The 144,179-nt window shown below is 42.7% G+C and overlaps 4 protein-coding genes and 1 long non-coding RNA gene across 7 annotated transcripts; 3 read left to right on the forward strand and 2 right to left on the reverse strand.

The window, feature by feature from the left end:
• The first annotated feature begins 233 nt into the window (after positions 1 to 233).
• GPR35 (G protein-coupled receptor 35) lies at positions 234 to 65,002 on the forward strand. 2 transcript variants are annotated; one of them, XM_072143325.1, is made up of 5 exons: positions 234 to 386; positions 31,901 to 32,032; positions 52,986 to 53,100; positions 53,194 to 53,247; positions 63,719 to 65,002. In XM_072143325.1, the coding sequence occupies exons 4-5, from the start codon at positions 53,202 to 53,204 to the stop codon at positions 64,663 to 64,665; spliced, it is 993 nt and encodes a 330-aa protein (XP_071999426.1). In that variant the 5' UTR covers positions 234 to 386; positions 31,901 to 32,032; positions 52,986 to 53,100; positions 53,194 to 53,201; the 3' UTR covers positions 64,666 to 65,002. The 2 variants fall into 2 exon arrangements, with proteins under 2 accessions (XP_071999426.1, XP_071999425.1); XM_072143324.1 differs by lacking the exons at positions 234 to 386; positions 31,901 to 32,032 and having other exon boundaries at positions 52,723 to 53,100.
• On the reverse strand, positions 64,256 to 66,205 carry LOC140122450 (uncharacterized). The gene is made up of 3 exons (XR_011854325.1): positions 66,128 to 66,205; positions 65,951 to 66,027; positions 64,256 to 64,326 (listed from the first exon to the last, which is right to left on the reverse strand). It is a non-coding gene; the product is annotated as an uncharacterized lncRNA (long non-coding RNA).
• An 18,797-nt stretch (positions 66,206 to 85,002) lies between these two features.
• On the reverse strand, positions 85,003 to 120,271 carry LOC140120651 (G-protein coupled receptor 35-like). Of its 2 annotated transcripts, none has more exons than XM_072139611.1 (3): positions 120,086 to 120,271; positions 87,829 to 87,930; positions 85,003 to 86,417 (listed from the first exon to the last, which is right to left on the reverse strand). In XM_072139611.1, the coding sequence occupies exon 3, from the start codon at positions 86,283 to 86,285 to the stop codon at positions 85,368 to 85,370; it is 918 nt and encodes a 305-aa protein (XP_071995712.1). In that variant the 5' UTR covers positions 86,286 to 86,417; positions 87,829 to 87,930; positions 120,086 to 120,271; the 3' UTR covers positions 85,003 to 85,367. The 2 variants fall into 2 exon arrangements, with proteins under 2 accessions (XP_071995712.1, XP_071995711.1); XM_072139610.1 differs by lacking the exon at positions 120,086 to 120,271 and adding an exon at positions 90,910 to 90,998.
• Positions 119,138 to 120,862, forward strand: LOC140120650 (G-protein coupled receptor 55-like). The gene has a single exon (XM_072139609.1). The coding sequence runs from the start codon at positions 119,175 to 119,177 to the stop codon at positions 120,156 to 120,158; it is 984 nt and encodes a 327-aa protein (XP_071995710.1). The 5' UTR covers positions 119,138 to 119,174; the 3' UTR covers positions 120,159 to 120,862.
• Positions 120,863 to 130,455: 9,593 nt separating this feature from the next.
• Positions 130,456 to 137,970, forward strand: LOC140120652 (G-protein coupled receptor 55-like). Its single transcript, XM_072139612.1, has 2 exons — positions 130,456 to 130,502; positions 136,930 to 137,970. Exon 2 carries the CDS (start codon positions 136,942 to 136,944, stop codon positions 137,818 to 137,820), a length of 879 nt encoding a protein of 292 aa, XP_071995713.1. The 5' UTR covers positions 130,456 to 130,502; positions 136,930 to 136,941; the 3' UTR covers positions 137,821 to 137,970.
• Positions 137,971 to 144,179: the final 6,209 nt, after the last annotated feature.

The following is a 144,179-nucleotide window of genomic DNA, read 5'->3' on the forward strand; positions in this document are numbered from 1 at the left end:
CGAATGGATCTTCATACAAGGGGCACTCCTTGTTCAGTCCCTGGTGTCACAGTCATTTTCACAGCTTTTTGTCGGAAGACAGAAAATAGGTCACAGCAAATTATTTCTAGATAGCATATTCATCTATCAGGCACAACTAAGAGTCAGGTCATTATTGTCATAGGCTGACACATTTCAAGCCTGTCCTTTTATTTTATTCTGATCTACTCCACAGGCGGATGTCAAACCCAACAAAGATATTTGATTCTGATCTCTTTACCTATGCAGTAATGTACTCTGATAATTAGAAACATGGCTGGAAATGGGATTTTCCTGGAAAGATAAGAAATAGACGATGAACGATAACTTCAATGTAAAGCAGCATGAACGGGCTTCAATATGTTTATGTAAGTTTCGAGTCTTTGAAGGTTTTCAAGGTGAAAAACCCAAGAAATAAATAAATATCTACCTAATTTGCAGGCTATAAAACACACAGTTTAGCAAAGATCCAGCACTGCCAGACCCTCCTGACTGCTTTCCTGGAGATTGGGTGAAACACTGACAAAGACCTTCAAGGAACTTGAGGACCTTAGATTAGTGCAAGAAGTATGTGACTGTAATGCATCTTGCATCACTGTAAGGTCCTTAAACCTTTACATTCTGTTCTTACCAGGTCAGGAAAAAGCCAATGAATGAGGAAAGAAATTTTCTTCATACTGTTGGGACTAGCTATGTAGGAGTGCTGTGTACGTGAGTAAATGGATGTAGTAGAGCTGTGTGTGTGAGTGCATGGACGTTGCCAAGCAGGTTGTGTGTGAAGAGCTGTGCATGTCTAAATGAATGGATGTAGCCAAGCTCTGTGTGAATGGATGTCACAGTGTAGAGTGTGAGAATGTAGCTAGACCAGTGTGTGCAAATGGATGTAGCAGAGCTGCGTGCAGATGAATGAAAGTAACACAACTGAGTGAGTAAATGTAGAAAGAGATATCTGTGTAAGTGAATGTAGCAGAGCTGTGTGTGAGTAAATGTATGTAACAGACCTGTGCTTGTGTGTGTTCACCAGGGAATTTTTATTTGGTGTCAAATATCTTTTCCCTTTTTTTCCCCTTTTGGGTGCGTCTTATATTAATCTGTATCTCGTAGTCCAAAAAAATGGTAATATCCACTAATATTAAGTAATATAGGAAACAAGATCAAAAGTCTTAAAACCTTTGTATCAGCCAATCTAATTTATGTTACATGGACACAAGTGGATCATAGCATGGAATGACGACCACCAATCAGATGTGCTGCTTCCAGCTCCACCTACTATATAATTCCGGAACCCAGAGGGTGTTAGAAACCGCTATTGGTGGGGAAGTCTAGTGTCAGATATCACAGGTAGTGCAAAGTACAAATGCCTTCTGCTGGTTTCTTAGAGTCTACAGGCTGCTACATATTTGTGTGATGGCAGTTGATTTTCTGCACAAATTTGTGCTCAGAGTGAATTGTAATATCTGCAGCAAGGGCAGATAGCTTGCAGATCTCTCCTCTCATAGACATAATGTTAAAAAGATTAAGTAAATAAGGGCAAAATACCGTACTGTTACATATAATACACTTAATTTGTGTAAAATGTAACTAATAAACACCTTAATGCCACAGCCTTTGCTTGAGTTTACATTTCAGAAATACAAATACAGTTGAATTCACATATAAAACGACATCTACCACCAGGATGAAGGATTATAAACCAAGCACACTGACATACTGGTGTGTGTCCCCTCGCATCCCTGCTTCTTTGAGCTTCCTATGTCCTTGTTTTTAGGATAAAAAAGGCTTTTAAAATGATGCACCAGTGCCTGAGTGGTTCCAATAACATCTATGGAGCCCGGAACCCCTCAGGCTCATTTGCATAATTTTAAAAGCCTTAAAAAACAGGGAATAAGAAGTGAAAACGAGGATCCTGGCAGATGGGACACACACCAGCATGTCAGTGTGCTTGATGTACATGGTGCACAATGCTTCATCTTGATGATAGATGTCCTTTAAAGGGTTTAAAACCAGGGAGACCAAGCCCTTACGAGAATCCCAAATTCATTAAGGCACCCAAACAATATTTCTGCATGTTTTTCCATGTACAGTACCTGGTTAAAGCCTGTTTCTTGTCTTTCGGTTTGTTTCTTGTCCGACTGATCTTGCTTGTTGACTTCAACTTACTCTGCCCGACCTATGGCTTCTTTACTGACTCTACATATACTGGCAGTCCCCAAATTACATACAAGATAGGTTCTGTAGGTTTGTTCTTAAGTTGAATTTGTATGTAAGTCAGAACTGTTTATTTTATAATAATAACCCGAGCCAAAACTTTTTTGGTCCCTGTGACAATTGGATTTTAAAATTTTTGGATTGTCATAAGAACCAGGATTAACAATAAAGCTTAATTATGGACATCTTTGATAACTGTTACAGCTGTTTATTGTAGCCCAGGGGTAAAGTACAGTAAATTACCAACATCCAGAGGTCCGTTTGTAACTAGGGGTCGTCTGTAAGTCGGGTGTTCTTAAGTAGGGGACCGCATGTACTATGCCAACCTTGACCTCAGCCTGTGCCTGAAGACTGTCTTGCTGCCCCATAGTGCCTCACATAAGTGTCTATCAGCCCCAGAATAGCTGTAACCTACACCAGGACCACTTCAAGAACTATTGGACCTGGAGGTCTCCCTGAAGATGTCCAGAAACCTATAGAGAGGTTTAAGAGTGAAAACCAGGGAGGCCCATTATAAGAGGTCCAAAGCCACACAACTCTCCAGACACATTGGGGCAGATTTATCAAGCAATCTGAAAGTCAGAATATTTCCAGTTGCCCATGGCAACCAATCACAGCTCAGCTTTCATTTCACCAGTGCTCATGAATATTTTAAAGGGCAGCTGTGATTGGTTGCCATGGGCAATTGGAAATATTCTGACTTTCAGATTGCTTGATAAATCTGCCCCATTGGGTAAATTAAATCCATTTGAACATTAATTCCACTGAATTTGCAACGTTTCTGAGAACTGCATTATAAACAGTTATTTTTGCAAGACAATGAAAACAAAGGAAACAGAAATGCTTAGCGGATTTATATGTCAGCCTCCATAGAAGGAGAAAATACAGCTTGTTTATAGAAAATTTGCCGTTAGGAAAACCCCACCAAATCATATTTTTACAGATCCGCTTATCTTTCTTTATTTGCAATTGCTATACATTAGCTTCCAAGGTTTTATAAAATGATTTGTTATAGAATATATATTTTTCCATTTGTGCTATCAAATTTATTTGTTAGGCCTTATGCGGACGGCAGAGCTTTGAGCTTTGAGGGGTTTTGCCACAAAATAATTTAGACCCTATAGCATAGGGTCTAACTTGCTGATCGGTGGGGGGTCTCAGTGATGAGACCTTCACAGACCACTAGAACAGAGGTCTCCTTGTTGAATCCCTCAACCAGCTGCTCCACTTATGTCGGGGAGCGACAAGGGGTTTGATGGGGGTACATTCATCACTGAGACCCCAACCGATAAGCAAGTTAGGCCCTATCCTCTGAACTTGTTTTGTTGGAAAACCCTTTAATGTAAGTAACTCTTTTTACCTCTTTATCCACCCCATCCCCCACTTCTGGACTAGGACAGTGGAGGGGATTTGTTACTTACGGGTAACAGGGGAGCCAAATGAACCCAAGGGGTACCAGGAGCAAAACAAATGGTACCATTTTATGTACAAGAAGTAATACTCCAGCTCATATCAGCACAATTCTTCAGTTCCATCATGGTGCATCAGTACATTAATATGTACCAAAACATTTTTCTTTCACTCACATTTGGTGGAATACTGCAACTTCCTTTCATTAACTAAAAATTTCTATTACCTTGGATTGGGCTGCAGTGGTTGGCATTGCTACTAGTAGGGTGCTGTCTGTTACTATTTGTCTTCCTCATATATTCAGTAATTATATTAGGTAATTATATTAGGTCCGATTACAGAGTTATTTTAATTTAGCATTCAATAGATCAAGTCTTGGACTTACAGTATTTACATTATGAGAATGTGATGTAATAAGAACATCCATGCAGGTCCAGAATGTGCGCAGGAGGTCGCTTGTATGAAAATATCCTGCGGCCAATCCACTGTTAGGGCCATTGTCTAGGTTAAAAGGCTGCACATGGTACATGTCACCCATGTTTGATAACATAGCTCCTTTAAAAAGCATAGTCTGTGATATTCTGAAATATTTCAGAATGTACAATACAAAGTAAAATCGTGCAGCACCTATAGATTATTGCTGTTGTTGCATAGTAACATGTAATTTTATAGAATATATGAGAAAAAACTGCAAAGAAAGTTACATTAACTCTACTCAAACATCCAAAACTTAATGATATATTAGAAAATATTGAGGTCTCCTGCCATCTAGTGGAAATTCTCTGCAGTGCACACTCCAATCTAAGTGTTGTTTCCACATGGAACTGCAGGTAAACTTACTGCATAGACCTCAATTATCCCATAATACAAAATCACATAAGTATACATAAGTACATTACTCCTAAACTTATAGTTTAGCCATTAACAAGTATATTCACAAATGCACATAAAATTGGCTTTGTTGGAATCCAAGACTTTTCCACTGTGGTCTCTCCACATCGTTTTATCCCTCTTATTGTGTCAACCACAAATAAAACCTGAAATGTTATTCCTGTCTTTCACATAAATTACACATCCAGCAGATATTTGACAGAAGTGACTTACCAGACTGCATGGAGGTTAGGGGAACAACTTCTTCAAATAGTTGCGGATCCACATCTATAAGACATGACATAATAAGATCTGCTTGAGTTATATACAAGGACTACAAAATTTTACGGATGAAAATTAACAACACAGATATCCACATGCCCTACAGCAGTGATGGCAAACCTTTTAGAAACCGAGTGCCCAAACTACAACAAAGACCCGCTTATTTATTGCAAAGTGCCAGCACAAAAATTTAATTTGTGATTTATACTCCCTGCTCTGTCACAGTTTTCATTGATACCGGCACCTGAGGACACCAATAAAGCAGAAAATAGTCCCAGGTAGCACTGTCACTTTAAAATACCTGTGTGCACAGCAAGTCCTGGGCTGTCTGGGACTGCAGGAAGTTACCTGGAGTCATCTCTGGTGATAGCCTAGGTGCCCACAGAAAGGGCTCTGACTGCCACCTCTGGCACCAGTGCCATAGGTTAGCCATCGCTGCCCTACAGCATTACCCCACACTGTACTTAGCTATCTGCTCCCAGCCCTAAACAATGTGAAGAAACTTTAGCAATAGATATCAGCTAAATGGTAAGAGGTGTTGGACCTCCCCACCCCATGCCGAATATTATATTGATGACAAAACAGGGGCATACATTAAGTGTTTAGAGACAAATCTAGACCCCTTAGTGGCCCGTAAAGTAAGTTCTCAAAATGTCACACTAGTGTGCCTTTGGATTTTATCCATCGGATAAAATCTTTTTTTGGTCCGACCCCTTATGCTACTATTAAAAGATTCAAGGGGGGCGTGGCCTGACTGCGGACGGAGATGGTCGCACACTAGAACCTCTCCTGCCCGAACCCTACTGTGACACCGCAAAACAGCCCCAATTCCAGCATCCAAGCCACCAGTAAATGGGAGCAAAGAGGAGAGGGGGTACCCGGACCCCAGCAGCACCCCTGAGTCGGTCCACGGCCCGCGGAATCGGCCGGTTCCTTATGGCGGCGGCGACCGCCTCACAGCCCGCAGCTGCGGCAACCATCCCAGCAGCTCCGGGACCGGAACAGCGGGAAGCTCCGGAGGCAGAAGAATCGGCGGTCTCCCTACCTGCCGCGAATTCTCAGCCGCTGATCCACGACGAGGCGGCAGAGCCTGAGGTCTCCGGGAAGGCTGCGCTCCCTCAGCGGCACGTGGCCAAGATGGCGGTGGACGACACAGAGGTGAGCGCCGCAGCCCAGGACAGCATCCGGCCACCAGCCGCAGAAGGAGAGCAGGTACAGGGGGCCATCCTCGGACCAGTCACCTCCGGACGCCAACCAGACGGAAGGTTAGAGGGCCACATGCAGGGGAACGGCACGAACATGTCCCTGCAACCCCATGCGGTCAAGATGGCGGCCGAACCAGGTACTGTCGGGCCCAGAGCGGGGGGCGAGTTATCCAGGTCCATCCAGGTGGTAGCTCAGGTACACGAGGCCCCACAAAGCCCACCTGGGAGGGGGGCGATGGGGCTGCCCCAACCTCAGTCACCCAGGCTCTGTGAGCTCCCAAGCATGGCCTCCATATCACTTGCTAAGGGGAAGGAAAACGCCCTACTGGAGACCCCCCGTCCTGTTGGGAGGCCCAGGATAGATACACTGACCCCCGCCCGCGGAGACAAGCCTTCCTGGGCTGAGCAGGTGGACCTGCAACAAGTGAGAGAGGGGATGGGAGGGAGAGAAGGGAAGGCAATTCCATCTGCGCCCCACTCTCCGGTCCTGTGGCCGGAGTCAGGAGAAGAATGGCCAACCACTCCCGCGACCCATACTCCATGCCCCTCACCAATGTGGACTATGTCTCAGTCGCCACAAGTTAGGCCTCACCAGGCCACTGTCCTATCTGGCCATATTGCATCTAATGCGGAGCTTTCCCAGGAGGGAGTCTTTGAGTCTCAGAGTGTCCTGTTGTCACAAGAATTTGGCGCATTGGCAGAATTACGTGCTCTAAGCTCCCACCTTCGCACCATACCCACCAGGGATGATATGGAAAGCTATGTGGCTAAGCTAGAGCAATCTTATACCGCTGAACTTCACACAGTGAGAGAGGAAGTACAACAGCTGGAGAACCGCGTAACATCTACGGAGGTTAATCAGAATGATCTCAGTGCCCGCCTGGAGTCACAAGCTGCTACTATCGCCTCTCACTCCTTTCAACTTCAATTCTTGGCTGATCAAATGGATGATGCAGAGAACAGGGGAAGGCGCAACAATATCAGAGTTCGTGGCTTACCCGAGACAGTGGAGAACTCTGGTCTCCAGGATACCCTACGCCAGCTATTTAATTCCATTTTGGAGGTGCCAGGAGATACACCAGTGGAACTGGACAGGGCACATCGAGCGTTACAACCCAAACCAGCTGCGCTTGAACTGCGCACTTGAGATGTTATCTGCCGGGTTCACCGGTATCAGCTAAAAGAGGCAATTATGTCCAAGGCAAGAGCATCGGGAGACATTATTTTCCAAAGGTCCCATATACAGCTATTACCGGATCTATCAAAGCTGACACTACTAAAGCGTAGAGCGCTGAAGCCCTTTCTGGAGGAATTGAGACAACGAAACATACCCTACACATGGGGCTTCCCGTTTCGCCTCCAGATTCGACAGGCGGAGCGTAGATTTGTTATCCGGCACCTGGGGGAGGTACCCGCCGTAGCAGCGGCGTTACATATTCCAGCTCCTGATTTACTGGAGTGGCCGGGTCTGCCATTACCTCCTTTGCATGGGGCTGCTCCCCCGCCAGGAAGACCCCCTAGACACCGGGCCCAGCGGGGTCGGGGTAGAGGAGGAGCACAGATGGGCCATGATCCGGGGCAGCTGCCCCCAGAATGACTAAGTATCATTAAGCTCAACTGTTTGCCTTAAGATATTCTTGCTACCTCAGGGTTATGAGAGTGGGTGGAGGGACGGCTCCTCTGGACGGGTTATAGATGGTCGACTGGGCTTCTAAGGTTAGAGATCATTATTACAGCCAGAGGCTTAAATTGATAGTAAGACCCAGTGGGTCCGTTGGGGGCCCGTGCCTTTGGAGTCGTCCTCCCTACCCCTCAAATGTTCAATGTTCATTGATGTGTTGCCACTTAAATGCTGTTTTCTCTTTGCGTTCAGGTTATTCTTTTGAAGCTGGAATTGGTTCGATATTTTGTTGCAGATTCAATGTGTAAGGTGCGGTTGTCGGGTGGGGGGAGGGGGAGCCTTCCGTAGTCAGCACTCTACCCACCGGGGATTCCGTAGTCAGCGGGCCTGTCTGCGGTATTATAAGTGTTGTCTCCCCACTGTTTTGTGTGTGTCTGTCAGTTGTTAGTCTAATTTGTGTTTGTAGTGTCCTTTAACGTTGTGTTTTAGTTTATTTCCCTTTCCCTTTTCTTCCCCCCTCCCCATTCCTCCTGCTATAACTCCAGAGGGCCTGACATAGTCCTTTATCCCTTCAGTGAGGTTAGGAGGGTCCTAGACTCGTGATGGATACTCTACGAATCGCGTCCCTTAATGTTAGGGGACTGAATGTCCCACAGAAAAGGACACAGGTCCTATATGATATGCATAAACAGAGAGTTAATGTCCTTTTCTTACAGGAGACTCATTTCAGAACCACCAGTATGCCCGACATTCGGGATCGTTATTTTACACAATGGATCCACAGCGCCAATCCGGAAGCCAGATCGAGAGGAGTGTCGATAGCCTTCCACAAATCACTGCCAGTGGAGGTCCTGCAAACAAAGGTAGATGACGAAGGCAGATACGTGTTTGCGAAGGTAAGAGCCTTCGGGCTGGTGCTTACTCTCGCCACCTGGTACCTCCCCAAAACAGGCCCTGTTCCCGCTTGTAGGACAATGCTGAGTACATTGTCGGACTTTGCGGAAGGACACCTAATAGTGGGGGGCGACTTTAACTTTCCTATGGACCCTTCAGTTGACACATCAAGGGGGCGGGGGTCTGTCCCGCTTAGTCACCTCCGCGGCCTACGGAGAGACATACACGCCTTGCAGCTGGTCGACATCTGGCGGGTTCTACATCCCCGGGATAGGGACTATTCCTACTTTTCCCCGGCGCATAGCTCATACAGCAGAATTGACTTTTTTCTCTTGAGTCACGATGCACTTAAATGGGATCCCACGGCTTCAATTGGGAACATTCTCTTTTCTGACCATGCCCCCATTTTTTTGACGCTGTCCTTACAGAGACATAATCGCAGTCCATGGAGGTGGAGATTGAATGACAACCTCCTCAGGGACCCCGTGTGTGCAGAGGAGATTAGAGGGCATTTAGCATCAGTTGTAAACGACCCGGAGTGGAATGAACCAACGCACCCTCCACAGCGGTGGGAGCGGCTAAAGGGGGACTTGCAGGATATCTTTGTTCGTAATGGGGCCCGCCTCAAATCGGATAACAATGCACGGATCGTGGCCCTTACCGCCCAGATTCAGACGCTGGAGTTGCGCCACAAGTCCTCCTTGACCGCTTCCGATCTGGCGGAGCTGATGGGAGCCAGGGAGTCCTTAAGGTCTCTATTAGACCAAAAGCACTTGCAACATCGGGCTAGGTTTCAGAGCTACTTATATGATCATGCTGACAAATGCGGTAGACCACTTTCCCGACTACTACACCCCCGCTCTCAGGCCTCTTACATCCCTAAGATCAAAGGGTCCAGGGGAACAGAGGTTTTCCTCCCGGATGAGATCTGTGACAGTTTCGCATCCTTTTATACTTCGTTGTATGATATTAGGGGTAAGGAGGGGTCTGCATTATTGTCCTCCCAGGCCGCCCGCATAGACTCATACATAGCGGAGACAAGTCTGCCAGTCTTACCCACGGAGGTTACAGACAATCTGGAGCAAGATATTGAGGCGGCAGAGGTGTCTGCTGTAATTAAAGACACTCCTGCAGGGAAGAGTCCCGGGCCTGACGGGTTCACCCCGGCCTTTTTTAAACAATTTAGAGAATTATTGTCCCCTTTGCTGGCCAAAGTTTACGGGGCTGTAACATCAGTTTCAGGCTTTTCTCCCGGCGGTATGGAGGCTCACATTAGTGTGCTGCCCAAACAGGGTAAGGACCCTTCGCTGCCGGCTAGCTATCGACCCATATCCCTCATAAACATGGATGTGAAGTTGTTTTCGAAGGTTTTGGCGGAAAGGTTGGCTCCCCACATCCCGACAGTAATACACACAGACCAGGTGGGATTTATCCCTGGGAGAGAGGCGCGAGATAACCTAAATAAAACCTTCCTTCTAATGTCCCATGCGCAGGCACGCGGCATACCCTCTTGTCTACTATCGGTAGACGCAGAGAAGGCCTTCGACAGGATCCATTGGGGTTTCATGGCGGCAGCACTTCGACAGATTGGGTTGGGGCCTAAGTTTTTGGGGAGGATCTTGGCCCTATATTCCAACCCTACCGCAAGGGTAAGGGTTAATGGGAATCTCTCCAAGCCCTTCCCCATCAAAAATGGGACTAGGCAGGGGTGCCCTCTCTCCCCCCTTTTATATGTCATAGTGATGGAGCACCTGGCTACTGCCATTCGGAAAAATCCTAAAATCCACGGGATTACAATGGGCTCCAGACATTGCAAGGCTGCTTTGTATGCGGATGATCTGTTGTTGTATGTATCCCAACCTAGGATCTCCTTCCCATCTCTTATCCAGGAGTTCAAGAGATATAGTGCGGTTAGTGATTTTAAAATTAACTATTCGAAGACGGAGGCTCTTAACATTTCCCTCTCCACGTCAGAGGTGGGTCACATTAAGGATAACTTCCCATTCCAGTGGCGGCAGGAGTCCCTTAAGTACCTGGGAGTCATGGTCCCAACTGATCTGTCGAAGTTATATGCTCTCAATTATTCGCCCCTCCTAGATCGCACAATGAAGGACCTTCAAACATATGACCGCAAACGCCTTTCAGGATTAATGTCCTAAAAATGGACGTACTCCCACGCTTCTTATACGTCTTTCAGGGCGTGCCGATTCTCCCCCCTCTGGGCTTTTTTCGTACCCTACAGTCCGCCATGTTGCGGTTCATCTGGGGATCCAAGCGCCCGAGAATAGCTTGGAAGACATTGATCAGACCAAAGGCTGTGGGGGGGGGCGGGACTACCGGACCTTAGATTGTACCACCAGGCCTCGATAATTCTCAGACTGCTTGACTGGACATACAACACAGTGTCTAAACAATAGGTTGCACTGGAACAAAGTTGCTCCTCGGCACTTCTTAAATTGTTGCCTTGGGTTCCTGCGGGAACTTTCCCGGCTCCTTCTCCTCAGGCAAGCCTGCTTAGGGATGCGTTGCGTTTGTGGAGGTCGTTGATAGCAAGGAAGTCCCTATCCCGCGAGCTTAGTCCTCTTACTCCAATTTTTCGGAATCCGGGATTCCAACTGGGAATGGCTAGATTATCCTTCCTGGGCTGGGGAGTTTTGGATGACCCACGGATGTTCGATCTGCTGCAGGGAGCACCGCTCCCCCTTCATGGGGATTTCAACCCACGTCAGGGCCACACAGGCAGCTCATGGTTTGAATACTCACAATTACGGTCCTTTATAGTAGGGTCGGGGGACACGGCGGCCTTTGCTGAGTCCCTTACTGCCTTTGAGGGATTATTCCGACTGGACTCTGCCCCACCACACGCCATTTCCCAAATCTACACCATCCTGACGGGTGACTCTAAAGTTTCAGAACTCCCATTTGTCAAAAGTTGGGAACGGGAGTTGGGTGCCCCGCTATCACAGGAGGAGTGGGACAAATCGTTCCTCTTTACGCACAAAATGTCCTCTGCTTGTGCAGCACAGGAAAAGGGGTATAAGATAGTGTCACGGTGGTACCGGGTGCCGACAGTGTTGCACCTGGCTTTTCCTTCGGTCTCGGACGTATGTTGGCGCTGTGGATCCGATAAAGGGGATATGTTGCATGTCTGGTGGAGCTGTGAAGCCCTCAAACCTTTTTGGAATCAGGTGTTTGACATGTATCAGCGAATCTCGGGCAAATCGGTGCCCGCATGCCCAGACATAGCTCTTCTCTCAGTTCTCCCGGGTCAAATAGGAGCCCAAAAAAAGGACATCCTACGGTTTTGTCTGATCGCAGCTAGAGCGGTAATACCACGCCACTGGCGGACCACAGCGTGTCCTTCCATGGCTGAATGGGCAAAGGAAATGTCTCACCTGTTCCGCATGGAAGAGCTAGCCATATTAACACCGGAGGCCCACGAAAAGTTTCTCCTGGTATGGTCTCCTTGGATGAGCTTTAGGGACTCTCCAGACTTTAAGGCTCTCTTTGAGGATTAGGTTTCTGGTTAGAGTTCCATACATCCTCTTGAGACCCGGTAACAGCCTAGCCATGGGAAGTGAGAAAATTCAGGAGCCTTCCTACCATCCTATAGCATACACTCCATAGTACCCTCCCTTTTTTTTTCCCTATGTTTTCCATTTTTTCTGTATTTGTCTAAAACTTTGTACGTCTTGTGATTTGTGTTTGTTCCCCTCTCTTTGTTCGGTTCTCAGCGTATTCATTCCAGGAACACACCTTTCTGCGAGCTGTGGAACTAAGTTTTGTACTACTGTATAAGGTGGAGGGTAACTCACCTCTAGAGGGAGGGATAAGGGGGTTTACTATCCCGCATTCTTTTGAGTTTTTGTTGCGATGCCTGCCCTCCTTTCCATCCGGAAGGATTATTTTTCCTCTTTTAGGACCTCACCGAGGGTTGAGTGCCTGTCCTGGACATGTACTTATTGTATGTTGTGATTTATATGTCGATTAATGTAAGATTTTTCTACTGTATTGGTTGTTTTCGTTTAACTTTGTTCAATAAAATTGATTCAACATTAAAAGATTCAAGTATTATACACTTTGGAGCAGATTCATTACAAGCATCAAGCATTACACAGTAACGTCCTGTCACAGGGCTATGCTTGACATACACTCTGACAATGTTCATTCATAACTGGGGACATTTACAATGGTCATGGAGAATAGTAACACCGGGTTGAAAATATGTCATGACCTACACAGATACTTTTCTTGATGCTGATTCATATTATCAATGGAGTGACAGCAGCAGTCCACAAGATTCTGCTGTAGCTCTGTAGGTAACATGACTTACAAAAAAGAGATACATGTGAGCTCATGTTATACAAACTCTTACTATAATTTTTGATGGGAGGAATTCTCTTTCATGTTGGTCTTGTAACTGCCTGCCATGTCAGCTTCTTCCAGCCATCACTCATCTGTGCAGATTTGCAAACATATTTTAGGTTCCTAACTTTATCTCCATCACTTCCAACTTTATAATCACAAATGTAATACTGTTCTCTCGCTCACAATTAGCCAATATGGTCACAAGGGTCCCACAGTCACTAATATAAGTATGGTGATCCCAAAATAGCCCATACATACACAGGGCTCCTACAGGAGCCAATATGGCCGCAAGTCCTCCATAGTAGCTACTATAGTCACAGGACTTTACAAGTAACCAATATAGTCACAGTGCAGTCATCTGCATTCAAAGTAGTCACAGGAGTCCCACCATAGTTAGTATAGTAACAATGCCCCCCTACTGAAGCCATAAACTGACAGTCAATTCAGGTCAAAGGCCTCGTCCCCTGCCCTGAGCTGACTGTCAATGGTCACAGTGCCGGGGCCCAATGGAGGATTCTCTGGTCCTCAGAGGGTTCTCTGGTAGACCAAGATGCTGCCTTCTTCACATTAGGACTAGAGATGAGCGAACATGCTCGTCCGAGCTTGATGCTCGGTCGAGCATTAGGGTACTCGAAACTGCTCGTTGCTCGGACGAATACTTCGCCCGCTCGAGAAAATGGCAGCTCCCGCCGTTTTGCTTTTTGGCGGCCAGAAACAGAGCCAATCACAAGCCAGGAGACTCTGCACTCCACCCAGCATGACGTGGTACCCTTACACGTCGATAGCAGTGGTTGGCTGGCCAGATCAGGTGACCCTGGGATAGACTAGCCGCTGCCCGCGCTGCTCGGATCATTCTGTGTCTGGATGCCGCTAGGGAGAGAGCTGCTGCTGGTCAGGGAAAGCGTTAGGGTGTTCTATTAGCTTACTGTTAGGCAGGAGTGATTCTCAAAGAACCCAACAGCCCTTCTTAGGGCTACAATAACGTTCTACTTTTTTTATTTTAATTTGCATCTAGTACCATTTTGTGAGGAATTAGCAGGGGGACTTGCTACCGTTGTGTTTAGCTCTTAGTGGCACACATATCCATAGCAAAGACCGAAGTGGGAAAATTTAGTAGGGGTTGGATTTCAATTAGGCACTAACTCAGTGTCATCTCATCTGGCATAGTAGTGTGCTTTGATACTTGGCTAGAAAATAGCCATAGGAGAATACAAAGAGCTTACTTACGCATACAGTAGCGTTCTATATATTTGATTTCTGGTTGATCTGCTGGTGGCTGTAGTTTCTGCAGTGCATGTACTAGCCAATTCTGAGCAATTTGTAGTGAGACTTGCGACCGCTGTGTTCTGCGCTTAGTGACGCACATATCCATAGCAAAGACCGAAGTGGGAAAATTTAGTAGGGGTTGGATTTCAATTAGGCACTAACTCAGTGTCATCTCATCTGGCATAGTAGTGTGCTTTGATACTTGGCTAGAAAATAGCCATAGGAGAATACAAAGAGCTTACTTACGCATACAGTAGCGTTCTATATATTTGATTTCTGGTTGATCTGCTGGTGGCTGTACTTTCTGCAGTGCATGTACTAGCCAATTCTGAGCAATTTGTAGTGAGACTTGCGACCGCTGTGTTCTGCGCTTAGTGACGCACATATCCATAGCAAAGACCGAAGTGGGAAAATTTAGTAGGGGTTGGATTTCAATTAGGCACTAACTCAGTGTCATCTCATCTGGCATAGTAGTGTGCTTTGATACTTGGCTAGAAAATAGCCATAGGAGAATACAAAGAGCTTACTTACGCATACAGTAGCGTTCTATATATTTGATTTCTGGTTGATCTGCTGGTGGCTGTAGTTTCTGCAGTGCATGTACTAGCCAATTCTGAGCAATTTGTAGTGAGACTTGCGACCGCTGTGTTCTGCGCTTAGTGACGCACATATCCATAGCAAAGACCGAAGTGGGAAAATTTAGTAGGGGTTGGATTTCAATTAGGCACTAACTCAGTGTCATCTCATCTGGCATAGTAGTGTGCTTTGATACTTGGCTAGAAAATAGCCATAGGAGAATACAAAGAGCTTACTTACGCATACAGTAGCGTTCTATATATTTGATTTCTGGTTGATCTGCTGGTGGCTGTACTTTCTGCAGTGCATGTACTAGCCAATTCTGAGCAATTTGTAGTGAGACTTGCGACCGCTGTGTTCTGCGCTTAGTGACGCACATATCCATAGCAAAGACCGAAGTGGGAAAATTTAGTAGGGGTTGGATTTCAATTAGGCACTAACTCAGTGTCATCTCATCTGGCATAGTAGTGTGCTTTGATACTTGGCTAGAAAATAGCCATAGGAGAATACAAAGAGCTTACTTACGCATACAGTAGCGTTCTATATATTTGATTTCTGGTTGATCTGCTGGTGGCTGTACTTTCTGCAGTGCATGTACTAGCCAATTCTGAGCAATTTGTAGTGAGACTTGCGACCGCTGTGTTCTGCGCTTAGTGACGCACATATCCATAGCAAAGACCGAAGTGGGAAAATTTAGTAGGGGTTGGATTTCAATTAGGCACTAACTCAGTGTCATCTCATCTGGCATAGTAGTGTGCTTTGATACTTGGCTAGAAAATAGCCATAGCAATAGGATAGCATTGTTTGGTTTTAAAAACTCAAAAAAAAACAAAAAACACAAAAAAAAAAAAAAACACAAAAAAAAACAAAAAAAAGTAAAAAAAAAAATAAAGTTATAACTCTCATTTTAAAAATGTTTAACCCGAGGGCTAGGGGTAGAGGACGAGGGCGGGGACGTGGGCGTCCAACTACTGCAGGGGTCAGAGGCCGTGGTCCTGGGCGGGGTGAGACACCACCTGCTGATGAGGGAGCAGGGGAACGCCGCAGAGCTACACTCCCTAGGTTCATGTCTGAAGTTACTGGGACTCGTGGTAGAGCACTGTTGAGGCCAGAACAGTGCGAACAGGTGATGTCGTGGATTGCTGACAATGCTTCGAGCAATTTGTCCACCACCAGTCAGTCTTCCACGCAGTCCACCCATGTCACCAAAATCGCCACTCCTCCAGCTCCTGCACCTCAGCCTCCTCCCCCCCAGTCTGCCCCCTCCCAGGAAAATTTGGCATTTGAACCGGCATACTCTGAGGAACTGTTTTCTGGACCCTTCCCACAGTCACAAACCACTTGTCCGGTTGCTGCTGAGCAATTTTCCGATGCCCAGGTTTTCCAACAGTCACAGTCTGTGGGTGATGATGACCTTCTTGACGTAGTGGAAGTGTGTAAAGAGGTGTCCGACGATGAGGAGACACGGTTGTCAGACAGTGGGGAAGTTGTTGTCAGGGCAGGAAGTCCGAGGGGGGAGCAGACTGAGGGATCGGAGGATGATGAGGTGACAGACCCAAGCTGGGTTGAGAGGCCGGGTGAACACAGTGCTTCTGAGACGGAGGAGAGTCCTCGACCAGAACAGGTTGGAAGAGGCAGTGGTGGGGCCAGACGGAGAGGCAGGGCCAGAGCTGGTGCATCAGCGCCAAATGTGTCAACTAGTGAAGCTCCCGTGGCGAGGGCTCCTGCGGCGAGGGCTAGATCTTCAGAAGTCTGGAGGTTCTTTAAGGAAACACCGGATGACCGACGGACTGTGGTGTGCAACATTTGCCAAACCAGGCTCAGCAGGGGTTCCACCACTACTAGCTTAACTACCACCAGTATGCGCAGGCATATGAATGCTAAACACCCCACTCAGTGGCAACAAGCCCGTTCACCTCCGGCCGTGCACACCACTGCTCCTTCCCCTGTGTCAGCTGCTAGTCAGCCCCCTGCCCAGGACCCTGCCACAAAAACCCCATCGTCGCCTCCACGATCCTCCACAGCATCCACCAGCGTTCAGCTCTCCATACCCCAGACGCTGGAGCGGAAACGCAAATATAGTGCAACCCACCCGCACGCCCAAGCCCTTAATGTGCACATCTCCAGATTGCTTAGCCTGGAGATGCTGCCCTATAGGCTAGTAGAGACCGAGGCCTTTCGCAACCTCATGGCGGCGGCCGCCCCTCGGTATTCGGTCCCCAGCCGCCACTACTTTTCCCGATGTGCCGTCCCAGCCCTGCACCAGCACGTGTCAGACAACATCATCCGTGCCCTGACCAACGCCGTTTCTGACAAGGTCCACCTGACCACGGACACGTGGACGAGTGCTGCCGGGCAGGGCCACTATATATCGCTGACGGCACATTGGGTTAACTTGGTGGAGGCTGGGACCGAGTCTGACACTGGGGCTGCTCATATACTGCCGACGCCGAGGATTGCGGGGCCTACCTCGGTCCAGGTGTTTCAGGCCTACTATGCCTCCTCCTCCTCCCACCCCTCCTCCACCTCCTCCTCCGAACTACCATCCGTGGGCACGGCGCCATCAGTCGGTAGCTCTAGGCACAGCAGCAGTGCCGTCGCTAAGCGACAGCAGGCGGTGCTGAAACTGCTGAGCCTAGGCGATAAAAGGCACACCGCCCAAGAGCTATTACAGGGCATTCCACATCAAAGTTGTTAACTTTGTCGCCACCCTGCTGTGTAATCCACAAAATATACTTGCAAACTTTTACCATTTAGGGATATTATTTCAGCGCTTCTTGCGCATCTGTTTACATTCCCCTCACCCGCCATATCCTAAACTTATAAGAACGCTACTACACTTGATCTTATACAAAAGGTTCTTAGAAGTGCTGTTTGGGGAGTAGCCTAGAGACAGGGGCTTGAATTGGCGAAAGCTCGCCTGGCAGCGGAGCGCCAGCTCCATGCGCATCATGCGCTTCTTGCGCATCTGTTTACATTCCCCTCACCAGGCATATCCTAAACTTATAAGAACGCTACTACACTTGATCTTATACAAAAGGTTCTTAGAAGTGCTGTTTGGGGAGTAGCCTAGAGACAGGGGCTTGAATTGGCGAAAGCTCGCCTGGCAGCGGAGCGCCAGCTCCATGCGCATCATGCGCTTCTTGCGCATCTGTTTACATTCCCCTCACCCGCCATATCCCAAACTTATAAGAACGCTACTACACTTAACTTGGTGCAGGCTGGGACCGAGTCTGACCCTGGGGCTGGTCATATACTGCCGACGCAGAGAATTGCGGGGCCTACCTCGGTCCAGGTCTCAAAGGCCTACTATACCTCCTCCCACCCCTCCTCCACCTCCTCCTCCTCCGAATTACCATCCGTGGGCATGGCGCCATCAGTCGGTAGCTCTAGGCACAGCAGCAGTGCCGTCGCTAAGCGACAGCAGGCGGTGCTGAAACTGCTGAGCCTAGGCGATAAAAGGCACACCGCCCAAGAGCTATTACAGGGCATTCCACATCAAAGTTGTTAACTTTGTCGCCACCCTGCTGTGTAATCCACAAAATATACTTGCAAACTTTTACCATTTAGGGATATTATTTCAGCGCTTCTTGCGCATCTGTTTACATTCCCCTCACCCGCCATATCCTAAACTTATAAGAACGCTACTACACTTGATCTTATACAAAAGGTTCTTAGAAGTGCTGTTTGGGGAGTAGCCTAGAGACAGGGGCTTGGATTGGCAAAAGCTCGCCTGGCTGCAGAGCGCCAGCTCCATCCCAAGAGCCAACTAACATAGTTGCAGCACCTTTAATCTACTACTAGTTCACTGCCTCCATAATAATAATAATAATAATCTTTATTTATATAGCGTCATCATATTCTGTAGCGCTTTACAAATCATAGGAAACAAATACAAATGTAATGTAACAGAGCACAACATTTGTATGGAACAACAGGAGTGAGGTCCCTGCTCGCCAGAGCTTACGGTTTATGAAGATGATGGGGTAACACGAGGTAAAAGAATATTTAATGGTCAAGCCATTCTTCTTAGGGAATAGAAAAAAATATAATAAATGGAATTGCTGTCGCTTGAACCACTCAGCCGTCATCTTATATACCAGGTCCAGGGTGAATGGGACTGCAGAGAAGTCTGGTGCCTGTTGGTTGCTGGATAACAGATGGGAGGACGACACAGGACGGGTTAGTAGAAGAGTTAAAACTTCATGCAGTTAATGAGTGTTATAGGCTTGCCTAAAGAAATGGGTTTTAAGAGCACGTTTGAAACTTTGGAGGTTAGGTATTAGTCTGATAGTCCAGGGCAGAGCATTCCATAGAATTGGTGCAGCTCTAGAGAAGTCTTGGAGACGCGAGTGGGAGGTCCGCACTAGGGTAGAGGTTAATCTAAGATCACTGGCGGATCTAAGAGCACGGGTTGGGCGATAGACTGAGATAAGAGAGGAGAGGTAGGGGGGTGCAGCATTATACAGAGCTTTATGGATGAGGGTTATTATTATTTTAAACTGTATTCGAAAGGAGACTGGCAGCCAGTGCAGCGACTGGCATGAACTGTAAGCATACATGGTCCCCTTATCAAACGAGCTGTGTCAGGCAGAATTTTGGGTTGTTTTCATGGCTTCCATGTTAACTTTGTCGCCACCCTGCTGTGTAATCCACAAAATATACTGGCAAACTTTTATCATGTACCGATATTATTTGAGCGCTTCTTGCTCACCTCCTTTGGTTCCTCTCTGACACCCATTGGTTTGAAGCCTGAGTCCAATTAGGGTATGTCGCCATGCCACTCTCTAGCCTGCTGCCGCTGCCTCTGCCTCTGCATGCCGTCCCCTATAGTGTCAGGGTCAATTATTGGATGTTTTACATGCTATCTAGCTTCATTCTGTCACTCTGTCATGGCCATGCTGTTGCCCATAATTTCGGCATAATGGTGCGATTAAGCAGCCTCAGAGGCATCCATGCATGCTGCCCCTGCTGTTTCCTGTCCATTTCCGTGGTGTTTCCATCCTTTTCTGAGGTTCCCAGGTGTTTGGCCAAGCTTCCCTGTGCAGAGCCTTGGTCCCCTTGAAAAATGCTCGAGTCTCCCATTGACTTCAATGGGGTTCGTTATTCGAGACGAGCACTCGAGCATCGGGAAAAGTTCGTCTCGAATAACGAGTACCCGAGCATTTTAGTGTTCGCTCATCTCTAATTAGGACCATAATACTATGAAAAATGATTCATAGGGAGGGCCTGATACAAACTTGAATTAGGGTCTAGAGAGCTTGAAGTTGTAGCAGATGGACAGGTCATCATTGTCTTCATTTTGGGCACACCTCCCCCCATCAGCTGCCACAGTGCCTAACACCTTCCCCCTTAGCAGTAGCCACAGTGCCCCACAACTCCCTCCCAGCAGAAGCCACAGTGACCCACACCTTTCCTCCTAGCACCAGCCAGAGTGCTCGACAACTGCACCCCAGCAGCAGCCACACTGCCCTCCCCAGTCGCAACCACAGTGCCCCACATCTTCCTCCCCATCAGAGGCCACAGTGCCCCACATCCCCCAGCAGCAGCCACAGTGCCCCACATCCCCCCCAGCAGCAGCCACAGAGCCCCACATCTCCACCACCCAGCAGCAACCATAGAACCCCATATCTCACCCCCAGAAGCAGCCACAGTGCCCCACACCTCCCCCCCCAGCAGCAACCACAGTGCCCCACACCGGACCTCCCCAGCAGCAGCCACAGTGCTCCCCCAGTGGCAGCTACAGTGCCCCACATCTCCACTCAACCAGCAGCAGCCACAGTGCCCCTCATCTCCTCCCCCAGAAGCAGCCACAGTGCCCCACATCTCCTTTTTAGCAGCAGCCATGGTGCCCCACATCACCCCAGCAGCCCCTGTCCCGCTCTGGAAAAAAACTCACCTTCCCCCACTCCCCTGAAGTGGCATCTGTCTTCTTCGTCTTCACTCCCATGTGTGCCCCCTCTACGCGGCAAATCTGAAGCTGGCACAGGAGCCGGTGTGTACATCGGGCACATATAGGAGCTAAGACGGTGAGGATGGCTTCTGATTTCGGGGGGCGGGGAAAGGGGAGAATATGAGTTACCCTACCAGTAAGCTATGATTCCAAGATTTAGCCCACGGGCCTTGTGTTTTACACCCATTCTCTAGATATAATTGACATTTTCACAAATGTCATAAACTGGTGAGATGGAAATATCACATGGCCAAAATTTTTCTGTTCTTTACTCTCACATTGTCCTGGTGACACAGTCATTATAGTTTAATGTTAATATGCCTCCAAATAATGGGATGTGTGTACTTTTTTGCACTCAGTCGAAAATTTCCATGAGAATGAATGGAGAAAGTTGCTCAGGCCCAATATTCAGTCCGTCATTTGTTAGAAAAGTATTGGTCCAAGAGGATAGCTAAGTTAAGAGGGAACCTGTCACCTCAAACCAACTCAATAAACCCCAAGCAGAACCTTATACAAGACTGTAATTGTGTTTCTAGTGTGCTTCCTGTACGTTTCTGCTTCAGTCAAAAAAACACCTTATTTCATTTATTTCAACTTATCCCATCTCTTTTATTTCAGGGATCCGGTCAGGAAGGTGGAAAAACTCTAGGATCCAGTCAGGCTTCAAAACGCTTCATCACAGCTGCTCTGCGATGGTAAACCCGCCCCAACTCCACGTCACTACAATCCTGTTTGAAATTCCTGCGCTTGTGCGGCGTGCCTTTCAGTTTGGTGCGGGACTGCTCATCCCAGGTCAGCACCACATATGAGACAGTAATGAGCTCACGAAACTGGCACATACAAGGTTCACCCGTGTAACCGGATGGAAACGGGCAGGCTGGCATCTGACAGATGCACCACACAGGTGCAGGATTTTCTAATTACAATGTAGTGACGTGGAGCTGGGAGCAGTGACCAGTGGCATGTGGAGGGACGGGTTTACCAGGCAGAGTGGCGAGGACGCGAGGGAGCTTGACTGAATACAAGAGCTTTCCCGCCTCCTTGACTGGATCTCTGAAAGCAAACAAGGTGGAATAAGGGTTCATTTTGGACCAAAGCAGTAATGTACAGAAGTTACACTACAACCATTCAAAGAAAATCACAATCTTGCATAAGATAATGTTTGGGGTTTATTCAGTATGGAAGTCTTTCCATTATTATTCTCCAGAAATTGTGATCCCTGTGTTGGAATATACTAGAGATGAGCGAACATACTCGACCGAGCTTGATGCTCGTTCGAGCATTAGCGTACTCGAAACTGCTCGTTGCTCGGACGAATACTTCGCCCGCTCGAGAAAATGACAGCTCCCGCCGTTTTGCTTTTTGGCGGCCAGAAACAGAGCCAATCACAAGCCAGGAGACTCTGCACTCCACCCAGCATGACGTGGTACCCTTACACGTCGATAGCAGTGGTTGGCTGGCCAGATCAGGTGACCCTGGGATAGACTAGCCACTGTCCCCGCTGCTCGGATCATTCTGTGTCTGGATGCCGCTAGGGAGAGAGCTGCTGCTGGTCAGGGAAAGCGTTAGGGTGTTCTATTAGAATAGTGTTAGGCAGGAGTGATTCAACAAGAACCCAACAGCCCTTCTTAGGGCTACAATAACGTTATACTTTTTTTTTTTTTTATTTGCAGCTAGTACCATATTGTGAGGAATTTGCAGGGGGACTTGCTACCGTTGTGTTTAGCTCTTAGTGAGACACATATCCACCTCAAACACCAAAGTGGGAAAATTTATTAGGGGTTTGATTTCAATTAGGCACAGTCTGCCATTTACTTTTTATTTTACGTTTATTTTTTTAATAACTCAGTGTCATCTCATCTTGCATAGTAGTGTGCTTTCATACTTGGCTAGAAAATAGCCAAAGGAGAATCCAAACGGCTTACTTACGCCTACAATAGCGTTATATATATTTTATTTCTGGTTGATCTGCTGGTGGCTGTCCTTGCTGCAGTGCATATACTAGCCAATTGTCAGGAATTTGGAGTGAGACTTGCGACCGCTGTGTTTAGCGCATAGTGACGCACATATCCATCGCAAAGACCGAAGTGGGAAAATTTATTAGGGGTTGGATTTCAATTAGGCACAGTCTGGCAGTTTCTTTTTATTTTACGTTTATTTTTTCATAACTCAGCGTCATCTCATCAGTGTGCTTTCATACTTGGCTAGAAAATAGCCAAAGGAGAATCCAAACGGCTTACTTACGCCTACAATAGCGTTATATATATTTTATTTCTGGTTGATCTGCTGGTGGCTGTCCTTGCTGCAGTGCATATACTAGCCAATTGTCAGGAATTTGGAGTGAGACTTGCGACCGCTGTGTTTAGCGCTTAGTGACGCACAAATCCATCGCAACGACCGAAGTGGGAAAATTTATTAGGGGTTGGATTTCAATTAGGCATAGTCTGGCAGTTTCTTTTTATTTTACGTTTATTTTTTCATAACTCAGCGTCATCTCATCAGTGTGCTTTCATACTTGGCTAGAAAATAGCCAAAGGAGAATCCAAACGGCTTACTTACGCCTACAATAGCGTTTTATATATTTTATTTCTGGTTGATCTGCTGGTGGCTGTCCTTGCTGCAGTGCATCTACTAGCCAATTGTCAGGAATTTGGAGTGAGACTTGCGACCGCTGTGTTTAGCGCTTAGTGACGCACATATCCATCGCAAAGACCAAAGTGGGAAAATTTATTAAGGGTTGGATTTCAATTAGGCACAGTCTGGCAGTTTCTTTTTATTTTACGTTTATTTTTTCATAACTCAGCGTCATCTCATCAGTGTGCTTTCATACTTGGCTAGAAAATAGCCAAAGGAGAATCCAAACGGCTTACTTACGCCTACAATAGCGTTATATATATTTTATTTCTAGTTGATCTGCTGGTGGCTGTCCTTGCTGCAGTGCATATACTAGCCAATTGTCAGGAATTTGGAGTGAGACTTGCGACCGCTGTGTTTAGCGCTTAGTGACGCACATATCCATCGCAAAGACCAAAGTGGGAAAATTTATTAGGGGTTGGATTTCAATTAGGCACAGTCTGCCATTTCCTTTTTATTTTACGTTTATTTTTTCATAACTCAGCGTCATCTCATCTGGCATAGCAGTGTGCTTTCATACTTGGCTAGAAAATAGCCATAGCAATAGGATAGCATTGTTTGGTTTTAAAAACTAAAACACACAAAAAAAACCTAAAAAACACAAAAAACACAAAAAAAAGTAAAAAAAAAATTAAAGTTATAACTTTCATTTTCAAAATGTTTAATCCGAGGGCTAGGGGTAGAGGACGAGGGCGGGGACGTGGGCGTCCAACTACTGCAGGGGTCAGAGGCCGTGGTCCTGGGCGGGGTGAGACACCACCTGCTGATGAGGGAGCAGGGGAACGCCGCAGAGCTACACTCCCTAGGTTCATGTCTGAAGTTACTGGGACTCGTGGTAGAGCACTGTTGAGGCCAGAACAGTGCGAACAGGTGATGTCGTGGATTGCCGACAATGCTTCGAGCAATTTGTCCACCAGTCAGTCTTCCACGCAGTCCACCCATGTCACCGAAATCGGCACTCCTCCAGCTCCTGCACCTCAGCCTCCTCCCCCCCAGTCTGCCCCCTCCCAGGAAAATTTGGCATTTGAACTGGCATACTCTGAGGAACTGTTTTCTGGACCCTTCCCACAGTCACAAACCACTTGTCCGGTTGCTGCTGAGCAATTTTCCGATGCCCAGGTTTTCCACCAGTCGCAGTCTGTGGGTGATGATGACCTTCTTGACGTAGTGGAAGAAGTGTGTAAAGAGGTGTCCGACGATGAGGAGACACGGTTGTCAGACAGTGGTGAAGTTGTTGTCAGGGCAGGAAGTCCGAGGGGGGAGCAGACTGAGGGATCGGAGGATGATGAGGTGACAGACCCAAGCTGGGTTGAGAAGCCGGGTGAACACAGTGCTTCTGAGACGGAGGAGAGTCCTCGACCAGAACAGGTTGGAAGAGGCAGTGGTGGGGCCAGACGGAGAGGCAGGGCCAGAGCAGGTGCATCAGTGCCAAATGTGTCACGTAGTGAAGCTCCCGTGGCGAGGGCTCCCGCGGCGAGGGCTAGATTTTCAGAAGTCTGGAGGTTCTTTAAGGAAACACCGGATGACCGACGGACTGTGGTGTGCAACCTTTGCCAAACCAGGATCAGCAGGGGTTCCACCACTACTAGCTTAACTACCACCAGTATGCGCAGGCATATGAATGCTAAACACCCCACTCAGTGGCACCAAGCCCGTTCACCTCCGGCCGTGCACACCACTGCTCCTTCCCCTGTGTCAGCTGATAGTCAGCCCCCTGCCCAGGACCCTGGCACAAAAACCCCATCGTCGCCTCCACGATCCTCCACAGCATCCACCAGCGTTCAGCTCTCTATACCCCAGACGCTGGAGCGGAAACGTAAATATAGTGCAACCCACCCGCACGCCCAAGCCCTTAATGTCCACATCTCCAGATTGCTTAGCCTGGAGATGCTGCCCTATAGGCTAGTAGAGACCGAGGCCTTTCGCAACCTCATGGCTGCGGCCGCCCCTCGGTATTCGGTCCCCAGCCGCCACTACTTTTCCCGATGTGCCGTCCCAGCCCTGCACCAGCACGTGTCAGACAACATCATCCGTGCCCTGACCAACGCCGTTTCTGACAAGGTCCACCTGACCACGGACACGTGGACGAGTGCTGCCGGGCAGGGCCACTATATATCGCTGACGGCACATTGGGTTAACTTGGTGGAGGCTGGGACCGACTCTGACCCTGCGGCTGGTCATATACTGCCGACGCCAAGGATTGCGGGGCCTACCTCGGTCCAGGTCTTTCAGGCCTACTATGCCTCCTCCTCCTCCCACCCCTCCTCCACCTCCTCCTCCGAACTACCATCCGTGGGCATGCCACCATCAGTCGGTAGCTCTAGGCTCAAACTGCTGAGCCTAGGCGATAAAAGGCACACCGCCCAAGAGCTATTACAGGGCATCACGGCGCAGACTGATCTGTGGCTGGCACCGCTGAACCTGAAGCCAGGCATGGTTGTGTGTGACAACGGCCGTAACCTGGTGGCGGCTCTGCAACTCGGCAGACTGACACATGTGCCATGCCTGGCCCATGTGTTAAATCTGATAGTTCAGCGTTTCCTCAAGACATACCCCAATCTGTCTGATTTGCTCACGAAGGTGCGCCGCAGCTGTGCGCATTTCAGGAAGTCCAGCACAGATGCTGCCACTCTCAGGGCAGCGCAGCGCCGCCTCCAACTGCCCGCTCACCGACTGTTGTGTAACGTGCCCACGAGGTGGAATTCAACATTAACCATGTTATCCAGAGTTTACCAGCAGCGCAGAGCGATTGTAGACTGCCAGATGTCAACTTCCACCAGAACTGGTAGTCAGGTCAGTCAGCTTCCTCAAGTCTACAATGAGGAGTGGACGTGGATGTCTGATATCTGTCAGGTGCTGAGTAACTTTGAGGAGTCAACACAGATGGTCAGTGGCGATGCCGCCATCATCAGCCTCACCATCCCGCTGCTTGGCCTGTTGAAAAACTCTCTGATCAGCATGAAGTCGGAAGCTTTGCGCTCGTCACAAGAGACGGGGGAAGAAGATTCCCTTGTTGATAGCCAAAGCACCCTTAGGTCTGTTTCTAAGCGCATATCAGAGGAGGTGGAGGTGGAGGAGGATGAGGAGGAAGAGGAGGAGAATGTTGGTGAGACACAAGAGGGGACCATTGTTGAGTCCTTCACTGTTCAGCGTGTATGGGCAGAAGAAGAGGAGTTGGAGGAGGAGGAAATGGACAGTCAGGCCAGTGAGGGGAGTGAATTCTTACGTGTTGGTACTCTGGCGCATATGGCAGATTTCATGCTAGGCTGCCTATCCCGTGACCCTCGCGTTCAAAGAATTTATTCCAGCACCGATTACTGGGTATTCACTCTCCTGGACCCACGGTACAAGCAAAATCTTTCCACTCTCATCCCTGGAGAGGAAAGGAGTGTGAGAATGCATGAATACCAGCAGGCCCTGGTGCACAAGCTGAAACACTATTTCCCTTCTGACAGCGCTAGCGGCAGAGTGCGTAGTTCTGCGGGACAAGTAGCGAGGGAGAGTAGGCGAGCAGGCAGCTTGTCCAGCACTGGCAAGGGTACGCTTTACAAGGCTTTTGCCAGATTTATGTCACCCCAGCAAGACACTGTCACCTGTCCCCAGTCTCGGCAGAGTAGGGCTGATCATTACAGAAAAATGGTAAGGGAGTACGTAGCTGAACATACCATCGTCCTAAATGATCACACAGCTCCCTACAACTACTGGGTTTCAAAGCTGGACATGTGGCACGAACTGGCGCTGTACCCCTTGGAGGTTCTTGCCTGCCCTGCCGCTAGCGTGTTGTCCGAGCGGGTTTTCAGTGCAGCTGGTGGCATCATCACCGATAAGCGTACACGCCTGTCGACTGACAGCGCTGACAGGCTGACGCTTATTAAGATGAATAAAGCCTGGATTTCTCATAATTTCCAATCTCCACCAGGTGAAGGAAGCTCAACCTGAATAATTTATGCACCCCCTCCTCATTTTCCTCCTTCTCCTCCTCTTTGTACACTAAAGCAGAGGAAACTGGCTATTTTTTGACAGGGCCCACTGGCTCTAGCTATAGTACTTTATGCATTTAATTTTTCTGGAGGGCCACCTACCCGGTCCTCTGTTTTAAACAATTTTTGGGAGTGCCACATACAGGCACTCAATCTATTCCATTTTTCTGGAGGGCCACCTACCTGCTCCTCTGGTTTGAAAACTTTTTTGGACTGCCACATACAGGCACTCAATTTATTCCATTTTACTGGAGGGCCACCTACCTGCTCCTCTGGTTTGAAAAGTTTTTTGGACTGCCACATACAGGCACTCAATCTATTCAATTTTTCTGGAGGGCCACCTACCTGCTCCTCTGGTTTGAAAACTTTTTTGGACTGCCACATACAGGCACTCAATCTATTTCATTTTTCTGGAGGGCCACCTACCTGCTCCTCTGGTTTGAAAACTTTTTTGGACTGCCACATACAGGCACTCAATCTATTTCATTTTTCTGGAGGGCCACCTACCTGCTCCTCTGGTTTGAAAACTTTTTTGGACTGCCACATACAGGCACTATCCAAATTAAATTGTCTCCATAGCAGCCTCCACACGTTGTCTCCATTGCTACCTCCAAAAGTCGTCCATATAGCTGCCTCCATACATCGTCCCCTTATCAAACGAGGTGTGTCAGGCAGAAATTTGGGTTGTTTTCATGGATTCCACATCAAAGTTGTTAACTTTGTCGCCACCCTGCTGTGTTATCCACAAAATATACTGGCAAACTTTTATCATTTACCAATATTATTTCAGCGCTTCTTGCGCATCTGTTTACATTCCCCTCACCCGCCATATCCTAAACTTATAAGAACGCTACTACACTTGATCTTATACAAAAGGTACTTAGAAGTGCTGTTTGGGGAGTAGCCTAGAGACAGGGGCTTGGATTGGCGAAAGCTCGCCTGGCAGCGGAGCGCCAGCTCCATGCGCATCATGCGCTTCTTGCGCATCTGTTTACATTCCCCTCACCCGCCATATCCCAAACTTATAAGAACGCTACTACACTTAACTTGGTGCAGGCTGGGACCGAGTCTGACCCTGGGTCTGGTAATATACTGCCGACGCAGAGAATTGCGGGGCCTACCTCGGTCCAGGTCTCAAAGGCCTAGTATACCTCCTCCTCCTCCCACCCCTCCTCCACCTCCTCCTCCTCCGAATTACCATCCGTGGCCATGGCGCCATCAGTCGGTAGCTCTAGGCACAGCAGCAGTGCCGTCGCTAAGCGACAGCAGGCGGTGCTCAAACTGCTGAGCCTAGGCGATAAAAGGCACACCGCCCAAGAGCTATTACAGGGCATTCCACATCAAACTTGTTAACTTTGTCGCCACCCTGCTGTGTAATCCATAAAATATACTGGCAAACTTTTATCATTTACCGATATTATTTCAGCGCTTCTTGCGCATCTGTTTACATTCCCCTCACCCGCCATATCCCAAACTTATAAGAACGCTACTACACTTGATCTTATACAAAAGGTTCTTAGAAGTGCTGTTTGGGGAGTAGCCTAGAGACAGGGGCTTGGATTGGCGAAAGCTCACCTGGCAGCGGAGCGCCAGCTCCATGCGCATCATGCGCTTCTTGCGCATCTGTTTACATTCCCCTCACCCGCCATATCCCAAACTTATAAGAACGCTACTACATTTGATCTTATACAAAAGGTTCTTAGAAGTGCTGTTTGGGGAGTAGCCTAGAGACAGGGGCTTGGATTGGCGAAAGCTCGCCTGGCAGCGGAGCGCCAGCTCCATGCCAAGATACAGCTAACATAGTTTTAACTGCAGCACCTTTAATCTACTACTAGTTCACTGCCTCCATACATGGTCCCCTTATCAAACGAGCTGTGTCAGGCAGAATTTTGGGTTGTTTTCATGGCTTCCATGTTAACTTTGTCGCCACCCTGCTGTGTAATCCACAAAATATACTGGCAAACTTTTATCATGTACCGATATTATTTGAGCGCTTCTTGCTCACCTCCTTTGGTTCCTCTCTGCCACCCATTGGTTTGAAGCCTGAGTCCATTTAGGGTATGTCGCCATGCCACTCTCTAGCCTGCCGCTGCTGCCGCTGCCTCTGCATGCCGTCCCCTATAGTGTCAGGGTCAATTATTGGATGTTTTACATGCTATCTAGCTTCATTCGGTCACTCTGTCATGGCCATGCTGTTGCCCATAATTTTGTCATAATGGTGCGATTAAGCAGCCTCAGAGGCATCCATGCATGCTGCCCCTGCTGTTTCCTGTCCATTTCCGTGGTGTTTCCATCCTTTTCTGAGGTTCCCAGGTGTTTGGCCAAGCTTCCCTGTGCAGAGCCTTGGTCCCCTTGAAAAATGCTCGAGTCTCCCATTGACTTCAATGGGGCTCGTTATTCGAGACGAGCACTCGAGCATCGGGAAAAGTTTGTCTCGAATAACGAGTACCCGAGCATTTTAGTGCTCGCTCATCTCTAGAATATACCATTACATGGTTATCATTCATATGAATTTACATGGACCCCAAATGGTTCTCTTGTTTTCAACTTTTACCCCAGTTAACAGAATTGCCACAGGAGCTGTGGATAACAAGGTTCCTTGCTTTTTTTCTCCTTCATACTTACAGCTACCATTTGGAGTTTCTTGATGGCTCAGTTGAACAGGGTATCCACATATACTTTACTGCCATTGGCATTAAATCAAAGTCAACAAAGACTTTGTAGTGAGGTCTGATAACAATCGGATTATGATATATGTTGACAGCACTAGTGGTATCAGCTTCATCTAGATAGGAGATATTTTGAGCTTTAAAGCAAGGGTTTACCACTGAGATTTCCTGGTGCTTTGTAAGCATATATTATCCTTTATATATTTTTAAAAATCTTAGAATTTACTTTCCTGCTCTAAAAGATAATAACATCTTTTAATCTGAGCATACACTGTGGTCCACTGCACGTAGGATGCACTATGTGCAGTTTGCCGCACTGGACTACAGTTTAACTCAGTTTAATGGGCGTACACCCAATTATGTACGTACAATTGCGTCGGATTTGGGGACATAAATGTGGTGCGTGGTCCAAATGCGCACTGGAATGCCCCTTTAGGTGCACAGTATGGTGTCATAAATATTACATAATGGTGCAGATTGCTTAATAAATTTGGGCCTTTTACTTTATGTAGAGCTGACGATTAATTCTAACTAATGAGAAATCCAGTATTCAATATTGCAGGCAACACATTGAAGCAAATTTATCAATCAGATTGTTAAAAGACATCTGCCACCAGGATGAAAGATTGTATGCAAATGAGCCTGAGGGGCTCAAGGCACCATTAACACCTATAGAGCCTGGAGCCCCTCAGGTGTATTTCCATACAGTCCTTCATCCTGGTGGTAGATGCCCTTTAACTGTGTAACAATTGCCGGAACCAGAGGTGTAACTTGAGGTGGGGCAGAGGTTGCAGTCGCACCCGGGCCCAAGAGGTTTAGGGGGCCCTTATGGTGTCACTTTCCCATACGACATTATAGTCGTGGGCCTGGCACAGACTTTGCACTGGGGCCCATCAGCTTCAAGTTACGCCACTGGCCGAAATACTATTTACAAAAGGGTTTCCCCCAAGGGGCTCAATAAAGTTTTATCATATTGTTTAAGTTTTCTTCTGGTCGACAATTGAAAATATATTGACCTACTCAATGCTGGTGGCGTGGATATATCCATGAGAAGGAATTTGCTGTAGAAAAAGTGAGTGTAAAAAGTAACTGTGTGTAGTAAAAAGTTACTTTTTACACTCACTTCTTTCAATACTATACCCTTACCCCCTTTGGTAAAATACTTTCATTGCAAGTGGAGTACACCAGTGAGTATTTGTATAAGTATTTGTATATAAGATTAAAACTTATTCTAGAATATGTACCGTATATACTGGAGTATAAACCTGGTAAAAACTATTTTTTTTTATTCAAGTATAAGCCGAGTTTGGGGTTTCAGCACATTTTTTGTGCTGAAAAACTAGGCTTATACTCGAGTATATATGGTAATTTCTAAATTAGCATAATGATGTCTTATCTGTATGGATTTAGAGATCATGGGTCATTACTAGAGGAGGTGGCGGGCTGCTTATTAACGGCAGAGGATTATTAAATTACAGATAAGGGCAGAGGCAAGAGGAATCGACCATCAGATCTACTTCTAATGGTAGATACCTCATGGTAGGTTTCCTTTAACCTCTTCACGCTGTGGAGGCTATAAGAAGGTGGGGTTTGCTGCATATTGCAGGTCAACACCCACCGCTAAAACCCGCTATCTGTGCTAGCAACGATCACAGGTATCAACCCATCTGATGCCGCCAAAGAAGCCGCCGGCATAATTTAAAATACGGCAGCACGTGGCTGTCGCCATCTTTATTTCAATACACATTTGTTTAATTTTTGAAAATGTATTAAAACACAACAAAACTTATATAAGTTTGGTATCACCGTGATCGTACCGAACCAAAAAATAAAGCAGAGGTGTTATCTGGAGCGCACAGTGAAAGTCGTAAAAACTGAGCTCACAAGAAAGTGTGCAAATGCGTTTTTTTTTCGCCAATTTCACCACATTTCAATTTTTCTTCCAGCTTCCTAGTACACGGCATGGAATTATATGTAGCGTCACTGAGATGTAACATTTGTTATGCAGAACATAAGCCCTCAGCTCTGTACATGGAAAAATGAAAAAGTTATGGATTTTTGAAGGTGAAGAGCAAAAAGTGAGCAAAAAAACCCTGCGTCCTTAAGGCATAAAAGTTGTTGCTAAATACATTAGCGAAGATGCTCGGGTATAGTATAGCAACTGGTGGGGAAGTAAAGTTTTTTTTTCTTTCATTCAAACCCATTACTGCTGCAGAAAACCCCTTTAAAAGATCCTCCCAGTCTTGTAACTGAATCGGTTGTGAAAAAGTACAGAACAGTCTTGTGGTTTGACAATTTGGAGAAACGTAATTTCTACCTCATTATGCTTTAAATACTTTTTTGCACTCGTAAATGACATTTTCTATTAGGTATAAATGTCATGTGAAGGTAAATCTCACAACTCTTCTGTAACTTTTTAAGTTAACTTTCTGCATCATCTGCACTCGATAAGGAAAGAAACTTTAAAAGCATTGATCTACAGAGGTCATCTGGAAGGTGTGAAGTGATAAAAGCATAGACTCCTAAAGATACAATTAATATAACTATGTTCAAACACTATATGTACTATAACTACATGTAAATACTTACATCATCTTTCATTTATATAAGGCTTTTTAACTATATTTTAGAGTATGGAACACCATAATTATCTAACATCCCTAATGCAATGCTATTATAATAATTACTTCCTTCACATGTAGTATTATTTCTATATATACACATACATACACTATATTTCATAGTGCCAAAATAGAGCTATCATAGGAATTTCCATGAATATCCCCCTCCTCCTAATCATACATAAAGGGTTTGTGGAAGTTGACTATCCCTTGAACTTTTTTCTAATTTTCAATCAATATTTTAAAGCCATAACCTTAAATGTATTTAATGTCAAGAAGGGAAGGGAAGAAGTGTAAGCCTGCGATTCCCACAACCTCTGTCCCTGCCTACTTTTCAACCCTTTTCTAAACCGTAGGTGACAAATGGGCAGCAGTCCCAAGACAGAAGTTAGACAAATCAGTTTGAATACCAAGATGCCATGAGGTACAAAATTGAATGGCAGAAAAATTGTCTATATCCAGCCAAAAAAGGTCATAATTACAGGATAATCACATCAGAGTAACAAAGAATCTCAAGAGCAAGAAAGACAAAGGCATTAAGAGGCCCTGAGTGACACATAGCAGAGAATAGATGGAGTGCCTGGACAATGCCGCTGCAGTTTATAGGTTTAGCCATCTGTCACTCCAAAAGAGACGTTCAACACACATAGCTGTTAACATTGTGTTTACACAATATTAGTGCATGTGTTTGTTAATGCTATGTTAACACATGTTGTCATGTGTTCATCTTATTATTCCAATGTAGGTTTTTATAGTGTAGTTGGACATTTAAATATATCTTTTTCTTTGTGATGTAGTAGATTAATGTATGATGCAGAGCTCCAGTGCTGTGTCTTCCCTGCCTTGCTCTGCACTAGAGTAGTAAGCAGTGCAAGCAGTAACACTGATTCTGTGTCCCGATTGGCTGCACGGTTTTCGCAAGTTCACGTGAATGCCCTGAGTACTGTTGACATCACTGCCCATAGCTGATGTCACAACCAGGAACTCCCGGCCAGTTCAGGAAAACACGAGAGGATTTTACAGATAGCCTCACACATCTAATAGCCCTATATCTCAGGATAGTAAGAAGCCATCAGCATTATACAGGTGTCGTTGGAAAAGTTGTCAAAGGCTCTCTCTAGCTGTGCTAACACTATTTTTTCTCTAGCAACTTTACATTCATTGTGATCTCTGGTGAAGCTCTACTTTTGCCCCTAGACTGCAATGATCAGCTGTAAGGTGTCCCATTACAGCAAAAAAAAATTAAAAATGCAATTATCACTGAGAAAATTTGTCTAGAGATACAATTATGAAATATACAGTTCTGACTTATATACAAAATTCAACTTAAGTACAAACCCAAGTACTTATATACATAAACATACAGGGCAGATTTACTTACCTGGTCCATTCGCGATCCAGCGGCATGTTCTGTGTGGAGGATTCGGGTCTTCTTGCAATTCACTAAGGTAGTTCCCCCGGTGCCGCTGCTGTGCTGAAGTTCGTCGGAGTGCACTGAAGTTCACCAAGCCTGGCTGGGTGCAGGGAAGCGCGTGTTAAGCAACACTTTTTTTTTTTAAATGCGACGGTTTTTCCGAATCCTTCGGTTTTCGTACAGCCACGCCCCCGATTTCTGTCGCATGCACGCCGGCGCCGATGCGCCACAATCCAATCGCGTGCACCAAAACCCCGGGGCAATTCAGGGAAAATCAGTGAAAAACTGAAAAATTTGGGTAACCCGCTGTAAAAACACGATTCGGGCCCTTAGTAAATGACCCCCACAGTTTTTAACTCATACACACATCTATGCACTCGCACACATATAGAGCATGTACACATCACCCATACATAGACATACAGTGCCACATACAGATGTACAGCATATATACACACACCATATACATATACACATACTGCATATATACACACATATATAGCATATATACACCACATATATGTACAATGTGCAGCATACAAGGTCATTAACTAACAATAAGTCACTTGGGTCATTTTATTCTGTACATTTCTGGCTGTGTTTATATATGGAACTGGAAAACAATAGAACTGAAACACAATAGATACAAATCCCAATCTAAAATATATAAATTCACTTCTATGATAAGCCTAAGGTACGTAGACAGATAGATATTAAAAAAGGGAAAAATTTTGCAAGTTCTACGAAAGACATTGAATATATAATTAATGGACTTTCTCTTTGTGTATGTTATTTATTAAGCCTTATACAGTATTTTTTAACCTCACAACTTTTTGACACTTCAGTTTTAGTTTTAGCCTTGAGCTCCAGTGACCACTAGATGGCACTTCTATGAAATAATCAGTTCTGATTGTGATCCCCGACACAGATCTAAACATTGTAAGAAGACACTTACTGTGTCGAGGGATATATTATACAGTGTGCCCACAGAGCTGGTGCTTTCCACAGTTAATACTAGCAATGTAATGTGCTTGCAGTTATAATTATGTTAAGACTAAAGTGTTTAAATAAGATTATTTGACTTCACTACGTGGTATTGTTCATATAGCGGTTGTTATTATGATTCACGAATGAATGAGGAACTAAAATATAAAAGGGATTAAGGGGTTTTCCAACAGCAAAGAAAAGATAGCCAGCTAAGAAGGGGTTAAAAAAATGTTAAAGACTTGATGCTAAGTTTACTGTTCCCGACTGCTCTTATTCCTGTCTTTGTAGGCTGATAAATAGTGATTGGCCTGTTTGAACGCACAGGAAATGCCTGGTCAGCCAATCAGAGGCCAGAACGATGGCTTACCTGGCTGGTATGTGAAAGGGAGTGGTGGGGCATAACTGAGATCAATATATATTCATTCATCTTATTTATCTCCCTAATGTTGTGTATTATGCACAGATTTTCTGCACCGTTTCTAAATCCCATACACAAACTCTCAGGAATAATCCTTAGGGAAAGCGCTTTTCTGCTGCTGATTTATGATCTGCAGAATGTCTTTTATCATGGTAAGTTCCCACCAGGTAATAACGAGTTTGTAGAGAGGGGTTTCCTATATATTGTACCTTTGTAATGATGGTATTATCAATCACAGTTAGGTTTCTCTCACCCGAACATATGATACACCGAGGCCCGGAACCCGGGCGTAGCCTACGATAGGCTGAAGACGTGGAGCACCTCACCCCTCCCCTCTGCATAGGAAGCCATGTTGCTGGGCCGTACGTACAGTGAAAGATAGAGCAAATTCTATTTTTTCTCCAGCTATGGCACAGGGATCACTGTACAGTGCCATGCACATTGCACTCCTATGGCGGCCTTATGCTAGCTGACGCTCATACACCTAGCATACAGCCACCATATACAGTCGTCTGAAAGGGGCCTGACCAGGACATCTAAGAATTGTAATCAGGCATGTCCGAAGTTAGAGGTGAATTTAATGTTCACCTGATTGGAACTATTCATATATAGTACAAAGACCTTAAATTCAGTTTGCATTCCTCTCCCAACGACATTGGGAAACATTTATCATATGCTGACATTAAGTGCACTGGCATATGATGGTGCCCCAGCCCCCCGGTGTAGAAGTCTAAATCACAGCTTGTACACCTGTTTTTAGGCATACAAGTCAGGACAAGTCCCCCCATTATCTATAAAATGGAGGTAAGTTTTTATGTACATTGACCAGGGGTTTGAAGCAGTGAAAATAATCTTAGCTTGCTAAACAGCTAAATATATTAGCGACGGTCATACCCATCGCAGTACCTGCTTTCTGCACAAACCAATCATGGCCAAAGGTAAATGCACTGTGTTTTAGTGTTAAGTCAAAGGATTCACATATAAATTGTATGTACTGATTCTTTTTCCTGGCACAACGGAGATGTCTTTAGCAGCGCATACCGCTAGTTCATGTGGTATATATGTATGAAGGCTTTGTCACATCAGTCAACCTCATTCCGTGTATTTAGAAAAGAATGTGAATCCTCGAGTAAGTCTGGGACATTTGACAGTATCAGGCCTAATAGCCAATCCAAGTACTTAAAGGGGTTTTCTCACAAACTAAAGATAAACCCTATTCACGGGATAGGGCCTAACTTGCTGATCCGTTAGGCCCCTTGTCGCTCCTTAGACTAATGGAGCAGACGGCCGTGCATGACCATTCTGCTCCATTAATCTCTATGGAGCTGATGTACATCGGTGAACGCGGCGCTCTGCAATTTCCGTCAGCTCCATAGTGATTACTGGAGCAGAACGAGGGGCTGAGCATTTGCAGGTGAGGGGACTCCCATTGCTGCCATATAAGTCGTCACACAGACTCACTTTATCTCTCTTCCCTGATGAAGACACTGTGAGTGACGGAGCGCGTGGGGCATTTTAACCCCCTGGCTGCCTCTGGTGTTCTGGTTTGGTAAACTGTTATGATTCCATCTTTATATAGGTTACATTTACTGCTTTATTCTTGATTGGTACCGGTGTGTAGAGGGCGATATTCTGTTACTCAGGTAACATGAACCTTGGTTAATCTATTATTGTATGACCAAGTGTGCATAACTCATCAACACCATATTTACTGTTCTGCAGTCAGGGTGGTTTTTGGGATGTTTTGAAATGCACTGTCCCGTGATTAACTTATATCGTGCGCCCGATATCCTGCATGTGTCGCTCCCCGCTCAGGTCCGCCGGAGTTCATCTTCTTCTTCCCGGTGTATGTTAATGCTTGGGCTTGCAACACAATTTTAAAGTTAAATCTCGCTCTCAGTCCGAATCTGTCGGATCGTATGACGGCAAGCGACCGATTTCTGTCGCATGAAAGCCAGCGCTGATGCGCCAAAATCAGATCGTGTGCAACACAATCCCCTTCTATATCCCTGTCCCATCGGTGCGATCCCCGAAAACATCAGAAAACCCGTCGGAAATGTGGCCGTGGGACCCTTAGTAAATAAGCCCTAATGAGCCTTTTGCTTGTGTACCTTGTTACACTTATTTAGGTGTTTTTAAATTTTATTGGTTGGTCTTTGTCAAAAAAACTTTTGTATGTAATTGTAACAATAAAGCTTGTCTATTTTTTGCACTTTCATGGTTGTAATGACACGCTTTTTTTTGTTTATGGTTGACTAATGGAGCAGAACAGTCAATCGCGGCCATCTGCTTCATTAGTCAGATCCCCTCATTTCGCGATCTGTGGGGGTTTCAGGACTGAGACCCCCACTGATCAGCAAGTTAGGCCCTATCCTAGGTAGGGCCTAATGTAAGTTTGTGGGAAAACCCTATTAAAGAGTGGCTCAGTTGACAAACTGCTGCCATAATGTGGATTTTCTACTCTCTTGTGCACCTTGGGCAGAATATATCACCAAGGCTTGCTTGGACACACCGGAAACAACCTCTGAGACATATGCAAAGGTAGAAATCGACTGCAGGTTGCAACCATAATAAATCTTTTACACAATAAGTATCACACAATTGCCTACTGGCTTCTTGTACATAGTACTAACGGGTAAACAGAACAATGGGGCAAATTTATCAGGACCTCTGCGGCACTTCAGTGGCGCAGAGGCCCTGAAATAATCGCAAAAGCTAGCCTATTGCTAGCATTAGCGACTATTTGCCCCAATCCGCCACCCACTGGCGTGGAGGGGTGTGAGAGGGGGGGAGTGGCCGGCGGAGCAGAGGGCACGGCCGGCCGGGAGTGGGCCAGCAAGGGGCGTTGCTGTCCCCGCGCCAGTGCACTAACTGCCGCCGGTGACCGCACTCGCTGCCTGGCGTAGAATAAACGCGGCGCAACCTCTTTCCCTGAGGTCCATAGGGGGGGTTGGCCACAGAATGGGAGCATTTTCCAATGTGTGGGCCATTAAGGTATTATAGTATACTTGCAGGTGGAGCAATAGGCATGGTTTAGAAAAAAAGGGGGGGCGGGGCTTTTGTCTCTCTTTCTCCCACCCAAAAGAGGTATGAATACATTATTTATAATCAAGGTGGTGAGAAAGCTATACCTATCAAGGAGGATATTCTGATTGGTTGTATTTCTTCACACCTTCACTAACCATGTACTTAGTATATTATAAAAGTACCAAGAAGTGAAAAAAAATTCTTTAAACATATTTTTAAAAATTCTTTTGGCTTTGATCATTCTCTTTACTTTTAGTTCCTATTTTTGCATTGGGCCATCAGTAACTATGAGAATTATCTGTTAAAAAGGAAATGAAAGAAGCAAATTCTCCTTTTTCCTCAACGGTTATGTGAGAACTATCACGTCTCTGCCTTTGACTGTGAGACATAACAATGCTGGCATTCTGCAAGATGCTGCTGCTCAGAATCTGTGGGGGACATTTCATAGTATCAGAGAAAACTGGCATAGAAGCCATGAAGTAATGGCAATGCCTTGCAAACCGCCAGGCCTTGCGACTATAATCCCCTCTACGCTAGCTCCACGCCGAGTATGAGACTTTTTTTGGTGTATTGCAAAAAAAAGCTTAAATCCATCGATTCAAGCAAAAAAGTATGATGCTTTCTCTGCAATAACAGCTGATCTACATAGATGATTAAATGTTTCATATTAGATATCTAGGCAAGCCATCAGGAGAGATTAAATGTTTCGCAGCCGCGTGACAGCAACGGTAAATGTATTTTCCCAGTGTATGTTTTCCAGGGTGTCCTTATATGCATCAGACAGCCGAGGTCTCAGGACTCGCAGCACTTACATGTTAATTGAGGGGTAAGTACAGGTCAAAGAGAGGAATTCTACAAAATGACTCCAGGCTCTTATTTACTCAGTCATCACAAAGCCACCACCCATCTTTATAGCTCATTTTATTTTTCTATTGCCCTTTATGTTCCCGGATCAGAGGTCACTTTGTCTAGTTCACACATTACATGTACAACTCTACAGAATAGTCATCTGTACGTCCTCTGGACGAGGTAGCTGCCTGTTTTATGAGACATTCCTAACTAATAAAATATAGTTACAGTATAAACCATTTATAGACATGTGCACGTCTTGTTTGGGAGCACTTAGATGTATGTATTACAGGGAATTGGCTAATATATTTTTTATTAGTAGAATTTGGAGAAATTCAAAGCAAAATCCACAGGGAAAAGCGTACACAATGACAGTAAGGCTGTGTTCACATATGGTGTTTTGTGGTATTTATTTTAAGTATTTTGTTTGTCATGGAAAAAATGATGGAAAAATAATCCCATGTGTGAATAAACACGTGATTATGTACATGGCAGATTTGCACGGAATGGTAAGAGTTTTACACATATTACACATATCACACGTACAGAACAATTGAAGAAACTTTTGTAACAAATTTGTCTTGCGTCAACAAATTGTAAAGGTGGTAAAATATTGAAACCAAAGTTGTGGAGCAGCACTGTGGAGCATGAGAATGGCTACATGGAGATAGCTGAAACGTTGTATGTACCACTGGTGAAATAAAATGCTTTTCTGCATTGGATTTTGGTTGTAAAATATTAATATTATTTACATACTGAACTAAAGTTATTAATTTAGATGCATGGTAAAAGTAATATAGACAACATTAAAAAGGTGTTGCGTATATGAGAAGTTAATCATACACTACTTGGAGAATTTTCCAAGGTTGTATCATGTTGGAACTCTTTTGTACTGGTTAGGTGGGAAATCCATACAGGCTTGACCATGGAGCAAGTAGTCACACCTACCTGCTTGTTGGAGCCTCCTTATGGCCCTCACTGCATGGCAGAAGGGGATCATCTTCTGATTGACGGTGGTGGGACATACTTATAGAGGCTTGACCTTGGAGCAAGTTGTCACACCTACCTGCTTGTTGGAGCCTCCTTATGGCCCTCACTGAATGGCAAAAGGTAATCATCTTCTGATTGACAGGGGTGGGACATCTAGCAGGGCCGGCTTCTGGGAAGTACTGGTAGTGACAGTTCCATTCACAGCACTGGGAAAAGGGGGACCATTGCCATTCTCTGCATCTTTAACGCTTCTTATACGCGTAGCACCTGTTCACATGTTCAGCTGGAGAGGTGGGGGGATGAGCACAGCTCACCCCTCCCCTCTCCATATAGAGGATTGGTGCCCACGAGTATTTACAGAAAAAGCTAGAGCATGTACTATATTTTTCCACGTGTGTGCTCACCATACCGTGGCCAGGAAAACTGCACACAATAGCCAAATGGCTGCAGGATTTACCCCAGTAGTAATTCCTAAATAGTCTGGTTTTTGATTGATATAACGTGGGGTGAATATCCACACCCGCATCCACAGGAATAACTTATATGTCCTTTATTAGATGCAAATGAAAAATCTGCTGCAGCAAAGCACTTCTGCTGCAGAATTATTTCCACCATGTTATTATAGGATTGTCATAAATCTTAAACACAACAATGCTACTGTACACAAATCCGCATGAAATATGAAATGTGTGCAAATAGTGTGTGAGTGTGTGGAGGCCTAATGAACTTTATCTAGGGGGCATCTGTTAAAATAGTTATGTATGGAATATAGTGTCAGATGGAAACAGTAATGTGAGCTAAGTAGCAAGAATGTGGGCACAAAATTTGACTGTATTGAGCCCTGAAAATTCAGGACTACCAAATTGACTGCCTGTAGCAATTGCAACGTTGCATTGTGCCCACTTCCACTTCACAGGCAATGATGTCATGTTTATTCATCTCATTGCCTTTGTGCCACTTAAAGAGCCACTGTAAAAAAAAATTGACAAATCAATAGCTTTTGGGATGTAGAACAACTTTACCTATTATATATGTTACCTACATCCAGCAGTTTCTTTACTATACCCCTCATATTATCTCAGTTCTGCAATGGCTGCTTCCTCTGCCTGTGCTGACAAGCCCTGGAGTCAATCCTATTAACAAACTCTACAGCTTCATGAAGGGGCTGCTGCACCCTGCTCACAGAGGAGGAGGTCATGTGACAGAGCTCTCTATGTGTATGTAGCAAAGCTGGATTTGTTCAGGACCATGGATACAGATGTCTCCTGCACAGAATAGTGAGGTACAAGATCTCCCCTGTATCCTATCCTATGATTCTACAGAACTTTCTCTGTCTTTCTGCTCCTCATGCTGCTCTCTCCCCCACCCTGTCATCGGCAATATCAGCTCTGTGCAGATAAGCTATGAACCCTTAAGCTATTAACCCTTAGTGCTCACACAGCACAAGCTATAAATTTCATGTTACTGGTTTACTTATGATTTCTTCCACTTATTACATGTTCCCTGCTCCTCCATGTGATGGAAACTGCCATGCCAGTCACCATATACATGCTGTATGAGCACTGTACAGTGTTCAGAGGATTTACTTGTGGGAGACAAAATAATTTTATACTAAATTACTTTGAGATAGAACACAAGGCATCATGGAATCTGTGGGCAAGCTAGCTGGCATAGACTGACAGACACTAGTCTCCGTCCAAGATTTTTGTCAAACACTTTAAGAACAGAAAATGCCATAACTTTGGAAAAAAAAAGGCCGAGCAGCACAAAGTAGGTGTCATTCTGTTTTCAATGGGGGAATCACATATAATAATTAGATAAACTCATTACAACTTTACAGTGATGCTTTAACTTAATGCCCGAGTGGTGCGTTTTCTCCAATGAACTAATCCCAGACAAACCCTTTAATTACAGTAGATTTTATATGGCTGTTGGCAATGATCAATGAAAAATATTTCTAAAGTGAAAGTGAAAACAAATGAACTTCATTCTCATTAAAAACAGGTTCATCTAGTGATATCCGCTCACACCCTTGAGTCAGTATTCTTTAGAGGCACCTTCAGAGACAATTCTAGCCGTCAATCTGTCCGGATAAGTTTTACATGAAGACCATTTTTTTCTTTTTACAAATTCTCAATTTATTTCAAATCTGAACTGATTTCAAGTCTGTCGTGGAAAAAAAAAGGTAAAATGTAGGTATGACTAAACTTGTCAATAATTCTCTGTATAACATTGAACTATAAAATACATAACACCAAGCTTTTTTGGACTAGAAATTAGATTTTCTATTGGGTGATATGGGGTGATCATACTTTTAGGTGTTTCTCTACAAACATGTATTAGCTTGTGATTAGCTTCTGTAGATCAATGGGAGTCTGAATATCACCAATACTCCTCCAGATCAGACATTAATGATACTTGACTTTCAGGATGGTTCCTAGTACTTAAACCTTCAATGGCATTCAATTATTTGGTTTAAAAAAAAAAAAATTGGTCCCATGTACTTTAACATGCTGATTTGTGAAGGCCTGATCCACAGCACAAAAACATAGGAACTCAAGCTCTTGAAACAGATTTCTAATGTCTTGACTGACATTTAAAAAACGCCATTGCGGCAAGTTGGGCAGGAGTGGGGCCAAATTGGAGGGCATGGGTGTGTACAGCCTTGCCCACCGTATTTATGATACTCTTTATCGAAAAAAAAACACAGAGGTCATAGCTAAAATTAATGCTAGGTCAGACCTGATCATGTTTGACCTGGCTGAGTTCCCTTCTGGATCTATAAGGAGGCCGGAGCCTGCTGGGTATTTAAATAATGGCACTTAAAACATTTATCAGGTCCATGTATGTTGCCATTTTTGTTTATCCTTAGGATAAGTTATATCATATTCATGGATATTTGAAATCCAGAACTTCCAGAGGGGCAAGGACATAAAACAGAAATTTGTGAAGAGATAATTTTGGAAGTGCCAGTTGACAACCCCCCACCATTGGATAGCTCAACATATTTAACCTGGAAAAAAACTTAATTTTGACTAACAGGGATTGTGTGACATTTACTGGTATTAGCATGAAAAGGAATAAGTATTTTAATTTCCTTATACTAATAGTGCAGCAGACAGAGGAGCTTTCAATTCAACCACAAGACAAAGTGATTAAAAACAAAATACAGGGGCTTATTCATCAAACTGTCTATGCCAGAATTCTGGAGTAATTTTCACCACATTTATTGAGGGTTTTAGACTATTTTCCTACTTGACCGAAAAAAGGGAGTGAACGAAAAAAGGGGCATGGCCTAACCTGGGCTGCATAAGATTCAGTCTGAGCATCAGACCAACTAATAGCTGGTGCAAAGTACACTCCACAGTTGTAAGTTACTCTAATACACCATCCAGCATGATGTATCTGACACAGAATACGACTATGGAGTCTAACTCTTGTACTCTTTTGTATTCACCGACACTTTATACATCTCCCTTGCAGTATCTACACTCACCGGCCACTTGATTAGGTACACCTGTCCAACTGCTCGTTAACACCTAATTTCTAATCAGCCAATCACATGGCGGCAACTCAGTGCATTTAGGCATGTAGACATGGTCAAGACAATCTCCTGCAGTTCAAACCGAGCATCAGTATGGGGAAGAAAGGTGATTTGAGTGCTTTTGAACGTGGCATGGTTGTTTGTGCCAGAAGGGCTGGTCTGAGTATTTCAGAAACTGCTGATCTACTGGGATTTTCACGCACAACCATCTCTAGGGTTTACAGAGAATGGTCCGAAAAAGAAAAAACATCCAGTGAGCGGCAGTTCTGTGGGTGGAAATGGCTTGTTGATGCCAGAGGTCAGAGGAGAATGGGCAGACTGGTTCGAGCTGATAGAAAGGCAAGAGTGACTCAAATCACCACCCGTTACAACCAAGGTAGGCAGAAGAGCATCTATGTACGCACAGTACGTCGAACTTTGAGGCAGATGGGCTACAGCAGCAGAAGACCACACTGGGTGCCACTCCTTTCAGCTAAGAACAGGAAACTGAGGCTACAATTTGCACAAGCTCATCGAAATTGGACAGTAGAAGATTGGAAAAACGTTGCCTGGTCTGATGAGTCTCCCTTTCTGCTGCGACATTCGGATGGTAGGGTCAGAATTTGGCGTCAACAACATGAAAGCATGGATCCATCCTGCCTTGTATCAACGGTTCAGGCTGGTGGTGGTGGTGTCATGGTGTGGGGAATATTTTCTTGGCACTCTTTGGGCCCCTTGGTACCAATTGAGCATCGTTGCAACGCCACAGCCTACCTGAGTATTGTTGCTGACCATGTCCATCCCTTTATGACCACAATGTACCCAGCATCTGATGGCCACTTTCAGCAGGATAATGCGCCATGTCATAAAGCTGGAATCATCTCAGACTGGTTTCTTGAACATGACAATGAGTTCACTGTACTCAAATGGCTTCCACAGTCACCAGATCTCAATCCAATAGAGCATCTTTAGGATGTGGTGGAACGGGAGATTCGCATCATGGATGTGCAGCCGACAAATCTGCGGCAACTGTGTGATGCCATCATGTCAATATGGACCAAAATCTCTGAGGAATGCTTCCAGCACCTTGTTGAATCTATGCCGCGAAGAATTGAGGCAGTTCTGAAGGCAAAAGGGGGTCCAACCCGTTACTAGCATGGTGTACCTAATAAAGTGGTCGGTGAGTGTAGAAGGACTGTGGGAAGACAACTGATATATAGTCCCACATATATACTGTGTGCTCCTAGGGAATTGCTGAAAACCCTGTATACTACACATTGAATTAATATTCCATAAAAGTATTTACTGTGCGGAATTCATGAAAATCAAGATTTCCAAAATTCTTCCGGCTAAATGTAGCAGTGATGTAATATGTGATTCCCATAAAGCTGTGACTTATGAAGCACCGGGAAAGCAGCTGTTGAATTTACTGTCTCTCCCAACTCAAAGCTTCCCCTCCTCCAGATTTCAATGGGTCTCCCTTAATCTCTTTATAATGTCTCAGGATTAAGTTTTAAGGTAAATTTGCTGTAGACAGATTTACAATGGTTCTATATAATTATTAGGATTGCTGTACCATTCAGTGTCTCAACATATTTTTGTATCTATTCCCCTTCTATTTTTATGACAATCTTACAATTTTATCCAAAGTTTTCATTTGCCTTAATGTATATTTCAGCTCTTCCGGATACCATTGAATTTATAGTATGTGAAATAAAAATAAGCATTTGTTTCATTATATAAATTGTAAAACCAATTAGCTGTTGTATTGATTATTGACCACAGCTCAAAGTTGAAATTGTTCAGAGTTTTCAGAAAAGTCAGAGCAATGCAATACTGCTCATTATAATGTCCTAGATGCGGGGGAGGGGATCTTTTCATGGGAAGTGTAATATTTCTAAGTGAGTCCATTATGTGTAATAACTATGTAACCACGCTCTACAGTCTTACTAAATGCAAAGTATCCTCAGCTTGTAATTACTTTAATCTGAGCCTACCATAGATGGTTAAAACATTCTGTGTTACTAGAGCCTCTGACTAACAATTTGGCAACAAGCATAGAGGAATTTCGAGTCTTCCCCAAGAGAACTGTGAAGACATATTTTACAATAATAAGCAAGACATTAGGTAAGTAGAAGAATAATCTGAGAAACCTGGAAACACTGTACTACTGGGGCTGTAAAATATTCTCAGAAAGGAAGTGTGCATATGAAAGCAGAATTCATTTTTTTGGAAATAGATCTTAGAACTACAATGCGTTGCAAAAATATTCACCCCCCTCTTGTACTTTATTGATATTCTATGTGATAGAGCAACACAAAGGGGCTTACTAAGGGTCCGAACGCCGCACTTTTGTCAGGTATCCCGAATATTTCCAATTTGCGCCGAATTGCCCCGGGATTTAGGCACACGCGATCGGATAGTGGCGCATCGGCGCCGGTTTTCACATGACAGATATCGGGGGGCATGGCTGTCGGACAACCCAACGCATTCAGAAAAAACATGGAATTTAAAAAACAATTTGTGTCGCAAGATCAGCACTTACATGCACCGGGAAGAAGAAGGTGAACTTCGGCGGACCTCTGCACAGCAGCAACGCCTGCTGGATATCGGGCGCACAACCTTAGTGACCTGAATCCTCGTCGGACAGCACGCCGCAGGATCGCGACTGGACCGGGTAAGTGTCATTGAAGTGTAAAGAATATGATGAATGTATTTGCAAAAATAACTGTGCAAGTCTTTCTTATTTTTATTCAGTCCCCTGTACACTTAGAGTGTGGTCACGCGGTGCGTTTTTAAATGCATTGCAAAACAAATGTTCTTTTGCATGTTTCTTACATGTTACCAATCTTTTCTTCATTTCTCAAAGTGTAAGCAACTATGTTAACATTTTCACAGCTGCTTACACTTCCAATAATGCTAACGGATTCAAAACAAAACAAACAGACACATGGTAATATGCAAAAACGCATGCGTTTTGCAATGCATTTAAAAATGGACCAAAATCGCATGATGTGCCCACACCCTCATACCTCTTTTATAAAATGTAGGGTGTCTAATAGCCATCAAGAAGTCCCCTAATTAGTAAATAAAGTACATCTGTATGAAATGTATTCTCAGTAATGCTGCAGATGTTTTGTGAAGGCCTCGGAGTGTTGTTAGAGAATATTAGTGATCAAACAGCATCTTAAAAACAAAGAACACTGCAGACATATCAAAGATAAAGTTGTGATAAAGTATATTGGAAGTTTATGTTTTTTAGCAAGCAGCCCATGTTTTGAGCATCTCACAGAGAACATTTCAATCCGTCATCCGTAAATGGAAACAGTATTGCACAAATATGGCCGTCCACCTAAACTGACAGAGATGATAAAAAAGGTCTTCACACGGGGTCGTTCAGCAGGAGCAAGAGAAATCCACAGCTTAGGTGGGAGATCTACCCACAGGAAATCTATTAGTACTGTACTTCTTCCGGCAAAGAAGAAAGGCAAAGAAGAAAGCAATTACAGAATTGAAAATGTAAATAGTCCTATTTCTAGTTTGCAATAAACTATGTAGAGGCCAAAGATAGCATATGGTAGAAGGTGCCCCGGTCAGATGTGACCAAAAAAAATTTTTGACCTGGATGTTATGTGTGATTGAAAGCTACCACTGCACATCACCCTGAATCCACCATCCCCACTGTGAAATATGGGGGAGAGCATCATGATGTAGGGATGCTTTACTTCAGTGGGGTCTGGCAATCTGCTCAGAGTTGATAGGACAATGGAAGGAGCTAAACACAGGGCAAAGACTTGAGACCAAGATATAGGTTCACCTTACATCAGGACTTTGGGGGAAATTTATCAGGGCTTCTGTGCCACGTCAGTGCTAACTTGTTGCTAGCACTTGCGATTATTTACCCCAATCCGCCACCTGAACGGGGGGCGTGGTCGGGCAGGAGTGGGCCCAGCACAGGGCATCAATGTCTTCACCCCTGCGCACTCGCTGCAGTATACTACTTTTCACATGCTGCAGTATACTACTTTTCACATGTGACAGGTTGCTGGAAGCGTTTATTTCAACTTTTATTTCTACGTCAGGCATAAATGCTGCGCAGCACCCTGCCTGATACATCAAGAGGCTGGTAGAGACATCCCCAACTGACTTAGTTTTTTTAATTAGCATAAATGTGCAAAAGCATTTATCATTTTCTTTATGTTTCACAAATACCTTTTTGTTGCTTTATCACATAAAATATCACTTTGTGGCTGTAACATTAAATAATAATGGAAAAATCAAGGGCAACAAATACTTTTCTCAAATTATCGGTAGTAGATGTCTGTGGCATGTTTCATCTATTAATATTAGCGACTTGGTGGAATATAACCGCTTACCCTCATTGTATGTATAAGCATAACTAGAGATGAGGTGGGATGCTGAAGGTGCAACTGTATATTCCATTTTTGGTGCTCAACTATAGGCACATACTGACACATGTTTGCATATTGCAATGCTTATTTATTCCACTAGTAGCTTACCTCCTAGCCCTTTCCTCAGGCTATTGACTGGTACTTGCGTTGAACTTAGACCTTGTTTTAACCTGTGGGCTATTCCAAGGTTAACTAGCAAACAACGAAAGCTTGAACTGGATTAATTGGATTAAGTTCTTTCTACCTCATTCATTTGTGTTGCAAAAAAAGAGAGTCCATGAAAAGCAATAAGAAATTACATTGATCACTTCGGAATATTATGCAAAACTGCAGATGGCTCGTTAAATCAGTTACGCCGGGTCTTGTCACTTTCCACCACACTTCTCCAAAGTCAGACAAGACATGTGCTTAGAAATGAGTGGACCCGAACTTTAGGACCGCCTAACCCGAACAGGTTTCTTGTTGGCCAATCACAGCCATGCCTAGTTGTTAAGCTGCCTGATAGGCTGATCTGCAACCCATGAAGTAACATAACAGGGTAATGCAGAGCTGCCGAATAGAGGAGCTGGACCTATAGTTGGTTTATCTTTACATGTGATGTATTTTGAATATGGGACTGTTGGCCTCTTAGTTACATGATCAGTCTCAGGACTGGGCTGTAGTCATATAGTCGGGGAACAAGAGTCAATTTTGGAATAAATACACAGTCATTACCGACTGGCTGTTAATTATTTACTAATAGCTGTAATTTGGGGCGTGTAATGAACACACAAATACAGTATTATAGATGAAAAGATTAGTGAAGTGACATAGAGGAAATGAAAAAGTGAAGTCTTTTGTTTTCTTCCATAGAATTGTATTGCACATAATGAGTACAGTTATATATAGTTTATTGCATCATAAATGGAATACATACACACGGTACATGGGCTGCAGTATACCTAAAGGGATCTATCACATTGCATCTTCTGCTGTTGAAAAAAGTTGTCAAATTTGCTGCTTTGTGTAATGTGCTAAAATTTAGATATATAAATTGTAGAACTAGAAAAGGCAGTAACAAATCCCAAACTTTAAACATATTTAATTCCCAGGAAAATGTTCATTATTTCAATGACATGTTAACACTTCTTTAATTCTATCCTGGAGGTATAAATAGAACCGCTTGGAAAAATTTAATTCCTTCTTATAGTCAAGTCAAATCTGTCTGCAACCAGGTAAAGTGTCATAACACTCCAACACAATCACCAAACTAAAGCTCTTGGGTTGTCTGCGTCCAAATTTTTTTTGAGGATTCCAAACTAGAGCTCCTGGGTTGTTCATGGGACAATTAAGACAAAAAAAGTTATCACACCGTGTGCCCTACTGTATGTAGCTGAAGAAATAGATATTTCTAAGAGGCTCAATGACTCAAGTCAAATTCTATAAACTTTTAAATACCGACGGTCCCCTTCTTAAGGACATCCAACTTACAGACGACCCTTACTTATAGACGGACCCCTCTGCCCACTGTGACCTCTGGTGAAGCTCTCTGGTTTACTATAGTCCCAGACTGCAATGATCAGCTGTAAGGCGTCTGTAATGAAATGAAGCTTTATTGATAATCCCTTGTCAAATTACAGCAAAAAAAATTTTTTGTCTGGATCTACAAATATTAAATATACAGTTTTGACTTACATACAAATTCAACTCAAAGGACCTGTCACCCATAAATAGGGGACTAGGAGCTGCTTACTAAAGTAAGTATTTTTGTTAGTAGAGAATCATATTCTTTTCAAATAATAGTGATCTTCACAGTACAGGAAGTGATTACATATGATGAAGGTTAGTGGCCAGACTGGAAGAAGTGCCTCATGGTACATTAGCAGAACCTCTCCAGCTTCACTGGCATTGTATGCCTGCATAATGTTATTGACACCGTGATCCCACGTTGAACTCTCTACGTCCCCAAGATTTCGACAAAGAAATCGGGAGGGGGATACACCAAAGGAGAAAACCAGCGTCCCAGAGGGAATCTGGTAACACCCCATGAGGCATTTCTTCATTTACATATATATAAAACATAAAGAATGTTCATTCTAGTGCAAACGGCTTGCACATGTATGTAAGAAGTGTCTGCACCACATATGTGTCACACGTGACTCATTTCTGTTATGGCTGCACTATATCCAATGCAACAAAAATTTCTGCACAAAAAGGGGCATGTCAGTGCACAGTCGGACTGTGTGACACATTGCATGCCCCATTATAAAGATGCACCCAAAAAGTTGGTGCACTCTTTCGGAGCAGTGCAGGGGGCGCCAGATTCATGCAGAACGGGTGCCACAATTCATGAATCTGGTGCACCCTGCACACTACACAGGCAACTGCACCTAGTGAATTTTGCCCTGTGAAAGCATATATAAGCATATATAAGCATATATGCCCTGTAAACTCATATATACACATTAATACCCACATACATGTACACTCATATAAATATATTAGTACTTTTATACACATTTATACATGTAAACACTCATAAACACATATGTATGCACTCATACTCATATAAACACACAAAATCATATATACATAGATGTATGTGCAAATTTTTTCCACATTACCACAGTCATTTTTTTATACACACATGTATTTACTTATACGCTTATACACACATGCATACACTTCTATATACACACTTTGCACTCATGTACTCACATTGATGCACTCATACACACATTCATATACACACATTGATGCATTTATATACACACATTTACACACTCATACACAAAAATGTTTACACTCAAATATACATTTATACTCTCATATTCACATATTTATACACTGATGCACTGATAAGTCAGAAGGTAGAACTTCAAAGAAAGCTTCTGGGGCCAGCTGTGCTGCCATCCTCTGCCATTCCCTTATCACAGTGATGGCGAACCTTTTGGAGACAGAGTGCCCAAGCTACAACCAAAACCCACTTGTATGTCGCAAAGTGCCAACATGATGATTTAAGCAGTAACTTATTGATTCCTGCTGTATCACAGGTTTTAATCGTATTGGCCTCCTGAGTTCACCTATACAACAGAAAGATGATTGTATTGGTTTTGGATTGTAACTTCCTTCCCGGGTCCCTTGAAGTGGCAAAATCAAGGGACCCAGAACAGGAGCTCAAACGACAATCCATCTCTATCCATACCTTCTTGCTCCTCCTGTAGTGCTGGCAGCAAAGGATGTGTCGCTTTAAAATAGCACTGAGCATGGCACGTCCTGGGCTGTACTGGACCACAGGAGGAAGCCTTGAGTCAGATCTTGAAAACTCTGTGTTGGTGTGAAGGCTTGGGTGCCCACAGAAAGGGCTCTGAGTGCCACCTCTGGCACCCGTGCCATAGGTTCGCCACCACTGCCTTATCATGTCTTCTCTGAGTTTAGGCTCAAACTAAAGTTTTGTGCAATGGTAACACCCTCCAAAGACCTTCAGTCTCAACACCATAATATTAAAAGTTGATTTTAGTATGGGACGTCCATGGATAACAAATATTAGAAGATTATCAAAGTCACGGTGCCTGCATTTAAAAGTATGTGCTCCAGGTTTATTATGGTTGCTTTTCATGGTAGATTTAAGATTATAATGCAGATTACATAAATGCTTTTATGACCAATTTTAGTGGTCGCAGTAATATATAAAAGTATATCAAACTTTGCCAGGCTCCCTGTCAGGTACCTCGAGTGAGTCCCGGGATAGGGAAGCTCCAATGGTACAAGTGCCCATCTTTCTTCCACCTCACTCGTCCCCCCTTGTCACTTCACCCCCTGCATAAGCAATCTGACCGCAGCAAGTACGTCTCTTATTCAGTCAGCTCCTTCTATTTGTCCTTTTTGGGGAGTAGCAAAAACAGGTCGCCTTGTCTACACTCTCACTCTCGCTTATAAAGGCCGGATGCTACAGTCAGCTCACTTAGGCAGAGGGGGTAGGAGCAGGAGAGAACGTTATCTGGGAGTCAGATAAAGTTTGATATACTTTTATATCTTAAAAAACACTAAAATTGATTAAAAAAATCATTTATATAATCTGCATTACATTGTCTTTGGTAACATGTCCTCTACTAATAGACCTTCTTCCAGTAGGCCTTTTGCTGTCAGGTTCACTTTAAATAGGAATTTTAGAAATTCCACCTGAAATTTTTACCGTTTCTGTATATGTTCATTTAGTCTATATGCAATTCAAGCAAAAGTTCCTAACTTTTAATTGCTAAAAATCATCCAATTGTACATTCCATTTCATAGAACAGATGAGAACCAGATGAGTCAATTATATTATTTCCAATATGACAAACACCATCATACACTCATGTGCACAAGTCCTAAGATGTGTTTCGGTAACAGCATTGCAATGAAATTAGACGTATTATAACAGTCAGATACCTGAATATCACAGGTATGTAGCTCTGGTCTGTGTTTAAGGTGCTGGACCCTATCAAATATTATTGACTTGACTTACAACTCTTGTGTCAGCTGACTGTTTCAACTTCACATAACATGAACTCGTAGATATGCTGCCAGCGTGCCCTCCCACCTTTATCCTTTGTATGGTTGATTAATAGATGAGTCACGGGCCAGTTGAGCAATAAACTGCAGTGAAATGTGAAGTAAACCTATAGAGCGCCAGCACACAGCAACTCTTTTCATAAGTTCAGTTTAGAAGGAAGGGGGGAAAATCTAGCACGCTGTTTACACAGGGGGTAGGTTTAAGAAATACTACAGACAGGAAGAATGTGAGGACTCAACCTTGTGCTGTTCTGCAGATTTCCAGCCATACAGCTGTTCTGAATTTCCCTTGCACACACAGACTCAAACTTATTCTACATCTAACACTGTGGAGATCTTCCTGGTCATTGCTGGATCTATTGAAGACCTAAGGTGGGTCAACTTTACGTACAACCTTTTTCTTGCTTCTAATATACAAGTTCCTATCAGAATATTATGGATAACCTTTTGCAAATCTTTACAGAAAAAAAAACATGAATGTGACCTCCAGAATGCAGACCCTTATCTCATCCACTACTGGTAAGAACAATTCATTATACATTGTATTATATCAGCATGTGCAAGCTATAATGATCGATTTACACCAAATGCTGACATATAACCTTCATGTCTAGTGATCCTTGTCTACTTGATGTACTTTTTGGAATAACTCATCCTCCTCTTCCAATATCCTGAAAAGAGTTTTCTAATTCCCCACTACAACACTAACTGTATAAATACTAAGAGATTTACCGTGATGGGGATTTTAAAAATTGGAGTTTGTAAACTCTAATCTGTAAACTTTAAACACGTTTGCCACAACTTTTTTTTTAGAATTTTTGAAAAAGGTGATAAACTTGTACAATGTGCCAGCCACGGCCACCTTCCTGTGCACTTTTTTATCTTATCATTACTTAAATATGGTAACTACTTCTCTTTGTTATGTACTAGATAGGTGAAGCAGGTATCTTTGTATGATGGGGGCATGATTGCTGAAGAAATATCATCCACAAGCTGCCTAAAAAATCTGCAGCTTGTCATTTATTGCTACGGAGTCTGTTGTGGATTTAAAATTTTGCAAAGCAAAGATTTTAATTTGCTCATTAAGTCTGGAAAGTGTGTCTCCGGCCTGGAATATTATACTGTTAATAAGTCTACTTGTAGTCAGGGGCGTAACTACAGCGGTAGCAGCCATTGCAGGCGCTATGGGAAACTCAGTGTCAGGGGGGCCCGTCATCCAACCTGACACTAAAGAATGGAGGATGTGCGCCATTATATACATATTATACTGCACATTATACACCATAACATGCATATACCATATCTGTGATGTATATATGCTGTATATGTGTGTGCATTTGATGTGTATATCTGTGATCTGTATATGGTGTATATATGCTATACGTCTGTATATGGCAGGTATGTGTGTGTATATGTGATGTGTATATTCTCTATATGTGTGTGTATGTGTATTTAAAGTGTAGAAATGTGTGTGTATGAGTGAAGAACTGTATGTTTTTTGTATTTAGGTATAAAAATGTGTGTATATATGAGTGTAATAGGTAAAATTAATAAGTGGGAAGAGGGTCCCATTCAGAAGTCTGCTATGAGGCCCTAACTCTCATAGTTACATCATTGCATGTAATGTGTATACACTTTTACATAATGGTGTCATATCTCTTGCGACATGTTATTTGAGGGTGATACGTTTGAAAGTAGATTATCATGCAATGTAAAATGATTGTTTGATCACTTTGATCAGTTATATGTTTGTTTTGGTTCCATAAAAGGGGGGGGGGTTATGTACACTTGATAATCCGTCTACTCACCCGGTATTATTAAATTACTAATTACTATAAATTTCAGGAGTGCTCCCTTGTTACATTTTTTAGATGGATAGATAAAGAGTTAGATGGAGCAACAATTGGAATCCTTTAGAAATTACACAAGAATATAATGAGATTGTAGGATTTAACATTACTGGGGCCTAAGAAGAATGAAGGACAGATCATATACTTGGTGAGCATAGCCTGGAACCGAACCCTGGTTGAGGCCTGGACTCAAGGAAAACACCTTTCTAGGATGTTTTGGAACTGGAAAACCTAGTCCCCCTAGTAATAAGGCACAAGCCTATACTGGAAACTTTAGATATGGCCTCTATAATCTCCTGATCCTGCCACGGAGCCCTAGAATTACCCCACATCCCTCACCAGGTTGATGTTTTGGGCTCCATGGTGCGACCAGGAGGTCTTAGAAGCCCTATTCTCGGCTTTCTGCAGCATTGTCCAATATGGCCTAACACCTTTCCCCAATCAAGTAACAATTTTTTCTAAGACCAGGAGACTCTCGTAAAGAAGTCATTCTCCTGGATCCCCAATTTGACTTAGGGAAGCGCAGGGGGGGGGATGATCCCAGACATACAAAAGTAGCACCACCTGACAGAAGCTGCCTGTGAACTGCAACTCTGGTTCACCACGAGGAGGAAATGTTCCAGTCAAGCTGAGTCAGGGTTTGAGGCTGAGTCAGATTGAATTCTTGTCCAATATCATTCTATCATCTCCAATTTTCCAATTTTACAGGGCAACATTAGTTAATCTGGTGCAATGTATTTATGTTTCAGTTATGTAGACCTTAGTGGTCCCACTTTCATTTCATACACAATGATTCATGCTCTAGGTGGGGTCTTTTAATGTTTCTAACATGATTATAGTGTATTCATATTCAATATTTCTGACATACATAGATCATATTCTAATACTATGTAATAATTGCAGGTTTTCCCTTTTGAATGCTCTGACATGTCATCGATTCACCATAGTCCCTGTACACAAAAAAATAAAGAAAATATCTAAGGATGGATTTTGCTGTGCAGTTTTATGTATATTTAAAGAAAATCTACCATTTGATTTGATGAATTATGAAGCAAAAATACCTTGAGAATGCTCTAGCTTCTCTGATGCAGGATCATATCTTGGTTAATCCCTGAGTTGAGTGGTTTTGCTGAAAAAACTATTATAAAATTCAAGCTGGATCCACATTACACACATTACACACCAGCTTTCTGAACAGCTAAGACAGGACTAATCAACCTGAGCTTGATCACTCATATACAGCAGCTAGGGGATGGTGCAGCGATGTATTATTCTGTCTGGCAGGGAGAACAATGATTAGATCATCCTGTGAAGCAGTGCATAACTAATATGAAAGGAAAAGCGCTGAGCTCAGGCACAGAAGCTACAGAGCTTCATTATCATAATTTTATAATTGTTTTTTCAGCAAAACTATTCAGCACAGGGATTAAACAAGATATGTTTCTGCATCAGTGTAGTTGCAGCGTTATGAAGGTATGTTTGGTTCATAATGCATCAAATCAGATGGTAGCTTTCCTTTATATAATAAACAAAATATAATATCACTAAAAAGCTCAAATAAACTTTTCTTAGAATTGACATCAGTCTCCACTCGTAGCACATTCCTTTACAGCTGTGTTGTTTCAAACTCCAAGTGAGATATAATTTATTTTGTGAAATAGCAAACCAGATGTTACCAGTCCTCATAAGACTAATCACATAGATACTTTTCTTTAACAATAAAAAGGGAAAAAATACAAGTAGTGAGTTTAACACAAAATTTTACAAGGCTTGAGGTAGAAACAGAAATGCACAGGGGAATAATTAGCAAGTGCTATCACATGACCAATGCTTCCAAATGTTTTTGGATAATATAAATACACTCCAGAGATTTAAGTCAGGAACAAATTACGTTACACAGATAAAAAGTAGGTGAAGGAGGTCCCGTATGTCCTAGATCCTCTTTGAATTTGTACAATTAATCAACTATGATAACAAGCTTCTACTCTTAAAGTAAAAAATCCTTACCTATATAATGATAACTAATTTTTTGGTCTAAACTTAGAGAATATGCCTCATCTTTGTTACAGATTTACATTCTGGGGTTATTTGTATGATAGCCCCACCGCTGCATTTTCGCAGCGTGATACATAAAGAGGCTTTGGTCTGGGAGGGAGCTACGCAGCATTTATTCTACACCAGGCATAGAAATAAACGCAGCCGGCAACTTTACAACACCTCCCAATGTCATAGTATCATAGTACAAAAGGTTGAAAAAAGATGCAAGTCAATCAAGTCCATCCTTTAAGAATAAAAAAAAAAGTTTTTTCCTTGTAGCCTGTGATATTTTTGCTCTCAAGAAAGGCATCCAGGCCTCTCTTACAAAGAATCCACCATAACAACAGCAGAGGGTTCCACAGTCTCACTGTGTAAAGAATACCCATCTATGGCGATGATAGACAAAGGATTCCCCCTGTCGAAGGTGATGATAGAACCTCCTCTCGTCTAGGTGAAGAGGATGCTTGCATGTCCTGGCCGCAGGCCTAGGTATAAAAAGTTCTCTGGAGAGATTTCTGCACCTGCTTCTATACTCGAGTATAAGCCGAGCTTTTCAGCACAAAAAAATTCACTGAAAAACCCTAACTCGACTCGAGTCAAGAAAAAAAAGTGTACTGACCGATGCCCCCCGGCAGGTCCTCTTCCATCCATGGTGACCTTGGCATTGGCTGCATGTCCTTGTCCGTCGCAGGCATGGTGAAGTTAGCCACACGCTGACATTTTGTTGTGTGTGATGGCGAGCGCCTATGGGGGACGTATTTATGGCCGCAAGCTTGCGGCCGTATATACGTCCACTAACGGTCGTGTGAATGTAGCCTTTAAAGGATTCTGTCACCATGAACCTCTCCCCCATACTCAAAACGCTATGTATAATATTATAATACAAGGATGGAAGGCGATTGTGCTACATTGAAAAATCGCCAAACTAATAAAAGTTTTAGCACTTAAAGTGGAGCATGGAGAAAGTATAACGTGAAAGTCTCTAGCCGCTGCTTACTTCACACAAGCTGTTGAGTAACAACATTCGAGGAGGGTAAAGTAAAACGGTTTACTTATCAATTCAAAATATTTATTCCGAGAACATGTGTTGAGAATTTCATTCTGACCTCACCCTACCTTCCCTCCCACTCCTCATTTCTACCGTAAGAGATAAGGTCTGGACAAAGCAATGAAAAGTTTTCATGCACTGGTTTCATTTTACAGGGGGAGAAAAGTCAGACAATTTATGATGACAATGCACAAGCTTTCAATTTTATAAATGTAATCAAATCTTATTCTGTAGTTGCTTTTTTACTGGTTAGGGATGAGCGGACCAAAGTGATTTAAATCCTGCTCCGGTCCCTCCCAGTAATACAGTTTAAATGCCGCCGGCAAAGTCATGGGGCATTTAAATCAACACTGCACATTTTGGGGAGGATCAGAACTCCCCATGATGTCATTGTAGGGGGGTTTTGTGATTTACCCCTTTATGAGATATAAACGGATTTGCACACTGATTTATATTAGTAACTCTCTTCTCAGGGTTATCTGAAGAAAGCAAAGAGAGTCTTGAGAACAGTTTAAGTAATCCCTACTTACAAGGAGGCTGTGGTGGCTACAAATGTCTTATAATGAGGCACCTGGCAAATGGTTGCAGTTATCACAAATTATACAGCTTGATCACCCTGTAAGAATTATCTATATTCGTTGTTACATTTTTCAAAATTTTTGAAATCCTGAAATGAAATTCTGTCTAGGTCTATGTAGAATTTGGTCTATAGTCTTTTCTAGCATGACTCACGCTCATATTTTTTAGTGGATGTTTGTGGTGAATGCACTCTTCACAGGTTGTGCATAAAGCTTCTGCACATCTGACCGGCAGCCAGCTATCTTTAGCTGCAGTCTGTCAGTTAAACTTTTGTTCCATTGTCTTCATTATCTGTGGGTTTATCCACCTTTAACCCCTTAACGACGTGTGCCGTAATAGTACAGCGAGCGTGGGGTGCGGGTACATGGAGACGGCTCACGCTCTGAGCCCTCTCTATATCTGGTAAGTCTTTGCTGCATATTGCCAATATTGATCGGCGCCGCAAATCTTTCAGAAGATCGTCGCTCCCTGTGACGTCATCGGGGAGCCTCGGGTCTTCCGAGATCTTCGTTTTAACCCATTCATTAGAATGTGCTAATTGACATTGTAATAAATGAGAAAGAAAATCCCCATATACTGCCATACTGTAGTATGGCAGTATATGGTAGGAACTATCTGACAACCTAGGGTTAAAGTACCCTAGGGAGTCTGAAAAACAGTAAAAATAAAAATAAAAAGTTTTCAAAAATCATAATAAAAAAAACTAAAAATTCAAATCACCCCCTTACCCTAGAAGTCATATAAATATAAATAAACATAAATATAAATAAAAATCATAAACACAATAGGTATCGCCACATGCGATCTATTAAAATATAATAACTGTTTTTCACTCAAAGAATACCAGTTTCACTGCATTTGAAATTTTTTTTCCTGCTTCCCAATACACAGCATGGAATATTCAATACAATTACTATGAAGTGCAACTTTTTACACAGAAAACAAGCCATCACAGAACTCTTTACGTGTAAAAATGAAAAAGTTATAGATTTTTGAAGGCGGGGTGTGAAAAATGGAAGTGAAAAAAATAAAAATGGCCAGGTCGTTAAGGAGTTAAGGTTTGTTTTACTTAAAGGGGTATGCCCATGAAAGAAAGTTCTCAAATTATAAACCCCAAGCGATGTTTGAACAACAAAGATAATTTTTAACCCCCTTATGTTACAATTTTACCTAGTTCTTTTGCGGTTTTAGCTCCTGTCACTCACTGATGGTCAATGTAAAATTCCTGAGTGTGGGTGGGGACACTGTGCACGCTTCTTGCTGGCAGGAAGTGTCTATGTGTGAGCTTGTAATGTCATGAGAAGAATCTGTCCTGTCTGACAATAAAAATCTGAATATTAAAGGTGAAATCCCAGGCAACCAAAATTGTGTACAGCAGGACTGATATAGACAGGTCGGGCTTATATCTGTGAAATGCTGTATTTTTGATAATAACAGTGAATTAGAGAATGTGTTATTTTCTTATCCTGAGTATATTTAAGAATCTTGTATTCGCTTGAATACCCCTTTAACCCTACTGCTTGTTATCTAATGGCACTTATCTGCTCATAATTGGTAAAAACAACTGTCTTTAACCCCTAAGCGCTCAGCGTCTGATATATCGGACGCAGAGCCGATGCCGGTTCAGCTTCAGATCTGAGCCAAACCGGCATCGGAAAACAGGGGGTGCCGGCTGTAAGTAATAGCCGGCACCCCAGTGTAACAAACGCGATCGGAGCTCACTCCGATCGCGGGTGCTTAACCCGTTAAATGCCGCGGTCAGCGCAACCGCGGCATCTAACATGCTTCTGGGGGATCTTTCCCCCACGATCGCCACCCCCCCTGAACCATTTTTGGGGGGCGCTGATTGTTGCTGTGGCATCACTGGGATACGATCTGAACCCCAGTGTTGCCTGCAAGAACTGCAGGTAAGATGGCGTCTGTGACGTCATCTTACTGGCAGAGTGCCAGCCTATGCAAGTGCATAGGCTGACACTGCTAATACTCTGCAATACATGATTATTGCAGAATATTACCATGAACAAGCAATCAGATGATTTCTTGTTCATGTCCCATGGTAGAAGAAGTGAAAAAGTAAAAAAAAAAAGTTTTCAATAAAAAATAAAGAAGGAAATCAATGAAAAAATGCCCAAAAGCCCCAAAACATATAAAGAGGCATATGACTAAAAAAAAAAGTTTAAATCATAACACAAACCCCACATATATAGTATCACCGCGTCCGTAACAACCTGTAGAATAAAAGTAAATAATGATTGAACCGGCATGATAAACGGCGTAACAAAAAACTGTTATAAACCCTCCAAAAATTATGATTTTTACCTATTCAATCCCACAAAAAAAAAGCTTTAAAAAGTGATCAAAAAAACATATGTACGCCAGAATTATAGTGTTGCAAAGTACAACATGTCCCGCAAAAACAAGCCATCAACCAGCTCCTTAGCCAAAAAAGTAACAATGTTATGCCACTTGGAAGACGGCAATGCAAAAATTTTAGATTTTTCTCCACATTACGGCTTTATTTGACAAATTTAGTAAAACGCAAGAAAAAATATTCAAGTATGGTATCCCCGTAATCGCATCGACCCGTAAAATAAAGATAACAGGATTATTAGGATATACGGTGAACACCAAAAAAAAGGAAAAAATCCAGTACAGAATTGATGCTTTTCTACTCCTGCCCTCAAACCCCCCCAACCCTAAATTCTAAATTTCACCTCCATTTTGATTCAATTACTATGAAGATCTCAAGGAGTTAACAATCTTCGTAAAAGCTGTTTCTGATAGCTTGAGGGCTGCAGATTTGAAAATGGGTTGGTTATATAGGGGAGTTTTGATGCTAAATATGTAAAATTTTATTCAAAACTGTATTTATCCAAAAAAAATAGTCAATTCTAAAAAAATCCGGAAAAGCGTTATTCAATTTGTAAGCCGTGTGACGTCAAAATAAATTATCCAGACATTTCAAAAATGATGAAAATGTAAAGTAGAAATATGAGAAATGTTATTCAGCAACTTATTTAGGTGGTAAATCTATCTGCCTGAAAACGCAATGATTTCGAATTTCGAAAATGGCAAATTTTTCAAAAAATTCATAATTTATTTTTTCTTTTTTGCAAATAAACGCAAAACTTATCAGCCAAAATTTAGCACTAAAATGAAGTACAACATGGGGGGCAAATACAATCTCAGAATCGTTTAGATAAGTAACAGAGTTCAAAAGTTATAACCATATAAAGCGACGCATGTCAGAATCCAAAAAATAGTGCTGAGCCTTAAGCTGTAAAATGGCTGCATCCTTAAGGGGTTAATGCTTTCATCTTCATCACCAGTTCTTGTGAGGACAGATGCTTACTGAACTTACACTGACCTTGACCTTTGCCACTATTCACCAAAGTCCCAGCTTTCTTAAAGGGCTATTACCACGAAGACAAGTTTATTATATGTACTGAGGATAACAAAATAACACATTTTCTAATTCCCTGTTATTAACAAAAATACAGCAGTTCACAGATATAAGTTCAAAGTGTCTCTATGAGTCCTGGTGCATATAATTTTGGTTGCCCCTAGACCGACCCTGTAACTTCTGACTTTGGGGTCGGCAGCCATCTTTCCTGACACTTTAATGAGCTTCTCTCTCCCTCTGCTCCCTTGCATTCCAGGCCGAGCTCTCACACACTGACTCAGACACTGACTGTCTGCTGCCATGTACACAGCGTGAAGAGAGCTACAAGCTACAGGCAGATACGTTTTAAGCAGATAAGCTTTTTCCAGGGTAGAGGGAGGTATATAGTAGAGCTGACAGTATGTTATGGCTGTGATAGCAGAGGGGAGAAAGGCATGTGTAATATGCATCTCCTGGATCTTATCATCTCATTTCTGATGTGTCTCATCTCTATATATATGTGAGAGCTACTAGTGAATGATCAGAAGCTAAATGAGAGTGTAGATAAACCCTGTACCCTGATAATCTAAGCACATTGTGAGCACACAGCATCTCATAGCACTAGAGGGATCATGAAGTGTCTGGTTAGAGAGTCACCATCCACACTCAGGAATGTAACAGTGATAGGAGCTAAAACAGCAATACAACTGAGTAACATTGTAAAGTAAGCATTCAAAAAAGATCTTTTTTTATTGTGCAAACATAAATTGAAACTGATTTATTTAATAAAGAAACAGTATGAAATATGTTAAAGAAATCATCCATCAAAATCAAACATTATAAGTCAAAGCACGGAGGGGCTCTGGTAATAGCTCTGGAGCCTTTCTGGCTCATATTTTTTTTCTGCAGGAGGTTTTAATTTTTGTAAATGTATGAAAACATTATAAAACCTATACAAATTTAGTTTCCCCGTAATCGTACCGACCCAAAGAATAATGTAGACATGTCATTTGGGGTGCCCAGTGAAAGCCGTAAAATCCAAGCCCACAAGAAAATGTCACAAATGCGTTTTTTCCACAATTTTAAATGCTAAATACCATCACCATGAATTTTTAGATTTGTTAAGGTGGGGATAAAAGGGGAAACTCAAAAGCAAAAAAGGGCAAAAAAGGGAAAGGGGTTTAAAGGTTGATTTTAGAAGGAAGGAAGTTATGGATAACAAATATAACAAGATTACTACAGTCACAGTGCCTGGATCTATGAGTAAGTGTCCCTGGTTTATCACTGCTTGATATTGAAGGTCAGATTTCCTTGAAAATTTACCTATTGGACCTATGAATATATTCATGTTATACTATTTATATTGAATTCATATTGCAGTTAGTGATGCATTTATAGATTAAATCATGTTTACTTCATGTACTGCATTTATTAAATTATTGATTATGTTATATTTCAATTTATAAATGGAGAAAGCATTTATTGAGCCAGTATACCTGGCTCATTGACAACAAAGAATTAGAGCCATGGAGGCATTTGGTGAATTCTTCATTGCATCTCCCTCTTTTTCCATCCACATCTAGTGATGTAATTGGCCTCACTGTTCAAAACTGAATATGGATATGCAAAAAAGCAGTGGAGCGTACACCTCGATGCATGTGCAAAGAGATGGACACTGCTGCGGCCAACTACATCACTTCAAAGTAGAGGAGGGTGATCTTCAGAAGAATTTTGACTCCATGGCGCCCCATGGACTCCGCATGACTCTGGTTCTGTAGTTGTTAATGAGCCAGGTACATGTTTAAACTTTAGGGAGATTTATAAGTCTGGTTTCTTGTACTACTTTTTGAGACTTTTTTTGTTTCAGTTGAGACTTTTTGGGTGATATTTTAGCATCCGAACTCCCTCTATCATGCCATATTGGTTTTGTGGTTGCTAGAAATACCAGCATTGCAGAACTTCTGCTATCATATAGGTCGAGTTCTACTTGTATCATATACACCCCCCATCCTTAATAAACATCCTGTCCCCTACCATCGATGAGCTCAATGTCTTCTTTTGATATTACTAACTATGCAACTCTGTTTATTACAGCTCCCAACAATGGCACAAACTGCACTGAAATCATGAAGACCAGGAACCAAAGTGTAGAACTTTACTTGCTGATCCTTCTAATATGTGTCTTTACTTTTGGAGTAATATTCAACTCCTTGGCGGTCTGGGTTTTCTGCTTTAAGATGAAGAAATGGACTGAGACAAGAGTATTCATGATGAGTCTTCTATTCAGCGACTGCTGCCTTCTGTTCACTCTTCCTTTCCGTATCTATACCACTTTACACGACTGGAGCAATCGAATATTGTGCAACGTTGTTAGTTTTTCTTATTTTATGAACACATACATGAGCATTGCTGTCATCACATTGATAGCCGTGGACAGATTTGTGGCCATTAAGTTTCCAATGAAGGCAAGAAGTTTACGCTCTCCAAAAAAGGCAGCAATGGCTTGTGGGATCATCTGGGTACTCTATATCGCAACGCGCCTCTACCTGGAGTTCGGGACAAATTTGGATTTTCGAAGTCCAGTATTTTGTTTCCGAAAAGTGTCAACAAGACCTTTGAAAAGAATATTATATTTTACTGTACTTGGGTCTTGTGTCCCCTTGGTCATACTCGTTTTCTGCTCAGCACAAATCATCTGGACCCTAAAGAAGAAGGAGAAGATGAGTGTGAGCGAAGAGAAGGACATTGAGAAGTCTATAAACATAGTAAAAACAAACCTAGCAATCTTTTTGTTTTGCTTTTTGCCCCTTACTATCGGGAATATTGTACGATTTATCCTGGAATCTATAGAGGTAAATTGCTTGCTTTTGAAGCAGATTAATGATTTTGTCCATATCGCTCAAGGTCTCAGTGACCTAAATTGCTGTCTGGATAGCATTTGCTATTACTTTGTGGCAAAGGAATTCTGGGAAAAAGCTTCACTGTTTCCAAGGTTTAAAAAACAACTAATCCACGATCAAACGCATGAGTCTAGTATATAAAATGTGAAGGATTGTGAATTGTCTGGATTACTGACAAATGTATTGGTCTAATATGGCCGATTTACCATAGATCACATGATACTTCTATCCATTAATGCATGCAATGCACAAGTCCAATGCACAGTGAACATGGACCATAATATTCCAGACAGTCTGTCTCTTATCCATAGTCATTTAAGTGTGAATATATGTTTTCTAACTGGACCAATTCCAAAATTTGGTATCATGTTACGTCCTCATGGCAACTCTGTTTTAAGAAGCTGCGATGTGTTTGTACTGTATATATTTCATGTATGATTCCTTTTAACACATAACTTATTAAAGTATTATTGCTTAATTATGTATTTGTCAATATATATATATATATATATATATATATATATATATATATATATATATATATATATAGTAGTGCAATCATTCTCCCTATGTAGAGAAGCTGAGAACAGCACTTGGGAGACCTTTGGCAATAGAGATGAATGAAGTGACAGCGCAAATCGCAAATGTCTGACTGCTGCTCCATTCACACTGTGAGAACGTGAGACTTCTGTCCTTGTGATCAGTCATTTCCTGTTGGGAGGTGGAGAGTTTAAACTTGAAGGGTTATTCCAGGTTTAGAAAATGGGTCGCAGTAGCAGGCCAAGTATGTTACATTCATTCTTCAGAAGGTATGTATATTAAAGGAATTGGCCACTCCTTTATAGAAGTTGCCCATTTGTCTTTACTGCCTTGTACATAATGCCTGAATGATGAAGTGATGAAGCAGTCCTGCTACTTACTTTTGTACTGTGTGAAGACCAAATATGCTTAGTTGCAGTTGTAATACCAAGCACAACCACTATACAATGTACAGCAATAGAAAGTATAATATAACGTGCCCACAGTGCATGTAAAGTGCTGCAGCCCTTTTGATGCAAAGATTGTAAACAAGATCTTAAAAAATATCTCACATACAAATCGTTTTAAAATAATACTAAACCAATTTACGTGAGAAAGTCTTCACAAGAAGGAAGAATGGGTCACTCTCCATCAAAGTGTTGTGTTTTTATTCGGGCCAGCGGGAGATACAGAGATGGGCCAGGCTCGCCACAGAACAACGTGCTGCTGCTATACATGTGAAACGGCCCATCCCCTCTCTGTATCTCCAGTTGGCATGAATAAAGATACGGCACTTTGTTGGTGAGTGATCCGTTCTTCCATCTTTTCAAGACTTTGTTGATTCAGCCTACGTTTCGTACAGAGTGCACCACAAGAGACTGTGATGCATGAATTGTCTTGCACTTACCTATCTGGCCCTATATAAGGTTGGCTATTTGGCGGCTCGGCATCTTTTCAGGACACAATTGCTGGTCCTTATTTCTCCTTGTGGATTCCAATAAACATAAGACCATTAATTCCAGAAATAAACCAAGTATTCAACTAGGTGAATAAAAAATCTGAATCAAAAATCTTTGCAACCTACCAAAAATGTAAGATCCACTTTTTTAAGCAAGACCATGTTCTTCTTTGGTGCAAACTTGTAAATCTTTAACAGAAATACAAAGTAATTTTCGGTATAATATTAGTATAAAGTGAAGTATTAAATTACAAATTACAGAATGTATTCAATTGGTGGGTAAAAGCAGGAGAATACCTGATAACAAAGAGCACACAAAAGGGACTTTCTAAAAAGTAGGAACTATCATAATAAACAGGAAAATATGGAGTGATGACATTTAATGCATGTGATATGAAGGAAATAAGCTCATGAGGCAGACACCTCCGTGGGTGCTCTATTTTGCAGACGTCGCAGCACCCTAACCACAGTGCCACACCTATACAATAAATCAGGCCGCTATAAGAACAGAAAACAAGTGACTGAGGAACCAGATGCAGAAGATTTCCCTGTTTTTAACCTCAGTCATCTGATAGTGACTTGTAAACTTCTCTAAGAGATAATAAAGCAGTTACAAGCTTCTCACACAAGGCTTTACCAGGGTTCTCAATTAGTAAATGTGCCCCACAGAGAACCAGTGGGTGCAAGCTAAGGGCTTTACCCCAGTTTTCTGAGGGACTTTGCACATTCTTTTAGGTATAAACTGCTTGGACAGGTATTTAAGAAGTGTTTGCACCACAAATGTGTCACACGTGACTGTTTTGTGGCACAGCTGCTCCAGCCTCCATGCAACACAAATTAAGGGCCTTCTGGCACGCAGTCGGAAAGTGCACCAAATTTAACATGCAGCACATGCACCACAAAAAAGTTGGTGAACTATGTCGGGCCAATGCAGGGAACCACCAGATTCATGATTTCTGGCGCACATTCTTCATGAATCGCTTGCACCCAGCATTATACATGGGCAGAAGACTTTTAGTGCAGTTTCCCACATTCTTCATAAATGTGTCCCAATGGGGCTCATTTACTAAGGGTCCACGGAATGCATTTTCGTCGCATTTGCCTTGCACGCGATCGGATTTTGATGCATCGGAGCCGGCTTGCACGCGACAGAAATGGGGGGCTGTGGCTGTGGGACAACCCGACGTATTTGGACAACGCGCAAGATTTAACATTTAGAATTGTGACGCAAGACACGCACTTACATGCACCAGGAAGAAGAAGGTGAACTCTGGCGGACCTCGGCGCAGAAGCAACACATACAGGAAATTGGATGCACGACTTTAGTGAATCGCAGCAGACCCGAATCCTCACCGGACAAAGCACCACGGGATCTCAACAGTACCGGGTAAGTAAATCTGCCCCTATGTGTTAAAACTGACCACAAATGTGTAAAAGCAAATATCTGATCTATAACAGGAAATACTGGAACTCTGAACAGGAGTTAACATGTGTCTGATAAGAGTTTCTGAAAAGTGAGGCAAAGGTTTCTTAATTTGTGATTGGGCAATCCCTGTATTTAATATGATATGATAATATGATGACTATGCATTGGGCTTTGCAGTGAATATTTATACCTTTCAACTGTCCTGAAATTAAGCAGAATAGTTCTGGATTTTTGGGTCTGTCTTGTAGTCCTGGGAGACAGGAGGCATATCTAGGGTTCAACTCCTGCTCCGAGGCTCAGATAGAATCGAATGTAATGGTTAGAGATGGCTACTGAGGCCAAATCTGAACCTCAAAATTATGTTTGGGTCTTGGACCACCACCATTTATCAGCCATAAAGATGCCAGCAACATCTATGTTGCCTGTGGAGCATGTGGGACACCATTTTCCCAGGGATTGTTGCTCCCCATGACGTCATCATGGAGTGATCACCTTGTGGGAAAATAGTGGCGTGTTGAGCTGAACCCCAACCTAAACTTCCAAACATTGTAATTTTGGATCCACTTATCACTAGTAAGGGTAAAACAGGGTCCCATAGGCAGAGGCTAGCAGGAGTATTATGATGATGTTATCCGCCGGTCTTCTCTGCAGAGGAGAAGACCGGAATGGGGAGAAATGTTGTAAGAGAGTGTGTAGAGAAGGGGGAAAGAGTCTGACTGAAAAGGGGACAACAAGACCGTGCGGGCAACAAAAATTTGGCCATTGTAAATGGGAATTTATAGGAGAGTTGCTATAGAAAAGAAGGCATTCTAAAGAGGTGGCAAGATAAAAGGGGTAGTTTAATGGGCAAAAGCAGAAAAGGGGGAATGGACTAGAGACAAGGGTGTATTATACATGGTGAAGTGTAGAGGAAGGGGGCCATATACAATGTAGAGACACTGGTTAGCCTTTCTTTTGCATAAGTTGCCCATTTACCTTTACTGCTTTGTAGATAATACCTGAATGTTTATCAAGTGATTAAGCAGTCCTGCTACTTATGTGCAGACCCTGCATGTTTCTTAATTTACATCCTTGAGCTCTGCTGAAATGGGGGAGGTGGAGCAGCACATGAGAATGACTCATCCCCCCTCTCTCTCTCCTGGTCTCTGTCAATGTGGATTGACTGTGAGAGGAGAACGAGAGAGGTTGATATCACATGGACATGCCCGAGTAAATACAGAGATGGCAGCTGTATGTATATGCAGAAAGCAGCATGCTGAGAACATGGTAAGTCTGCAGCTTTCAAGGGAGGCAAATAACTATACATGCAGAGACATGACTAATGGAAGAGATTTATTTAAAAGTGGCCAGTTTTTTAAACATATATGGGACTATGTCCTGCAGATCTTATATATGAAGCACTATTACAGTACAATTCATTTAGTTATAGTATTCTATAGAATCGCCTATGATTAAAATATTTTAGTTTACAGTCACCTCACAAAATGCAAATTCCCGCCCCTGGAGCACAGAGAAGCTAATTTGCACATAGAAAAATACAGATTTCTCCCAATTTTTTTTAAAATAAAAATTGGAAAGATATGTCTAGATAGATCATAGCAAACCCTACACAACATTGGTTTTACTTGTGGGGTGATTTGGGTGTTGGTACATTCCCCTTAAGACAAAAGAGCATAGTATAATAATAAGTAGGGTAGTAATAGTAGTAATTTGGTTAGGTAGTCAGGTTAACACCAGGTTTTGTAAGTCAAGGTCTCTTATAGCAAGGTTTTCCCTTGGTGGTTATGTCCCATACGATCCCTTTAACTAAGATTCATACACATTCATTTTGGTGTTGCTACATTGTTTCTCTTTTGTGGTATAAGATTACCAGAAAAGTTTGACACACTTGATAAAGTGTTATCTACATGTGTGAATGCAAACTACAAAAGCAGAAATATTTTACTGACTCTTATCTATTAACCAATAAAGCTGTGACTAACAACGTTTGCTTCATGTGCAGGAAAATCCTATCTTGCTTAACCGGTAAATATGAAACACCACATAGAACATGAGCCAAACTGTATGTCTTCTTGCATCCTGTGACAGGACATGATTTATCTGCCTCTGGTAAAATTCACAACAATAAAAATAGATTTCCTGTATCCCTACAAAACTGGTAGGGATTGGGAAAAAAATAACTAGAACAACCTTATTATTGCATAGTCAAGTTGAACGTTTGACACCTCCATTAACCATTTTTTTTCTTGGTCACGTAGATTATATCTGTACTGTACAACTATAAAGAATGCAAACTTTTGCCCAACAAAGCAAAATCAAACAATTCTCTAATTTACTCTAATGAGCTATCTGCAGGTTTTTAGCAGCTAGTGGAGGCTGTACCTTGTCTCCCCAGGCTACTCTCCATTTTCCATGCTTGCTGTTAGCATGGGAAACTGTATAGAACAGCTAGAGCTGACAGGAGGCTTGTTCGGAGGGGTATGTGACTCATTGCATGCTTCAGGTCGTCCAATTACAAACATGCTGTCCTGAATCATATGTATTCCCTAAGTACTGATGTCACCAGGTAGTCCCACCCACTTCAGGAAAAGCTGAGTGAATTTTAAAGATAGTGTCCTATATATATTAAACCCTTACAGGTGATACAGGTTTCATTGTAAATGTTGTCTAAGGCTATACGTCACCCATACATCGCAATGGACTCACGGTGCCCTGCTGTGTGCCCGCAGTGCTATGGTACAGCGGGCAATGGCAGTGTGCATGTAGCCTAAGTATTTTAAAAACAGGGTTTTTTTGTTTAAAAAGCATAATTAGTATATGCAGGTCTGTGGGCCAACCAAATAAAATTATTCCTGGAACCCACCTTCCATCAACCCCTTGGAAATTATCTCAAATAGTCTACAAATTGGGTTGTCTTCTACTGTGTTTTAGGCTGCAGCAATGTGGTAGAGACAAACTGAGTATCCTTTGGTGCACCAGTCTGGCACATTGCATAACATGTTAGACCTAAAGGAGAATGATTGTTGGTAGTGATGCCTATAAAATGGGGGTAGTAAGGGGTAAAAGGGTACAAAATGGGGGCTTGGCAAAAGTACTTAAAATAATAACATACCACATATACTCAAGTATAAGCCGACCCAAGTATAAGCCAAGGCCCCTAATTTTACCACCAAAAACTGAGAAAACCTACTGACATGAGTATAAGCCGAGGGTGGGAAATGCATGGGTCACAGCCTTCAAGTATATAGCCATCAAGACCCCGGGAGTATACAGCCAGCCCCCTTTAGTATATAGCCAGCCCCCTGTAGTATACAGCCCGCCCCCAGTAGTATATAGCCAGCCCCCTTTAGTATACAGCCATCCCCCTGTAGTATACAGTCAGCCTCCTTTAGTAGCCAGCCAGACCCCTGTAGTATACAGCCAGCCAGCCCCCGGTAGTATACAGCCAGCCCCCGGTAGTATACAGCCAGCCCACTTTAGTATATAGCCAGTCAGCCCCTTTTATTATACAGCCATCACCCTTCTGTAGCCAGCCAGCCCCCTTTAGTAGCCAGCCACCTTTCTTCAATTAGATGTCATTAAAAAAAAATTATCCGTGTGAAGATAATTTCTCATAAATGTAGTTATATGGTCCCTTAGAAACAAGACTGTGTCCTTGGATACAGCCACCTCTGCTTGAGGGATTGCACAAAGAAACAAAAAGTTATGTATATGAAATGTCCATGAGTTACTGCAGGTCTCACAGCCGTCCTGTGGTAATGATTGCTGAAGCCAGGAGGTCAGGCAGGGCTCAATAGTGAATGTCTGGCCACCGCTGCCAAAATGTGAGGTGGTGATATCAGAGAAGCTATCTCGTTTCTAAGGGACAACATGGCGACATTTATGAGAAATTATCTTCACACAGGAACATTTTTTTAAAATTTAAATGCCCCGATGGGAAAAATCCAGAATTTTCACAATGAAGAATCCAGTTTCCATACTAAGTGAACACCGTGTAACTACTCTACTGGTGTTGCTAATGCATGAGGATCCCGACCAAAAAACTTCTTATTTATATAAGAATTTCCTAACAAGTTTATCTTATCTGTTATAGGGAATTCTCTGCATAGTGGTGTCTGGATAATATATTTTATATTTACCTCAGACTTTCTGGGAAAGACCATTGTACCTGGCAGATACTCCATAAATATCTAAACTTAGATTCCTAATGTAGCCTTACATTTTCCATATCTTCACCTTCTGATCTTTATATACATTTTATATTAGGACGTGAAAAAGTAATCAGTCATAGTCATATATTGTCATACAGTCCAATATGTCTATCATATGGGAGACAAAATAAATCTCCGTAGTACTACAAGGGGTTTCAGGGATTTGAATTTAACATATACAGTCCATTCATGTTCCTTATATTCGTATAAGGATCTTTCATTTTCCCTTAATATTTTCATTTTGTCATTTGAAGTGAGGAAAATACATAAACAGGTATATGGTTACTCTTTATGCACACACTAGATAAAAGTGATTATAAATGTAGGCCAACATTTATCAACAACAGTGCAGTGTGTACTGTGTGCAGTTTGCCTATGTAGTGTGCAGGGGGCGCCAGATTCATGAATTGTGGTGCACGTCCTTCATTTATCTGGCGCCCCCTGCACAGCTAGGGAAGTGTTCAGCATTTTTCTGGTGCACTGTGTTCATGTTGCAGCATTATGGCTCAGACACAATTGTGGGGCACGTCGGACAAAATACTTCAAGTTACGGGATGGAGATAAACCCCCCAACATTCCCCCAAACTGGAGGAGGCCGGGGAATCACTCACACTCATTACTAACACCTCGTTTCTAAAGTGTAGAAGCTAACTAGGCTAACCATTCACAGAGACCATAACATGCAGGTAAGTTAGGACAGTCTACCATCATGAACCCTTTCAGGATTCAGGACATCATTAACCCTCTAGGACACGGCCCCATTTTTCAAATCTGCCCTGTGCTACTATAAGTGGTTAGAGCTGGGGAACACTTTCACACATCCAGGGGATTTTGAGATTGTTTTCTCATGACACATTGTACTTCAAATTAGTTTTTTTATTAATTTGCAAGAAGAGTTGTTCTTTTTAGTGGTCTTATTTTAGAGTGTGTAATTTTATTAAATAACTTTTTAGAGCATTTTTAAGGGTATTAATTAAAAAAATTGCTATTTTCTGAACATTTTTTTTTTTGGGGGGGGTGTTCCGGCGTTTACCGTGCAGGTCCAGTAACGATTCTGTTTCATTATACAGATTGTTACAGATGCAGTGATACCAAATATGTGGTGGGTTTTTGTGTACTTATGTTTTTTATACTTTATTAATTGTTTGTATGGGAAAGTGAAATTTTTGTGGCTTTTATTTCTTTATTTTTCATTTATTTTAATGTTTTAAACTCAATTTTTTTTAACTGTATTTAAACATAAACTTGGTCCAGCGATGCTCTGATCACTGGTTTGTGTCCAATACGCATGCACGGGCAGCCCCGGGGCACTTGGCAGACCTTGGGGCTGCCCAGAAGTGGATTGGATCCTCCAGTAAGAGGCACAGGGGATCCGATCCCTACATTCTTGACCATGGCGTGTAAAGGGTCAGCATACGGAATTAATATTGCTCTATAAATAAATAATTATAATAAAGGGGGAAATTTTTTTGTAATAAAAATTTATTGAAGAAAACATGTGGCCCAACATTTCATAGGCAGCCAGAGACAATATAGCAGCAGCAGATTGACTTAAATGGAGTGGGAGAGCCTCCTGTTTTTTGAGCCTCCCAAGCCCAATAATTCCAGATCAAATTTAAGAGTAAAAAAAAAGTTTTAATTAAAATAAATCCCTGACCATTTTAATACTTTTTAACCATTTTAATAAATAATAATCATAGTCACCAATATAGCCCTACCTGTGTGCCCTCTCCTCTACCCCTTTAATTATGTCATGATTTATTTTCTATTTTTATTATGTTTGCTTTTTCATTTCTAGTGTGTAATTAATATTACAGTGAATATTTTATAGGCAACTTTATACAGATATTTGAATACAATCCAAAGAATTCAACCCATGTGTTAAAAAAGTATGGAGATTGTTATTAAATGCAGAAGAAGAAGTGAAAATAAACAACACACTGGCCCACATTTACTAAAAATAGTGCAAACCGCTCTATATGCAATTTGCCTGTGTAGTGTACAGGGGGCGCCAGATTCAGGTTGATTAGATTGTGGGCACCATAGGGGACAGAGACAGATTTGGCAAAGTCTGTGCAGCGCTGCATAATCTGTGTGCGCTATGTAAATAAAGGAATTATTATTATTATTTTTGGTGCACCTTCAACAGGGGGCGTGCGACACAATTCGCCTTTGCATGATAAATGTAGTGAATGCCCCGACAGAAAACTGGCACAGGGGCTTTAGTAATCCAATCTTGGCCATTGCATCCAGATATCACAAAGCAGATCCAGTGTTTTGGAGTTACACACAATAAAGGCATTTGAGTTCTTGTACAATAACTTTATATTCCATACTTGTACATAGCAACTCATATTTTCATATTGGACCATATTTTTATATTGGATGTATTTATGCTGTACAAAATTATCCACAATTATGTCATCTTCCAACTTCATCAACTTCAAGTTATCATAGTAGCATAGTATCATAGTATATAAGGCTGGAAAAAGACACAAGTCCATCTAGTCCAACCTTTAAGAATTAAATAAATGTTTTATCCCCATAACCGTGATATTTTTTATAATAAAAAAAACCTAAAAATGTTAAAAAGATAACCCATATCCAAACTGTGAAAGAAAACGATACAGTAACCACTGGGCTCATTCTGTTGTACACTACTGCCTCCTCCTGGAAAAGCTTGATACTTTTTACTGCTAAATATATTACTTTGTGACTTGTTCCATGTGTTACAGCTTTTATTGTGTTTATGAATAAATTCATGGAAAAAGATGTTTAATTAGAGATTGAATAGGCCGACTGAAGGTTGCAAAATATACACGTACTTAAAAGACATCTACCATAAGATCACCGAATCACCTCTAACACTCACACGTTAGTCTGCAGTGGAGTCCAGTGCTGCCTTTGTTATATACAACAACATCGGCAATATGAAGAAAAATGAGTTTTAAAAAATATATGAATGAGTGGGAGAGGCTGTGCAAAAGCCCATTGAGCTTGGTAGTGTTTAAAGGGATATTCCCAATTCAACAAATAAATGTTATTGTTTGTATAATGAAACTTTATTAAATTTTCCAAAATACTTTCTGTATCAATTCCTCACGGTTTTCTAGATCTCTGCTTGCTGTCCTTATAAAGAAAGCTTCTATGTTTACTACCAGTGGATAGAAATCTGACCATGGTCACACAGGTGCACAGAGGTGCACAATAAAGGAGAGACCACAAGATGCAGATGGATCAAGTACGTTCAATGCATCCATTTATAGATTAAAAGATCCTAGAGACCTCGGTAACAGATCATCGGTTAGCTCATGGCAATTTACTTAAATTAAAATTATCACTTCCACGCCATATAGGTACAGAACTTCTGGGGACAGATCTAGTTAAGGCAATGGTACTCCTGTTTTCTACTACTCGAAAGACCACTTGGGTTGGACAAAATGATGGCCAATAACTCTGACTCCAGATGTCCTTGCTTCTGTATTTGCAGTATTTTGCTGTTAAAGAGTTGAAGCCTTTTCCTGAGCTAATGGTCTTACAACATCTCTTCTTGGTCTTCTTGGCTTTAAGGAAACCCACCACTTCAGATAGGGCTTATAAGCAGCACATGCCGTGCACCAGCTCAGGGTGAGCTGATGCCAGCGTTTATCTTCGTTATGTTTTTAAACTGTTTAAAAGCATTTTAACACTTTATTAATGTTTATATCCAAACTAGCTTCCCCGCACCAAGGTCCGCACTCGGCGCACCATGCGCGCAACCACTTCCTATTCAGGCGCACACACAGTCGTGTGCATGGTGCGCTGAGCGCGGACCTCGGTGTGGGGAAGCTAGTTCGGATATAAACATTAATAAAGTGTTAAAACTAGAGATCGAAACTGCTCGTTGCTCGGACGAGTATTTCGCCAGCTCGAGAAAATGGCATCTCCCGCCGTTGTGATTTTTGGCGGCCAGAAACAGAGCCAATCACAAGCCAGGAGACTCTGCACTCCACCCAGCATAACGTGGTACCCTTACACGTCGATAGCAGTGGTTGGCTGGCCAGATCAGGTGACCCTGGAATAGACTAGCCCCTGCCTGCGCTGCTCGGATCATTCTGTGTCTGGATGCCGCTAGGGAGAGAGCTGCTGCTGGTCAGGGATAGCGTTAGGGTGTTCTATTAGAATAGTGTTAGGCAGGAGTGATTCTACAAGAACCCAACAGCCCTTCTTAGGGCTATAATGACGTTATATATTAACTTTTTTTTGGTTTGCTTGTGGCTGGGCTTGCTGCCACTAGTAGTGCAGCTAGTACCATATTGTGAGTAATTTGCAGGGAGACTTGCGACCGTTGTGTTTAGCTCTTAGTGACACACATATCCACCTCAAACACCGAAGTGGGACAATTTATTAGGGGTATGATTTGAATTAGGCACAGTCTGCTGATTTATTTTTTTTTTACGTTTATTTCTTTTTATAACTCAAAGTAATCTGGCAAAGCAGTGTGCTTTCAGTGTAGGCTAGAAAATAGCCATAGGAGAACCCCAATGGCTTATTTAGGCCTACAATAGCGTTATATTTTACTTTTTTTTGGTTTGCTTGTGGCTGGGCTTGCTGGCATTAGTAGTGCAGCTAGTACCATACTGTGAGGAATTTGCTGGGAGACTTGCGATCGTTGTGTTTAGCTGTTAGTGACACACATATCTACCTCAAACACCGAAGTGGGACAATTTATTAGGGGTTTGATTTGAATTAGGCACAGTCTTCTGATTTATTTTTTTTTACGTTTATTTCTTTTTATAACTCAAAGTCATCAGGCACAGCACAAAATCCAGTTCTGTGCTGTCAGTGTAGGTTAGAAACTAGCCATAGCAATAGGATAGCATCGTTTTGTTTAAAAAAAAAAAAATTAAGTTTACACTTAAATTTTGAAAATGTTTAACCCAAGGGGCTAGGGGTAGAGGACGAGGGCGTGGACGTGGGCGTCCAACTACTGCAGGAGTCAGATGCCGTGGTCCTGGGCGGGGTGAGACATCACCTGCTGATGAGGGAGCAGGGGAACGCCGCAGAGCTACACTCCCTAGGTTCATCATGTCTCAAGTTACTAGGACTCGTGGTAGAGCACTGTTGAGGCCAGAACAGTGCGAAGAGGTGATGTCGTGGATTGCGGACAATGCTTCTAGTCATTTGTCCACCAGTCAGTCTTCCACGCAGTCCACCCATGTCACTGAAATCAGCACTCCTCCAGCTCCTCCACCTCAGCCTCCTCCCCCCCAGTCTGCCTGGGCATACTCTGAGGAACTGTTTTCTGGACCCTTCCCACAGTCTCAAACCACTTGTCCGGTTGCTGCTGAGCTATTTTCTGATGCCCAGGTTTTCCACCGGTCGCAGTCTGTGGGTGATGATGACATTATTGACGTAGTGGAAGAAGTGTGTAAAAAAGTGTCGGACGATGAGGAGACACGGTTGTCAGACAGTGGTGAAGTTGTTGTCAGGGCAGGAAGTCCGAGGGGGGAACAGACTGAGGGATCGGAGGATGATGAGGTGACAGACCCAAGCTGGGTTGATAGGCCGGGTAAACACAGTGCTTCTGAGACGGAGGCAAGTCCTATACCAGAACAGGTTGGAAGAGGGAGTGGTGGGGCCAGACGGAGAGGCAGGGCCAGAGCTGGTGCATCAGCGCCAAATGTTTCACGTAGTCAAACTCCCGTGGCGAGGGCTAGATTTTCAGAAGTCTGGAGGTTCTTTAAAGAAACACCGGATGACCGACGGACTGTGGTGTGCAACCTGTGCCAAACCAGGATCAGCAGGGGTTCCACCACTACTAGCTTAACTACCACCAGTAAGCGCAGGCATATGAATGCTAAACACCCCACTCAATGGCACCAAGCCCATTCACCTCTGGCTGGGCACACCACTGCTCCTTCCCCTGTGTCATCTGCTAGTCAGAACCCTGCCCAGGACCCCGGCCCAAACACCTCCCGTGCGAAAATGATGTCTGTGTCTCTCACCTGTATATTAGGAGGATGCAGCATGTCAGCAGATGCAACACACACTAGCCATGCTTTACTATAAATTACACACAGACATGAGCAGGGGGAGGAGAGGGGAGGGGTAACATGGGTGACATCACTGCCTCTGACCATGTGACCAGCCTCATTTACATGATAAAGAATAGATGATTTTACAATGAATAATGTATGAAATAACTAGATAAAGACTAGGATGGGATCCTTGTGAGCTGCTCCAACAGGTAGTAGTGACAGGACAAGTGACACAGACCTGATGACAGGTGTCCTTTCAGCTCTCCATACCCCAGACGCTGGAGCGCAAAAGGAAGTATAGTGCAACCGACACACACGCCCAAGCCCTCAACATCACATCTCCAAGTTGCTTAGCCTGGAGATGCTGCCCTACAGGCTGGTAGAGACCGAGGCCTTTCGAAAACCTCATGTGCCGTCCCAGCCCTGCACAAGCACGTGTCAGACAACATCATCCGTGCCCTGACCAATGCCGTTTCTGACAAGGTCCACCTGACCACGGACACGTGGACGAGTGCTGCCGGGCAGGGCCACTCTATATCGCTAACGGCACATTGGGTTAACTTGGTGGAGGCTGGGACCGAGTCTGACCCTGGGGCTGGTCATATACTGCCGACGCCGAGGATTGCGGGGCCTTCCTCAGTCCAGGTCTCAAAGGCCTATTATGCCTCCTCCTCCTCCCACCCCTCCTCCACCTCCTCCTCCGAATTACCATCCGTGGGCATGGCGCCATAAGTCGGTAGATCTAGGCACAGCAGCAGTGGAATCGCTAAGCGACAGCAGGCGGTGCTCAAACTGCTGAGCCTAGGTGATAAAAGGCACACCGCCTAAGAGCAATTACAGGGCATCACGGCGCAGACTGATCTGTGGCTGGCACCGCTGAACCTGAAGCCAGGCATGGTTGTGTGTGACAACGGCCGTAACCTGGTGGCGGCTCTGCAACTCGGCAGACTGACACATGTGCCATGCCTGGCCCATGTGTTAAATCTCATAGTTCAGCGTTTCCTCAAGACACACCCAAATCTGTCTGATTTGCTCACGAAGGTGCGCCGCATCTGTGCGCATTTCAGGAAGTCCAGTACAAGTGCTGCCACTCTCAGGGCAGCACAGCGCCGCCTCCAACTGCCCGCTCACCGACTGTTGTCCCACGTGCCCACAAGGTGGAATTCAACATTAACCATGTTATCCAGAGTTTACCAGCAGTGCAGAGCAATTGTAGACTGCCAGATGTCAACTTCCACTAGAACTGGTAGTCAGGTCAGTCAGCTTCCTCAAGTCTACAATGAGGAGTGGACGTGGATGTCTGATATCTGTCAGGTGCTGAGTAACTTTGAGGAGTCAACACAGATGGTCAGTGGCGATGCCGCCATTATCAGCCTCACCATCCCGCTGCTTGGCCTGTTGAAAAACTCTCTGATCAGCATGAAGTCGGAAGCTTTGCGCTTGTCACAAGAGACGGGGGAAGAAGATTCCCTTGTTGATAGCCAAAGCACCCTCAGGTCTGTTTCTCAGCGCATATATCGGAGGAGGTGGAGGAGGATGAGGAGGAAGAGGAGGAGAATGTTGGCGAGACAGAAGAGGGGACCATTGTTCAGTCCTTCACTGTTCAGCGTGTATGGGCAGAAGAAGAGGAGTTGGAGGAGGAGGAAATGGACAGTCAGGCCAGTGAGGGGAGTGAATTCTGGCGCGTTGGGACTCTGGCGCATATGGCAGATTTCATGCTAGGCTGCCTATCCCGTGACCCTCGTGTTCAAAGAATTTATTCCAGCACCGATTACTGGGTATTCACTCTCCTGGACCCACGGTACAAGCTAAATCTTTCCACTCTCATCCCTGGAGAGGAAAGGAGTGTGAGAATGCATGAATACCAGCAGGGCCTGGTGCACAAGCTGAAACAGTATTTCCCTTCTGACAGCGCTAGCGGCAGAGGGCGTACTTCTGCGGGACAAGTAGCGAGGGAGAGTAGGCGAGCAGGCAGCTTGTCCATCACTGGCAGGGGTACGTTTTAAAAGGCCTTTGCCAGTTTTATGTCACCCCAGCAAGACACTGTCACCTGTCCCCAGTCTCGGCAGAGTAAGGCTGATCTTTACAGAAAGATGGTGAGGGAGTACGTAGCTGACCATACCATCGTCCTAAATGATCACACAGCTCCCTACAACTACTGGGTTTCAAAGCTGGACATGTGGCACGAACTGGCGCTGTATACCTTGGAGGTTCTTGCCTGCCCTGCCGCTAGCGTGTTGTCCGAGCGGGTTTTCAGTGCAGCTTGTGGCATCATCACCGATAAGCGTACACGCCTGTCGACTGACAGCGCTGACAGGCTGACGCTTATCAAGATGAATAAAGCCTGGATTTCTCAGGATTTCCATTCTCCACCAGGTGAAAGAAGCTCAACCTGAATAATGTATGCACTCCTCCTCCTCATTGTCCTCCTTCTCCTCCTCTTTGTACACTAAAACAGAGGAAACTGGCTATTTTTTGCCAGGGCCAACTGGCTCTAGCTATAGTACTCTATGTATTTAATTTTTCTGGAGGGCCACCGACCCGGTCCTCTGTTTTAAACAATTTTTGGGAGTGCCACATACAGGCACTTAATCTATTTAATTTTTCTGGAGGACCACCTACCTGCTCCTCTGGTTTGAAAACTTTTTTGGACTGCCACATACAGGCACTCAATATATTAAATTTTTCTGGAGGACCACCTACCTGCTCCTCTGATTTGAAAACTTTTTTGGACTGCCACATACAGGCACTCAATCTATTTAATTTTTCTGGAGGACCACCTACTTGCTCCTCTGGTTTGAAAACTTTTTTGGACTGCCACATACAGGCACTATCCAAATGAAATTGTCTCCATAGCAGCCTCCACATGTCGTCTTTTTAGCTGCCTCCACACGTTGTCTCCATTGCTACCTCCACACGTCATCGCCTCCATACATGGTCCCCTTATCAAACGAGCTGTGTCAGGCAGAATTTTGGGTTGTTTTCATGGCTTCCACATCAAACTTGTTAACTTTGTCGCCACCCTGCTGTGTTATCCACAAAATATACTGGCAAACTTTTATCATTTACCGATATTATTTCAGCGCTTCTTGCGCATCTGTTTACATTCCCCTTACCCGCCATAACCCAAACTTATAAGAACGCTACTACACTTGATCTTATACAAAAGGTTCTTAGAAGTGCTGTTTGGGGAGTAGCTGAGAGACAGGGGCTTGGATTGGCGAAAGCTCGCCTGGCAGCGGAGCGCCAGCTCCATCCCAAGATCCAACTAACATAGTTTTAACTGCAGCACCTTTAATCTACTACTACTTCACTGCCTCCATACATCATCCCCTTATCAAACAAGCTGTGTCAGGCAGAATTTTCAGGTGTTTGACCAGATACAAAGTGGAACTCGGCCCATCTGTCGCCGCCATGCTGGAGACCTGAAGTTGCAATCATAGCAGTGCAATATGGATGCCCCATACTGTCGCTTTTAATCATGGAACCATTTCCGAAAAAACAAAAATAGAACCACTATGCTATTCCATTATTCCTAGGTGAAATATTCAAACGACCTGGCCTGCTTTGAAAATTATAATTTTTTCAAAGTAAATGCTTCTGGCCCCCAGGCCCATTTCAGGTGGGGAGGAGCCGAGAGACAGGGGCTTGGACAGGCGAAAGCTCGCCTGGCAGCGGACCGCCAGCTCCATCCCAAGATTAGGCAGCCTCAGAGGCATCCATGCATGCTGCCCCTGCTGTTTCCTGTCCACTTTGCCTCCACGATGCTCCACAGCGTCCACCAATGTCTCTATGCGCAACTTTCAACTCTCTATACCCCAGACGCTGGAGCACGAGAGGATATGCAGCACATCATCCCCTTATCAAACGAGCTGTGTCAGGCAGAATTTTCAGGTGTTTCACCAGATACATAGTGGAACTCGGCCCATCTGTTGCTGCCATGCTGGAGACCTGAAGTTGCAATCATAGCAGCGCAATATGAATGCCCCATACTGTCGCTCTTAATCATGGAAGTCGTCTCCATGGCTGCCTCCACATGTCGTCCCCTTATCAAAAGAGCTGTGTCAGGCTCATTTTTCGGGTGTTTCACCAGATACGTTATGGAACTTGGTCACTATGTCGCCACCATGCTGTGTTATCGACTAAATATACCGTCAACCTTTTGTTCACATAGGAAATCATTTCAGCGCTTCTTGCTCACCTCCTTTGGTGAAGCCTGAGTCCATTTAGGGTATGTCGCCATGACACTCTCTAGCCTGCCACTGCTGCCGCTGCCTCTGCATGCCGTCCCCTATAGTGTCAGGGTCAATTATTGGATGTTTTAGATGCTATCTAGCCTCATTCAGTCACTCTGTCATGGCCATGCTGTTGCCCATAATTTTGGCATAATGGTGCGATTAAGCAGCCTCAGAGGCATCCATGCATGCTGCCCCTGCTGTTTCCTGTCCATTTCCATGGTGTTTCCATCCTTTTCTGAGGTTCCCAGGTGTTTGGCCAAGCTTCCCTGTGCAGAGCCTTGGTCCCCTTGAAAAATGCTCCAGTCTCCCATTGACTTCAATGGGGCTCGTTATTCGAGACGAGCACTCGAGCATCGGGAAAAGTTTGTCTCGAATAACGAGTACCCGAGCATTTTAGTGCTCGCTCATCTCTAGTTAAAACGCTTTAAAACAGTTTAAAAACATAACGAAGATAAGCACCGGCACCAGCTCACCCTGAGCTGGTGCACGGCATGTGCTGCTTATAAGCCCTATCTGAAGTGGTAGGTTTCCTTTAAAGTGATTTAAAGGAAACCTACCACTTTAAAATGACCCTTCTGACCCACAAATACCTTAAGCTAGCTCAGGATGAGCTGATGCCGAACCATATTTTCAATTAAACCAGAAACCGCTGTATTTGTAGAAAAATTATTTTGTTGTGGTGGTAAAATCTGTCTTCGGCGCTTCTGTAAGCGTCATGCGGCGCGCACCCCGGACCCTGCTCCGCGGTCACGCTCTTGTCAGCGCCGCTCCCGTCACTAATTTTGCAGTGCCCGAGAGCCGGTGACGTCACCGAGCTCTCGGGCACACTAGCGCATGCGCACCACCTCCTCCCGGCGCGTCGCGGCCGGATCCCATTGCGCATGCGTGAAGTCCCGAAGCCTCGCGATACTACGAGGCTTCGGGACTTCGCGCATGCGCAATGGGATCCGGCCGCGACGCGCCGGGAGGAGGTGGTGCGCATGCGCTAGTGTGCCCGAGAGCTCGGTGACGTCACCGGCTCTCGGGCACTGCAAAATTAGTGACGGGAGCGGCGCTGACGAGAGCGTGACCGCGGAGCAGGGTCCGGGGTGCGCGCCGCATGACGCTTACAGAAGCGCCGAAGACAGATTTTACTACCACAAGAAAATCATTTTTCTACAAATACAGCGGTTTCTGGTTTAATTGAAAATATGGTTCGGCATCAGCTCATCCTGAGCTAGCTTAAGGTATTTGTGGGTCAGAAGGGTCATTTTAAAGTGGTAGGTTTCCTTTAACAGTGACCCATATGATGACCTCCTATGAATGGCTAAGGGGAGTTACAGTTTTGACTGTCCTTGTTTCCAGCTCTGTGCTCTCTGTTTGTGCCAAATCCAATAACTATTCAGTGACATCACCCCCTCCCATGATCTACCTAGCAGCAGGAGTTGTTCCGCATCCCCTACCCTCCGAGTAAAAGTAGGTTTCTGGTTAAGTACAACAGCAATTTTCTCATAGCAGAATGAGAGTCTGTGGGGCAGTTCAATGCCAAGAACTAAGAGCGTATAAGCGTAAGGACTTATTACTGGTACACTTTGAGCAGCTATTATGCTTGAATATAAATGCATTTTTCACAGTCCTGCTGCTACTAACATCACACACAAAAGAAGGATACAAAAATCTCCAAGTCTGCTCCCTAACACTTTTTGTATATTTTGGTTAGGAGAAAGATAACCTATAAATTGCAAATCTCCTTTCGAAAGTTATATGCATTTCATCAGGTGCCAAAACCCTCAAACTTTTGTTGAATACCAGAAAACTTTGTGCCCCCTCTTCCTTTTTCTCTTTGAGAATTCTGTAGCAATGTTTTTAAAAGACATCTACTACACTGTATTTTGCAATCTTAGACTTCCTGCTATTTATTTATACCAGCACTGTTGTTTTGTTCTCCAAAAATGATACTTTTTCTAAGAAAAGTGGTAGAGGTAACAATCCGAAACATTGATGTTGCAGATAGTCAGAGCCCCCTTCACATTGACATTGTAAGGACGTGTAGATATGCATCCCCATAGACGTCTATGACGCCCGGGGGGGGGGGGGGGGGTTCACCATACCGTGCAAGATGCTCCCAGGGTGGAAAAACATGCAAGAAATAACAAAAGCTTTATTAATACAAAGTTACATTGACATTTATGTAAAGCTCAGATGTAAGTTTTACATTAAAAATCAAAGAAAACTTTTGACAGTTTAATAGAGAATAATACTTCCTTCATATCTGAAGCTTTGTAACTTATAATATTCAAGACTATGATGTAAAGTAAAATGTAACAAATTCTCTCTCTATATATATGAATGTTTACTGTGCAAAGTAAAATATCAAAGCCTTTGTACTTTTGGTGGTTTGTCCTCATGTCAACTCTGTATTACTCCCCCGCTAAGAAGTTTGTAGTTTGCTGCTTCCGGATCTCGTGTCAAAACTTCCCAGTCAGCTATGTATTAATTTCTCAATCACACACAGGTCTTCTCGCTCACTGTCAGTAATATGCTTTTTTTCCTATAGTAGCAAACATTGTCAACATTACTCTGCGTATTAATGTCTGAGTCTTCTTATAACTCAAGTCTCTAGTGAAAAACCCCATTTACATGACCCATATTAAAGTGCTTCTCCTGGATCTTCATTGTTATGGCACATTGCCGTTCTTAGCACAGCGTCTTCGATTGAGCTTTATGTAGGCCACGTAAAGGATGTAGTAGAAGCAATTATCTGGAGTATCTGAAGGCCACATCCTACAACTATAATGCAGAACCTCTAGATTTTTATTTGTCCTGTCTATTTAATAATGGAACGGTTGCTTAGCTGCCATTATATGCCACTGTTTGAAGAAATTCAACGTCCTTCGTTGTGGACCTACAATCACATGGACAATGTCCCAAGGACTGCAAACAGTAATGGACAAAATTGGCCATTGGGTACTTTTTAGTGTTGTACCCTATTTTACTGGGGTTTTTGCATTGACAGATCTCTTTTAGTAGTATTTAAGTGACCCGCCTTTCCTCCCTCTCTCTCTCGTGCTGGCCTACAGACAATCTCATGTCTTTCGTGTGTGTATGGGCAGGCAGGTAGTTATCTAAAATCTATGTGATGTCCTAAACTACTTTGATCTACCTATCTAAATTCATCCAATTACATCTATAAAAATTCCAAGGCCAATACTGGTCCATACTTGAGTACTAATTCACCTAGAAACAATACTTCTAACAGTACAAGAACAGTATTTGTTCTATCAAAGTCAGGAAGATTCCATTACAACCAAATCTTTGAATGCCTCTCTAGAAAGCAGAGGAATACAGAATCCCCATAAAGTCTACACGTGAATTATTTTAGCTCAGGGAAAAGACCTTACTCACTGAACATCCTGAGTGTGTACATATGCCCATCGTCAATTCTGAAGGCTACTTTGAAGCAACAATGTGACCGTTGAATTGTTTGAAGCTTTATGACACACATGAAGACTTGCATTTTGGCATTTGTTGCAAAAGAACATCCCAAAATTCACTTGCTGCAAAGTAGTAGCCCACAGAATCCAGAACACAATTTGAGTTTGCCATGAAATTTGCCACGTGAATAAACTTATTGACTTTTTCAAGCATGTCGCAAGAGACCTCGAGATTTTCGGCTACAAAACGGATTGTGTATCCTACATGGATGGGCAAGAAGCAAATGATAAAACACACTAGGTTAGCAATAACTATTTTCACAGCTTTCCTTACAGAACTCTGCTTATAGATATCCAACGTATTTTTGACCCTGAGAGTCATGATGACCTCCCCAGAGCAAAAGCTTATAACCAGCAATGGGAGGACAAAACCAACAACGACGAAGACTAGGGAAAAATTAAAAGGATAAGTGGTTTCTTTCTGGAAACATGTGGTAAGTGTGTAGTCTCTGCTTTCCAAATTTCTCAGTATTCCAAGTGTGATGAAAATGATCCATAAGATCCCACATGAAATGGAAGCTTTCTTCAATGATATCCAATATTTGTATTTCATTGGGTGTTTGACTGCCAAGTATCGGTCTAAGGCTATAGCCGTGATGGTGAAGATACTCATGTAAATATTCAGAAAGTAAAAGGACATAAGGACTTTACATAATTCACTTCCAAGATCCCATTTATGTAAGAAAGAATAAATTCTGAATGGAAAAGTCAAAACAACCAGAATATCGGTAACTATCAGGTTGAGCATGAAAAGAGTTGTTTCTGTCCATTTTTGCAGTTTGCAACAAAAAATCCAAAGCGCAAGAACATTGCATATGATGCCGAAGATAAAAAGTGGAATATAAGTAATGAGGGTAAAAGTCTGAAATGGCAAACTTTTATTCATAAAGGTGCAATAGCTTTCATTATACCCCATTGGAAAAAATGGATATTATCATGAAGCCTTTTTGTGCGGTTCTTACAGTGAAGGAACATCCATAGTTATGGCTTTTATTCCATGTATCTCCTTCACAATTCGAAGTCTCTCTTTACAAGAGTGACCCTAGTTCTGAAAAAAAAAGAATGATCAAATTAATAATGCAATGTTATTGATATAAATATTGTTAATATAGATTGTTTTACAGGAACAATTCAAGATTGTTTTACAGGAAATTCAATCTTTGCTTAAAAGAAATCTACCATCAAAATCCAACATGATAAACCAGGGACACTTACTCATAGATTCATGTGGTCATTTTCTTATATGTGTTATCCATGGCCTTCTTTCTTCTAAAATCAACTTTTAAAATTGTATTAATGAGCCAGAAGGGCTCTGTAGGGGCGTTGCCAAAGCCCATCTGTGGTGTAGCTTCACAGGCTGTTACACTGTGAAGAGTATTACCCTCTCCCTCTGTGTGACATTACAGGAGACAGAGGGAAGGGAAAATGCTGAGGGAGCAGGGGGAGGGAGAGACATGATTGGAAGGAGGCCATGGATAACAAATATAAGAAGATTATCAAAGTCACAGTGCCTGGATCTATCAGTAAGTGTCCCTGGTTTATCATGATGGATTTTGATGGTTGATTAATGATCCCGTTAATACAGTATGCTTCAAGTAAAATAAGTCACACACAGACTTCCATTAGGCCTCATTTATGTGACCATGTTAAGACTTCTGATCTGAACTTACTTACTCTATAGGAACCTTCTGTACGTCTATGCAAGAGATTCTTAGCTCTTTATGGGGGAGATTTATTATGAGTGTCTGAGAGCAGAACTTTTCTAATTGCCCATGTCAACCAATCAGAGCTCAGTTTTTATTTTCCCACAGCTGTTTATAAAATTAAAGCTGAGCTCTGATTGGTTTCCATGGGCAACTAGATCAATTATACCTCTGGCACTTCTGATAAGTCTCCCCCTGTCTTTTTAAATTTTCTGCGAGAATAGTAGACATTTGGTAAATTTGAAACGTCAATGAAATCTGAACAAAAGCATCCAAAAATAATGATGGAGTGATATACATTTGTAGGGGTTGGGGAACCATCTAACATTCCTCTTTTAAAACAGCTTCCCAGTTATACTGTGGAACAGTATTGGGGGTCAGAGAGAATACATGGAAAAAAAAGTTACTTGCTCTGGGGCAGAGGGCAGAGTTTTTATTAGGTTTATAAAACACCATGGTGCTGACACCCAAGTGTAGCACTCGCGGAGTGAGCTTGTGGGAGTTTAACCTGTTAAATGCCATGGTCAGCACTACCGCAGTATTTAACTTGTCTAATGGGGGCCTCTACCCCATGATCTGCCCTCCCCCCCCTGTGTCTGGGGCGTCAATCGTTTCTATGGCAGCCCTGATGTCCAATCATGACCAATTTTATTTGCGTGCTATAAAATTTTATTCGATTTTTCATCTCTGGGATTAGAATGCACTCACTACTTGTAATCAATGAAAAAAAGACATAAATCAAAGGGGTTCACTTACTTTTTTCTTCTATTTTTACAATGGTTGCACATATGATTACTCTGACCTTTTTTGAATGGCACTTTTCTGAACTTCTATGTTAAATGTGTTCATGTTACCTTTCTGGAAAAGGCAATGTAGACAACATCAAGATGAGCAAAGATAAGGCAAATGTTTCCATCATATTAAAGAGAATTTGCATTTTCTTTTTTCTCAGAATATCTCTAATGATAATCAGTGCTTTGAGCAAAAGTGGTAATTTCTGCTAAAAATGCCTCCTCTTGTCTTTTCTATCTGAATCTCATTTGAAGGTCATATGAAACACATTACCCTATGTTTCTTATCGTCTGTTATGATGCAATAACTGAATAATTGAGAGAAATTAAATTAGTTGTTTGGTTCTTAGATGGCATAATAAAAAAGGCTCAGTTATTTATTGACTACTAGAAACTCTGTATGCCACTGCTTGGCTCTACTTGTTAATGAATTATTTCACTTTAAGGGAACATGTCACCAGAAGACCCATTTTTAGCACTCGCCCAGTCCCCACTGAGCATAGTACATACACTGCCAACTGCCAAAGAGTTTTTGTATAAAAAAATAGGTTTTACAGAAAAAAAGATACCTTTGATTACCATGTGCTGTGTGACTAGGCACTAGGCACCTGGGAGTGGCTATAAAGGAGCAGCCCCCCCCCCCCCCAACCTTGGGAAACAGCTCCTCCATGTGTCCTTTTCAAATAAATGAACGACTCCCATCCATTTTCATAGAAAAGGACACATGGAGGAGCAGTTTTCCAAGGATGGAGGGGGGGACTGGTCCTCTATAGCCACTCCCAGGTGCCTAGTGCCTAGTCACAAAGCACTTGGCATTGAAAGGTGACAGGTTCTGGTGACAGGTTCCCTTTAAGTCAAATAGAGTATGGAATATCATAGACGCAGGTGTAACATTTAAATTTTTTCGGATACAGAGCTGTTTTAATCTTGCAGGACAAGCTGTACATCAAGCAACTAGCAACTTGGGAGAGAATGTGAAGGATTGCTTAAAAGGGTCTAGATGGGAGTTGATGGTTGGGAAGGAAAGAATGAGAATGCTAGGAATACAATGAGGATGGAAGAAAGATCTCACTATCAGGAGGAAAGACCATGCAAGAAGATCATTGAACCAGAAGACTCCCTTTCACCTTCCCCTACAGACTGTAGACTCTTACACACTTCTCCCTTTCCCCTATAATCAATTTATTCTATGGAAGTAGGGTGTATCTGGATGCTTGCAAGTGGCTGCATTTAAGTGTTTTGGGATAATGTGGGTACTGTGATTTGGATTCTGTATTTACTAAAATATATGCATGTTATTAATGTTATATATATGATATATCTGGAGAGTGTTAATAAAGTTTTTGGTAATACGGCAACAGAAAATGCTCTAAAGAATTGTATACACCACAGGGTACTTGGAAACAAATGGAAGACTGATTCTGAGAAAAGTGCAAAAGTGATACTGGTTATTATTTGCCATAATAATTGATAATACTCCCATATCCCCTAACAGTTTTACAAAAATGTTTAAGGTGCTCACGGTATGAGTTCAAAAATAATTTTATTTTATTGTACAGGTTGTTAAGGACGTTTTGATATATAGTGTTTTGCGGTGAATTTCACTTTTTTAATGTGAAGTGTAATTTCGAATGGGGCAATAGGAAATCTTTATATATTTTTTTTATTTCTTTCTTATTTACAATTTTTTTTAAACTTAATTTTTACTGTTTTATTTTGCCTCAGTGTGGGACATGAATAAGGTGGAAAGCAGCACTGATTGTGCTGAATCTGATGGCAGCCCTGGAGTCCATTACAAGGCCCCTGCCTTGGAAATGGTCAACACCTCTGTGTATGGCACAGAGGGTGGCGACTGACCAGGTAATTACCCTATATGTTGCCCTATATATGCCGGGGTAACCATAACCACAATGTCTGTAATGATAAACAGCCAAGATTGTGAGTTTCGAGATCCCAGCTGTTAGTGTGGGAGCCCGGCTGTCACAAACAGTTGGGCTCCCGCAGAGACACACACACGCGGACAGTGAAAGACGGAGAGAGGGATAGAGAGAGAAATAGACATAGATAGATATAGAGATACATAGACATAAAGGGGTGTAGAAGCCCTGAAATAACTGCAAAAGCTAGCTTATTGCTAGCACTTGCGATTATTTTCCCTAATTCACCACTTCACCCCAGTGGGACGTGGAGGGGCATGAGGAATGGGGGGGGGTGTTAGCCAGCCAAGTGCAGGGAGCGGCCGACTGGGAGTGGGCCAGCACATGTGAAGAGTCACCGGCTTTGCTTATTTCTATGCCATGTAGGGCCTGGCGTAGAATAAACGCTGCACAGCACCCTGCCAGATACGTCAAGAGACTGAAACCTCTTGATGCATTGCGCTGCGAAAATGCAACGGCGGGGCTATCGTACACTGGCGCACAAGTAGGATAGCATTTATATGATAAATATCCCCCAAACAGTCACTAAAATACAACCAAAAACATATATCAGACTAAGATAAATCTTCCCCATTCTATTTTGTTATACCTAAGAGCAGCTACTTACTATCCTAGGCAACGCTGGGGGAGCTACAGCTAGTATATTATATTTCTCAAGGCAAAGTATTTTTATGCACTTTTATGTGCACATGATGTCTACACCTGTAACAGGTTTGTTGTCTTTGGTAAGTGAGAATGCCCAAAATTGGATTCAAGTGTATACTGCAGTGGATCATTTCCTTTATAAGGAAGAGTCAAAGTATATTTATGTTATTCTCCTTTAGTATGCATCTTTTAGTGTCAGACTACACCATTAGGACTGGCAAAGTAAGGAGAAATAAGTAAGTGGAAAGTTTATTTACCCATAATTGAAAGTCCAATAGGGACTAAAACATGTGAAAAGCTGTGCAGAGCTAGTGAATCACTTAGTCTAGTAGCTGCAGTTCACTAATGGATAGCAGAATACAATTATACTTTTACTTATAGGAAAGTGCAACAAGGTTCTGCACTTTATAGATTTTTTTTTCAATGCAACAAACTACAAGAGAATAAAGTAAAAAATATCTTACCTGAATCGTTCCTAAGTGTGTCTTCTTTGTCTGTAACCCAATTTCCTCATTTCCTCATCTAAAACTGCTAACTATGCTTTCAATTGTGACTTTCACTGTTGACAGGGCAGGACAAAGGAAAAGTGTTTTGCATAGTAATTTAAATAGCTTCCTCCTCTACCCATTGAAATTAAAGCCACAGCCTCATCATAACACTGCCAATCCAACTGCACCTATAAAATTAAAGCCACAGCCTCATCATAACACTGCCAATCCAACTGCACCTATAAAATTAAAGCCACAGCCTCATCATAACAATGCCAGTCCAACTGCACCTATAAAATTAAAGCCACACTTTCATAACAATGGCAACCCAACAGCAACTATGAAAAAAAAAGCCACGCTCTCATCATAACACTGCCAACCCAGCAGCACCTATAAAATAAAAGCCACAGTCTCATTATAACACTGCCAACCTAACTGCACCTATAAAATAAAAGCCACGATCTCATCATAACAATGCCAACCCAACTGCACCTATAAAATAAAAGCCACGGTCTCATCATAACAATGCCAACCCAACAGCACCTATAAAATAAAAGCCACGGTCTCATCATAACAATGCCAAGCCAACTGCACCTATAAAATAAAAGCCATGTAATCATAACAATGCCAACCCACCTGCATCTATAAAATAAAAGCCACGCTTTCATCACAATGCCAACTCAATAGCACCCATGAAATAAAAGCCACAATCTCATCATAACAATGCCAACCCAACTGCACCTATAAAATAAAAGCCACACTCTCATCATAACAATGACAACCTAACTGCACCCATAAAATAAAAGCCACGGTCTCATCTTGACACTACCAGTAGAGATGAGCAAATCAATTAGTAGAGGTGTAATTAAGAATTGTCGTAAGAATCTGGCAATTTTCAGCTGCCAAATCTGATTTTTTTTTTTTGTGATTTTGATAAAAAAAATTGTGCATCGAGGTTACTTTTAACTGTTCTCAAACCTTTTTTTATAATCCTAGTGTGTTCACCAATTCTTATTTTAAGCTTCCTTCCCGTCCTCCCTACATATTTTAATCCACACGGGCAGATAATTAAATAGATAACCGCACTAGTGTCACAACAAATAAAATCCTTAATTTTATATGTGAAGGTTTTATCTTCCCCTTCAAACTCCCTAACCACTCCCTTGTCTACCCAATCCCTATATTTACACCCCTGACACTTTTTGCAACTAAAGAAACCCTTAATTCCTGTGTTTGTAGTGGGTTCTGCCTTGACGTAACTAGACGTGACTATATCCCTAATATTTTGTTCGTTCTTAAAAACCGTAGTGGGTTTATTTGTGACTACGCTAGCTAAAACTGGATCGCTAGTTATAAGGTGCCAGTGCCTCTATAATTTTCTTTACTTCCAAGGCTTCCTTGCAATAATTAGTGATGAAAACTGGATTTCTCATGCTGTTTTCTTCTTTTCTACTATATACTTTAACCTGTTGATTCTCTGCCACTTCTTTAAATGCTTTTTCCAAAATCTCTTCTGCGTAGTGTCTTTCTCTGAATCTATTCATTAAAGTCCTGGCTTGATTTTCAAAACCCTCGTGTTTACTACAGTTTCTCTGTATTCTTTTTAATTGTCCTTTTGGGATATTTTCTATCCAAGGACGGTGGTGGCAACTATTGAACTCTATAAAACGGTTCACGTCTGTGGTCTTGAAATAGTTTCTAGTGAGGATTTAGTTATCCTCAATAAATATTTCTAGATCAAGAAAGTTGATTTTTTATTAACTATCACTTTCAAAGGTGAATTTTAAATTATGCCCATTTTCATTTAGATAACTTATGAACCCCTCAAATTCTAGAGCAATGCCTAACCAAAGTATAATGCAGTCCTCTTATAAGTGTGTTTATGATGTCTGTATGGATTATCAGTGGAGTGTATGTATCGTTCCTCAAAGCTTTCCACATAAAGGTTCGCGAAACCATCGCCGTTCCAGTGATTTGGTTAAAAAACCTATTCCCATACCAAAAATAATTTCTAGTCAGACAAAATTCGATATATAAATTCCTGGTGTTCAGATGTGATCTCCCCATCCTTTTCTAGGCATTTTCTAATTACTTCCACCCCCATTCCTTGTGGGATGGAGGTATAAAGCGACGTAACGTCGCATCTACATAAAAGAGGAGTTGGTCCCTCTATCTAACTTTCTTTTAAAAAAATGTTTACCTGTTGGGAATCCTTCAAGTAGGACTTCATTTTATTGACATGTCTCTGCAGAAAGAAGTCAATATATTCGGAAAGACGACTATTTAGGGAATTTATACCCGAAACAATGGGTCGTCCCGGAGGTCTTGTTAAGCTTTTATGTATCTTGGGGAGGTAATATATCATGGGTATTCTGGGATGTTTTATGGAAAGATAATTGTACTCCTTTTGATTAATTACATTAATTTCTTTGGCATTCTGCAGAAGGGATTCTAATTCCTTCTTATATTTATATGTTGGATTTCCTTTCAACTTCTGATATGTGTTATCATCACTTAATAGTCGACTCATCTCCTGGTCATAATCTTCCCTATTCAACCCCCCACACCCTTTATCAGCTGGTTTTAGAATAATGTTTCTATTTTCTTTAAGTTCCCTTAAGGCTACCCTTTCTTCCTTTGTAGATTATCCCTCATCTGATATGTTCTTATCTTATTTAGATCATTCAGAACCACTCTTTTAAATGTGTCAATATATTCATTGGTGGAGTTTTTTGGAAAAAAAGTGGATTTCTCCTTAAGTCCAGAGTGTAGGGGTGTGCTATTATGAGGAGCTTGTTCCCACGAGGTTATTGGTCTAGCCGCAAAGTATTTTTTTAAAATTGATGTTCCTAATACATTTATGGATGTCAATGTAGGTTTGGAACTTGTTAAATTTTGGTTTGGGTGCAAACTTAAACCTTTACTAAGAACCTCCATTTGTTTCTCATTCAGTGTAATGTTACTTAAATTAAAAATGCCTATTTTTCCGTTTCCTCCTCCGGACATTAATACATGAGTTTCCGGACATCGAACTTTGTTGCCTCTTACTTGTTTGACATCCCAAATAGGCCTAGGTCTGGCAATAAGAGCAAAAATTAAAACCTTCTACAGCACCCCACACGCCCAAATCAAAATCAATGGCGCCCTCTCACCTTCCTTCCCCATCAAAAATGGAACAAGACAGGGATGCCCCCTGTCCCCCTTATTATACACCCTGGTAATAGAGCACGAATACAAATGCTCTGCCTTCGCAGATGATGTCCTCTTACTTAACCAACCCGAGGACCTCATTACCCCCCCTCATGAAGGTCCTTGAAACTTTTGGCCACTTCAGCAATCATAAGATTAATATAACCAAAAGCGTGGCAATGGGACTAGGCCTCTCAGACACCGAAACACAAGATCTTTGTTCAAGATATCCCTTTACCTGGCAACACAAGGCCATCACCTACCTATGTGTTCAAATCCCTTCAGATCTCAAATACACATATGCACTAAACTTTGACACTTTCTTACAAAGCACTAAAAGGGAATTAGCGAACTGGACATCCAAACAGATCTCCTGGGTGGGGAGAGTTAACTGCATCAAGATGACCACATTACCAAAGCTCTTATACCTCTTCCAGACAATTCCACTAGCATTGCCTAAGCTATTCTTTCAGAAACTGTCGAGTCTCCTCAACAAATTCCTCTGGTCCGATTCTCCACCTAGAATAGCTAGGGCCACATTGACTCTAAGAAAATCACAGGGGGGTTTTGGACTCCCCGATTGCAAAAGCTATTTTCTGGCTGCCACATACACGAGGATACTAGATTGGTTTCATGACAAGAAGAAGAAGTTATGGGTAAAACTTGAGGACTATCTCTCACCCGTGCCACTAACCGCCTTGCCCTGGTCTCATCCCTATACCTCACTTGCCCATTGCCAAAACACTCTTCTGTTTGTGGCTCTTCAGGTATTAAAGACGCTAAAAAAACTTGATGCCCCCACACGCCTCTTTCACCCAGGCAGTCCAATGACCCCAATTACAGATAACCCGAATTCCCCCCGGGAACACACCCTGAATTCCTAAACCCCCTTAGATCGAGCTCACCACTCAGGTTCAAAGACCTACTAGAAGACACCTCCCTCTTCCCACTCAATAGCATCCTCAACTCTAGCATAGTCACTTCCCACATATCCTGGGAATACACCCAATTGCTCCAATTCTGCAACACATACAAGAGACACCTCAACCTACACCAGGAACTCCAGTCCTTCGAACACTTATGCACCTCCTCCTCAGCTACTATTCACTCAATCTCAGTTATACATGGCCTTTTTCAAGACAAATGGGCGAAAGTGACTCCCCCATATGTGAAGGCCTGGGCGAAAGAACTAGAGACGACCTATGCACCAGAGGACTGAGTCAAAGCCTACGAACTCTGCCGAACTCTGTTTCTACCTCAGGCAAAGCTCAGGAAACCAATTTTAAAATAATGTCGAGGTGGTACTGGACCCTGGCTAAACTAAACGCCATATACCCCACTTGCCACGCAGAGTATTGGAGATGCCATCAAGGTGTAGGTAACATGCTGCATATTTGGTGGGAATGTCCAGCTCTACAACCATTATGGACTCGTGTTGTTGACCTGACAAACAAGTAACGACCCAGCCCAACTGTCGCTATCCATGCTCCCAATCCCCCCCTGCCCCCGTGAAGGCTAAAAGGTCCCTGGTTGGTTTCTTTTTAATTGAAGCTCACTCCTTGATCCCAGATTGCGGAAATCCACAAAAATACCATCCATGTTGGATTGGTTTGCAGAGATCTTACATCTGCAGAGGATGGAGGAACTCTCCAGAAAACTTCATCGTACAGGGGAAAACCACACCCGGACGTGGACCCCCTGGTTGAATTTTGTGAACTCCCCTGAATACATTGCATTGACAGACTAGAACCTTTTACCCAGCCCTTTCCCACCACCTCTATCCTCCCCCCTCTTCCCTCCCCTATCCCTCAGTTTGATTTGTTTGATTTAATGTGTTCAAACCAGAAGTGTTCCAGGAACAAGTGTACTATCCTAATGAGGCTACCTAAACAGTACAAATACCTCACCTCTGTAGCTCCATTTGTTCTGTGTAATTGATACATACAGTTTATCATGACCTGATAATATGTTATTTGTATGCACTAAATATATGTATGTAACCTTCTTAATTCTCAATAAAGGAATTTGAAAAAAAAAAAAAAAAAGAAACCTTACTTATCTCAGCTGTTCCTCCCAGAGTCCTGTGCCGCTGTCTCTTTGGTCCATGCCCCTGTTTGTTTACAGGGGCAAGGAAGAGACTTCGAGTTTAACTTCCAACTGACCAAAGTAGCCAGCCACGCCCACCCATCCCATTCATAGTGCTGGGTGGGTGTGGCTGGCCACTTCGGTCAGCTGTGTCCCGGCTGTTAATGAATAGGGGTACATACCAGAGAGACGATGGCGGGAGCCACCCGGAGGAACTGTGGAGGTAAGTACAGGTTTATTTTTTTGAGCAGCCCTATCCTGGCCACATATAAATTTAAGTCTCAGAAAACCCTGAAAGTTTTTTCAATGTTTCATCTAAGCCTGTGCAGAGTTTTCTATGATCAGTAGAGAAAAGCTTTAATGATACCTTCTCACCACAAGCCATCCTGTAAGTCTAAGACAAAGAAGTCGATACTGGTATTAGATTCCTCATGGTATAGTGAAGCACAAGGCTTATAACCAGCAATAACAGTGTCTGAAGGAAAAAAAAGGGGTTTTTGAAACCAACCCGCACATTGATAGCCTAGGTGAGAATGTTAGCTAATGTCAGTATCACTTGTTATAAAGATTAATGCAGTTTAAGACTGTGGGTGTAGTTGATCAGGAAACAATTACTAAGCAGATGCAATGTCTACATGTCTGTATGTCTCTTTCTCTCTGTAGCTGTTACCTCCACCTCCTCTTCTTCTCACTACAGATGTGTCGTTTGTAAGGCCGCTTTCACACTTGCCATGTGGAGGTATATCTGGCTGAAAGTTTGTGGCCTGATATACACCCCCACAGATGGCTATTGCACCCGTCAGTGCTACAGTGGCACCGTATGGTACCATGCAGTACAGATAGAATATGTTTACAGCCAGGTGCCATGCATCGTTATGGAGAGGGGAGGAGGGAGCATCGCTCATCCCTTCTCTTCGGTACCCTGCCATGTGCTCGCCCGGCTTTAGTGTAAAAGCAGCCCTAACCTGTAAATCTGTGTTCATTCAGCCATATGTGCAAAAATTATTTTATCAATCGTTCTGATTATCTTATATATGTAGAAAGGCATATTTCTATAATAAAATTTGTTTCAAAGTACATACATTTTCTTAAAACAAATACAAAAATATTTTTTGCTATTAGAGCTCATCTGTGCACTTTGAAGTGACCTGGGTTATTAACCTACACAATCTACTTCAATAGATGTTAAAGACCCAACATAAAGGTGATTAACATTTGCGCATTTTTAAACAAGAAAGAAGCAGCTTAAAATATGATATTTTAGCTTTACACTGTTAGCCTTTTCTGGCTTACCTTGGCTGGGTTCCAAGTCGCAATTTTTTTATCCTTTTATACAATTAACACTAAGCCTCTACCTTAATACCTGTCTAAGGAACGCTTATTGTTCACACACTGGAATTTAACATGGATATTCTGCCCAATATTAGTGTCAAATTAATTGTCAATATCCGTGGTTGCTCTTTTCAACATGGATTAGGACTGACATTCTCTACATTTTGAGCAGAATCTGCCCAAAAGATGGGCCATGTTAGACTTCTATTTAAGGCTTGTTGCAAAGGTGCAAAACAGATGTCAGTGGAATCTTAGGTTTCTGTTGAAATTCATATCAATCTGAAACCAAAATATATCTTTTGATGTTATTTATCAGAACTGGAGAAAATGGGGTAATAAACATAAAAAAGGCACTGTGTGTAAACATCCAACATCACAACCCTCTCTGCCTTTCCTGTAATGGTCTGAACTGCTAGGGAAAAAAAGATAATACAGTCCTAACACAATGCTTGGGCACTTTTTTGGATAGGCGATCTAAGGTGACAATATTATGCAACAGCTGCTTTGTTTAGGAGTCAGTAGTTCCTATAGGTCTCTCTTTCTTGCTATGCAATTATTTGGTTCAAAAATGTTGTTGGTTACTCCAGTCTCGGACTCCAGTACACCAACTCATCTGCTGCATTTCCGCCAGAAATAAATTTACTTTTTGGATTCTTTTTTGAAGGGTCTGCTTTCTAGTTCAATATAGAATTATTATAGTTGCTTGTTGTCCTATCCAATATTACCATCTCATCAAGTCAATAAAGGAATCACCTTTATAGATTTACTCTTTCCTAACTACAAGTCTAATTATCCCAAGTTACTATTTCTTGTGGTCTATTGTCAATTCTCTGCATTTACTCTGAGAACTTCCTAAACATTGAATTTCCAACAAATAATTTCAAGTCCTTGATCTAGGTTAATGACCACAATGGTCCATATATAAATATGTTGAAAACTCTTAAGCACCAGAACGCCTAGTTGGGTGCAGAATTTTGTTGTAAATACATGTACAAGCAGTTTGTATGTTCTTTTCAGTGCAAAGTCAGAGAGAAACCTATCCCAAATACTTTAATAAATCTGGGCCGATGTGTTCAATATTGTTGTCTTACATTTTTAGAAAGTAGCACATGAGATTGATTAAATGTAATTGCCGTCCTGAGAGCCAGACTACACGTAATGATGATCCCTATAGAATTTTATGGGTTATTTAAGCTTTCTTTTTGAGACAGAGCTAAGGGGTGTTGCACCTCTGTCTGCTGTTCACAAAGATCTTGGGATATTGAAGAGCAGATATTTTTTTTATGACCGTTTACATTAGTTAGGATTTTTGTTATTTAGTCTTAGGGAAAAAGGTCATTTATTAGACCTATTAAACATTATTGCTTTACAGATACTCCCTGCTCGCTGAGTGAACCTGCATATGGACCACACATATGTCTTATATACTATTTTATATGCTTGATACATAAAACAGACATACAATTCTGTACAGAACTACTGCAGTTTTCTGGTAAATCACAATTACTTGCACAATTAATATTAATTATCTTACACCACATTCACTGTTGGTTGGTTTAGCTTTAATAAGTGTAATTTTAGCAAATGCAATGTGCAACCGATAGATAAAGCAAATTTCTTATATAAGTCATTATATGTCTAGAGGCTGATATGTTTTTGTGTGCACAGAAAATATTTGTATGCTTACTGTAAAATAGATAAAGAGCATTATTACCGTAGTTCTTTCTAAAAAAAAAACAAAACACACAAGTAAAATACAATTCCTTTTTGTTGTATGTTCAGCGGTGGCATTGGCAGAGCATGCTTTCTAACTGATTATGTTATGCACTTTCCCATAGGAAGAGACCGGTACTAATAATTATACTTTATATTCTATAGGTTTGTGTTATAGGTTTTGCATTAGAATGCAGCAGCTTCTAGTTACACATCCGGTAACCTGGTACAATTGTATGATAAATAAAAAAAATTTGAGTTAGTGTATCGCCAAAGTTTGTATACCTACCCAGTGTCATGCATCAGATATACTGACATGATGCCACAGGCCTGTCCTGGATGCATCTTCTCACTCAATATCGTCCTAGAACGCTGCCTGACTTTCTGTCCTGAGCATTTTTTTAAGTAACCTAACTGATAAGAGGACAAGAGGAGCAGCAAAGGAGTTAAGGATAATTTTTTATTTGTTTTACTGTCCCCCAAGGCTTGATATAAAATAAAATTTTATTTATATCCCTGCTACTTTAAAAGTGTGTGCCCACTATTATTTTCTGGCACTCATTGGACATGAGCTTTACTAGAACTTCAGAGGTTGCCAGGGGAATCCTTACATCTTCACTATGTGTTACAGGTTTGCCTTAAAGGAATATTCCTATCTGGCCATTCACATTCACATGAATTTAATTAAAGGGGTTATCCGGGTTTAAAAATTTTCTTATGGCCGGGCTGGGGAGGGCTATTTAAACACAATAAACATGTACTTACCTCCTCCGGTGCTGCCGATGTCCCCCGCCGTGGCCCGTCTTCTCCGTGCGCCGGTTTCAGTACAAGGGCGCACAGGGAGCTTCCGGCCGGCCGGAAGCTCCCATGCGCACCATCTCCCAGCGCTTACAACGCTGAGTGATAGGGACGGATGGGAGGAGCCATCCACATCGCGGACCGGAAGCTCCCTGTGCGCGGCTTCCGTGCCCCTGTAAACAAACAGGGGCACGGATCGAAGCGACCGCGGCGCGGGACATCGGCGGCGCCGGAGGAGGTAAGTACATGTTTATTATGTTTAACTAGCCCTCCCCAGCCCGGCCCTAAAAAATTTTTACCCCTTTAATTTGCCATATGTAAACATTTCATTACAATTAGATGTCATAAAAAATTTTCCTGTGTGAAGATAATTTCTCATAAGTGTACCTATGTTGTCCCTTAGAAACAAGATAGTTTCCTCGGATACGACCACCTCACATTTTGGCAGAAATGGCCAGACATGCGCTATTGAGTCCTGCCTGACCACCTGGATTCACCGTTCATTACCACAGGACGGCTGCAGTTTCTAAGGGACCATTTCACCACATTTATGAGAAATTATATTCCTACAGGTATATTTTTTTTAATAATGTTGAATTGAAGAAATGTTTATATATGGTAGATTAATGAAACTGAATGTGAATGCCCGGACGAGAATACCCCTTTAATTTTGTGGGTTATTTTCTATTATAGCTATATCAAAATTATTTGAGGTCTTGTTTTTGTGGGATGAGCTGGTCTTCTTTCTGGCACAAATAGAATGGGCGTAAATTATACAAATTTTTTTATATAGCAGTCTTCGATTTGAAGGATAAATATTGCATTACAATTATGCACAATGCTGCTGTTACTTGTAGGTTAGTTGGCAGGCAGTGAGCACCTGGTAAATATCAATGATGACACATAGTAATGACTAATGTTCATGTGAACCTATATTGCTCTGGTTATATGTTACAGGTTCCACATCTGCATTTAGTTTTATGGAAAACCTTAACCAAACAGTGACGGTGACAGAATTCATCTTTCTTTCATTTACAAAATCCACCAGATTATCGGTTTTACTCTTCATAATTTTCCTGCTTGGCTATTTGCTCATAATTTGTATGAATATTGTAATGATTTTGGTGATAAAATTTGACACCCGAGTCCACACACCAATGTACTTTTTCATTTTCAATTTATGTTGTCTGGATATATGTTGTACCACCTCAGTAATCCCTCAGACTCTGAGCAACTTGATGAGAAGTAAACCCAGTATCTTATTTCTTAACTGCGCCACCCAGACATTTTCGAGTGTTGGCTTCTCAACAGCGGAAATATTCGTTGTGACCGTCATGGCATACGACCGCTACATGGCTATCTGTAACCCTTTACGTTATGAGACAGTAATGAGCTGGACTAGGTGCTCCATGCTTGTGATTGTGGCATGGATGCTAGCTTTTATGATAGCACTTACAATAGTGTGTTGTGTGTACACTCTACCATTTTGCAGGAGACCTGAAATTGAGCATTTCTTTTGTGATATAGGACAGGTATTGTTCTTAACGTGTACTAATGTTCCTGCCCACATGGCAGCTGAGTTCATCTCGTACTTCCTAGGGTTAGGATTAATTACCATCCCATTTCTGATTATCTTTACATCCTATCTGTATATAATCTCAGCTATAATGAAGATCCGTACCACTGAGGGTCGAAAAAAGGCCTTCTCCACCTGCTCATCTCACATCACGGTGGTTGTAGTTGAATATTGTTTTCTGGGATTTGTGTGCTTCCAAACTAAGAAAGATTATTCATTGGATAAGAACAGGGTGTCTGTAATAACCTTAATGTATCTCTCTCCTATATTAAATCCAATCATCTATAGTATTCGAAACAAGGCAGTAAAAGAAGGATTTGTTAAGTTAACAACTAGCAATGTCTTTGTATGATTTATTTAAATACCTGCTTTCTACTTCTCATATAATGGGGCACATTTACTTACCTGGCCAACGGAGTTCACCCAAAGTGCATTGTCTGACGATCATGCACTGTGCCGCGATTTACAAATGAACGTGTGCGCGATTTCCTGCATGTGTCGCTTCATTGCTCAGGTCCGCCAGAGCATTGGTTGCGACACAATTTAAATATTAAATCCCACGCTCATTCCGATTTATCCGAAGGCCCGCCTGCCCCATTTCTGTCACATGAAAGCCGGTGCCGATGCGCCAAAATTTGATACAATCCCTGTGCGACACAATCCCCTTCTAAATAGCGGTCACAGTGGCGCAAATCCCGAAAATTTTAAAAATACGCCGAAAGTGTGTTCCGCAGACCCTTAGTAAATGAGCCCCAATATGTATAACCTACGGAATATTAAATAAACTTTATTGTCTTTTTTTTATAATGCTATATGTAGGTTTTTCAGCAGTGTTGCTTTCATATTATGAATATTAGAATTTAAAAAAAACCTCTATTTACTTTGATTTGTATACGACCCCAAAAGGGGACACATTTTCAGAAAAATATTAGAAAAAGTTATACTCACCTCTTTAGGTGGAATTTCTAACTTCTAAATTCACCCATGACTATTAGATTGATTGGTCAACTGAAGTGGGCAGTCCTCACCCCAGTCATAAGCAGCCTATGGGTCTATACTTGTTGGCACCTGTGAGCAAGTTAAAAAAAAACTACCACCACGGATCTACCTGTGCATCTAATGTTTTTAATCCACTCTATCTTTTATAATCTTTTATGGGGGAATATGCAAATTTTCGGGGGGTGGAGTAGCTGGAGCTGAGGCTACATGGCGCAGCTTCTACACGTCCCAGTAGCCTCTTTGGTCCTCCTACCCAGATATCTTCAGTGCACAGCTCTGAGGAGCTGCACACACTCATCCACGAAGCCAGAGTTCTGTGCATGCGCAGAACTCCGGCTTTGCGGACGAGTGTGCGCAACTCCTCATAGCTGCACGCTGAAGATTTCTGGGTAGGTGCATCAAAGAGGTTACTGGGGCGTAGAGTAGCCATGCCATGTAGCCTCAGCTATGGCTACTCCACGCCCTAGTAGCCTCTTTAGAAAATTTGCATATTACCCCAATAACAGATTATAAAAGATAGAGTGGAGTAAAGGATTAGTCCTAAAAAGGGCTATCCTTACAAACGTTAAATGCACCTAACACTGGATCTACCTTAATAGATCCATGGTAGGTTTCCTTTAAAAGCTTGAAGTGGGAATATTTATGGGGTCATTTATCTTTGCACGTATCTTTTTTTTTTGTGGGGGAACGGGGGTTTGGCTTATTTGCCTTATCTTAGAAGATGTTAAATCTGGTACCAGAGACTGTTGGAGTTTTGCATTTTTAAAGGTACACAGTCGCACATTTAGAGCAAAGTCCAAAGATAAATCAGGTGCAACACTGAAAAACTAGCTTTGGGTAAAACGAAGATATCTGACTGTAATTATCATCATAAAAGAAGTAGTTACTAGGATTTATTTTATCCAGTGTGTATTAAATTCAGTGTCAGGCTTAAGCAGCAGAGCACCTGAGGATCTGGTGGGCCTAGACTCCAACCTTATACTGGACCTAGAGGTACAGCAGAAGACAACTCATTTGTAAACTTCTAATATATATCTTAGGGGATCATGAAATGTGGGCCCTCAGGATCATTTTTATCTGTTGCCTCCAAAGAACCCCAGTCCGACATTGATTTAAACCCTTACATTATGCTTTATTGTGCTGCTGTCCTGCTCAGTTCACTAACCTCCACCCAAGTAGGTCCTACTCCAGCTGGCTCACTTGAAGCTGAAGCCATATGAGTGAGTAGCAAACATACTAACTAGTTCATACATAAGGTACTATGTAAATCACAAATAATTTGTTCCCTTGTGCATCATTAAAACTTGACTTCTCAAAACGCCTATGTCCATTCACTTGAAGTTATTGGACCATTGATACTAATAACTACAAATTGGAAACACAAAACTTACATAATTCTTCTGATCCTGTCGTCTAACCATATTCATTTAATATGGTTTTAACTTTATTATTACATATTTTGAATTTGCATCAAAGACATTTATACTTTTTACCTGTCTGAAAAATTTCCAGACAAAATAAAAAATAAAATTTAGTATTATAAAGCCAGTATCACCCAGAGTAACACTTGGTTTATCACGAGAAGTGCTGTCTTCTTAGGGAAGGAGAGAAATAATGTGATCTTTGATTGACTGTATACAGGATGAAGGACATAGCTAAGTCTTTATGTGGTTTTAGTAACTAATAATATGGGTTAAGACATGAGAGTGTCTGGATTCGAGAGGCTTACTCTGACCCAATATATACCAAGTTTGGATGGCAGAGCTACTCTGCTCCATATAAAACTTCATGAGATGTAGTCAAGCTCACCACACCGAAGATGGTAGAAACAAATTAAATTCCCCCAAAAAATTCCCATTCTAGTGTACTTGGAATCCAAACAGTATGTGTTTGCATCCTTCCATCTAACTTCTCAGAGGATATCCAAATGGAGTGAATAGAGTTGGAGATTTTTACAGGGTGGAGATTAATTCTGAACATTTCTTTTGGTTCTTCCATCTTCAATGTGGTGAGTTTAACTACAACTGATGTAGCTTTTGAATGGAGTAGAGCAGTGGTCTTGTTTTTTGCTGACAGATTGTTACACTGGGTCCAGACTGGGTCCATACACTGTTCCTTCTGGAATAGATATTCTGGTTTTGCTCAATCCCACATCATGATATTAGACTTCTTGTAGGTCATACTTGGTGTTAAGGGGGCTGCTTTACAAGGTAGCAAAAGGAGGCATTGTTTTCCATTTACCACCTTGGAAAATATATTTGCATAGATCCCATTATACACCCCATGGAGATAAATGACACAGTTGACTAAGTTTGGAAGGAAACTGAATGTCCAACCCTGGTATAACAGGTTCTTTAGTCTGGTGCAGGGACTGTCCAGGTCCAATGCACAAGTCCTCCAGCAATATTAGGATAGATTTACTAGTAAAAATAATCCAGAATACTGGTAAATGGTTAATTTGTTTAGAAAAAATAGAATACATTTCTGGCACCACATTATTATGTGTTTCTGACAAGGGAAGGAGATGAGTAGAAGAATACAGGAGCTGGACTGCCGCTAGCTCTATAGAACCAGCAGTAACATGATCACCAAGTCTGGAATGGTTAAGCAGAACTGATTGGTCTGGTGTGATCAGACCCAGTACAGCTCTGCCCCAGACATTTTCTCTACAGTGGTTCGTAACTGGCAATTTTATAGATACCCCAGTTACAGTGAAAAACTTTATGACCACATGGGGGATGTATAAAGTAAAAAGAAAAACACTACAATACATAAGTACAGTACTAGAACTGAGCTTTGTACAGAAACACAGCACCAGGACCAATTTCCAGTCCCTATATATTATCCCAAATGATTTTGCATATGTACAGAACCCTACAAGTACCCCCATAATGAATTAATACATGCAGTTCCCCCTTTTTATTCAGTCTGTGCACCCTGCAATAAATATACTGTTCCCCCTCTATTATGCCATCCTATATATGCCATCCTATATATACATATAGGAAAGTCCAGAGTAGCACAACAAAGAAACGAGTGCAAAACCTGTAGATGGGGTCCCAAATATATGTTCAGTGAAGAGCCAGCAATCTTGTGTGAAAGAAGGTGAGTCTTTATTCCATCAAAGCTGTATATACATATATATATATATATATACTTTGTCCCTCTGTATTAGCTATATATATATATGAGATATATATTCCGTGTCCCCCTCTATTAGATATATACTGTGCCCATGTTCCGGGTCGTAGGTGCACCCGTGTACCTCCCCACACCCTTGGAGCCCCATGGCATATGTTTACCTTCCCTCATTCCAGAGGCAGTCCCCACATTCCGGCACACGCGTCCCCCCACCTAGGGCGTGTGTCGGCATTCTGAGATTTAAAGGGGCAGCGTGCCGATGGTTGGCGCTGGCCGGCCACCTTCTCTGTTAAATTCCCGGCCCCTTCCTGTATCCCCTGCCTCATCTTTGTGCTCTATGCTTCTGAGAAAGCATTTCTACTCTGCCTTGGTGATTCCAGTTATGAACTCCTGCTACGTTCCTGACTTTGATACTTTGCCGCCTGCCCTGACCTTCCGCTATGTCCCCAACTTTGATCCTGTGCTGCCTGTCCACGACCACGTTTCTGCTCTACGATTCTGTACTTCGCAATGGCCGCCACCGCAAGTAAAGTCACGCCTGTGGAGCCACCTGGTGGTATCCCACCACAGCAAATCTAACATGCTTTGCGGCGGGCTCTGGTGAAAACCGGGTGCCACCTAGACTCCGCTCCCAAGTGTTGGTTTACGTCATTGCTCGCAGTGGTCCATTTTTTTTTGTGCACCCTCAACACAATTCTTTCAAACTTAGCATGTTAAATCTGGTGCACGGTCTGAATTAGCACTGGAACGCCTCCTAATTTGTGTTGTATGATGACTATTGGAGGCATGCCACAAAAGGGTCACATGAAATACAAATGTGGCGCAGGCACTTCTTAAATACCCGTGTAAGCAGTTTCCACTAAAATGAATGTGCAAGTCTGACAGAAAACTGGCGCACTGACCTTAGTAAATGTGTTAAAAACAAATACATTCAGAAAATAATAAATTTAGAGAAAAACAATTAATTTAAAAACCCAGCTGCCTGAATAGGGGGTCAGAGAAACGGAGCACAACTCAGAGATTCATTGAATCCTAATGGGCTCAATGTACGTAAAGTCAAGATCCATATGATCTCACAATGGGCTAGCCATTGTGCAATAGAGCCCCCCTTGATGTTTTCCTTATGTGGTCAATACCAATTTTAGTACCTTTGGGTTACAATCATGTGATTCTTTAAAGTGTCTAGAAATTGGAAGTCCATCCGTGCAAAATTCTGGTCTTTTACTGCCCCTATGTTTCCTACATGCTCCCTTACTGTTATTTTCAATTCTTTGGTAGTAAGACCAATATAGATCTTATTGCAAGGGCATGTAGTGTAGTATACCACTATGTGAAATCCGGAATTTGCCGCATTCAGCACACTACACAGGTAAACTGCACATAGTGCAGTTTGCACTATTTTTAGTAAAGATGCCTCTATGTCCAATCTGCTCAGCTCTTCCTGTGCTACACTCACCGGCCACTTTATTAGGTACACCATGCTAGTAACGGGTTGGACCCCCTTTTGCCTTCAGAACTGCCTCAATTCTTCGTGGCATAGATTCAACAAGGTGCTGGAAGCATTCCTCAGAGATTTTGGTCCATATTGACATGATGGCATCACACAGTTGCCGCAGATTTGTCGGCTGCACATCCATGATGCGAGTCGCCCGTTCCACCACATCCCAAAGATGCTCTATTGGATTGAGATCTAGTGACTGTGGAGGCCATTTGAGTACAGTGACCTCATTGTCATGTTCAAGAAACCAGTCTGAGATGATTCCAGCTTTATGACATGGCGCATTATCCTGCTGAAAGTAGCCATCAGATGTTGGGTACATTGTGGTCATAAAGGGATGGACATGGTCAGCAACAATACTCAGGTAGGCTGTGGCACTGCAACGATGCTCAATTGGTACCAAGGGGCCCAAAGAGTGCCAAGAAAATATTCCCCACACCATGACACCACCACCACTAGCCTGAACCGTTGATACAAGGCAGGATGGATCCATGCTTTCATGTTGTTGTTGACACCAAATTCTGACCCTACCATCCGAATGTCGCAGCAGAAAGCGAGACTCATCAGACCAGGCAACGTTTTTCCAATCTTCTACTATCCAATTTCGATGAGCTTGTGCAAATTGTAGCCTCAGTTTCCTGTTCTTAGCTGAAAGGACGACGTACTGTGCGTTCAGAGATGCTATTCTGTCTACCTTGGTTGTAACGGGTGGCAATTTGAGTCACTGTGGCCTTTCTATCAGCTCAAACCAGTCTGCCCATTTTCCTCTGACCTCTGGCATCAACAAGGCATTTCCGCCCACAGTACTGCCGCTCACTGGATGTTTTTTCTTGTTCGGACCATTCTCTGTAAACCCTAGAGATGGTTGCGTCAAAATCCCAGTAGATCAGCAGTTTCTGAAATACTCAGACCAGCCCTTCTGGCACCAACAACCATGCCACGTTCAAAGGCACTCAAATCACCTTTCTTCCCCATACTGATGCTCGGTTTGAACTGCAGGAGATTGTCTTGACCATGTCTACATGCCTAAATGCTCTGAGTTTCCGCCATGTGATTGGCTGATTAGAAATTAAGTGTTAACGAGCAGTTGGACAGGTGTACCTAATAAAGTGGCCGGTGAGTGTATAACATGCTGCATACAGATAGGACACTATTTATAATCTGCTCTACTCCTCCTGCTCTATAACATGCTCCCTGCAGATTTCTGTGCATTTTTTATGTTGACAGTTTCCCATTTAAGTATCCCCTTAAACATTTTGATGAGTGCATATTTTACCAGAAGCACAACAATAGTACAAAATACCCAATACATCCTTAATAACTCTGATATATAGTACAATGTGTTATCAGTTGGGGAAATACATAATCTATTTAGCAAGTGCAGGGAGCGGGACCACTGTTTTGCTTGTGAGGGACAGTCAGCAGGCCAGATGCAGGAACCCCTCTCAGGTGAGGTTGCAGCTGAGGGGTTAACGCGGGCACCGTAGTGGCCCACGCAGAGGCTTTAAGATGGCGGGTCCCTCAAGTGGTGGTCTGCTTCTTAAAGTGATTTGCTAGCTCTAGGGTCACAGTGGCTAGCGGGTTAATCCCACCAATCTCTATAGTCTGCTGGCTGATGTGGGGTTTGCTGTAGCGTCAGAAGGGGGTGTGGATTGGGGTAATCCCCGGGGCAAACACCCGGCTTATAATCTCCTGGTTTATTGGTGGTGAATCGGGGCGCCCTTAATGTTAAAATAAGAACCATGAGGCAGGTGGGATGATCCAACAGGCCAGCTTACGGCTCAGTTTACTTCAATGCTTACAAATGTCCATATAATGGAAGCAGATTAAAACTTGTCCCAATACAGTTCTGTATCTTTAAGATCCAAGCCCTGTGAGACACTGAAGGGGTTAACTGTGGATGGGCGGTATGTTTCCCCTAGGTTTTGCTTCTATGCAAGGCCTTAGTGCTGAGGTGGGTTTGTCCAGCACCTTGGACACAGGTGATGGGAACAGCCTAATTAGCCTGGATAAAATGACTCAGCAGAGTTGAGTGGGTGGTCTCTCTGTGGAAGGAGGCTGAGAGGACACAGCTCTGACCGGTGGGTCTGGAGCAGCCACATGATCTTTTGTTTAGTGTGAGCTAGTGGACTATTGTGTATAGTTAGCACCCTGACGGGTAGGTTTTCTTTTGTTTATTCAAATACCTGTATGTAAAGGCTGGTTTTATTTTGCTGCAATAAACGCAGGCGAGACCTGTTTGGACCGTACCCTGGTGTCCCTGTCTTGAACTGCATCCTAGCACCCCGCTCCCACGGTCTCTACTGGGCCAAATCCCCACATATGGTGCTTCGGATTGCGGGCAGTTCAAAAAGACATACACCCGAAAGGCTCGCTACATCCTGCAACATTGCATGGCCTGGGTGAAAGCAGCAGGCAAATTGCAGGATACAGCCAAGATGGAGGACTTTATTAAAGCCATGCTCCAGCAGCAGGAGGAGAGATCCCGCCAGCAGCAGGAGGAGGCCAGAGCTAATCGGCAGCAGCAGCAGGAAGAGTCCCTGGCTAATCGGCAGCTGCAGCAAGCCATGCTCCAGCAGCAGGAGGAGAGGTCCCGCCAGCAGCAAGCCATGTTTCAGCTGCAGGAGGAGAGGTCCCGCCAGCAGCAGGAAGAATCCCGAGCCATGTTCCAGCTGATGATGGAGAAGTTTTCTGGCATGATGGCAGCAACGCAAGCGACGACTACTGAGGGGTTCCGTACTGGTCTGCAAGGGTACCCGGTTGTCCAGCATTCCGCACGGGCTGCAGTACAAAAGGCTTTACAAAAAATGGCGACGACCGACGACGTGGAGGCGTATCTCACTGTGTTCGAACGAGTAGCTGAGCGAGAGGAGTTACCGGCTGAGCAGTGGGCAGATGTCCTGGCACCGTTCCTGACCGGCGAGTCGCAGAAGGCTTACTACGACCTGAGTGAAACGGAGGCCCGTGAGTACCCCCAGCTAAAGGCGGAGATTCTGGCTCGTCTTGGGGTCACCGTTCAGGTTCGCTCCAGCCGGGTCCACCAGTGGGCTTACTCAGAAAAATTACCCCCACGCTCCCAAATGCATGACCTGATCCATCTTGTCCGGAAGTGGCTGCAACCAGAGGACTGCACCCCCGCACAGATGGTAGAGAGAGTGGTCCTCGACAAATTCACCCGTTCTCTGCCCTCTCGGCTCCAGCGGTGGGTTGGACAGGCCGGTCCCACAAAAGCTGAGGATCTTGTGTCCCTTGTAGAGAGGTATCGGGCTACGGAGGACCTTCTACTTACCTCTCCGACACGAAGCAGTGCCAGTGACAGGGTCACCAAACCAGCTGGTAAGACTGCTACTGCGGAAAAGGGGAGACATGTCAGGTTGGGAGGGGGTTCATTGGGGGGCGTGGATACCCAGAAACCCAGTGAGGCTCGTGACAGAGGTTATGGCCGTATCCAGTGCTGGCGGTGCCATGAAATGGGCCATATTGCTGCCAACTGTCCACTGTCAGTGGAGCCAATGGACTGCAACCAGACCCGGCGAGTGTCACTGTTTGCCCGGCCAGTTCTGTCAGCAGAGTCAGTCACGGATGCAGAACCCCAAGTATGCATGGTCACAATCGGTGGTCACACAGTGGAAGCCTTGCTAGACTCAGGGAGTCTGGTCACCCTGGTGCGGGGAACTTTGGTTGATCCTGGACTGTACAGCGGGCGGAAAGTGGGAGTGTTGTGTATACATGGGGACACTCGCGAATATCCCACTGCTGTCATCAACCTACATACCCCTTGTGGTTCTGTTACCCATGAAGTGGGGGTGGTGGGGACCCTTTTTCATGAGGCTATTATCGGCAGAGACTTACCGGTGTTTTGGGACCTCTGGAGACGAAGACCCACCTCAAGTGCTGTTGCAGATAATGGACAACAGGTATGTCCGGCCTTGGCCCCTGAACCCTTTGAGGCCGATGTACCCACACCAGCAGTAGGGGTGACCCCATGTGATGAATTCTCTCCCCTAGAGGTCCTAGCTGGTGAGGTCGAGGGCCACGAGGAGGTGGCCGACATGCTGGACCTTGAGATTTCCCGTGACAATTTTGGGGCTGCACAGCTACAGGACCCTACCTTGGTTAAAGCACGGGAGAATGTCAAGGTGATAAATGGGGTACTCCAAATACCAGGGGCTGATAAAATATACCCCCGAATGGCGATTATTGGGGAACTGTTGTACAGGGTCGACCAGATACGGGGTGAGGAGGTTGAGCAACTTGTAGTACCCCAATCTCACCGTAGGCTGGTGCTAGAGTTGGCACACAAACATGTGCTGGGAGGGCACTTAGGGGCTGAGAAGACCCGAGAGAGGATCCTGCAGCGATTTTTCTGGCCCGGGGTATGGGAGGAGGTAAACCGGTATTGTAGCTCCTGCCCTGAGTGTCAACTTACTGCCCCGGTGTCCCACTTCCGGAGTCCTTTGGTCCCGCTACCAATCATAGAGGTGCCATTTGAACGGATTGCCATGGATCTGGTTGGCCCCATAGTCAAATCCTCCAGGGGGCACCAATACATCCTAGTTATCCTGGACTACGCTACGCGGTACCCCGAGGCGGTTCCACTAAGGAACACCTCCTCCAAAAATATTGCTAGGGAGCTGTTCCAGGTGTTCTCATGCACAGGCCTCCCCAAGGAAATCTTGACTGACCAGGGTACCCCATTCATGTCTAGGGTAATGAAGGAGATGTGCAAGTTACTACAGGTAAAACAGCTCCGCACCTCTGTGTATCATCCTCAGACAGATGGCCTGGTCGAGAGGTTTAATAAGACCTTGAAGGGGATGCTTAAGAGGGTGGTCAGCAAAGATGGGAAGGACTGGGATTGTTTGTTGCCCTATTTGATGTTTGCCATACGTGAAGTTCCCCAGTCCTCCACGGGTTTCTCACCCTTTGAGCTGTTATATGGCCGTTCTCCACGTGGGCTTTTGGATGTAGCCAAGGAGACCTGGGAGCAGGAGAGGACCCCCCACCGTAGTGTGATAGAACACGTCTCCCTTATGCAGGACCGCATAGCGGCGGTAATGCCCCTGGTAAAGGAGCACATGACAAGGGCACAAGAGGCCCAGTCTAGGGTCTACAATAGGTCAGCCAGACTCAGGACCTTTAACCCAGGCGACAGAGTGCTAGTTCTAGTGCCCACCGTGGAGAGCAAGTTCTTGGCCAAATGGCAAGGGCCATATGAGGTCATGGAGAGAGTGGGGAAGGTAACCTACAGGGTATCTCAGCCGGGGAGGAGGAAACCCGAACAGATATACCACGTGAACCTCCTAAAGCCATGGAGGGAAAGAGAGTCCCTGATGGCCATGGGAGTAGAGAAGGCGTCTGTCTCCAAGAAGGGGACACCGGAGGTAGGTGTACCCGTTGCCAAGGTGCCTGAAGTACGGATCTCGGAGTCCCTCTCCAGGGCCCAGATTCAGGAAGCGAAGGAGTTTGTGCTCCGAAATATGGATGTGTTCTCTAAGTTACCGGGACGTACTTCAGTCATCAAGCATGACATCATAACCGAACCCCACATCCGGGGACACCAAAAACCTTACCGGGTCCCTGAAGCGCGCCGGCTTGCCATATCCGAAGAAGTCAGGCAGATGTTAGACCTGGGGGTTATCGAGGAGTCTAAAAGTGACTGGTCGAGTCCTATTGTGTTGATTCCCAAACCGGATGGTTCCCTACGGTTCTGCAATGATTTTAGGAAGTTGAACGAGGTGTCCAAATTTGATTCCTATCCCATGCCCAGGGTTGACGAGTTGATAGAACGACTTGGACAGGCTAGGTTCTTCTCCACCCTTGACCTGACGAAAGGGTATTGGCAGGTACCCCTGACTGACAGGGCTAAAGAGAAGACCGCTTTTGTTACCCCTGATGGGCTTTTTCAGTACGTGGTACTTCCCTTTGGGCTACATGGGGCTCCCGCCACATTCCAGAGGTTAATGGATCTCGTGCTAAAACCTCACCGGAGTTATGCCTCGGCCTACTTAGATGATATTATAGTCTATAGTAACGACTGGGAGAGTCATCTAGCCAAAGTACAAGCAGTGGTAGACTCCCTGAGGGCAGCAGGGCTGACAGCGAACCCCCAAAAGTGTGCACTGGGTCTGGAAGAGGCCCGTTACCTGGGGTACCGTATTGGGCGAGGGGTCATCAAACCCCAAGTAAACAAAGTAGAGGCGATCCAGCAGTGGCCACGACCTTTGAGCAAGAAGCAAGTGAGGGCTTTTTTGGGCATAGTGGGCTATTATCGCCGATTTATCCCCGATTTTGCGACAATAGCGGCACCTCTGACTGACCTGACTAAGGGTAGCAGGGCGGTGATGGTAAAGTGGAGTGAAGAGGCTGAGGGGGCGTTTCAGCGACTTAAGACGGTTTTGTGTGAGGGACCGATACTGATCACCCCTAACTTCACCAAGACCTTTATTGTGCAGACTGACGCTTCTGACGTGGGCTTGGGGGCTGTCCTGTCCCAAGTAGTGGAGGGTGAGGAACATCCTGTAACATTCCTGAGCCGCAAGCTCACACCTCCTGAAAAGAACTATAGTATAGTTGAGAGGGAGTGCTTGGCGATCAAGTGGGCCCTGGAATCCCTGAGATATTACTTGGTAGGGCGGCAGTTTACACTGGTGACCGATCACTCTCCCCTAACCTGGATGAGTCAGGCCAAGGAGAGGAACGCCAGGGTCACAAGGTGGTTCCTAATGCTCCAGAATTTTAAATTCACGGTGGAACATCGAGCAGGAAAATTGCATGGGAATGCCGATGCCCTATCCCGTACCCACTGTCTGATGGCCAAAAGTGTTCGTCCCCACAGGGTCAAACAGAGGGGGAGGGTATGTGAGACACTGAAGGGGTTAACTGTGGATGGGCGGTATGTTTCCCCTAGGTTTTGCTTCTATGCAAGGCCTTAGTGCTGAGGTGGGTTTGTCCAGCACCTTGGACACAGGTGATGGGAACAGCCTAATTAGCCTGGATAAAATGACTCAGCAGAGTTGAGTGGGTGGTCTCTCTGTGGAAGGAGGCTGAGAGGACACAGCTCTGACCAGTGGGTCTGGAGCAGCCACATGATCTTTTGTTTAGTGTGAGCTAGTGGACTATTGTGTATAGTTAGCACCCTGACGGGTAGGTTTTCTTTTGTTTATTCAAATACCTGTATGTAAAGGCTGGTTTTATTTTGCTGCAATAAACGCAGGCGAGACCTGTTTGGACCGTACCCTGGTGTCCCTGTCTTGAACTGCATCCTAGCACCCCGCTCCCACGGTCTCTACTGGGCCAAATCCCCACAGCCCCAAAACTGTCACTTTGCTGCACTTCCTTTATTCCTGTGGCAGTGCTCTCTATCTTCTCTGGACCCTTATGTCTGGGCCTAAGCTCTTCTGGCTTCTCTATGGTCTCCTTGTTGTAGGCCGTGGCCACTATACTGGGACATTCATCCAGCTGCTCCTGGAGACAGTATGACTTGGGGGTCCTTAGTCTCTCATCTTGGTTATGGGGTGGTCTTTCTCCCTCTCTGTGAGCTGCAGGCACTCTCCTCACTGTCTGAGCACACACTCACTAACTGAGGACACACTCACTGAGCACATGTCTGGGGGGGGGGGGGGTCCCTTCCTCATATACTCTGCTCTGACACTCATAATATTAGGTAACTCCTACATATACAGGTTGTACCTCCCAACCTAGCAGGGCTTAAACCTTAAAATGGTACAACCAATTTACATATCATACATGGATAGTGACATAGGAACAGTGTTATCACATTATAAACAGTGCACTTCACTACAAAACATCACATTAACCCTTTCATTGATGTGGAGGCGCCCAAAGGTGTACTTTGGGACACTACACAAGCATTATAATCTACCCCAAACTTCACCAGTTCTATGAAATGTACATTTCTGTGAAATGGTATCCACTCTTTTGAAATGGTTTTTATTTAACATTCTGTTCTCCTTAAAGAAACCGCTTCCCCATCGCATGTCACATATTTATAAACCTTCTGCCTGGAAAGTTGCCACAATAGCTTCCCCACTAAGAAATAACTTGTATAGTTAGAGCTGAACACTTCACTTTGTTCCGATAAAAAGGATCAATAAATCCATTAGACAATGTCGGGCTGAGGAACTGCACTAAACCCATCTATTTATTTTATTAGAATTACTTCCGATTTATTAACAAATAAGAAAACTGTTATAAAACTTCTATATGTTACACATTTGGATTACTGGCCTGGTGTAAAACAGAGAAAATTGTAAAGTTTTACCTCTCTTAAATAACCACCCTGGATTTGTATTTGGAAAATAAAAACTGATCAAAAAGTTGCATGTACCGAAGTGAAATGTACCACTATGAAAGTGTGTATGGTCCAGTAGGTAAATTATCACTGCTCTTCACCTGGCCAATACCATACCTACAGTGAAGCATGGTGGTGGCACCATTATGTGGGGCAGTGACATAACTTGAAGCTGATGGGCCTCAGTGCAAAGTCTGTTCCAGGCCCCCGACTATAATGGATGGTTTATAGTACTGGCTTTCCTATATTGGAAAATGAAGCACCCTCTGCACCCCATCAAGTTACACCCCTGATATGGGGGCTGGATATAGTTGTGGAAAAGCACAGAGAAAGAAATTTATAGAGATATAAACTGAGCCTCATGGTGGACTAAAGGTTCAGTTTCCAACAAGACAATTTGTATTGACTCCAACAAGACAATGGGGCAGGGTTCTCCGTTGCTGATTCGGGTCTTCCTGCAATTCACTAGGGTAGTGCGCCCGATGTCCACCAGGTGTCGCTGCTGTGCTGAAGTCTGCCGAGGTATGTCGGGAAATATAGTTGTATAGCACCACAAGCATGTTAAACCAGGGACGCTTACTCATAGATCCAGGCACAGTGACTGTAATAATCTTCTTATATATGTTTGCCATGGCCTCCTTCCTATAAAATAACTTTATAATTATGATGATATGAGCCTAAAAGTCTACTAAGGTGGTTCCCGAGAACCCCTCCATGCTGCAGATTCAAAGGTAGTTAGACTGTCTCTGCTCCCTCAGCACTTTCCCCACTTCCTTTGCCTGATGCAAACTCACTGCAGCAGAGGACGTTCCAGCACACAGTGGAGGGGGAAATGCTCCTTGCACACTGTAACAGCCTTTGCTGCATGGAGGGGCTCTGGGAACCGTCCCAGTAGCCTTTCAGGCTCAGTAGCATCATTTTGACAGTTCATTATAGGAATTAACTAATTAGCCCCTGTGAGACCAAAGATGTACAAATAAGAAGAGACACTCCCATCTAATGATATTCAGGTATGTATTTCTATGGAACCATAAGACAGGTAGCTAGTTCAGAAGGTAAAATTGCAGTAGGACTGGAAGGAAAGAGAAAAATTTGTACTGAATGTATAGCGAGAACAACAGTGTTATACAAGGCTCAGTTTAGATTTGAGTCTGGGCTTTCCGTTTCTCTCCCCGTTTTAGGAGACCATAACGGGAACTGAAAAAAGGTGAACAGATAGTCTTCCATTGTCCTTTCGTTACCCATAGACATTAATGTACAGAAAAAAACACTTTAATTTATGATTCCATTATTTATAGAGGAATAAATGGAGCAGGTCGCTGCACTATTTCTTCAGTTAACGTTAGTGGTCCCTAAAGCCTGCTTTATGGTATATTCACGGTGGTCCTCCACTGCCAGTCACTGCAGTGCAGCATATGTAGAAGTGAAAAACAGTAGAAAACAGGCTTCAACTGACCCACATTGAGCAAGGTTGTTACCCAGTGGGTCCCAGCTCCCTGTCCCTGAATTATAAAGGGCCCTAGCCCAAGGCAAGAGTCAAAAAGCAGACTTCTGTCAGAGCCCCATAACAGAAACAGCCAGAGGCAAGGGCTAGACAAAGATTACTGAGAAATATGGATGTGTATTTGTGTGTAGTTATCCAGAAGATCTCCGGAATAGAAGTTACTGGTAAAACTTCACACCTTGAAGATGGTTCAGGTTAAAAAATAAGTGCAGCATATGCCCTGTGTACAGGTACACCTTCTCTTGTTATTCTTTCTCGTTATTAGTGGTTATTGGTAAATCGTGTCACCATATCCATCCATGCTCATTGTCAGCAGAATACATACTTCCCCTATTACAAGTTCGCCACTATACGCATGCAATCCCGTGCCATCATTCTGTCTTTCAGGGGAAGTGGTTATGTATGGGTAGGTATGACATTGAACGCCACAAGTCCATGGCATGCATGTTATATAGGTCATGTATTGACAGCCTACTCTAGACAGCTTCAAATGCAGGTAACAATTTTTTTCTTCTTTACTCTTACTTAAGCAATTTATTATTGGAAATATAGAGTAATATTTTAATAAACTATATGACTACTTTTGCCTATTAACTATCAATAGCTATTAAAAAAAGTCAAGGTGTTTGGTGCCTTTTAGTTCAGCTTTAATGCTGCGCCTTGCAGGTTCCTGCCAGTTTTGCCAGGTGATTTCTCCTTTTATCACAAAATGTATCTGTAAATCTGTTTCTTTTTTCTGAATTTAGATATTTTCTTTTATTTACTGTTCTTTATTATGGAGGCGGCCATCTTGTCAGAGCTTTAGTTGCAGAATATAGTGATATACTTTACAGCAGCCTCATGGTCTTAGGAAGTAGTTGTCTAATACCGACTCATTGAGGTCTATGGAAAGTTTTCTAGACATGCTCTTTGCAGATCGGAGGTGTAGATAATCTATTACAACATCCATTGTCAGCATAGGATAAAATGTTGGTGATGTCATTGTACACAATGACAAATATAATGACAAATATATGTACCTTTTTCGGTACATTTACAGGACGGTAACTTTACTTTGAGGAGGTAGATCTACACTATTTCTTTTTATATGTGTGATGATGGTGTTATTTTCTATTGTAATCCTCTTCTGTCTTGTCTGTGAAAAGTGACAGCTGCATAGAAAACCCCACAGAATTTCCAAGTGTTAGTCTATTCTTTTGCCTAGTGGGCAGAAAAAAATTGCAGGATATAGTCCTTTGTATTCATTAGGGATCATAACACGGAATTAAAGATCAACATAAATTCTATTCCTACTTCAATTAGTATGTGTATTAAAGGTTTCTTGGAGCAGCAATGCCAGTTTTCTGTTATAAAGTTTTCATAAGTCTCCCAAAAGGTGAATTAAATGTACTAATTTAAGAAACCTGGGAGAGACTATGGGAGTGACTTATCAGAAGTGTTTCACAGCAGACCAGAATTAGACTAGTCGATGAGTTTAGGTTTGGGCTAGAGCACACAAATCCGTATTGTTCAACATGAACCTGAACATTATGGGTTTGGGTTCACTCATAATTAATAGGAAGTTTTTTGGCAAAAGTTTGGAGAATTCAGTTGCAAGCAGCTGTATATATCTGCCTCTTATGTTTCATTAGAGATGTGTGTGGCCCATTATGGCTAATTGCTATTGGCAAGTGCTTGTGTTTACTGAGTGTGTCTGTATCTGTATATACATTATGCATGTGCACACTTCCCTGTCTGTGTGTGTTCCTTGAAGGCAGACAAAAAAGAGGAAATACTGTATATAAATATACAGAAAAAAGAATACAGATTATAGAAAGTGGACCTTGTGAGTATCACCAAGAAAATCCAAATATTAGTATGTTTGAAACATTTTAAGACCATATATAGTAACGGGGCATAATTTGAGGGGGTGCAATGGGTGCGGTCACCAGGTTGGGGACCTGGTACAGACATTGCACTGGGGCCCATCAGTTTCAAGCTACGCCACTACATAGTAATTTATGTTGGCTTCACCATTGCTAATAAATTTTGTCTTCACAGCGATATGAACGGAAGCCTAAACAACTGCGTATTCGTAAATGTGACCTCTATAATGAATACCGTACAATTGTCCATCTACATTCCTACAATTATCATAGGATTCATCCTGAACATATCTGCCCTGTGGATATTTTGTTTCTCCATTAAAAAACACACAGAAGCCTCCATATATCTTCTGAATTTGGCATTGTTGGATTTTTGTCTTGTTCTGTCTTTACCAATCCGACTTTACTTCTCACACTCTAATATCATTGTAAGTCAGCGAATGTGCGGCTTCTTACAGTCCCTCTACTTTACCAATATGTATGGAAGCATTTACACCATCATGTTCATCAGTTTAGACAGATACATCGCCATTAAACACCCTTTTCTATCCAAGCTGCTACGCTCAACTTCAAAAACTTTCTGCATATGTATTTTTATCTGGGTTTTTGTATGGACAGTGGCTCTCTGCACTTTCAACTTTCAAGATGACTTAAGACATAGCAGCTGTTTTCATAATATGTCAGAGAGCGTCTGGAGTACCCAAATAATTGTACCTCTACAGATTTTCGGATTTCTGATCCCTATGACCGTCATGATGTACTGCTCTATCCAGATCATCAGGACTCTGCTGGTGCCGGTATCATCATCATCGTTATCAGTACAAAGTAAAAAATCGAAGGCTAATGTCATACGCATCATCATCTCGAATTTGGTTGTTTTTTTGGTTTCGTTCTCTCTCAGTCATATTGCCATCTTTCTGCAATTCTTGGTCAGAAAACATGTAATTTCTAACTGTTTGGTGAAGAAACACATCAGTCTCTTTGTGCAAGTGGCTCTTTGTATTGCTAACATTAACTGCTGTCTCGATGCAATTACCTACTTTTTCATGGGCAAAGAATTTAGAAGAAAATTATTTAAGACTTCAAACATAACACAAGCTCAAAATACAACAGAAAACATGTATAGAGTTAAGCTCACCTCCGTAGTAGGTAATCGTCTACATGAGGATAGCATGGATGTCTGGGTTGGGGAGCTAGCAGTAATAAAGTGAGGGAAATGAAAAATCCAAATTGTAAGATTAAAAATCCATGATATTAAAGAAAAAATAAAAAAATAAGATCTCACTAATAAATGAATCTGACACGTTTCAAACCTGTAGGTTCTTAGTCGTAGCCTAGAAGTATATCAATGAGCGACCTATTTAAGCAGTAGTATGCCATATGCAGAGAAAGCAAACGCCCCTGAAAATAGGTCAGCAAAAGTTACAAGGCAGGAGAGCAATGAACAAGAATACATATAAAATATATGACTAGTGTGTACAAAATAATGTATATATAACAAATTAATCTAGTGCAAATACATCAGATAATTTTTTGGTTGAGGCCATTAGGAGTTCCTGTTTGTAAGAGCAATATCCACATTGCCTTATGTGACCGTAATAGTTTGGTCCAGTCTCCACCCCGGGGGGGTTGTGTAACCCTCTCCATAGTTGTAATCTTTAAGTGGTATATACAGCTATTATGGCAACTATTATAGAGACTATCTTAGCTCTTCATGATTCGTCTGTGCTGTGAGATGCTGTGTGCTGACAATGTGGTTGGATTGTCAGGGCCCAGGTTTATATACACTTTTATTTAGTTTCTGAACATTGTACTAGTATCTGACACATAGAAAAAGAGAAATGAGACAGATCAAAGATGAGAGAGGATGAGATCCATGAGATGGATATAAAACCCAATGGCACTCTCAGCTATAGCACACATTGGGGGTCATTTACTAAGGGCCCGATTCGCGTTTTCCCGACGTGTTACCTGAATATTTCCTATTTGCGCCGATTGTACCTGAATTTCCCCGGGATTTTGGCGCATGCGATCGGATTGTGGCGCATCGGCGCCGGCATGCGTGCGATGAAAATCGGGGGGAGTGGCCGAACGACAACCCGACGTATTCGGAAAAACCGCCGCATTTAAGAACGGAAAATGTGTCGCTCGGGATGCGCTTACCTGCACTCAGCCGGCCTCGGTGAATTCCGGCGCGTTCAGATGCTTTTCAGCGCAGCAGCGCCACCTGGTGGACGGCGGAGGAACTACCTTATTAAATCCCGGCCGGACCCGAATCCAGCGCAGAGAACGCGCCGCTGGATCGCGAATGGACCGGGTAAGTAAATCTGCCCCATTATCTGCTCTGCTATACCTCCATCCGCTGCTATAAAGATCTTAACTACAGTTTGTAGAGTAAATCTCTGCACACTGCTGCTTGCCGGCAGGAAGTGTCTGTGTCTGAGCTGGCCTTGTAATGTAGGGGTGCGGGCGGAGAGGAGCTGGAGGCAGAGAGACACTGCATTATGCAGAAAGGAGAAGCTAATTATAAGAAGAATCTACCCTGCCTGACCATAGTCAGTAGATTTATGGTCGAATCCCGGGGCAGCCAAAATTGTGTACACCAGGACTGATAGAGACTGGTTAGTGAAATGCTATATTTTTTTATAACAGTGAATTAGAGAATGTCTTATTTTGTTATCCTGGGTATATTTAGGAAACTTGTCTTAGCGGGAATACCCCTTTAATGAACATATCTAAAATTGCTGTTTGAAAAATGGTGTATGTTAAAGATAAATTAAAAATCTAATTTAAGGGAACTGTAACTACCTCACATGGTCATAGGTAAATATGTAGCTCACCAAGATTACATAGAATGGATGAAAGGTAGTAAACATTTATCTCCTCTCTAGTGGAAAAGGATAAACATAATTAGAGACCCTTTTAAGTATAACCAATGTCCACTCTCATTGTAAGCAATGTATACAGTGTTTTCTTTGATATTTGTAAGAATATGGTTACATATATCAGTGGCATCAGTTTTTTATCCTGCCTCAACTTAAATTATGCTTATAAAAAAAGAGATAAAAAACTTTTTAGACTCTAACGGAGCTCCAGATATTTCAGCTACTTCTCCTTCTAAAATGTTCCACGAGTTTGCTTTTGATGGTGTCATTTTCTATTCAATCGCATAAGAAGAAACTCCAACAATTATAGACCACTATTCAGAACATCCTTTGTGCGTTTTTTCTTCCTTCACTTCCACCATTCAACACAGTAGACTTCTAGAAGAAATGTACCCACAAAATATGCACCCCGGAAGTAGCTAGGTAAACCCATTTACTATTTATATGCACATTTTAAGCATTGTTCTTGTGAGTATAATTTTTATGAGTAAATGTCAATTTTAAGAACATACTACATTTCTTCTAATTTGACTTACAAAACACCGATGCAAAAGACAGATACAAATCAGTCTATATAAAGAAAATGTATTCATGGGAGGACAGTTTACCTTAAAAGTGTGTAAAATTGACATGGATTGTACTTTTTAATCTTAAGTGATAATAAAAGTGAAGTTTTATCCCAACAATTGTACTTTGAACTCCAAACTTTTCTGCTTGAGTGTGGTGAATTGCAAGTAGCCTCTCCAAAGAGCACAGGCGTATAAGAACAACATCAAAAACTGTAGGATTATGTAGCATACAAGAAGAAATTAGATCAGTCTCTGAAATATGGAGAATTTTGACAGATTTTTTTTTAGATTTATTTGGTTTATTTATATGTGTTTTTAAGAATCAAGAATTTTTGTAAATACATTTTTATTAAACATTTTAATAAAACAACCAAATAACATTCAAGAATTTGAAATAAAAGTAATTTCCTGTTTTGATTTTAATTGTATTATTTTACTTATGTGTTATAGAGTAATTAAAGCCGCCTGATATTTAATTTAAACACCCTACACATTTGAAGTAAAGAATCAAAAGTGGGAATTTTCACCCTGGTTTTGATACCACTTTTGCCCTAGTGCAGCATGCTCCCAATTCATGGCAGGCCCTGTCATAAATTAGATGTGTGGCCTTGGCAGGTCGCACTATTACAAATGAGCCTAAAAGTGGACCAGAATCAATTGTAGTGAGATTACATACTTACAAGTTTGCTAATGGCCTTGTATCTTTTCCACCCTGACCATTTCCCTTTTTTTTGGAAAGCCATAAAAAAACTCCATTTGCCCCCCCAAAGTTAAATCCCCTTGTTGCCATGAATTTGGATGAATATTCAGTAGGCCATTAGCTGGGCATAGAGAACATTTTCAAACAATAAACTAAAAGTGCCCAAACAAATGAGGTTAAATCGTTGTTGTGCCTGATATATCTTTAGCATCTAGATGTGAACGTATGAAAAAGTCAAAACGTTGGCACCAATAAACTCCAGTCCTGAGCAGCAAAGGCAAAAGTCACAAAAAATCCACAGACTTAGACACATCACCCTTTAAGTCAAATAAGTTTAAAACCTGGTCAAACAAAAAAAGACACACACAAATGTTATGACTACATATAAACGATGTTTATTTTGGCTTATTTTTCCTTTTATGTCTGTGCATTTTTTCATTTATATTTTTCAGCACCTTTTTGGGAAAAATTTTTCTTTTTTTTGGCACCTACACCCGGGTGTCAAGAAGTTCGCGAGTGTGTGTTTCTTTTGAAATGTAACGTATCTTTCCAAGACCGATGTTTTCTTTGCATTGCACCTTCTTCACCCCCATTTCTGAGTAAATTTGCAACTTTTTCTATGATATTCTATACCTCCCCAGGCATACTCAGATTCTGGCTCAGCTTAAATTATGCTTATTTGAGGACAAAAATGCTGATGCAACTAGAGATGAGCGAACATACGCGTCCGAGCTTGATGCTCGTTTGAGCATTAGCGTACTCGAAACTGCTCGTTGCTCGGACAAATATTTCGCCAGCTTGAGAAAATGGCATCTCCCGCCGTTTTGATTTTTGGCAGCCAGAAACAGCCAATCACAAGCCAGGAGAATCTGCAGTACATCCAGCATGACGTGGTACCCTTACACGTCGATAGCAGTGGTTGGCTGGCCTGATCAGGTGACCCTGGAATAGACTAGCCGCTGCCCGCGCTGCTCGGCTCATTCTCTGCCTGGATGCCGTAAGGGATAGAGCTGCTGCTGGTCAGGGATAGCGCTAGGGTCTTCTATTAGATTAGTGTTAGGCAGGAGTGATTCTATAAGAACCCAACAGCCCTTGTTAGGGCTACGATAGTGTCATTTTTTTTTTATTTGCTTGTGGCTGGGCTTGCTGGCACTAGTAGTGCAGCTACTACCATATTGTGATGAACTTGCAGGGGGAACGTTATTTTTGGCTCTTAGTGACACACATATCCATTTCAAACTGCTAAGTGGGACAATTTATTGGGGGTTTGATTGAATTAGGCACAGTCTGCCGATTTTTTTTTTTTACAAAAGTGAAAGTGAAAGTCACAGCACAAAATCCTTTTGTGTGCTGTCAGTGGTGCAAATGCAATTTCATCTATCTTAGTCTGTCTGCTACTGTTTAGCAAGCTAGTCTCCAGAAATCCCAATCCACATTCTCTCTGCCGGTGAAGCGTACTAATATGTTTTTTTGTTCACATTAGTGTCATCGCCATGCTGTTGCCCATAATTTTGGCATAATGGTGCGATTAAGCAGCCTCAGAGGCATCCATGCATGCTGCCCCTGCTGTTTCCTGTCCATTTCCGTGGTGTTTCCATCCTTTTCTGAGGTTCCCAGGTGTTTGGCCAAGCTTCCCTGTGCAGACCCGTGGTCTCCTTGAAAAATGCTCGAGTCTCCCATTGACTTCAATGGGGCTCGTTATTCGAAACGAGCACTCGAGCATCAGAAAAAGTTCGACTTGAATAACAAGCACTCAGGCATTTTAGTGCTCGCTCATCTCTTGGTGCAACCTATATATACATATACATAATATATATATATATATATACTGTAACCTGAAATCAAGAATTGGTCTATCCTACAAAAAAAGACAAATGCAGGTGTACAGAAAAAAACAATATAGATGCATGTATCATAGGCAACCAGATCTAATGATACCATACTCTCTGAAGAAAGAATGAAAAATAAACAAATAAGAAAAGCCACAGAAAAAAAAATTTGATGTTTCTTATTGGGGTCATTTGTCTTTACTTTTCTTCCTTACTTAAGGACAAAACCATACTTAAGGAAAACTTAGAAAATGGAAAGAAGTGACAGCCAACAAGTGATTCCTGTACTTCTGAGCATTAGGAATTGGTGAATTTTGATCCTATACCACTTACATAAACAATCATTGCCAAGGGGCATCTAAGGTAGTGGAGGACCTAGTGACAGTGACATATAGAAGAGACTGTCAGATAACTCAGTGTGTTCCTCTGTGGTGTGAGAGCTGTATGTAGCCCCAGCCCAACATACAGTGTAGGTCACAGAACACAACTTTGGTAAGTATCACTGACTCATCTCTACCCCTGCCTTCCTACTTTCATATCCTGCCTGCTTTACCATTAATATGCTGAAATACATTGTATGCAATGCAGTTATTGTTGAGATTATAAGCAGTCGGCAGCTTAACCCCCGGGCCTATTTTCGGCATAATGATTGTACTTCATAGTAACTGCATTTATTATTCCATGCCATGTACTGGAAAGCGGGGAAAAAAATTCCAAATGCAGTGAAATTGGTGAAAAAACACATTTGCTCAATCTTGTTGTGGGCTCAGTCTTATGGCTTTTACTGCAGTGATTTTCAACCTTTTTTGAGCCGCGGCACACTTTTTATACTTAGAAAATCCTGAGGCACACCACCAACCAAAATAGCACAAAATGACACTAAAACAGTCATATTATACATATAGTTAATAATATAGATTCTAAACCTGGGCCTGTTTCGATAAACACAAAAGGGATATCCTGGCAGGAATGGTGGAAAGACACACATGAAGCTCTTCCTCACCAGTTCTTAGTTTGTCCCTGTTTTTAGTATATGGTGCTGATTATTTTGTGGCTCATATACTGCAAAATAAAGGGGTACAATGAGAAGTACTAAGGCCATGAGGCCAGAGTACAAGTGCCAGCTCATATACTCAGCATATGAGCTGGTACTTGTAGTACTCCAGCCTCATGACTAGTATTTCTCATTTTACATTTCTCATTGTTATATGCAGTATACTGCTGAAGTACTAAAAGTACCAGCTCATGTGCTGAGTATTCTGCCAACAGTTCATATACTCAGGCAAAAGCTCATATAGTCAGCATTATCGGTGGGCATTACCTTGGCGGTGGGCAAATGCGAGAGTCTCTCCGCTCTCAGGATGATGCGCCGGCCTCGGTGACGTCATTTTGTCGCACGAGGTTCAAAGCTTGCGCATGCGTTATTGTACACGTCTCCTACATTGTAAGAAGCCGTGACTGCGCATCGTGAAACAAAACACAGGGGGCACCATAGTTTGGGGAAATTTCCCCGCGGCACACCTGACCATGTGTCGCGGCACACTAGTGTGCCACGGCACACAGGTTGAAAATCACTGTTTTACTGTGTGCTCCACCTGACACGTTTCCTTAATCTGTTTATTCTGCATATCAGTTCTAGGGAGAGGGGGTGATTTTAACTTCTAGGTTTTTTGCTTAAATCGATTTTCCCTTGTAAGAAAATTCTCAAATTTCAAAACCTAATGATGTTTATACAATAAAGATCATTTTAACCCCTTAGTTTACAATTTTACTCAGTTTTATTGCTGTTTTAGCTCCTATCACTCTGTGATGGACAGTGTTTGTGGGGACTCTCTAAGCAGATACTTCATGATCCCTCTGTGCTATGAGATGCTGTGTGCTGACAATGTGCTTGGATTATCCGGGTCCAGGTTTATATACACTTTCATTTAGCTTCTGAACATTCTACTAGTATCTGACACATAGAAAGCAAGATGAGACAGATCAGAGATGAGATATGATAACATATGAGGTGCATATGCCCACTGGGGCCTAGCTTTTTCTTGTGGGCTGGAGGATCCAGAATACCAAAGTGGCTTGCTAGTGCGGCCTGGAGCATGTTATGGTCATGGTGCTTGGTAAGGGGACTGGAGGGCTGACCTACAGCCTGGCAGGTCTCCAGCAGATGGTGTATGCAAGAAATATGGAGGGAGAAGCTGATGAAATGGTTTCTCTCTGAGGCAACCCCTGAGGTGTCTGTAGGATGAATCCCTGGGTGATGGATAGGCAAGCCCATGGTGGTAAGCAGCCTTATCCAGGGATCAGATGGAGGCATGTTGTGTAAATCAACTTACAGTTCTTTATTCTACAGCAGGCAACGGTCAAACGATTAACAGCAGCAAAAGTGGCAAGCTGGAAGAGTCATGGAGAGCTGGTCCACAGGAAGGTTAAACACAGCCTGGTAGTAGATTTAGGCTGGGCTCATATAGATTTAGTTGAGTCCAGATGGTGGATCTCAGCTTTGGGCTTAAGTCTCCGGACTTGACCTGGGTGCCAGGCAGGGGCCTGAGGCTCCTTTGGTGCCTGGTGTCAGGACACTGTTTGTGGCGTAAAGACCATCAGGTCTGGTTCTCTCAAAGAAACATGACTTAAGACAGACCATGTGCTTCCACCCAGAAGGGGTTTATATATTCCCCTGGTCAGGTGGTAGCACTCCTCCAATCAGAATTCTGCTTGCTTTACAAGAAAATAATTGGACAGTAACATCTCACAGTGTTAACTCTTGCCTTACCAGGCAGTGGCTACAGCTGCAATCACTAAGTTCTTCAAGCAGTGGCTTCTGGATGACTTGCGCAGGCTCATCAGATCCTGACATGGAGAGGCTGGTATTCGCAACTACCACCTTTCCTATGAGTTGGCAGGGTGTTGCACATATAACACATGACATTATCAGCTCTGCTATGTCATAACAACACTCAGCCCTACTGTGCCTCTTCCCCCTGGCTAGAGACCTTATCTGTAGCTTGTACATTTACTCTCCTCACATTGCTTGCCGGCAGGAAGTCTGTGTCTGTGAGCTTGTCTTGGAATGCAAGGGTGGTGGCTGGAGTGCAGAGAGGAGCTCACTGCAGTGTCTGACAGAAGAACAATCTGTCCTGCCCAACCCTAGACTTTGGATTTAGGGTCAGCTCCAGGGGCAACCAAAATAGTATACACCAGTACTGATAGACACATGTTGGAATTATATCTGTGAAATGCTGCAGCAATGACAGGTCTGACAATGGCGGCTTTTCCGGGGTTAGCACCAATTGTCAGTAGCAGGTTATAATATGAGCAGTTATAACCCTGAAGTCTATAATAAAGTAATCGGTGATAAGTTCACCTTGCTCCCTCCTGTGTCTGTTTTGTATATTGCACCGGACTGGACACGTACACAGAAAATCTCACCCCTCTTTTCATGCCTCCCTTTTTGTAACCTCCTCTTATTATGCCCCCCATGTGGCCCTCATCTCTCATTGTTCCCCCACTCCTTTTTTATTTCAAATAATAAAAAAACTGACTGTATGCTCATCTTACTGGTTCCCTCGCATCTCTGCTTCTTTCTCACTGTTCTCACCAGCTCTGAAGCTGACAATGTCATCACATTGTGCCCTCCAGCCCCTGAGTAAGAATGGTGGAACAGCTCCCTACATCACTGGGGTTGGTCTGAGTTGGTTCTAGAAATGAACCTTCAACCACACAAGACAGCAAGGCAGACCCCATAATCGGGGACTGTCCCTCTGAATCCAGGACAATCCATGGGGGATAAATAGGAATTGGGTTCTTATTGGCTTTGGTTGGCATTGCAAGCTGCAGAGTTCTGTCCTGTAAAAGATTAAAAGTTTGACAGCTTGGTTAAGCGCTCTCTCATTAGAATTTTGACTTGCTCATAAATCAGCTTAGTTGAAAGGAAATCTACCATCAAAATCAAGAATGGATAAACCAGGGGCAGTTACTCATAAATCCATCACGGTGACTGAGGTCATCTTCTTCTATATGACTGTCCTGGTCATTTGCAATCTGAGGGTCTTGCGAGTCTGTTATTGTTGGCGCTACTGACTCCAGTACTGGGGACTATTTTTCTCATTCCTTATCTGGTCATTAATCCAGTCATCCAATTCTATGGTGCACATTTACTAAGGGTCGTGCACCAGTTTTCTGGCAGACTTGCATGTTCTTTACTGTGCAAACTGCTTGCACAGGTACATAAGAAGTGTCATGGCTGCACTGTTCTTCCAGCAACACAAATTCCTGCACTGAAGGGGTTGATCTGGTGCTCAGTTGGACTCTTTTAGGATCTTGTTTAGAGAAAGCTGGGTTTATGTTTGAGCACATTTTGTCTGGTTATTCAGACTTTCTTTCCTATCTAGTGCTTTTGCTATTTTGTTGTTTGCTGGTCTGTGTATTTAACCTCTGCTTTGCTTACCGATCATTCTAATGCTATACAATTCTGTCTCTATGCCGCCATCTTGGTTTTGACCCGGTATCTTACACTGCTTGTCTGTCTATATGTGGTGTTGTCCATGAATGTCATCTATCTCCCAGTGTTACCCCACTGTCCATGTCCCAGGTTTGTTTGGTTCTGGCTTGACACATTTCTGTGCACCAGTATGAACGCTGGTCTATCTCAGAATTCCTGTTACCTGTCCGCTCCACCATCCGGCAGCTGCCAGATGAAGTAAGTCTTCCCTGTCACCATGTGGGGTCACTCAGGGACCCTTTGTTAGGTTTCTGAAAGCATGTTTGCCCTTGTCTGGGCCCGCAGGGATGTAACGGGGCGAGTACAACACCACTTACCCAATCTGACAGTTAGCGCAAAGCCAGATTGTGGTTGTGCTGTTTGCTGGACAGGTTTGTTACACCTGTGTTCTCTAAGCATGTGTTTGCTTCCATTATGCCTACTACACAGTGGCATAACTACCACAATAGAAGCTGTAGCGGTGGCTATGGGGCCTGTGATGTCCTTGCAGTGCTTTGCCATGGCCCATGGTAAGTTGTCCAGGGAAGCACTGCCGCGTACATGCTGGATTGTGCCCCCGGGCCCCTCCATTTATGTAACGTCTACCACCCACCTATCTCCTGGCCCGCCCACCTCTCTCCTGGATCGCCTGCCAGCCACCTACCCGCCTGGTGAGGTGAGCACCTGCCCATCCCCCTGCATGGTGGCACAGCCGGCCGCAGACATACTGATGGATGCCCCTCCTCCCCATGGCACACATATATATATAGCCTGCCTGCCAGGCTATAGCGGGCACACATTTATGCGAATACAGCCTACATATATATTTTTTTTTTTAAGGGGAAGGGGGGCCCCATGAGAAATCTGCTATGGGGCCCAGCCTCTCCTAACTACTCCCCTGCTACTAAATCATATAATTTTGTTGGTTTGATGCTGCTTAGATCATAGCTATATTCAGATAACTTTTTGCGTTGCTGTGTCCCTTCATCACGCCCACGATGTGCTGTATTCATTTCCTGTTATTAGAGGCTTCCCTGTCACTCTAACAAACATTTTCTTCTGTTCAGTCTCCAAGCATCAGGGACAAAGCTGAAGGTTAGAATATTCATCACGTTGTAATTTATTTCTGCTTCTTCTATTTATTTCCTGTTCTGTTTTATTCAAAATTTAACATATCTTTGCTTTTCTTCTTACTTTCTTTTACTTAAAAACCCAACTTTGTCAAAGGAGTAAGTGAGCGAAGTACAATATAACATGAGACATAAATCAACTACTTTATGATAACCCTTTGACTGGGAAGGACCTTAATGGCCAAGCAATGTTGTCAAATAATGGCTTTGACATTATTATTTTAGGAAAATATTTTTCTTTTTCCAGTTTTTCCTAAATTCTCTAGTTATGCAAGGAATTTATCTTTAGCCTTGTCTCCTTATCTGTCTGCTGTGTTTGGTTTTATCACAGCATCATAGTGAAAAAAGGTTAGAAAAAGACATGAGTACAACCTATACATTACACCACACTGATCCAGAAGAAGGCAGGGCTCATGCCAGTTGACCCAAAGCGGGGAAAAATTCCTTTCCGACCCCTAATATGGCAGACAGAATAACTCCCTGCATCAGAAACTACTAATGACTTGAAAGGGCTTTTATAGACATTTGTTACTGCTGGAGAATAATGTGGCAAAATGCACAAAGAACCTTTTTTCCTATATAAAGTATATTGCTAAGGCTACAATTATCTCCTGCATTGAAAAACCAAAAAAAATTGAAAGGTTAAAGGGGTATTCCCATCTGGGCATTCACATTTAATTTGCCATATGTAAACATTTCCTCAATTGGATGTTATTAAAAAAATGTTCCTGTGTGAAGACATGTGCTATTGAGTCCTGCCTGACCTCCTGAACTAAGCATTCATTACCACAGGACGGCTGTGGGACCTGCAGTAACTCCTGGACATTTCATATACAAAAAACTTCTTTTTTGGGAAATCCCTCCAGCATAGGCGGCCATATCCAAGGACACAGTCTTGTTTCTAAGGGACCATATGACTACGTTTATGAGAAATTATCTTCACACAGGTAACATCTTATTGAAGAAAAGGAGACCTAACAGCTCCTGACCAGGCGCTATTCGCAACTACCTACCTGCATATGCATTGGCAGGGGTGTTGCACTTGTATGCCAGAAAGCTGTTGAACAAGCCACGATACATGACCTCCTATGTGTTGTTTTTATTATTAGAGAAAACAATACAAGAAAACAAGTCAAATATTAAAGTTCAAGAAACAAGAGATAATGACCAGACTGCAGAGCCCTTGTAGTGTTAAAACTACATGGGTTAAATATACTGTATGTTGGATAGATAACCACCAGAAAAATTCTGATTCCAGTAGTGATAAATGTCCTGGCATTTGCCGTCCTGGTACCTTTGGTTCCCTTAGATTATGGCTCCTAATTGATCGCACCACATGGGGCAGTTATGCTATATAAACAATAAATAACAGATAGAGGCTGACAAAATATTGTGGTCCAATTTTTAATGTAGTGCCGAAGCCAAAGCCACATGATAAGTCAGATAAATTAGCAAATTTAGGAATTAATCCTTTAAAATTTTTAAGCAAAATAGAAGATGAAGCAGTTCACTAGATTAGATGAAGAATACATTTCTTATTTCAACCAGCAGCATAGCAACGTCTTTCAAGCATAAAAAATGTGCAATCAGTACAGATATATATATATACAGGCAGTTTTGTTCTTAAGTTGAATTTGTATGCAAGTCAGAACTGTAGCTACAGAGAAATTTTTTTTCCCCAGTGACAATTGGAGTTTCAAATTTTTTTGCTGTAATGGGAACAAGGATTATCCATAAAGCTTCATTACAGACATCTTACAGCTGATCATTGCAGTCTGGGACTATAGTAACATCCAGAGAGCTTCACTAGAGGTCACAGTGGGCAGAGGAGTCCGTCTTTAACTAGGGGTCGTCTGTAAGTCAGGTGTTCTTAAGTAGGGGACCACCTGTCTATATAAAGTATTTGTCAGGAAAATTAAATGCATTCCAGGTACCATTCTCGTCCAGATACAACCCCAACAGCAATCAGTACCAGTCAGCAACCTGTTGTGCCAAACATAGATATTCAAAACATACCTCCTCCAGGTGGGGATTATATAAATATATATAATGATACAACCAATATCACCATAAGGATAAGACATTACTTGCCAGTTCTAGTCCTATCGTACAGGATCACATCCCATCCAGGTATGTATAGGTGCCAGAAGTATTGCGAAATCTGAAAATATAAATGAAAAAAAATGAAAAATTATTCAAAAGTCGGTTCAGTTCTGTTGTATAAATTAGATTTGGGTACAAAATCTTAGTTGTATAAAACATAATTACACAGGGTATTGAAATCGTCAAGACAAGAACATGAAATGATTCCTCCTAAGATCTAGATTGTTCTTACATCCATCTAAGTTCTAATAGTTTTAAAGCTTTGTCTATGTCTCTGTACACCAGTGACAGGAAGTGTAGTTTCTCCACCATAAAGTTGATGTACCAACCTGTCCCTATGATAACATGTCTGTATGCAATCATGATGCTTGAAATTCAGAGATATCCGGTAAAGAGTCCTGGAAAATCGTCCCATGAAATTAACTGATTCTCTCATGAAAATGTTGTTACCTGTATTTTTGGTGTAAAGGGCATTAGTAAGTTTATGATCCTGAATGCCAAATTTAATATATTACAAGCTAATCATTGGAGGTGACCATTGTAGGTTGCAATTCCAAGTCTACAATGGTAGTTCCACGTGATCGGATTTTGGAGCATCAGCATCGGCTTGCTCAAGACAGAAATGGGGGGGCGGGCCGCCAGACAACCCGACAGATTCGGACAACGCGCAGGATTTAACATTTAAAATTGTGTCGCAAGACACGCACTTACATGCACCGGGAAGAAGCAGGTGAACTCCAGCGGACCCTGGGGCAGAAGCGACAGATGCAGGAACATGGGCGCACAAACTTAGTGAATCGCACCGGACACCAATCCTTGTCGGAAAACGCACCTCGGGATCACAACAGGACCGGGTAAGTAAATCTGCCCCATTGTCTTTATACATTATCCAACCTACTACATTGTGGAAGTGGCTGGATGTGTACACAGACATGTCTTCAAAACTAGACATGAAAATATTTGCATAAGTTGGGACCACATTTGACCCCATGGCTACATATAGTTTCTGGACAAAAAAATCGTTCAGAAAAACAAAGCAGGAAGTATAATGATAAACTGTTTTAATTGTCAATGTCCCAGTCATTCATTGTGTCAACTGTTCCTGTTAACATGGTCATCATGGACAAACCATCAAAAGAGACTATATTGTCATCATCTGTTATTTCCAGTGTGTCTAACTTGTTTGTGAAGTAGCCACCTTTCTCAAAAGATTGTCTATAAAAATATACTGTAGACAGAGAGGGACAGATCCTGTGCCCGTCACAATGGACCGGCACAGAGGGATTAGCAAGGTATTTATGTGTCTTCCACAGAAGATATAATACAGGTGTAATCAGTTGTTCTGGCAAAAGAAAGTCATGTAGTCACAAAGTCTGATGATATCACTGGCAAATGCATTGTCCACAGTAATTTACATTTTTTTAATGATATCAGATTTTGGATCATGTGACACCTTAGTACATACCTGTGGGTCCTCAAGTTGCCTATGGACTCCTTTGACATGGTCACTGGTGTCCATGACCACTAACACGCTGCCCTTATCAGTCAACTTGATCGTAAGGTCATGTGCACCATCAGGCTTGCCAAAAGCCTACATCTCTTCCAAAGTCAAGTTAGGTTGCATGAGTCTTGTTGGTATGTTCTCCCTTATCAATTTTTCATCTGACTACCTGTATGTAGATCTCTACTGCTCTATTGAGCTGGGGTGGTTGGAACTGACTAGGGAGACTAGCTTTTAATATTTCTGTTCTATTCTGTTCTGTCACCTCACCATTTTTTGTTGTGGAGTCAGGATTTGCAAAGAATGCCTTCAAACCTTATACACTTGAAAAAAAGAAAAAAGATCACATTCATAATTAAACCAATACAACTGATTTTGGTGACAGAAAGACTGTCCCTTATTAAGAAGTTGTAATTCAGTCTCAGTTGACATTAGATTTTGCTCTCTTGCACTATTTCTTCCAGGATGGTGGGTTATATCAAAATGCTGCTGCAAAAAAGAATAACATATGCCTATGGCTACATTCAGATGGCCATTGCCCACCATACCGTAGCACGACGGGCACACGGCGGCGCACGGGGAGAAGAGGAGGAGGTGAGCGCCACTCACCCCACCCCTCTCCATAAGAATATATGGAGTACGGCGCCGTATTCCATCGAAAGATAGAACCTGTCCTTTGTACCGCTTCCGTTGGGCGGCGCATGCCCATTGCCGTCTATGAGGGACGTATATCGGCTGTATATACGTCCCCCATGCGTTTGTCTGAATGTAGCCTTAGTCAGACCAAAAATATAAAGTTATGGATTCTTAAGTTTGAGCATTTGAGGAAAAACTAAAAAAAAGTGCACCGTTTTGAGGACCAAATCCTCAGAAAGTAAATTACTGCTGCAATTTCAACCTTTGCAAAAGCAAAAGGAGAAATGATCGTGAAAGAGTTAACAATCCTCTTCCATGTGTTTTTTTCCACCTGAAAAAGAGGAAGTTTATATCATCTACATGAATTTTTATAGGAACCATCAAGATGTCTATGTCAACCAATAGAGGAACTTTATGCAACAGGAAGCTCTGTGCACGGACATGACTGCACACTATGCGGTAATGTAAAACAATGCACAGCACATGCAAATATTTTAAGTCAGACTCATAGTAAATTGTAATAAATATTTGTGTATGCAATAAAAAAAAGAATCACATGATAAATAGTCAAAACTTAGGATATAAAATTCACTTCCTTCCCTTATCTTTCTCTTAAATTACACATATTTAGCAACTCTTGTTCTTTATACACTTCCTAAAAATCAGTTTCTGATATTAGTTTTGTTTTTCCTGAATGTATTTATTAATTTTCACAACTTTCCATCTGACCCAGGCCACCATGTAGACTTCTTCCAACTATCAGTAATGTCTATAGGGTTTTGCCAAGACATCCTATGGTTCAGCACTCTCCCTACCTGTACAAACTCCTCCTCCTTCTGCCACCACCCCCTATTATATGCTCACCACTCTGACCAATGGAAATATATTAAGTGCCTTGACTAGTACAGGGGATCCCCTACTTAAGGACACCCAACTTACAGACGACCACAAGTTACAGACGGCTGCAATGATCAGATGTAAGGTGTCTGTAAGGAAGTTTTATTGATAATCCTTGTTCCCATGACAGCACAAAATTTTGAAAATCCAACTGTCATTGGAACAAAAATATTTTGTCTGGCGCTACAATTATAAAATATACAGTTCTGACTTACAATTCAAGTTAAGTACAAACCCAAGGAACCTATCTTGTACGTAACCCAGGGACTCTCTGTAATTATCCCTTCTTTCTGTCTGGGCTCGCACCAATCCCGGTGCAAGCAACCGCTATGTATGGAAAGGGCTCAGCCCATGAACCCTCTTCATACACCTTTAATGCGGCAGTACTGTGCATGTTATTAAGTGGTAAATTGTAATTGTTAAAACTCACGGTACCAGCGCTCAAGTGCACCTGAAATCATGCGCTCCAGTGTGGCCTGGTATAAGCCTGATATTCAGCAATGCCTGGTGTCGTGGTCGCTTTGTCATGTGTGCCCTGCATGTAACGTGCTGCCAGGGCCCTGCTAAATGTGTGCTGGAAGTGGCACTGCTATTCTAGGGGAAAAAAATGGAGGAGCTCTGCAGCTGCCTGGTTTCACCATTTCTCTGACAGTATGTAGCCCCCCATCACATTAATACAGTCTGCATGCTGGCGACCTCATAGGTGTCCGCGATCTGAAAACAGCAACAAGGGATGTAACGTGTCTGGTGTGCTCCGAGTTCCTTTTTCTGGGAGCGGGACACTGCCAGAGGCAAGAGAGCAAGACATCATGCGCTGAGTCGGCATCACCAAATTGCCACCACGTTGGGATGCCACCAATGCGCTCCAATGTCCCCCAACAGCTCCGGGTTCAAATGTCACCAAGGGATCCACACGCCTCTCTCCTCCTATATTTGACATTGGTGCAATGGGTGAGTGGGGGACCAGCAGCAAGCCACATCAATTAAAATTGGGGGAAATACAGGTGGGAAAAGGGGTGAAAATGTTGGAGCAGATGCACAGGCAGCCGCCAATCGCAGTGCCATCTTGCAGCTATATGACATTTGCTTTACATATTATGAGGCCAAATATCAACTACAACATTGATGTGTGCATAAAGCCCAATACAGCCAATGTGGTTAGAAGACTCAGGAGCAAAGTTCAATAACAATGACAGTAAGAACATCAAGTGGAAAATATAGAGATTATTAGTAATTTCCTATGTATGTTTTGCAGGTTTTTCACAACATGATGAACCACACTGGGATTCATCCTGCAGTTGAACTGTTCCAGTTCATCGTTTATATCCCAACTTTCATCATCGGCCTGATACTTAACACAACAGCCCTCTGGATGCTTTTCTTCAGGATAAAGAAATGGATGGAATCCACCACATATATGGCGGCTTTAATCATCTTTGATATCTTACTTCTTGTTACCCTACCATTCAAAATGAAAGCATTTCGTGTTGGGGATGAGTGGACACTAGGATCTGGTGTCTGCACATTCCTGGAGAGCCTCTACTTTGTCAATATGTATGGCAGCATCTTTATATCAGTGTGTATCTGTATGGACCGTTATGTTGCCATAAAATTCCCCTTCTATGCTAAGGTATGGAGGTCTCCTAAGAAGGCAACCGCAGTATGCATCTTGGTCTGCATTACTGTCTGGGGAGCATCTTCTGGTTTTCTTTTCCAGCTTCGGGACAGTAATGATTTGCACTGTTTCTATGGGTTTTCAGATGAGACTTGGGGAAACACTGGTTTGGTGATAATGCTTGAATTGGCCTTCCTCTTTGGAGCTGTCATCATTACGTTTTGTACAGCTCGTATACTTCATACACTTAAGAAGAATGTCCAAAATGACTGTTATTGGGCTTCGGGAGGGCAAGAAAAGTCAAGCAGGATCCTTTTGGCCAATTTAATAACTTTCCTCTGGTCTTTTGGACCTTTTCATTTGTCACTTTTGTTGTACTACTTGGTAAAAAATGACTTCATATCACATATTTATACAGGTCAGTTACGTATTTTCATTCAAGTCAGTCTTTGCATTGCGAACATGAACTGTTTTTTGGATGGTGTATGTTATTACTGGGTTCTCAAAGAGTTTGTTAAGGCAAATAGGTGATTTGTGGAGGAGATGTAATTTAAAGTGTAACTGTAAAGTTGCAGTGATTTTACCAAATTATTATATGTGATTCCCCCTTTGAAAACAAAAAGAACGATGCCTACATTGTGCTGCTCAACCTTTTCTTTCCAAAGTTATGACATTTTCTGTTTTGAAAGTGTTTAACAAAAATCTATTCCCACTAGAGGGGAAGTGGGTGGAGACTTATATCTGTCAGTCTATGCCCTCAAGCTGAGGCCAGTTAACTTGCCCGCATTAAATCCATTTAGTTTCCCACAAGTAAATCCACTTGAACTGCTCAGTGCACATGCAGGATGTATATGTGACCAGCCTGGGAGCTTCCATCACATAGATGAGCAGGGAACATGTAATAAATGGAATAAATCATAAGTAAACCAGTTAGATGAAATATATAGCCTGTGCTGTGTCAGCATTAAGGATTAATAGCTAATCTGCACAGTGCACAAAGTGCCAATGATAAGGTGGGGGAGGGGAGCAGCATGAGGTGAAGAGAGAGACAGAGAAAGTTTTGTAGAATCACAGACTGGGATGGAGGGAATGATAGGGAGCAGGGAAGAGCTTAGACCTGACTATTCTATGCAGGAGACATCTTCATACACATCCAGCTCTGCTTCATACACTGTCACATGACCGCCTTCTCTGTGAGCAGGGAGCAGCAGCTCCTCCCTTCCCAGGAGTCTGTAGAGTTTGTAGATTTGTTTATAGGATGGACTCTAGGGAGAGGAAGCAGCTACTGCAGCACTGGGGTAATCTAAGGGGACAGCAAATAAACTGCTGCATATAGGTAACAAAGATAATAGGCAAAGTTGTTCTACATCCCAAGAGCTATTGATTTGTGAAAAAAAACCTTTACAGTTACTCTTTAGTGGCATATTTTGGTTGAAATAAAATATATATATATATTTGCAATTTTGCAAATATTTGCAAAATTAGCAATTTTTTGATTTCTTAATGTTATGCTCATCGTGCAGTTAATCTAACCTCTCAAATAGGTTACTAACTAACACTAATTATATGTCTGCTTTATGTTGACATACATTTTTTATATTATTTTATTAGGATGTTAGGAGACAAACAAATCTTTCACCAATTTTCCAGATTTTCAATAAATTTTAAATTATTTTAGAGACCTATTCATATTTATAGGGGTTTTAAAAGTTTATTTATTAGAAATTCCCCACAAAACACCACATTTTTAACTTTCACCCCTCAAACTATTAAAAACAGCCCTTGTTAAGTATTTTTAACTATTTAATCATCAAACATGAAATAAAACAATATGGAGGTTCTATAAGGAATTTTCATATTTTGACAAAATGTTTTACCCCTTAACGAATTGGCCCTTTTTAGTTTTTTTACTTCCATTGTTCACTCACCACCTTCAAAAATCTATAACTTTTTTATTTTTCCACATAAAGAGTTGTGTGACAGCTTATTTTCTGCGTAACAAATTGCACTTCATAGTGAACGTGTTTAATATCCCATGCCATGTACTGGGAAGCGGGAAAAAAATTCCAAATGCAGTGAAAATGGTGAAAAAACGCATTTGCAACTTTTTCTTGTGGGCTTGGATTTTACAGCTTTCCCTGTTCGCCACAAATGACATGTCTACTTTATTCTTTGTGTCTGTGCAATTACGGGGATAACAAATTTGTATAGGTTTTATAATGTTTTCAAACATTTACAAAAATTAAAACCTCCTGTACAAAAATGTTGCCATCTTCCGGTGCTAATAACTTTTTCATACTTTGGTGTACGGAGCTGAGTGTGGTATCATTTTTTGCAACTATTGATGGCGTTTTCATTGCTATAACTTTTAGGACTCTATGACCTTTTGATCACTTTTTATAGATTTTTTTATATTTTTCAAAATGGCAAAGAGTGCCATTTTTTTTCGACTTTGGGCGCTATTTTCCGTTACAGGTTAAAACGTAGTGAAAAACCGTTATTATATTTTGATAGATCCGGCATTTTTGGACATGGTGATACCTAATGTGTTTATGATTTTTTCTGTTTATTAATATTTATATCAGTTCTAGGGAAAGGGGGTGATTTGAATTCTTCTTTTTTTATTATAATTTTTTAAAATCTTTTTTTATTTTCCTTTGTACTATTTTTCAGACTCCTTAGGGTAGTTTAACCCTAGGTTGTCTGATCTATCCTATCATATACTGCCATACTACAGTGTGGCAGTATATGGGGATTTTCCTCTTCATTCATTACAATGTGCTGATGACACATTGTAATGAATGGGTTGGATCGCCGCTCCCCGAAGACGTCATGGAGAACGACGATCTGCGGCAAGATGGTGGCACCCAATCGCAGCCATCTTTTTGAAGCCTCCTGCAGCATTGCTAGCACCGATTGCGTGTGTTACCGGTAAGCCTTTGCTGCAATGTGCAGTACGACGCAAGTCGGGAAGGGGTTAAGCCCTAAATTTATATGTTCATGCAGGATAGAAAGGATGGAAAGAAAGGAGTGCCATCACGCCTTTGGAGGGCAAATTTAGCTAAAACAAATTTTAGGTGCTATGTGGCATTTGCTGAGCCTATAACAAAGCAGAACAATATAAACCTCTAAAAAGAGACCCTATTTGAAAACTAAACCCCTCAAAGAGTATAGTTACAACATATTTGGGGTGACTGTACTCCAGTGATTACATTTTACTAACTTTCTTTATCGCTAATATGTACAACAAGGGAGATAAAGGGCAACCCTGTCTCGTCCCCTTGGCGATGCGATAGGGGTAAGACAAAATGCCATTCACATGTACCTGTGCAATGGGGTTGTAACCCCTTCACGCTCTGCGATGGGTATATCTGCCGCAAAGCTATGAAGGGTGTATCAAGAGGGCTCATGGGCTGAGCCGTCTTCATACAGAGATGGGCTTTGCTGCATATCGCAGCAAAGACCCAACGCTAACACCCGCGGTCGGTGTTTGCATGTTGGGGTTGGCCATTGATGAGCCTTTGATGCCTCCAGTTCTCGGCCTTCCTTGGTGCCATATGGCTGGTATAGGGGAGAGTAGTAGTCCTCTGGGGTACAACAATATCGAGCGGGTGTAGGAGCTTGGCCTCTGTCACTTTAATTTAAACCATTGGTCTGATGTGGTCCTTAATTTAGTTTCTCACCTCTGTTTTAGAGGCTGTAGCTCCCACGGGAAATCACTTTAAAATTGGGTGGCCCTGCCCGAAAGCAAACTCTTTTAAGTCTACTATTAGAATGTTGATTGACACCATTTTTGATTATTTATATAATTAGCACACATTTACTGTTAAAGAGCATTTTAACACTTAATATATAAACACTTTGGGGTTGAAATCATTTTCGTTTTTGTCTACGTGGAGCTTTGTTTTAGCACTTTGGTACTGCAATTTCTGTTTTGCCTCTTTCTATTGCACCAAATGAACAATTGACTATGCAAAGTCACTTTTGACATAGTTTTGGCACAATTTGATTCCAGTCCCCACCCTGGTCTATGTGCTGAGACACTTTATGTCGCGAACAACCCAACTGCCATCAGATTTATCAAAGGCCCAAAAGCCACTTTAATGAATCTGACAGCAGCGGAAGCATTAGATGTAGGGTTGAGCATTCACTCATGAGTCCCTATTAAATAACCAGCACTCATCGGCAAGTGAAGGAATATGTTGTTGGTGCCTTTATCTCCTTTCCTTGGTCCCAGTTATCTGTCTTTCATGTCTTTCATGACCTCTATTTACATCCTATTATCTACAGTAGTTTGCCTGGGTCTATAGTAGTAGTTATATCTATGTATAAAATGCTAGAACACACAAATAAGTGTATTGTAATGAAATGTTAATGTAACTGCATTGTTCAATACATTAATGCTAACAATATCCGTGGTTAACCTACCCAGGATCCCTAGAGTGTTACATAGCTAAATACATAGCATTTCATTTTTGCAAACCCCCTGTCTCCATTCCATTTTGTATAGTTACAAACACAACAACTTAATATCTTCTCCTTCAGGACTAATTCATTTATTTGTTTCTTGGAAATATTTTTCTTTTAGGAAGGAAATGTGGGACTCATTAAAGATGCATATAAAATGAATGAGGGCACACAGGAATAGCTGCCAAAAAACTCATGGGTATTTGTGTAAGTTAGTAATTGTGACCCATTAAAATGTATTAGAGTCACGTAGAATAATGTTAACTGGGGAATTCTCAGTATAATGTGATTCTAAATCTGTATGATGGGCCCATAATATTGCCATTGAGTTTGCATTGCTATTTTATACAACTTTTAACAAAAAAGTATAAATTTGCATTTACATTTAGTGGATGGTATTTCATAGAGAATATCCAAAATTAAATATTTGTGAAAAAAGGTAGAAACCAAAAACTAAGTGATATGGCACAAAACTAACATGTTAGGTGTTTTACTTGCAAAGTAATTCACATAGTATCCACATTAAGTTATTTGAAGACATATAAAGTAATAGGGTTTATTTACTAAGGCTCCACAGATGCATTTGTAAAAAATATGGATGCGTCACAGTGGTTTATCCATGTGCTGCTCTTATTTGTGGTCAGTTGCTAGGTAACACAAACATGTGACAAGGGGTTGGGGCATCATTTGGCAGCACATCTGCAAAAAACGGTGACATTTGGTTGACATGTGGACCGTTTTTGGGGCAATACAGCTCAGATTACTGTAGAATACTGTTTATACACTGCCCGGAAAAACAGACAAAAGACTCGTATTTTGCAGCCATAGGAAAAATAAGCTACTGTGCAGGAGGCCAAGTGCTTCATGCACACGACTGCATCTAATATACCTTAAGTCAAAATTGAATACTCACCTGTCCTCCTCTTCATCTTGATACCCGCACTTGTCTTCTTTAATCTTGACATGCGGGATCCCCTGAAAAAAAGACTTATATAAAGCAGCTACTAAGCATTGGGATGCGATGTCCGGCGCTTTGGCCTGCTAAGTATTCACACATGCTGGAGAGGGAGGTGATGTCACACCAAAGGCATGAATAATTGGCAGCCCAAGGTGCTGGATATCGCACCCCCATGCTCTGTAGCAAATTTTTATAACTTTCTTTTTTTTAGGCTATTGTTTAAGGTGCAGCCATCTGGCTAAGTCATGGTGCAGTGAGACAAGGTGTGCTCACCGCACCGTGACCTATGTATAATAGAGGTCAATGGCAGCTGTTTTTGCCATACAGAAATGTTTTCTCCAGGGCCATGTATTTACACTTATTACAGGTCTGCATTGTATGGATCTGTAAAAAAGAAGAAACTAGTACTGTCATTTAGCAGTTGCCCTGTGCATGTTTGTTGATTTCCCGTTGTAACCCCGGACCTGTTCCCGTTTATGCTCTTCCGCTGCCAGCCCTGACCTTCTGCTCTGCCTCTGACGTTGATCCCGTACCACCTTCCCTGACCTCCTGCATGTCCCCGACCACGAACCTGCTTTCCGTCTTTGTACGGGCACCGAGGACATGTTGCACCTGTGGAATGACCTGGTGGTACCACGCCTCAACAATTCCAGCCCGCTTTGCAGCGGGCTCGGATGTAAGCCGAGTGCCACTTCGATTCCGGTCCCAGGTGTCGCCTTATGTCATCGTCGACGGTGGTCCAGTGGGTCCATTACTCCTAGAGCCTGAAAACAAGATTATTTTGTTAATTTAAAATTGATCCAGGGAATTTTTCTTACTGCCTTATTTTGGGCCAGATTGGCATCAGCATTGTGGGATTTTTTGCCTTTGTCTGGATCAACACTTTAGAATTATATTGGTGGACTTGATGGATCTGGCCTTTTTTATCTTTCTTTTGTATCTAATATAATGCAGTGATATGCCAGCCAGAGTACAGGGACTCCTATTCATCCGCCAGGATCCATGCACTCTGGCTCATTGAGTTATGGAATGTTCACAATTGTATTCGACGGAACCTGTCACCAACTTACTATTTTATGGTTATCAAATTTTCCAAAACCCATAACATGACATGCTTAGTCATGTTGGTGGTATGTGTAGATCAGATAATATAGGCATTATACTAAAGTACTTAGCTCCCTGTCAACGCGACCCCCTGAAGTCCCGGGGAAAGGATTCTAATTCAAAAAATGTCTGCTCTTCTACGAGAGCTGTAGACAAGGCTTTCACTGCACTTGTGTGGTCAACTGTATCTTGCTAACAAGCACCGGCAATGCTTGTAGCGATGAGCTGACGTCACAGAGAGGATGTAATTCGGGATGTGGGCTGACATGATCCAAGAGCAGACTCTATCTTTGTTTTTGTGCCAGAAAAGTGTTGGTGCAATCATCTATCAGGAAGTGGTTATTATAAAACAAATGATTTG

This window comes from Engystomops pustulosus, chromosome 3 (assembly GCF_040894005.1).
Source record: "Engystomops pustulosus chromosome 3, aEngPut4.maternal, whole genome shotgun sequence".
Classification (NCBI taxonomy): domain Eukaryota; kingdom Metazoa; phylum Chordata; class Amphibia; order Anura; family Leptodactylidae; genus Engystomops; species Engystomops pustulosus.

Excerpts from the sequence above, each read along its gene's own strand:
- GPR35 (XM_072143325.1), top strand. The coding sequence starts at position 53,202 with ATGAATGTGACCTCCAGAATGCAGACCCTTATCTCATCCACTACTG. Across the intron at positions 53,248-63,718 it reads CCTTATCTCATCCACTACTG|CTCCCAACAATGGCACAAAC; the intron begins GTAAGAACAATT and ends TGTTTATTACAG.
- LOC140120651 (XM_072139611.1), bottom strand. The coding sequence starts at position 86,285 with ATGGGGTATAATGAAAGCTATTGCACCTTTATGAATAAAAGTTTGCCA.
- LOC140120650 (XM_072139609.1), top strand. The coding sequence starts at position 119,175 with ATGAATACCGTACAATTGTCCATCTACATTCCTACAATTATCATAGGA.
- LOC140120652 (XM_072139612.1), top strand. The coding sequence starts at position 136,942 with ATGATGAACCACACTGGGATTCATCCTGCAGTTGAACTGTTCCAGTTC.